The sequence below is a fragment of the Nelumbo nucifera genome, chromosome 1, assembly GCF_055504915.1.
Source record: "Nelumbo nucifera cultivar China Antique chromosome 1, China Antique-T2T, whole genome shotgun sequence".
In the NCBI taxonomy this organism is placed as follows: domain Eukaryota; kingdom Viridiplantae; phylum Streptophyta; class Magnoliopsida; order Proteales; family Nelumbonaceae; genus Nelumbo; species Nelumbo nucifera.
In genome coordinates this window covers 81,427,085-81,571,263 of record NC_142649.1, presented here as the reverse complement: position 1 = coordinate 81,571,263, position 144,179 = coordinate 81,427,085, and the positions used below count along the sequence as shown (strand labels likewise).

Sequence of the window (144,179 nt, the reverse complement as noted above, 5' to 3'; positions counted from 1 at the left end):
GCCTTCCAAGGCTCCCACGTGAGCTAGCGACCTAAAGTCAATAGTACTACCCCCGCAAGTCGAGCTCCTAGTGGCTTCTTGTAGGAGTGGATGACCGATGTCACTGTGAGGCTGATGCAGTGCAGTCGTGGCCTCGAACTGCCGACTCACACCGACAACAACTTTATATATCAACAACCCTCATAAGGGGGGCAGAACATGTACGTTGTGGTCTCGCAAGCACTCACCCAGGAAGATAATCCCACGGGATGACGTAGAAGCAGTCATATGAGAAGTTAATAAAGAATGACCACCCGCTTAGGCGAAGTGGTTAGGTTGCACGTCGGCTAAATAATATTATGAGGAGTAGACTATGAGTCGCTCCTAGAGCCCAAGGGCCACGGCGCCGAACAAATAGTGACCTCGGCGCTAAACATGAATAAGACCTAGTCGCCTCTTCAGCATGAGCAACTTAAGACCCAATCGCCTCTTCGGCATGGGCAACATAAGACCCAGTCGCTTCTTCAGCATGTGCAGAATAAAAAAGCAATTCGCGTTCAACCCCATCGATGTGTAGACAGGTCGGGTACATACCGTTCCACCTCAACCTCATTGGTGTGCAAAAGAAGAAATAAAAAAAGAAAGAGAGAAAAAGAAGCAAAGGAAGACTAATTCAGCACAAGAAAGAAAAACAAAGGAAAGACTAATTCACTTTCAGCACCATGAAAGATGCAAACTTGGCCGATTTCTTCACTGTAGACCTCCACTTCGGTTTCAGGCTCCGCATCGAACTCGCTGGCTACTCTCTTGAGAACCAGCTCAAGGGACAATGCGTTGAAGTCTACCTAAATGGAGCGACCTGATAAAGTAGTTACACAGAACCCCTTCTTAAGGACGACATAATGAGCTTTGCTCTCTTGAGGTACTTAGTTGGATTGCAGAACCCCTTGATGGTTGCATCCCTAATAAGGTAGATGTCCTCGGGGTACCTGCTCCACCTCTCCTCAAGCAGATGAATTCGCTCTCATGCCCTAAAAATCAAGACGGTGAGGTCCTACGTAAGATTGCAAACACTTGGACTCTTCTGACCTGAGAAGCAAATTGGACCAGCACTTATGACTACGAGTTTATTGAATCAGTCATTCCGGGCCAAAAAGGACCGATCTACTCCCTTTGTCGAGCTACTTTTAGTTCGGGAGTGGGGGGCAATTGATGAGGGCAAATTTGGTCCTCCAATGGCATTGTGACACATAGCATCTTGGAAAGCTGGATGACACATGGACACCACCTAAGCGATGACTTGGGGTCCCAGATCGCGGTTTCTCTTCACCCCGACCTGGCGACCTGCCTTCATCGACAACCTAGCGACCTCGACCACAACTCAGGTCAACTAGAAACACCTCGTCCAGGGCCGACCAGTAGCACATTGTCACTGGCCGAAGTGACCTCGACGCGAGGAGCGACCTCCCTCGAGGGCGTGCTGGCCTGACTGAGGCCCAGGTGGTGACCTACAAGACGTGCTCGCCGACAAATTAGGTATGCATATCCCAACACTCCCACGTTTCTTGGAAGTTTGCCCATGTACCGAATGTTCCGGAGGGTGGTCAACGTGCATGGTGGTTACCTCTGAGGATTTTGGACCGGTTAGGCATGACCTCCCAGAAATCTCGGATGCGGTGCATGAGACTCACACCCAACAATGCCTATATAAAGGCACCAAACCCAATGACATAGGAGAGAGGCGAGTAAGCACATTCTAGCTCTCATACTTTCTGATTTTTTAGTTCGCGATCTACTTTGAGAGTACTAACTTAATCATCGAAGCGAGCTCGCCAAGTTATCCACCCCAGGTCCTCTAACATTGATTCCTTGCAAGTTTCTCTAAAGAGCTACCCAGCTCGATAATCAACCTAGCTCAACACCCAATCTACCCCCCAGTTTGGCCTAGTCAGCTCGACATCCAAGTCCTCATCTAGCAAAAATCCTCCATTTTGGCCTTTGAGTCAACGATCACCTGAAAGTAATCCGAACAACAGGGTGCTGCCATCAAATTATTTTTTTAATAATACTAGTTTTGAAGACTTATTATTACTATAGATTTATCTTTTAATGATATTAATTTTGTAGATGTAAGTCTTCGATGAGATGCAGAACTTCATATTCATGAAGGATAGTGGGTTTGATTTTGTGAAGGGGTTTGACACTTGAAGAGGACGATGGTATGGTCATTTGACCAAACTCAGAAACCGATCAAACCGAGAAATCATGTTTAGGTCGGTTTTCAAGTTTTCTAGATTGGTTTTAGTGGGCAAAATGTCAATTCGAGCAGTTTGGTTCCATTGAACAAATTGTATGGAACCGAACCGATCTCACTCGTGTAAAGCCCTAGCTGAAAGGTCTGATGTGGTTTCCAACTTTCCATTGGTTTCCATTGGTGTCCGAGAGAAGATTTTGGTCTATATCTCTAGTGCAATTTGGCTCTCTTTATTAGAGAAGATTTGGTCTATATCTCTAGTGCAAGTTAGTTTGTTTTTGTTCTTTTTAGTTTGTTTTCTGTTTTCTTTTTTCTGTCGGACCCATTTGGTGCGTTTTTTCATGCGATCTTTTGGATGTTTATAAGTCGTGAACACCGATTTTTGATCTATTTCTGTTTTACATATAGAAAATCTAGCTGTCAAAAGATAGAACACTGAAAAGACACGAAAAATCCATTTTGGGTTGATTTCGGGAAGCTCCAAATGAAGCTTCTCACGTCTTTTCCGTTTTAATCTCGTACAAAAAAGACACGCATCTGCCAAACATGCTTCAGATTACTCAGATCTACATAAAAACTCAATACCTCTTTTACATGTAAGAGCTATCAAAAGATCTTCCCAAAAATACACACCAAACGGGCCAAGTGTGTGTGTTTTTTTTATGTTTTGCTTAATGAAACATCTTTGTTAGCATAAAAACTTGGATTGGAGTCTACGATTCATGTTATCACTACCCGTAAAGTATAACGTGCTAGTATGTAATTTACTATAAATAAAGTTGTTTCAGGTAATCTGTATGAACTATCATGCTCATGAAGCTTGTCACAGGGGATAGTTGGCAAATTATGGGGCCTGGTGCATCAAATCAGTTTTCAACCGTTCGATGCATCACACGTAGTTCTGCAATATGTGTCCTTTTACCGCCAGAGAGTGATAATAGTTTCCTCTCTCTCTCTCTCTCTCTCTCTTGTGTGCGCGAAATTGAAATATTTGGGAAGGAAAATGGCGAAGGATCGAAGGAATGGATCTGTACCAGAAAGAGATGGCAGAGAAGACGAAGACGAAGAATACGTGAGAAGAGAAGAAGATGCACCGTCGAAGAGGGATCATGAGAAGAAATCGAAAAGGAAGAAAGAGGAAGAGACTGACGACGACAACGGAGATGGAGAGTCTAGAGGTAATGAAGAGGATAAAAGGCTGAGCAGTAGAAGCAAGGATAAGAAGAAGGAGAAAAGGAGGAGGAACTCTGATGGAAGGTCTCGGAGGCGCCACAGCGACGACGATTCGTCCGCTTCGTCTGATTCTTCTTATTCGTCCGATTCGGAGGACTCGTTTAGTGATGATTCTGAGTCAGAGAGTTCTGATTATTCGTCAGAGGGGAGTGAAAGCGAAGACGAGCGGAGGCGGAGAAAGCACCGGGAAAAGAGGAAGAGAAAGGGAAGGGAGTATGAGAAGGAGAGGCGTCGGAGACGTAGAGAAAGGGAGAAGGAAAGGGGCAGAAAGAGGAGAAAGAGGGATAAAGACGAGAAGAAGAAGAAGAAGTCGAAGGATAAGCATAAAAAGAAAAGGTCGGATAGGACGAAAGAAGATGGGAAGAAGGGAGCTGTTACGAATTCATGGGGGAAATACGGGATTATCAAGGAGACCGACATGTGGTAAGGACTTTCTTTTGAGAACCTCTGGATTTCTTCCATTTTTTTTATAAAATGTCTATCGATAATTTTAACTTCTCATTAGCTTTGATTCGACGTTTTAACAAATATAAATTTTTAAAGTTGGATTCTCCTTCTAAAATTAGGTTTTGAAGTTCATTGGTGAGCTCGAAGGAGGAGTATTTACGTCTTTGAATTCATTTTCTTGTTTCAATCTTTCTGCTTGGTTCGTTGAATTGTTGGCCCTCGTCAGCTGGGTGGGTCGTGATTAGGAAATGCTTTAAAGTTATAACCTCAATATTGGGAAATTTGATATCCTTAATAGTAGATTGAGTCCGTTTAATTGGGAACCCTATCGAATCAAGCTCAGGAATTGGCACCAGGTCTCTGAGTTATTATATGCACAATGCACTATTCTTCGCTTTACGAAAAATAGTAAATATATCTCATCCTTTTGGTAGCAGAAACGTGTGCTTGGCCAGCCTATTTTGCAGCTTGACAAACAACGTCCCGCAGAAGAATGCCAGTCTTGTTTACATTCCCATTCTATTCTCTCATTTTGCTTCTTAGAATTTGGATAATGGCTGTGTGCGTTTTATGGATTTTCTACCTCAACTTTTCTTTCATCATATCCTATCATGTTTATTTTTATTCTTTGCTCTCTTTTCTCTACACCTACCGTATGGAGCTATTTCATGCATGCAAATGCTTTGTGTGGCAATTCTAGCATCTTAGTACTCAAATCATGGTCAAAGCACCGGATGTTTCTCCTCTCAAACTCATTGATAGCGTGCTTTTCATCTCTCTCTTTTTTCCTTTTATTTCCTTTTCCAATATATAGATCTATGATCAATCATTCATCAATAAAACAAAGCGTTGATCCATCTGTAAGTTGTGATCTCTCTCTCCTCTCCAGCTATGCATGCCTCCAAGGTCTACAGTTACTATTGGAATCCTGGAAGTTGGAACTTGGAAGTCGTGATTTTAATTTGTATCTAATCAATCTCTCTCTATAATTTTTATCAATAACTGAAAAATTTTCATCAAAAAATTAAGGATAGTACAAAGAAAGGGAGAGATAAACTCTCTTAAGTCTCCCCAAACATAAGAACAACATTATAACATAGCCGAGAAAACATGACTTCTTCCCACCCCTTGTTTTGTCAATGCATCAGCAAAGCTATTAGCATTTCTTTTTACCCAATTCAGAATAATTTTCATTCCTTTAACCAGCCATTTAAATTTCCTTGTCATATTAATGTAGTCCCACCACACCAGTCCCTCTTCCTTTTGAAGCCAGCTTATAACCAGCTTTGAATCCCCTTCAATAATCAGCTCAGAGATGTTCAAATCCTTGGCTCTTTGAATACCTTCCATAACCGCTAGAATTTCTGCGCTCAGGGAATCTCCCATCCCTATTGGTCCCTAGTATAAGGCAATTACTCTACTGTCCTCATTTCTGAAAACTCCTCCAATTCCTGAAGGACCTGGATGTTCTTCACTACTCCCATCAAAATTCAGCTTAGTGAAACCACTGAATGGGGGAGACCAAGATGGCTTAATGACAGCCTTCGGTGCTATGGGATCAACCACTTACTTCCAATTCCTCCTCAAGTCCACAACAGAAACACCGTCAAATAATTTTAGTCTTTTTACCCATCAATCTCTATATTCTTCAAGGGTACCATGATTAGTGTCATAAATCATGACGGTTTCTATCTGTTTTCCTAGATTGTCCATGGGTATACATTGTATCAAATTGGCTGTTCCTTTTCCTTCTCATTATCAAAAACATGTGCCTTCATGGTTTGTCTCTTGTTTTTTGTTTGCTCTTGTCACTACAAACTCGTTCTCCAAGTGTTTCTGGAGTTTGGTAGTAAATGTCTGAATTAGAGCTTCTAAGGTGGTAAATAGAACGCTGATTATGTTCTCCCTTATCATCTATTTTATCTCTGGTCTATACTCAGAGCCATAGGTAAGAATCTTAAAATCTCCAACAGGGCTCACCCCATAACAATTCCACAAGTTTTGATGCTGGAAACTTGGTAGACGATATCCATATGGACTTTTATGAAGCCATTACATTTTTAGTATTCATCATGCATTGGGAATCAATATTAATTGATCATTGGTTTGAAATATGCAATAATCATTTCATTTCTTTATGTCCCATATAGTTGGGATAAGGCATGGATGATGATGATGATGATGATGATTTCATTTCTTTATGCCTTCTCATTTCTCTGACAAACTGTTTTTCTTTTGGAGGAATAAACGACCAGAATTCACTGCATGGTTAGCAGAAGTTAAGCAGGTATGGTTATCTCACACAATCATGTTGTTACATGCACAAAAAAAAGATAATTAGAGCAATCACATATTTCTCTTTTAAGGGAAAAGTTCTTCCAGTGTACCTTCCAGAATAATAATGATAACAACAGAGGAAATATATGCATTCTACAGATTAGTGATGTTACAGAGCCAACATACTCTAATATTATCTGTCTCAAACGGCACTCCAATGTTTTTGTAGTCTTTTTAGAGCTTAGAACCAAAAGAAAAGGGCTGGTTATCTCTTTTGGCCATGCAATGACAGCTATGACACTGAAATTTTCCATGTAGATAGGGAGTGTAATGGGTGGACAACTTTGGTCATACCAAAATTACATTCTCTTCACGTGGCAAATTTAGTCCAATGGTTATCCACCATATGGTAAAAAGAGAGGAATTATTGGAGATGAAAATTCCTTCTACCTTTGGACCCCAAAAAAGCTATTAAGAGACTCTTCTCTACCTTCTTAAGTATTAATTGGATAATAGAGATTCTTTTGTGGGAATTTCTTGAGTTAACTATTAACTTTCACCTGACCTATAGGTTTGTCCTTTCTTCATTTTCTTTTTTCTTTTCCTTTGTTTGGGTGCAGCAAGGGCGAATGGGAATTCAACATATCTTTCGTATTCAGAAGATTAGGAGGCAGCACTGTATGAGTCTTCCTTAAGAAATTACGTAAACAGTTTCACTGAAATTGGTGTGATCAAATGAATTTTTGGCACCTGATGATTTTAGAAGTTCTTTTCGGCTTTAATGGGGGCTGCTGATTTGGGCACATGCATTTTTAGTAACCCAGGCCTATCCCTACTGGAAATATAGAATATACACTTTGTAGTGATAAAAATTGATAGACAGATACTATTTTATTGGAGATGAAAATTCCTTCTACCTTTGGACCCCTAAAAAGCTATTAAGAGACTCTTCTCACCTTCTTAAGTATTAATTGGATAATAGAGATTCTTTTGTGGGAATTTCTTGAGTTAACTGTTAACTTTCACCTGACCTATAGGTTTGTCCTTTCTTCATTTTCTTTTTTCTTTTCCTTTGTTTGGGTGCAGCAAGGGCGAATGGGAATTTAACATATCTTTCGTATTCAGAAGATTAGGAGGCAGCACCGTATGAGTCTTCCTTAAGAAATTACGTAAACAGTTTCACTGAAATTGGTGTGATCAAATGAATTTTTGGCACCTGATGATTTTAGAAGTTCTTTTCGGCTTTAATGGGGGCTGCTGATTTGGGCACATGCATTTTTAGTAACCCAGGCCTATCCCTACTGGAAATATAGAATATACACTTTGTAGTGATAATAATTGATAGACAGATACTATTTTACCTTTTTCAATAAAAAAAGTGGTTTATCCAAATCGTTATCCTGGCTAAAATCTTATTGTCCATTATTCCAATTTCCACCTTCCAAATGAGCGCACTAGAACCATACGTTGTGGTCATCTTTCCAGCTGTTTTTCACTTAGTTTGTCTTTGCACCTGACAAATTATGAGGGCCCAGGCTGTTCTTGAATTAATGGATCACGGTGACTAAAAAATATTATCTATTCAAGCAGTGATTTGGGTTGGAGTTTTGTAAATTACAAAGAACTTCCCAAAATCTTCTTCTCCCAGATGTTGTAGACAATAAGCAGTAATGTTTAAAACTGATTTTTTTCCTTTTTCCACACCATAAAATGTGTCTAACTTCTATTGGTGTTTTAATCTTCCATTTTGGCTAAAGTGCTTATTTTTGCGATGCATTTTTGGTAATTTGCCTTTGGTTTATTTGACTGTATTGGTAAAATAATTGATTGGTGGAAATGTGTCCACCAGGTAGTTCTAATGAGTTGGAGATTGTTGCATGCCTTTGTAACTTGGATTTTCAACTGCAGGTGAACCTAGAAACTCTATCCAACTGGGAAGAGAAGCAAATGTTCAAAGAGTAAGATAACTCTAACTATTCTACCTGAATTGTCAAATGAAGCTTATCATACTTAATTAGGAATCCTATATAGATTAGAAGCATGCACACTGGACACTAAATGATACATTTATGTTGTGTTAGGCTATTGTAAGCACTAAGTACCATACTACTATTATCTCTCAGGTTCTGACTTAACATTTATCCGTCTTACAGATTCATGGAGGATCATAATACAGCTACCTTTCCTTCAAAAAAGTAAGGTTCTGCTCCATTTTCTGCGCATCATGATTTTAAATGGTTGTGACTCACATACACACACAAGCAAATCCCAACATTCCAATTTCCAAAGAAACTGACATAAAATGGAGCCGGTACGAAAAAAGGGCTGGTCTTCAAACATCTAAACAATCAAAAACACTTTTACAAGTTTATCCCCAGCCTGGTGCTCCCCCCAACACTATTTTTTTTTTTTTGACAAGTGTTGGATTTGTATTATATTATGCCGTAAAAAGGTTAGGGACCAAAGGGTTAAATCTTCTTGATTAGTCTTTCCTTGGGATGTTTCTTGTGATAAAAGGTTCTTAGGTTCCACTTCTCCCAAATTAACCAGCAAATAGCAAAGGGGGTTAGGTTGCATAGAATCCTCTCTCTTTTAGAGAAGTTCTTTACCAGAGAAGTTTCAGAGCATGTTTGTTTCATCTAGAATCATCCATACTCTCCCAAAAAATAGTGTGAAATTGAATTGAGTACTGTTGCTAAAAGGGCAATAGGGAAAAAGGTAGGGAACCAATTCCTCATGCTGGTGGCATAATGAACACTATTTGTGAACACTTCTACCCTTTACTATAAGGTGGTTGATTGCCATCCATAAAAAAGGTGGTTGGTAATAAAAAATTTGTTCAGGTTGGTTAGAACTGTAATCAGTTCGGATCTGGCTACATCTACATCCAATCCAATTATTAAGCCTTTGGATCCCAATCCTAACTGAAATTTGATATGTCGCATGTTGGACTCAGATCAGATGTGGATTTGGATTTAATCTACATCCAACTTATTGTGCTTAAAATGACAAAAGAAATTCTAAAAATTAATTGTTTTTAATGTATATATATATATGCATTTATATATTATATATAATAAATGTATATAAATATTAAATATTAAATTTATCAGTTATAAATTTTATATAATTATATATACAGAAGCATACAATTACACTACATATATACATAAAATAATAATTTTTAATTGGATTGGATGGGGTTAAATCTGCATCTGGTTCCATTATTAATTGGATGCAAGTTCTAATATCCAAATCTGGGATAATTGGATTTGGTGTCAAATTGGGTATCGGACTTTCGGAGTCCATTGACTGCCCTAAGGTTGGCCATCCACATAAATAAGCATACTCTTTTGGGTTGTTGGAACTCCAAATCCATCACTTGGAGTTAGGTGTGTCAAAAACTACCAGGGGATTGGACTGGTAGCATGGATTTTCATGAGCGATTCAAATGGGATAAGCATATACAAGAGGCTATAGTAGGGACCTCTAAAAGCACAAAAATCACCTTATTTGTACAAATGAAGTATCAAAAGCAACAAAAGAGGAGAGTAGGGGATTGCTTGCAAACAGATGGGCCCTATATACCTAGCAGCATCCTGCCTTAGCATCACGTTCTTGGGATGAGAAAGGATTGTTGAGTATTTAAACATTTGTTTCCAACCACTGCCCATGCAGCTTTCTGATTTTTTTTAATGAGTTTAAAGTAGATCGGTGGTCCATATTGTGGAGATTACTATTCACTGTTGTAGTTTTCTAGTCCTAGTGTTTCTTTGCAGTTGCCTTCCCATCTTTTTAGGGCTATTATTTCTCTTGTCTCTCCTATTTCTTTCATCATAGTTTTACTCTCAACAGTTCAGTTATTTTACTATTTGAACTAAAAATGGTTTTATGACTGCAGATATTATGGTTTAGATGCTTACCATAGGCGTCAGATGGAAAAAGAGATGAAAAAAGGTTCAAAGAAGTTCCTGCAAATAGAGCGTACTGTATTTAATGATGAAGAGCAGCGTCGGTATGTCTTGGTTTATTTGTTTTTTTCCTTTAAAAATTTCTACTGTGATGCCTAGATACAGATAGGGCACAAACATAGATACAGTAAATGTAGCATATGACTCTCCATTTCCTGAAATCCTGGACACATGTGGCTATGGGTATCCCATGTAATATGCATAATTAAATTTCTAGCATATGCAAATTTTTTATAGTATATTAGTATGTATATAATATATATATATATATATATATATTTAAAAGTAATTAATGCTATAGAGTACATCTAGATGTATCCCATGCAGTATCTGGCATTTGTATCTGATAACTATCATATCCCGACACCAGTATGCCAGGCATGTACAGGCATTTAGACAATTTTTCCTATAAGAAGAAATTTTTTAGAAAGAATGAGGATTGAATGGTCCCAAATACAAAATAAAAAACCAGAGGTTCTACTCAGGAAGGCCCATCAACCTCAAAACATATAATCATAGTCTCCTTTAGCCAAATGTCCCAATTAATGCTGAAGCCCATCATCTCCTACTCGTTAAGGATGCTGGAACAATGAAACAATGGTTGTAGATTTTTCAAAAGGGATCAAATTTAGGGAATTGTGTAGCCTTAGATTCATTATTTTGCAATTAATTGTAAGGATTTGCACTTAAAGATTGCCATTTGCGGTTTGCGCCACTCTGATAAAACATAAAACTTATCCTATGTTCTATTGTTTCTTAGAAAGAAACAACTGTGAAAGGAAGCATCATTAAGAAAGAGGTTACCCCTCTTATCAATGCTCTAAAATTCAATGGCTGATTCACTTGCTAAACAGGGGGTTTCTCGGGATTCTTTATCTTGTATGTAATCAATCTTAAAGGAAAGGTCGCATCTCATGCCTTTCCTTGGGTTGCCTGTAACTCTTATTTTCTGGATTAATAAAATATTTATTCGTTGATAAAAAAAATCTATCATATCAATGAGTATGATAAGCTTCTGTTGGAACACCAATAGAGATAGAAATTCTGTCCAAACTGCCTTGGGGAAACAGTTCATGACAAATTTATTAATTGGTGAGATATGTACTTCTATCTATAAGTTGATCCTATGTTGGAAAATCACAAAAAAAGAATGAAACCCTGTTAGTTTCAGGAACTAGAAACCATAGTCAGCAAAAAAAAAAATACATGATCCTTGAAAGATATGCATGATATACATATCAGATGAATTTTTAACAATACAGGACAAAAAAAAAGATAAGAGTTGACTGATTTAGGAATCCACCCTTAAAGATATTTGCTCTTGAAGTCAATGCCCTTGCCTCACAAATCACATGTAATAACCCTCAATTCCTCTAATGGCTGTGTTGCATTCTTTCAATGAATTAATGAAAGCCTGGGGACCTCCCCTCAACCTTCAACTTTTCATAGTCCATGGAAATCATCAGTTGAAACCCTGTAATAAAGTAAAAAGCTTTGCATGGATGGATGTGCCCTCTCCCATCAGATCCAAATACAGCATGAGGATCTTACCTCTAGGTCCTAATAATGAGCCTTCTATGCCTGGAGGATCTGGATTCCCAATCAAATGATTGTCAAAGTTGAGCTTGATAGCTTCCAGGAGGAGGGAGAGGACAAAAAAGAATTCAACAGGATGGGGTCTAGAGGTAAAAATTTTTGGAGAGCCTTAACTCATGCTGTTATGTGGTGTATCTGGGATGAACGTAACAGGAGAAGTTTTGATAACAAGTTTGTGAGGACTGAAGCAATTAGAGAAAGAATTCTTGAGTGCACCTTTTCCTGGATTCTTTCCTCTGATCATTTCAAAGGTTTCAGATATGCTGATCTTGCAAGGACCAAGGAGTTTAATAGAGATTATACAGTCCTCCACTGTTAACAATCAACCAAGGCACCTCCTCATTCCCAGGCCTGAGTTAGATTATTTACTGAAGTTTGATGGCAATTGTAGAGTAATCTCTGGCCAGATTCCGGCGGCTGGCATTGGGGGAGTGATTCTAGACAGAGAGGGCTCAGTGATTTGGGCTTACAGTGGTCCCGCTGGTGCAGTAGATGCTGCTGAAGCTGAAATATGAGCATTAGTGATTGGTCTGAGAACTGTTAAATCGCCACAGCTTAACTCTACTCGTTGAGGGAGATTCTAGGAATGCTATTAGCTGGGCCTCCAATCCAGATAAGGGCCCTTGGAGACTGGGCCACTTTCTCAATGAGATTTCTGAGGTTTCTTCTCTGTTTTATGAATTGAGATGGATTCCAAGGGAACTGAACTCAATTGCGGATCATTTGGCTAAATCTGTGGTGGATAGAACCTTTTTATATATTGCAACTGTGCAAACACTTTGCCCCTTAAGTGGGGTGTCTCTTAATAGGGCTGTCTGTTTATTCTGTTTTTACATCCCCCCCGCCCCCCTTTGCGCTTTGCTGGCTGTCAAAATAACTGCTACGGAAGTTCTTATCTTAAAGAGCCAGAGCCCAGCCCATAAGAAAGCTAGCATGAATTTTGGTGGAAAATTTGCTCCTTTCCTTAATTTCGTGTTTGGTTTGAAAGAAAAGGGAGGGAAACCTCTTCCTTAATTGACTTAATTTCCCTTCCTTTTCTTTCAAACCAAAAACAGCCCAAAAGATTCTATTTCTTCGTCCAGATAGTCCAACAAATGGCAAAAGATACTGTGGCTCACTGCTAGTCACCTATAGATGCATTAGTACTCCATCCACTAGCAACTGCATTCACCAAGAAATCACTGAACTCTTCATGATTCATTAAGCGAGGGATGATAATTGTATAAATGCTGCTTCCTATAAAAAAATTGTATAAATGTTTCTGTCCTCGGAACTTTCTCCATGTTGGGATAATTTTCTGGCAGTTTCCTCTTTGTAATGGATGGACAATTTTATTTTGTTAAATGTGAAGATTATTTGAATGAGATGGATTTTGAGGATTCATACAAGATTTTTATTCACATATTGTGAAAATCCAACTTGCCGATCCACTCATGTACTGATTATTAGTTCTTGACTCCAGTTAGGATTAGCACCAATTTGTCAACTCCTTGTCACAGTTCTGTGGAGTCTTTCTCAAAGTAAAGCATGAATGCCATTAATTTCAATCGTACGCATGCATCACAGCATGTTGATGGGCTATATTTTTGTTAACCCCCCTCCCCCCCCCAAAAAAAAAAAAATAAATAAATAAATAGATAAACAAAAGCATAATCTCTGCAAGTCAGGTAACTACGCTTAAGCAATCATAGAAACAAAAGTTAGCAAATGTGAGTAATGATTGAAGTAACCAGAAGCATATTTGAAAACTGCACTGGGGGAAGCCTTTGAACTGCAACAGTTTTGACCTGCGGATAAGACACACATACAAGGGTGGTAACATTGAGGTTCTTGTGGGTATAGCAAAGTGCATTTGTGCTTTTGGTTGTAGTCCAACTGTTAAGTCTATCTTCATTTGCATTAAATTATGTAAATATATTTGTTATATGAATAATTAGAATCAGTTTTGTTGATTTGAAGAAATAGAATATTGGTATTTAAAAAAAAATCAGTTTTACAAGATAGAATGTGCCAAGCACCAAAAAGTTACATTAGAGAGCCAATCTCCTTTTTTCACACAACCCCCCTTTATAGTGTAAATATATCTATCACTATTTCTAGGTTTAACCAAGAGCTTTGTTTTACTTCAGGCAAGAATTGATGCGAGAGCGTGAAAAACAGAAGGAAGAACAGGTGGAATCCTTAAAGTGCATGATGCAGAGTGGAATGGTAAATATGCTGCTCTACCACTACCAGTCTTTTTCAATTATGTATTCATAGTGTTCAAGGTGCCAAGGTAAAGCTAGGAGACAAGGGAGCATGATGCCTAGGCATAACCTAGGCAATGAGTTATGCAAGTAAAAAAATCCCTAATGGGCTTAATGAGTTCCTTCTCTAAAATACTTGGGACGATATAATTGGGCAACCCCCAGAACCACTTAGGCTGTGTTTGGTATTATTGGTGTTTCAACCTTTAATGTTTTGAGTTGAAACACCGTTCATACTTGAAACACAAACACCACTAATTGTAACTGAATCCTGCTTGGGGAGAAATGTGCGTTTTTCATCCATATCAGTACCGCATCAGTGCCATGGCAGTCAAGGTGTTGAGACTTTTCTTCCCAAAGCAGCTTGGAACACTCCCTAGCATAGAATTTCATGCAAAGTGTTTTATGACTGCTTTAACTCAAAACATTCCCATTCAGATAGAAAATTGATTATTGAACCCAAAATGCCAATGTGGCACTGATGTGGTGGTGTTTATACTTGAAAGTTGAAACACAATGGTACCAAACAACCCCATAGGTGCCTGGACGGCTATGTATTTATTCTTTTGAATGCCAAGCCAAATCAAGTTAACAACACAACATTTTGAATTGCATTGTATAATTCCTCCCTTTCTGGATTTTCAGGCACAGGCAATGAAAGAGCAAGCCCAGCTTAGAGAAGAAATGGCATATCAGTACAAGCTCGGAAATTTTGAGGTCAGCACACTTGATCCTTACTCTGCCTTGTTATGTTTAGCTCTGCCAGCTTCCACTGAATCATCAACAATACTGTTATTTATATCCTAAGGCTGCAATGTTCTGCTTAGTAATGCATGCTTTAACCATCTTCTACCGAATTATTGACACTAGCATTATTTATATCCTTAGGCTGCAGCTGCCATTCAAAGAAGATTGGACCCAGATGTTGCCATGTAAGGCTCTATGGTGCCCCTGCATGGTATCAGAATCATTGTTGCACTATAATTTGCTTTTATACAGTTATTGGCAGATACTGTCAATGTACTGCACTTTGGGCTTCACTTGTGTAAATGCGTTAGCCGTTAGGCTGCAGAAGGATAGAGGCGTAGAGCTCCTGTTTTTAACTTTTGGCTGCTCACTACTACATTGTCTTATTTTGGTGAATGACTAAATTGAATCTCCTTGGAAAACATTTTTACATTCTCCGCAAGCTGTGTTCCGAAATTTCTACTGGAACCTGTTTCTTCTCGTTACTTTTCCACTGGTGCTGATCGAAAGCAACGATTCCATCATTCCTAATGCTATATACTAAACAATGCTGCATATGCATTTATTGTGCAACCTGAATCCGGATTTGCTCCTCACGGCGACTACCTAGCATCTTTTAGCGGCACATCGGGAATATCTCCCGTATTTACACGTTATTATTCAAGGGAGATGTTCCCAGTACACAGTGGGATGTGGCTGTGATGTTGGTGTGAAGAGTATTCTGTGAGGGCAGAGCAGATCTCATCACCCCGTGAAGACCATTGACAACAATTCTAGAATCATTCCTGACCTAGTCGCAAACCTTCCAAGGTGGTGGTTCCTCTCTTCCTTGAAGACCATTGACAACAATTCTAGAATCTCCTTTTAGAACGTTGGAATTTCCTTGCTACTTGATGAGCTTCAAGTGCTGCCTAAGCTTAAACTTCATTGGTGGTATAGACGGTAGACCCCAACATTTTTACGCACCACCCAGAGAACTTTAGTAACAGTATCTTTAGTAATGACTCCCACAGCACAGCGGTCATCAGCTCTCCTATATGCATCGAAGATGACTTTATGCTCTCTGGTAATTTTAGTGGGGGGCTCTGAACTCTGGAGTCTGAACCAAGATGAGCATGCAAGTAATCAATACAGTTAGATCTGGCCTTTTCTAGTTAGACAGGTGAAGGTAGACTCTTATTTCAAAAAAAAAAAAGAAATCTTACTATTTCTATTTTTTCAAGTATGGGAGATTTCCAATGCACACTCAGATGTGCTGTGGGGCGCACTGTGTTGGGGCTCTGATGTGATTTCCTCCAAACCATTGTTACTTGATACCATGGTTTTCAAAACCGGACTGGACTGGATGGTCGGACCGGAAAAACTGGAAATCGGTTAGGTGATCGGTTCCGTTTTTCCCAAAACTGGATTTTTGCCAAAAAATATTGATTTGGTCAGCAAACCGCTGACCCGGGTGGTTGAACCATTCGAAACCGTTTAACGGTTGACTTTTTTTATTTTTTTTATATTTTTGTCGGAATGGGCCTGATTGTTCAATTCGAATGGTTGGACCGTTTGACCTGGGAACTGGACCCCTGGCCGGTTTGTTGTCCGGGTTGGTTTTAAAAAACCTTGCTTGACATGCTCAATAAGGCGGTGTTTGGCACCGTGTTCATCTCGTAGACGGGACCGTGGACCACGGGATGAAGACTTGTTCGGCTGGGTGTGGACGGGACCAATCCACGATATAGCGTCAACAGGAAAAACTCGTGGATACGTATCCTCCATGGTTTATTATTGATCTCATGCTTCAAAGTCTCTCTGAAACCCTATTGTCTGTTTCACATTACCGTTGGAGGTCTCCACTGTCCGTCCACTGAAGCTCTCCGCTGCTCCGCCCGCTGAAGCTTCTCCACCGTTGCTTTTTTCCACCACCGATAAGTTTCTCTCCGCTTGCTAGTTTCTCTCTTTCTCTCTCTCTGTTTCGCATAGATTCATATTTCCGCAGACAATCTGATGAAAAAAGACAAATGAATGCTAGCTCATTTCTCACCGCCCGCTAGTTTCTCTCTTTCTCATCAGACAAAAAATTAATGTTAGCTCAGGAAAAACAACCGTAGTTTATTAGAAATGAATGTTAGTTCTCGAGGAAAAACAACCAGCAAATGAAAGGTAATTTGGTTTCATGTATGTAGCTTTCTGTAGCTTTTTGTGAGAGTACTGGCTGTTCATTTTTTTTTATCAGAAATGAGCTTTCTGTAGCTTTCATTTCTATCAGAAATGAGCTAAAAAAATGTTGGCTCATTTTTTTTTTCTCTATGTATGTAGCTTTCTGTGAGAGTACTGGCTGTTCCAAATTTTGATTGGACCGGCAGTGCATCTTTGGAAGGTAGTTTGGTTTCATGGGACAATTGTTGAGTGTCTTGTTTAAAGCAAATTCATCACTTGATGAGAAACCTTGAAAAACAACTTTTCAAAAGTTTTTTATATGCTGAGAACAGTAACCTCAACCTCTCAAGTGTTGCGAAACAAAAACACTTCACTTTGATCATCAGATCTCTTCCTTTTTAAAGAAGGGGTCCAGGGTCCAAAAACTGGGGGAGAAAAAAAAGATTAGTTGATGGATTGTAGATGGGAAGTGACTGTCATCAAATGGCAATTCCTGTAACTGGAAGCACTCTCTGTGCCCCAACCAACCACATATGGTCATGCATTTTCTCTGGTGCAGAGATGCCTTGGATAGAGCCATGTTGACTGTACAAATTTTTAATGTTTTATTAGTTTGTATAAATTGTTAGATGTCATGTTTATGTTGCAAAAATTTGTTTTATCAATTGTTTAAATATTATTTTTAATATTTTTGTTATTATAATATTAATTATTTTACTTAATTTTTATTTTAATAATTTTTTAATGTTTTTATCAATAAAATAATATTTTTAAAATTTTAAAATATATTTTATTTATTTTTTTAATAATTTTACTATTGTTTTATAAAAAAATTAATATTTATTGGTTAATATTAATTCATTGATGCATTTTTCAAAATATTTATCATATAAAATGCATAAATTAGATATTTATGATTAACTGTGTATATCATTCATAAAATGTGTGGTGTGGACTGGTCTACACCACGCTACAGAATGCCAATGTGAGTGTGGACAGGTCCACTCCACACAATTTGTCCACAATTCAGAACAATTATGAACTACAATGTAATGTGGATTGGTCCCTACCACAGGGTGTGGTGTGGATTGGTCCACACCCACCAATTTCTCATCCACACTACACCAGAGGGTGTATTCTGTAGTGTGGATGAGAAATTGGTGGGTGTAGACTAGTCCACTCCACACCCTATGACAATGTCCAACCCACACCACACCTTATGGCAATGTCCAATCCACACCACACCACAGTCCACAACTGTTCTAAACTGTGGACAAATTGTGTGGACCAGTCCACACCACACTTTTTGATTTCATGTATCTCATATACATTTATGAATGGTCTACACTAACATTTTAAAAAATGACCCAGAAATGGAACTATTCTGGCCATCAGTTTCTGGGTCGACGGTCCGATCGTCCAGTTTGAACAAACGGCCTGTTCGAATAAATAAATTAAAAAAATAAAAAACCATTGAACAGGTCGATGATTCGACCACTCGGGTCAATGGGTTGTTGACTTTTGCAATGGTTTTTGGCCAAAAACTGGGTTTGGGGTAAAATGGAATCGCTTGCCTGGACGGTTCCCGGGCCGAACGGTCCGACCGTCCAGGTCAACGACGGCTTGAAAACCTTGATCTACATATTTAGTCATAAATATCTAATTTTTGCATATATGATAAATATATTGAAAAATGTGTCAATGAATTAATATTAACCAATAAATATTATTTTTTTATAAAAATAATAGTAAAATAATTAAAATTTTAAAAAAATATATTTTAAATATTATTTTATTGATAAAACATTTAAGTTTTAAAAAAATAAAAAAATTAAGTAAAATAATTAATATTTTATTAACAAAAATATTAAAATGTGAAACAAACAATAGGGTTTTAGCCTTTTAGGGAAAGTGTGAAGTAGGGGATAAAAAATCAAGTGTGGGCGGTCCCTAACCATGAGATTTTGCCGTGGATGAGAAATTGGGGTGTAGATGGGACTGGTCCATGATATAGTGTGAACCGGTCCCATATCCACAATCTGCAGAACAGATGTTCATCCCGTGGACAGAGTGTGCCTAAGTTAGGAAGAATTAGGATCTACTCCTAACAGAGTGTGCCTAACACTGATCTCACAGCCACATCCCACTCTGTATTGAGAACATCTCCCCATGAATACTAAATACAAGTACAAGAAATGTTCCTGATGTGCGGCCATACATCATGGTGTGAGGTCGCACGCTGTACGAAGAGCAGATTCGGACTCAGTTTGGAAACATCTCATGAATGACGAGGGGTCCAACAAGCTTTGACACGACCCATTGGCCAATGGCCATTGACGTCCCTAAATCCGATATTAATCAAACTATCAAAGTATCCGATACGATATGGGATTCCCATTTTTTTAACGCTGTGTTCGGTTTGAAGAAATACCTTTACGTACTTTTTTTTTTTTTTCTTTCAAATCAAACACAGCATAAGCGTACAAACTGACCCAATATCTCAATCCAGTGGCAGTGGGTCTCACGTTGAGCGCCAATCCACTTGCAATTGCATCCTTCGTGCGACTGGTACGACCGTGAGCAAGAGATATCTCAGAATCTCCCACTCAGATCAAGAGTCAAGAGTCGAGTCAAGAGTTGACCTCATTGACGGAGATTGATTTACTCCGCTCGATGGATGACAATGGATGCACCAAATAAAAGCGTCTCCCTGTCTCCGATACAGAATATTAAGCAACGTGAATAACGGTCTTAAGTCTTAACCCAGATTTCCACATAATCAAATATAAAATATAATCCTGACCAGTCAGTTGATGGACTCACCTCTTCGTCACAGCCGTTGAATGCTTTAATCGGTCAAATACCTCCTTCAACCATTCTCATATTTAAAGACAGTCCACATCTCCAACGGTCCTGATCAATGTAGTAGGTGAGACACAAATTCCTTCAAGCGTGAACTGGACCTTTATTAAAAAAAAAAAAAAAAAAGCTTCGAAACACAAATGAGCACGTCGTTAATTTGTCACGAGCCTTGTTATTTTATACAATTCAAAGCACGTTGTTGGTCAAATAAACCTTATTTTATATTAATGCCTTCGTAGAAAGTAGAAAGATGATCTGTTGATTCTTCTTTACGGCTATGTATGACAATTTGGGCAGGTTTGATGGCCACCACCATCCCATGCCATGCATTTGACGACTTTGGATCTGCCGACCATAACACACTTTGTTGGATGCATTCACCTAGTGAAATATCGGTTACGTTGTATTTTAAGTAGTCAATATTTTTAATGTGTGGCTAGATGAACATGGCCAGTAGTGGTGGATTTGAGTCAAGCCGACTTAAATATCTGGCTATTTGAGTTTGGCTTGTTCATAAATTATTAGGTTTAAGTTCGAATTCGAATTCGATTTGAATTGGAGACTTAAGTTTGAGCTTGGTTCAAGTCAAAAGTTCAAAAGTTCGAATTTGGTTCGGTTGCCTCTGATAGCAAGTCTCCCTCAGTTAGTGCTGAGTCAGATTTTCCTAGCAGTCGAGGTTTCCTTCAACTATTGGGGTACTGAGCCAAGGTCTCCCTCAGTGGCTGAGGTGCCAAGTTAATGTCTCCTTTAGTAGTCGAGGCTATGTACATATATACTCAATTCGGCTCGTAACTCGCAAGCCTCACGAGTCGAACTTTATTAAGTTCGAGCTTGGCTCGATTAACAAACGAGCCTATATATTAGATTTGATTTCGATTCAAAACTCAGTTTAGACCAAACTGAGCTCGAACAACTCAGCTTGTGACCATACAGGCTTTGAATTGAATCAATTATTAATTAGAATAAATAGATCTGACCCGATTATAATTAGATCTTACCTAAATAACTTCACATTTATAATTAGGGTAGAGGTGGGTATTTGTAGTTTTGTAGTTTGGGGTAGTGACACTTACATGCTTCAATTTTCAATTGCAACAACCAAATATATTGAGCTTTCAAAAATTCACACTCAACTCTAACACCATTAACCGTGAGAGGTAAAATACCCGTATTAAATTCCTTCCATGCAGTCCTGATAATGAGTTGAAACAAGGTCAGTCTACTACAATTCTGAAAAGGGCCCATTGTGACAAAATATGTAAAGAGTAGTTTTGGAAGTTTGAATTGTTTCCAAGTGTGTCTGCCGGACTCGTTGATTTTTGAAAGTTCAGAATACTCAGTTGTTTTGCTTGAAATTTGAGGCCTTAAATGTCACTACCCCCAATGTATAGGGTAATTATCTGAAATTTTGCCTTATAATTATCCATGATTTTACTTATCTATGATGTGGAATTGTAATAATTGGTTAAGAGTTTCTCTGTTATAGTAATCCAATTTATGATAATAACATCTTAGAACTTCATTTTTTATAATGTAACCTCAATAAAAATGACAAATAATAAAATATTTATATGTTATGGAAATAAGATTTTTTTTTGAAAATTATCTTATTTACTGTACATGAATTTATTCTTTTATAAGCATAAAATATAACAAAAATAACATTTTGGAACAGCAAAAACGTTCCTGACCCAACTATTAAATCCAAAACACAAATCACACAACCAGAACTGATATAATCGAGTCTGTCTGATTAACCCAATTGATGGTTGCTGAGATCAGAGATAGTAACCCTTTTTGTACTTGGTCAGACTTCACGGCAATTCCTCACTTCCATCAATCACTTTCCTATAATTCAATATTTTCTGCAACTACGTACAAACCCAAGTAGCCCAGAGGAAGGATCTATGAAGAAACAAAGAAAGACTCTTGGAGCTTTCTCTCTGGGATGCGCTGTTGCTTTATATAAGCAGTTCAGAGTAGAGTACGGCAAGCTTTTGGGTTCATGAGTATGGCCAGAGAGCCAAACCAGGTGATAGGCGGGAGTACGAGTCATCAGTCGACGCCGAGGACGAGATCCCCTGCTCCATTCCTGTGCAAGACGTACGACCTCTTAGAGGAAGAAGAAGCCTTCGATCATGAGAGCCGCCGCTGTAAAAGAATTGTGTCGTGGAACAGCGAGGGGAACGGATTCGGCGTTTGGTGCCCTGAGGACTTCTCGCAGTTCATCTTGCCCAGATATTTTAAGCACAATAACTTCTCTAGCTTCATTCGTCAGCTCAACACCTACGTAAGTTACTGGAAATTAATTCCTAATTATTACAAATTTAATAACATTCAACTGGGTTGATGAGCTCCACCACTCATGCAACCGTGTTCATCCACTCGGTCCATATTCTGCAGCGTTTGGATCGAGGAAACTAGCTTGCCATGAGCTCGTTAATGGCTGAGGCTTTTTATCCAGATGCAGGTCGTAGTTGCAGAAATAGATGCGGGTCTATGAAAACCAAGTTCAAACCATTCTTCTTCACTATAAAGTTGCACCTTTTGGGGAGTTGAATTAAAAAAAAAAAAAGAAATAAAAGTAACAGTCTGAATCCAGAAATCTGTCTGTCGATCCAAACCAATACAACCAGCAAGCTTACATGGATTATTATTATTTACAGCTTACCAAGAACATGTTTTCTGTGTTTTCTTTGAAAGCAGATGATTTTGATTTGTTTTTACATTGGAGAACACCCCCTTAAAACCTTCCTATTTTAATCATATCTTCATTTGAAATACTAGAGTAGAGAAATAAAAATAGCTGAACTGATTGAAGGAAAGAAAGAGGAGGGGGGAGACTCCCCATCATTATTTAGACCCTTTAAATCTTTGGTTTGGGCTTAGAACCTCATGAAACCATGGATATAGTCCTTGTATAATATGTAGGAGCCCTGCATGAAAGCAAGCAATTATCAAACGATTCTCTACATATATATTTTTCATTATATATTAATACCACCAATTTTACTTCAATAACTGTGCAAATCCAAAGCAGGGATTCAAGAAATCTGCCTCGGACCGATGGGAGTTCCAGCATGAGAAGTTCCAAAAGGGACGTAGGCAGCTGCTTGTGGAGATCACTAGAAAGAAGTGTGAGCCAAGTGTCTTCCCAGCTTTCCTCCAAGCCTCTACCAAAGACAAGGCCACCGCCGTTGACAAAACCAAACATCTGCTGCTACGGGAGAATGAGACCCTAAAGAAAGAGAAGTCCCAACTGCTAACGGAGATAGCACATTTCAAAGCACTAGAGACTAAGCTCCTGGAGTGCCTTTCCCAATTCCCAATACATAGGTAGCCACAGTTGAGTATAAAATGAGAAAAGGAGAGTAACAGTAGAAGAAACCAAACACATTCCTCTAACTTTGTAATGGGGGTGGGGGGCAGGGAAAGAAATTCTTGGTCTCCTTCCAATCCATACCCACAAAATTCCATCCCTGAATCACTTTCAAGGTCGACTAGTCAACTGAGCATATATGGAAATTAAGCCTTTATGATGTACTTGGAAATTACTTCATGTAAGAATTTTTTAATGGGATCTGAGTTTTCTTGTCCAAGACCACCATTCAATTGCAGATAAGTGTACATAGAATATCAGGTAAGCAACATAAATCTCTTAAGACGAAGTTTGATCTGTGTACTTTTTATCCAAACCATCTGAGTTTGATTTATCGCATTCTTTGGATTATTAGGAAACATAAGAAAAAATACGAATTGAATCATCTAACAAGATCACCAATGGCACATTCTGGGTCCGCCCTATGCACATGTATACACTATACTATATATATTAAGGAAGAAATTGACCCAAATAGATCATCACCAGGAGGAAAAAAAACTAGATTTTGATATTTCAGAGCACACGATTCCAATTAAGTCTCATCCTGTAAAAAAATATCATCAAATGCAGATTGATTTGGGCTTCAGCCTTATAAGACAATCGGAGGGTTTATTCATTAGCTGAAACCAGATGGAAATAAATCATTCCTTACAAGCTAGCTAGTGGAGTCAGTGATGCCACCTTTCCCAAAACCTTTCTGGGTTCAGTCTCTTCTGCTTCACCAAATTAAGATCGGTAGAATAATCTCCGGAAATTTGCTGTTGTTCGCTTCTAAATATCTGAGCCGCCATGCAGAAATGTTGGGAAGAATATTGGGCAGTTGGAAAACTCCTTCGACACTCACAGACATCATTATCTGTTAGGATGTCGAAGCTTCCCAACTTGACCCATTCTCGTTTAAGATGTCAAACAACTCTCTTGGAAAGCTAAATCCACACTTTGGCTCTACGCAAGGTGGAATGGTATGATCCTGAGCAAAAGAAAAATCCTGAATTAATGCTCATCTAATTCCTCCGTTTTGATTTCTCAGTTCAGGAATCAGGAGCAAGCGTTGAAAGAGAAAGAAATGGCTTATCCTTTTAGTGTACTATGTTGAGTTTGATAGAAAATAAGAGAGAAACAGTCTCGATCGAGGGAAATTTTCTAGGATTTTCACAGCCAGAGACTTGTCCACAGTAGATGCAGGGAAATGGCCATCCATAAAGGAGGTCGAGACCTTGACAAAATCTTCTACTTGGTAATAAACAAGGTCATTTCAATTGATCATGACCTCGAAGCCAAGAAAATAAACCCCAAAATCTTCTACTTGGACTGAACCCCCCATGTGCGTAGTAGACTTATTCATGTGCGTAGTAGTCTAATGGGCCGGATTGGACCGGTTCAGCCATTCTTAGTCGGGCTATTTACTTCTGAACGTATGATTTTTCGTGTAGCTCATGACTGTTCAGCACACTTTAAAATTCTAAGCCCCACCGTACAGGATTGATGTCAAATTCATGGCAGGATGCGGTTTATAGGGCGACTGTAATTTCAGAATTTTGCATGGGCTGCAGTGTATTTGTCCGCATTATTTTTTGGATCGTGAGTAGGAATGACAACGGTCCCCACGAAAATCCCTATCTCCGTTCCCATCCCCATCCCCGTTAACGGGAACAAGGTTATCTCCATCCCCGTTTCCATGGGATCCCCATTTTTTGTGATTTTTTATAATATTAATTATTTTATTTTTATTTTTTATTTTATTTGAAAAATAAAATATATGATAATTAAAATTTACAATCCTATTAGAAAAGATTCAATCATATTTTTAAAATATTAATACAGACATGTATGTGTACATATATGCATATATAACGTATGCATACATATACACATATATTAGTGGAGATCCCATGGGGTAAGGATCGGGGTCCCTGCAGACCGAGGAGTGCTCTCCCCGTCCCTGCCCCATCCCCACTAACGAGGATGGAAATTTCCCCATCCCCATTCCCGTAGAGTGAAAATCATCCCCATCCCCACCCCATTTAGGGCGGATCCCCATGGGGATCAGGGAAATGGGGAAAATTGCCATCCCTAATTGTGAGATTTTTAATATAAATAATTAATTTTGTTATGAAAAAAAAGAAAAGATCTTTTTTACCCAAATTTTTTGATCGAGATTTAGGCTTTATATGAGGGCCAAGTTTAGGTTCAATATGTAGGCTGATGGTCAGGCTAGACTTGGGCTCAAGCTTGAATATGTACCTGTTAATATAAAGAGAAAGCTCAGCCCATCCTAGCCCGTAAACACGACAAGTGCAAAAACAATCAATTGATGAAAATTGCCATTGCTTAACTCAGACTCAGTTTGAAAGGAGTACAAATACAAATTTGTAGAATGCAAAACCTTGTATTTTATATTATTTTATATGTATTTATATTATATATATTTATATTTCAGTATTTGTACTCTCTCCAAACTGAGCTTCATTTTCAATCCTTGAAAACAAGTATTTTGCATTCTTTGGTGGTGTTTTGTACCATTGTTGTTCGTCAAGAAAACGGTTCCAACTCATCACAAGTAGGCGTTTCTTCCAATGATGTCTTATTTTTTGTTTGGTTAAATGGTTTATTAGGAAAACGACTGACTTGGGTTCTGCAAAAAATGTTTATCCGGCTTAATTGTCATAAACTGAGTAAAAGAAATCAGATTTGCTCCTCACGAACATTGCAGACGTGAATTGGGAACATCACCCTTACTTGAATTTTATCATTAATGGGTAGATGTTCCCAGTACAGTACATGACCGGGATGTATTGTGAGGTTGCTGTGAGGAAAGTTTTGTGAGTAACAAATTCGACTCCGGATCTTGTGACCACAAGAACTCTGTTCACATCTACCCACAACACACTACCCCGTGCATAATACTATGTAGGTGGATGGATGTTACGTGGATATTGATCCAGACTCTCAACTGCTTGGAAGAAACTCTAGAACAAAGTAGTGTTCAGTACCAAGGTTTAAAATATTGATACACGGCGATATGCCGGTAAGGCGTATTGGCCTGTATCGGTACTGCTTTTTTATGTATTTCTTTTATTTTTTTTCAAAAATGATTCAGAGGGGCTGATTTAAAGCCGGTCTACCCCCTGAACCACTCACCGACCTGAAACACAACCTGTACAGATGTATTGGGAAGGCTCTAATACAATACATATCGACTGATACGTGATGAAATTTTGATCATTGCTCAGTACTACAATCTCATTCTCTTGGGTGAGTATCCAAACTGCTGCAAAGAGCACACATATCAAGGGAAAGCATATTTCTTACATTTCCTTGTATTATGTTATAAATAATACATCAGAGCCCAGATCGGTATCCTCATACCATTTAACAAACATAACAACATCTAGTAAGATGAAAAAACGGCAAAATGCCCATTAATACTAAAAATTAATTAGGCAGTGTTTGTTTGCGGTGTAAAATGTCATCAATGTAGAAATCCATTGATGGAGTTTCACACCAAACGGTTTAAAAGTCCATTGAGCTTCACAAAACGTGATTATCAATATAATATGTTATGGGCCCGCGTGTAGGATCTCGTCACGGGTCGGTCCACGGGGAGAAAGCCCTACTTTCCCTTGTGTGCTCCCTTGCATGCAGAACCTATTGTGGAAAACCGAATGGGTGATTTGTCCAAGAGACCACCCGAACTCTCCTAATGGGTGATTTGTCCAAGAGACCACCCGAACTCTCCTTACTCTTCTCTTGACTAGGAAAACTGAATGCCTTTATTTCAATTCGTGGCTCCTTAAATAGGAGATTACAAGAGGAGACATTCGACTAAGCTAGGACAATCCAACTTTAAATCAAACTCCTACTTCTAACAAATTTCTAATAGCACTCAGTTCTTATCTCTAATAGATAAGAACAGAACTAGATAAGTAAGAACAGAACTCCTACTAAGAAGATAAGATAAGATGAGATGAGGATAAGGGATGAGGAATGGACTAGCTGGCGGCGAGCAGAGCTGACGTGGTTAGATAAGTGCGGACCCACCCTGATGAGCTGTCGTGTGGGTCCTGCCCTACTGCTGCTGCCGGGCGGCGTGCGCGTCTCATAGTGTTGATGTCGTGTGGTGCGTGCTGCTGCCCAGTGTTGTTGCCGTGCGGCGCGTGCTGCTGCTGCCGTGCGGTGCATGCTGTGCGCAGCCAGGTGGTGCATGCTGCTGTGCACGCTGCCGGGTGGTGCATGCTGCGTGCAGCCGGGCGGTGCGTGCTGCTGTGCGCGCTGCCGGGTGGTGCGTGCTGCGCGCTGCCGGGCTGCTGGGCGGCCCGCTGTGCATACTGCTGCCTATGACTGCGCCGTAGTGCGCTGCTAGGTGGTGTGTCCATAACATCACACCCCTCCCGGACTACGAGCTTGTCCTCAAGCTCGAAGTGGGTGTCGAAAACACCCTCAAAGGAATCCTGTGTGGGTTTGCCCTCCTGGATCGGGTTCCCATGGAGGGGGTTCATCTTCATCTTCCTCTTGTTTCACCAGGAGGCAGAAAAGTCTCTTGCACCTGTGCCCTGCTGAGTAGAGTTCATCGCAATTAAAACATTGCCCCCTCGCCCTGCGTTCTGCCATCTCAGCCCTGGACAAGTGCTTAATAGGGGGTGTACCGCCGCTGCTCCCCACATTGGATGCTGATCTGGAATTGGTGCTCGTCTGTGGCTTCTATTTTGGGCTGGCTGCTGGATATGGAACCATTCCGAGTGGTTCCCTATTGGCTGCCAGCGAAGACCCTCCTCCAATAGGCTTCGGGTTTGTCCAAGCCGCTGTTGGGCATCCCATGCTGAACAACCCTCAACTAATCTGTAGTTTGCGCTCGAAGGCTTGGGCTAAATTCATTGTCGTGACCAGGTTAGGCGGGCTCTACATCTCTACATCAACTCTCAGGGGTTCGGCTAGACCAGCTATGAACATATCCACCTGCTGGTCTGGGCGTACTGAAGAGGCCCTGGCGAGAAGGGTCTGGAACTGCCGCTGATACTCTGCTACGGTACCGGTCTGCTTGAGACTAATGAGTTCCCCCAAGGGGTTGTTTGTTAGTGGGGGTCTGAACCGAAGGAGGCAGTACGACTTGAACTGCCCCCAACTAAGACCTGGTTCCTCCTGCTCCACTCAGTAGAACCAGAGTTGCGCTTCTTCGGTCAGGTGGAACGCGGCCAAGCTGACCTTGTCCCTGTCATCGGTGCGCTGGTTGCGGAAGAACTGTTCGCAGCGGTGCAACATCCCAGTGGGTCTCCAGTGCCGTTGTAGGATGGAAATTCCAGCCGGCTATACTTGGGAATAACAGCGGCTGTTGGGGCAGCGATCTGCTGTTCGCTGGACGTCTCCGCCCCGTCCGGACGACGGCTGTTGGTGGTGGCGGTTCCCTCAGAGCTTCTTTCTTTGTTGGAGAGGAACGCTTCCAGCAGGCGTCGCAGCTCCCGGACATCATCCTTAACCTCACGAACTTCCAAGCAGGTTTCGACGAGCCTATGCTCTAGCTCGTGGACCCTGGAAGACAGCGGCTCCTGTTCCCCCATGACGGTAGGCTCTGATACCAGAATGTTATGGGCCCACGCATAGGATCTCGTCACGGGTCGGTCCACGGGGAGAAAGCCCTACTTTCCCTTGCGTGCTCCCTTGCGTGCAGAACCTATTGTGGAAAACCGAATGGGTGATTTGTCCAAGAGACCACCCGAACTCTCCTAATGGGTGATTTGTCCAAGAGACCACCCGAACTCTCCTTACTCTTCTCTTGACTAGGAAAACTGAATGCCTTTATTTCAATTCGTGGCTCCTTAAATAGGAGATTACAAGAGGAGACATTCGACTAAGCTAGGACAATTCAACTTTAAGTCAAACTCCTACTTCTAACAGACTTCTAACAGCACTCAGTTCTTATCTCTAATAGATAAGAACAGAACTAGATAAGTAAGAACAGAACTCCTACTAAGAAGATAAGATAAGATGAGATGAGGATAAGGGATGAGGAATGGACTAGCTGGTGGCGAGTTGGCGAGTAGAGCTGACGTGGTTAGATAAGTGCGGACCTACCCTGATGAGCTGTCGTGTGGGTCCCGCCCTACTGCTGCTGTCGGGCGGCGCACGCGTCTCACAGTGTTGTTGTCGTGTGGTGCGTGCTGCTGCTTAGTGCTGCGCGCAGCCGGGCGGTGCGTGCTGCTGTGCACGCTGCCAGGCGGTGCGTGCGGCATTGCCGGGCAGTGCGTGCACCTATGACTGCGCCGCAGTGCGTTGCCGGGTGATGTGTCCATAACATAATATTACATTGAATTTAACAGTGTAGTATTTACATCAATAATCGATGTAAAACCTCACTATAAGTGACGTTTTCCACTTCATCCAAACGTTGACAAATCTGAATCGGGAGTGGAATTTTACATCAATCTTGATTTGCATTGCAAACAAATGCGACAAAACCAAACTAGTGATGAGGTTTTACACTGCAAACAAACACAACCTTAAGAAAACGATCAAAGTGTTGAATAAAACAAAGGGAAAATTCCCGATTAGTACCTTGTACTTTGGGCCTAGTGCCACTTTGGTCGCCGAACTTTAAAATGTGATAATTCAATACCCAAACTTTTAAAACGTGACAATCCAGTACCTGTTGTTAACCAGTCGTTAAGTAGCATTTGAAAAAGACACAAATTTCCTTCAAAGTGTATTTAATTTTCTTTATCAACCATCTAAATGTTCACAAAAAATTAACAGTCCCAAATTTTTTCCTTTTCCATTCAAGAAAGTTGAGGTACGTTTGAGTGGGCATTCTCGTGACCCCAACTTTCTTGAATAGAAGAGGCAAGGATCAGGAACTGTTAATTTTTTGTCAATGTTTGGATAATTGATAAAAAAATTAGATGACACTCGAAGGACATTTGTGTCTTTTTCAAATGTCACTTAATGTCTAATTAATAGCTAGTTAACAACATGTACTAAATTATCATATTTTGAAACTTCAGGTACTAAATTGTCACATTTTAAAATTTGAGGACCAAATTGACATTAAGCCCACCATATAGGGTACTAATCAAGAATTTTTCCTAAAACAGACCATGAAGAAATGGGCATGTGGGAAATCGGTGCAGAGATGGGAAAAAAGAGTTCATCCATTTGCTTGGATGCTTCACACCAAGTTGCTCAGAAATGAAGAATATCTGGTGATCCCTGATCACGAAGACCGGCATCGAGTTCCTCCTTTGATTGAATATCCTTTACAGACCCGCCCATCTCTGGGCCTCTGGCTACCTTTTCGAAACAACCCCTCTATTTCACTAAACGGCAGGACAAAAGAACCAAACGAAAGCTTCTACTTCGTGCTTGCTTTTTCGATATCTTATGTGATAACCAATCTTCAGATGGAAACTGGAAATGATAGACCATGGACCATCTTCGTGCTTACTGCAATCATCTCCGGTGAAAAGATGACACATGAAACATCTTAGATGGGAAAACTTATGATGCGGGAAAGACATGGTATGAAAAAAGTTTTGACCAATCAAAATCCATTCATGAATTTTGATAAATAATACCAGATTAGCTACTAGTTTATGATTTCGGTTGTCTGATCAAAAGTTTTTCAGATATCATATCTTTCTAATATCATAATGGAACCCATCTTAGATATACCCTACTTAATCAATAAGAACGGATTTGATTAGGTAGAGATTTTTGGGATCGATGTGGATTCAAGTTGATTGATGTTCAACAACCCTGTTTGTGTTTAAGCTTGGAGCCAAAAGTGTTGCTTGCAGCGGGTTCGTCAGGATGGCGGAGTGTCTTATAGTCAAAAACTAAAAGTCAAAGCTCAGGTGCACGCCCAAAGTGTTGAGTACCGTCTGAGAGGGCCTTCAATGGCAGCTTCATTCTGTTAGGGGCAGTTTGGGAGGGTTGAAAGAAGTTAGCTAAATGGGTTTTGCTTCATCAGAAGATGTTCTCAATACACGGCAGAGATGTGATGTGGGACGCCCCCTTGTGGGGTGCAGATCTAAACTCCTACAATAAGAAACAAGTCGTTCAAAGAGGCTGAAGTGGACAACCCCTCAAATGGAGTTCACATTGTCTTCCCACTAAGTGCACCCCACAATAGATCACAACCATTCATTGAGACATCTCCACATGACAAGTACAAATGATGTTCCCAATGCATGCTGAGATGTATTGTGGGGTTTACTTTTGTGTTCTCGAGATTTTTCACCATATATATCTTTAGGGGTGCAAGTCAGGCAGGTTGGGTTGGGTTTACGGTCAACCTAGGCCCAACCCTAACATTTGGTCTTAAGGCCTGAGGTCAAGCCCAACCTGCATTGTAATTTGATGCATTCGGATTGGGCTCAGGCTCATGTCAAGCTCATGTCAGGCTCGGGTTGGTCAATGAATTTGTTTTAAAATTGTATACGTATGTATATATTTTATGTAAATATGTATACAAGTATGTAGAGGAGGATCCAACTATATTGGTGGGCCCCCCCCACACACACACCAAAAAAAAACTTGAAAAACCTGCATTGTAATTTGATGCATTCGGATTGGGCTCAGGCTCATGTCAGGCTCGGGTTGGTCAATGAATTTGTTTACGTATGTATATATTTTATGTAAATATGTATACAAGTATGTAGAGGAGGATCCAACTATATTGGTGCCCCCCCCCCCCACACACACACACACCAAAAAAAACTTGAAAAGTCCCACTAAAATGTTAAGATCACTCTCTCTCTCTCTCTCTCTCTCTCTCTCTCTATATATATATATATAGGTAGGGCTTAGGTTTAAAGCTAGGCCCAGGCCCTACCCGAAATTAAAAAACCCGAACCCAACCCAAGGACCAAAAATTCAAACCTATCTCGTGCAAAAATTTGAGCTCGGGTTGGACCTGTCCAAGTTGCACCCCTATGTGGAACCCACCTTAGAAATCCAGAAGCCACTTGTGCTTCAGCCCTTCCTAATGGGCATTAGGCTAAGTAGTGAGGGCTGTTTGGGATGGTTTTCAGGTGGCTTTGCTGTGGCTTTAACTTTCCAAGGTGGGAAGGCTGAAGCATAGCGGCTTCTGGCTTTCCCAGGTAAGCCCACCTGCACTTGGGCAAATTAGTCTATGATCAATGTTTAATGAGAAACCCGAAAAAGCCCAAATATGGTATGGTTCAGCCAAAGAAAGGGGTTTTCACTAAAGTTTCTTTCAAATAGTTTGTACAGAGGGGTTCAATTAGAGTTTCAACCCTCCCAAGCGAGCTCTGAATCATTAAGTGAATTGCTAATAAAACTTCATTTTGGAAAGAGTGCAAATGCCGGTTCAATGCATATATGCACTTTGATTCAATTTAGATAGTTTGGTGAGAATGCAGTGATAGTATTCATAGATTTTGAGACATATTTGCACCCAAAATAAGAGCAAATTAAAATTAATGTAAATTTTACATTCAAAGTTGATCAATGTTAAAAAAAAGTATATTTTAAACTTGAAATTCTTTTTTACATCCATTATGATTAAAAATTATTTAGTAAGAAAATAAATTTGTCAATGCAAAACTAAATCAATTTCGCATTTGCATGAACTAAAATTAAAATACACTCTACGTATTTGTATTTATACCATACTTGCACTATTCCCAAATGAAGCCTAAACCATTATTGGCAAATCTGTATGGTGTATATATTCACTTCACTAAGTGACATCGTTTGTCATATGAAGACCATATTGGAAGCTTCCTACACAGACCCACCTATTTATGTTGTTGCATGAAAGTATTTGATGCTTTATATATCCATGATGTTCATCAAATTGAGGATGTTTTGGTACTATGATTTCCTAGAGTAAATCCATTATATTGGGCCCCATTTTGTTGTGGTTGATGTCAAATGTTTTGAGCCACACCGCACTCCATGTGATCTTCCTGTGTAACATGTCTTCGAATCATGTACATCACCCCTTTTTTTGACTGAAAAATAAGGTAGAATGTTAATGCAAGTTCGTGGGATATACTTACTTGTTTTTTCACTTTTTTTTTTTTTCTGATTTTGTTCGCGGTGCAATTTTATTTGCATTGGTACGGATGTATGATTGCAAATGAAAAGAATAAACTTACACTATAATCTAACAAAAATAAAGTATAATTTGAAATAAGAATAAATAAAAAATTGCACTGCCTTATTTTTGCATCACTGCAAAATAGATTTACACTACAACCAAATGCAATCTAATGTTTTATCACAACTAGGGGTGCTTATAGTTCGGTACATTAGTCTTTTTTCCCTATCGAATTGGTCCTTCGGTTTTTGGAAAGTTGTGAATCAAAACAAATCAATTAATCGATTGATCGGTTTGATTTTCGACTAGCTCAGTTCTTTAGATTTTTGCTTTTTTTATATATATATATTTATAATATTATAAATAAATATATAATATAAATACTAGAAATATTAGATTATAAATAATATATAATACCGAACCGAAACTGAACTGCCCAATTCGGTTAACAATATTTTTCGGTTCGGTTCCTTTGGTTTGGTTTGCAGGTTTTGGTCTCTTATGAGCACTACCCCTAATCACACCCATTCAAGGTTTTAAAAGATGGTCTTATTTTACATATGCAACAAGGTATTTTGAGCTATTATTTTCTATAAAGAGGAAATAGGGATCCATTGCAAGCTTATTAAGAGAGTGTTTGCAATTTGCGAACATGGCAAACACCTCCCTAACCCTAAATGATTTTTTTTTTTTTTTGAAAGCAACATGGTTATTCATAAAATCATGGCATCTGGTGTTTGATTTATAAATGGACACAATAGTAATTAATTATCAAGGATCGAAGTAACATAATGAAAGAGACCCAATCTAGTAGATCAATTGGGCCAAGCATTAGTTGGCCATAAAGAGTATGGCCATCCGCTGGATGATTCAGGAAGTACAAATTCTGATTCACTTTTATTTAATTTCGTATTTTACTTTGGCCTCAATTTCTATTTTATTTCATCTGCTTTGCAACATCAACAAAACAAAACATAAAACTAAAATACAGATATGCACTCTTGTACTTTTGCATCAGTTCAAATGAAATTGAACCGCAGACAGACTTTGCCTATTGAGATACATTGCATAATTTATTCTTGAAAGCAAACGGTAAAGAATTGCACACCTCAATGAGAGAACGGTCGTGGAATCATTACTTTCCTCTCCAATAGGCAGGCAAATAGCCAAAGCCAAGGTTCAGAGTAAATGAAGCCCGTAACTCCACACGCGTATTTCCAGTCACGTGGCGTAGACTGCTTGGTGCTGAGTTCTGATGTGCTACCAACAAAACCATGCATAATGGCAAACACCTACCTAACCAGGCTGTTGGGACAGTGTGGGGAGTGTTCTATTGATAGCAGATGCCTATCTCTTGGTGTTTGCTACAGGGATGGGAGTAAGTGGGTTTGGGGAGGGATTTCATAAATTATTCTAGACTCTATTTTATATATCCAAACGCTTCAGATCCTATTCCCCCTGCATTTTAGGGTGTAATGGATCGGATTGGCTGATTGAGTTATCCATATCTAATTTTTTATTATTAGTAATAAATAAATAAAATAGTATGAATAAACATCAAAAATTTTAATTATTTGATTCAACAAGTAAAGAAATACAACTATCAATTATACTTTATCTAAAATTCAAAATATTATTACATTTAATAATTATTACATAAAGTTCATATGACTCCCAACAATATACAGGTCCATCTTACCCTATTCATATGAATTATAAAACTCCAAAACCCGATCTTGCCCTAAAAGTTAATTTTCAACATCAGGGAGCTCACATCTGTACTCCATAAGAGGGCACCCCACAACATTCCACAACACATCTCTGCTATGTATTGAGAATATTTCTTGGTGATGGTATCAGAATCAATTATGCCATTATTGGAAAATGTTTCCAATAGACGGTGGGGATATGCTGGAGAACGTTGTGGGCCCATTGTAGGGTGCAGATGTGAACTCAAGAAAACCCTCCCTTCTTGGGGTGAATAGAATCAGGTGAGATCACATCTATATCTCATAGAGCGCTCTCCATAGCACATTCCAACCCTATATTGAAAATCATCAAACCTTTAAATTCAGATCTGTACTTCATAGGGGGTGTTTCACAACACATCCCCATCGTATGTTGAGAATATCACAACGTTCCACAACATCTAGATGTTCCTAATACATGGCGGCGATATGCGGGACATTGTGGGGCGCAGATATAAACTCGCCGGATAGGATAAATACTGCCACCCTAGTTTGCTGTAAACGACTAAGGAGGGCGAAGAATGCCACCACTGGATCCAATCGTGCAAAAAGCTAATCGTCAAGCTGTCTTTTGGAATTGGTGACCGAGCTGAATCACGAGCAAAGAGACGCTCCCACTGACAACCTCCATCACACCATGGAACTTAAGAGGGAAGGACCCACTCTTATATCCAATCAGACTCATTCATCTAAGAAGAAGATAGTCCAGCCCTACGACCACTTCCACGCACTTTTTTGTATCGATCTAACGGTTGAAATCAATCAGTCGACCTCATTGGTCACCGTCGCTCCTCGCAGTGGGACGGACCACTCGCGGAGATTGTCGCGGTCCACCCCTGTGACGTCAACTCGTCAAGATCACAGCATTTGGAGCGTACGACAGTCGGTCATGGGGTCCGAAGCTGCTGCTGCAAACGCGGGAACAAGACAAACCCCCTCTAAATTCTTTTTCAATTAAAAAATAAATAAAAAAAGATGTCTTTATTATTCAGATTTAGCGGCGAAAATGCTGGTTTTGAGGTTTTCTACTTTTCTTCCTCCAATTTAAAGCGGCTCGTTTCAGAAATCAGCTCAAGCCACTCTCGATCTTCAAAGAATCTTTTACTTTAGATTAGAAGTCTGAGAAGCGAGAACCCGAGAAGGCTGAAGCTGTTGTTGAGCAGGGTCGATTTGGAGCCGAGCTAAGCTAAGCTAATCCATCTAACTTTACCCAGATTCTCTGTCATTCACTGAAAGCACCCACTTGAAATTAGTTTAGTGAGAGCACACACTCGCTTTATCTCTTTTGCAAAACAGGAAAAGGATTTATGAATTACGATGGCAAAAGAAAAATAAGGGAAAAAAAATAAAAGAATCTGCAACCCTTTTCATACTCCCCCAGAGAGCTACTGCTATCTCTTCCACTTAAGTTAAAGGTTAAAGCTTCAATTTTTGTTCTCCTTTACTCTTTCTCTCTGCGTTCTCGCCAAAGCTAGCTTTTCGAGCTGCTAAGTGCTAACCTCTGTCATTCGCTCTCTCTTGCCTTGGTGAGGACTGAGGACAGATTCAAGGAGAGAGAGAGAGAGAGAGAGAGAGAGAGATATGAGAGGTCCTCTGGGGGCAGTCATAGGAAGGTACCCTTCAAGTGATGGACAATCCGAGGTGGGTGGGATCATCAAACACAACAGGAAATGCAGAGATATGGTTGCTCTCATTTTCTTTATTGGTTTCTGGATAGGAATGATCGTTAATATCAGCTTCGCGTACAATCGAGGAAACCCATTAAGGTAAAGCTAAATGCTACCCATATCATGTACTTCGTGATTCCCCAAATGGGTGCCTGATCTTCTCGCATATTTTGTTTTTTAAGCACTTTAGAGGTTGCGTTTTGTTCTCTCATTCTATCTCCATCAGCTTTGAGGTGTCTTACTTATTAAGGCATAAGTTTTTTGTTTTTTTTGTTTTTTGTTTTTGCTTTAAGTTTGCTACTACTTTTGTAGATTTGTCTCTTGGGCATTTTGATTGATTTTGCTTATGTAAAGGTAACATTTTGTGGGAGTGTTGGTCCTTTGCAGTCTGTCTATTTCAATATGGAGGTGCTTTCAAGGTAATTTTTTACTTTCTGAGTTTTTGTATAATGGGACTTGGGGGGTTAGTGCAGAGATTTCTAAGATTCTAGTTGTTGAAAGTGAATTTTCTTGTCTGCAAGATCAAGAAACAGAGCGTTGGGTTTTGGGTTAGTGACAAATTTAAGCGGTGGCTCCAATTCTAACTTTTGGGGGCTTCTATCTAGTTGGGTGGTGGACTTCTCAACTTTGAAGGCCTTAAGCAGTGCATAAGAGTTCTGGGTTTTTGAATACTCGTTTTAGTACAAAGCACAACTTTGTTGATTATATGGGGTATTCGGAGGTAATTTTGAGTTCTAATGATTTGAAGGCCTGATGTGTGTGGTTAGTTATCTGGCTGGTTTTTTGATACTCTTTGTAGAGACAAGTGTCTGATATCTCCGATCAGTCCTTGGATAGTTTGTTGTCCATATAATTCTATCTATATGGTTCTTTTACTTCTGGTTTTCTGCAGGCTACTCATTCTATGTTTTCCTCTTTTTCTCTCATTGTACAAAACAAGATGGAGGTCTTTCTCAAAGGCTGGGCTGAAGTTTCTGTTGGCATGTGAAAACTTGAAATATGATTCGTTTTAATCTCTTTAGCTCTTATGTTAGTTGCTTAGTTTTCCTGCATTATACTCTCAGCAGAATTGCAGTCATAACCATTAAATAATCGATCCTGCAAATGGAGAATTGGATATGTCACACGATTTTGCATTTCATAAACCAAGGTTCTGTGGTTCCTGAATTCCTCAGCACAGATTCTTTGTTGATCAACTTTGTTTCCCGGGTTGAAAGCTATTATGTGACTGTATTTGGGCAGGGTCCATGTAGTTTGGTAACTTTGATTTTGTTTCTCAACAAATGAGCAATCTATCTTCAAAACAAGGAAAGTTTAAACGTATATTGAAGTTTCACAAAAGAAATTTGTAATCAGAGGCTTCAGAATGTAGTAAGAGGCCAAACTTGAGGTATGACGTATGATTAAATGTTGTGCAAATTGGAAGAAGAGAAAGTGAGAACTATTCAATAAGGGAAAAAGTTGAAGAGAATAGTGCCCACAAACTGGGGTTAGATGGATACAGGCATGTTTTTGAGTGATGTGGCCAAATGCCCAAATCAAACCAATTAAATTGAAGGGAGTAAAGAATATAAGTTTCTATACTATTCATCCTTTATGGGATAGAGTATTAGGAAACTAGGAGCTATACCTGCAATAAAATGATCATAACTGAGACCAAGGTGTTGAGATAGATGAGCAGAAGGAATAGGATGGACAAAATAAGGAATTCGTTTGAGGAAGCTTAAAGGACAGCTCCAATGGGTGAACAAGAGTGTGATTTTGTTTAGCATATGCAAGAAGGATAAATGACATCATTCAAGAGTTAAAGACTATAGCAATAAAAGCTTCAAGTATTTGTATGTTTTGGTGGAAGATATGGTTCCATATAGAAGGGTGATGACAAAATAGAAATTTCCACCCCCTTGACTTGTTGATTAAGACTTCAGAAACTTGGTTTGAACATGTTTTAGTATTTTCTCTTTGTTTGGGTGAAATTTCTTGATCATGAGATCATTTGAATGATTTTTAGGACTATAAGGTTCTCTATTCTAGGCGATTTTCCCACCTTAGTTTCTTTCACATTGATTAGTGGTGAAGAGGAAGAAGATTAATCAAGGTTTGTGCTTTGAATATAAAAGGCTTATTTTTAAATTTTAGTATGTTTGCAGAGTTGCCAATATTTATCAATATATATGATAATCTTTTTGATTCATTTCAACTTTATGCACATGTTCATGTATATTATACATCTTTTTTGTTAATATGAAAAATTAAATTTTGTGGATCTTTGCAGGCTAACATATGGCCTAGACTACAAAGGAAATGTTTGTGGAGACAAGCATGCTAATCCCAATTTACGTGAATTGGACCTCAGATACTTTTTAAATCCCAACCAGGTTTATGAAGCTGGCACGAAGAACAGCCAATTTAAGTTAGCAAATGCCAGGACCATCTGCTTGATGGATTGCCCTATCCCATCTGAAGATTCTCTGAATTGGGTTTGCGATTACCCAGAGGGTGATATTCGTATCTCAATGGATGACTGGATTGATAGAAACTATGATTATTTTGAGTTCCTTACACCAGACATGAGGAATACCTCCCTTCAGCTGCAAGGTCCTTGTTACCCTGTCATATTTCCAAGTGTGAATGGTAAGACAGAGATCTTATTCTGTTCTATATATGTGGAAAAAGTGCTCATCTGTATGGGCTGGCATACATTCATCCACAGTTCATGAATCTCCTTGTTGGGGCAGGGGGATTTCTATTTATCTAATTATTTTATATGTTTCCATTTCCTTTCCAGTATATTGGAGCTGTCAATATATTGCACGTGCATCAAACATGTCTTTGCGGCATTGGCATGAGATGGCTGGAGTAAATATCAATGAAGACATTATAATAGATAAATCCATTCACAGATCCATCAATTCTCGATCTGCCGCCCTAAAGGTTGGGAACTTCTTAATCTTCTTTTCTTTATAGCCAACTTTGACACTGATGGTATTGTAATGGACATAAACAGAATTCTGAAATAAGAAATATGGATTTGGTATTGTTAAGAAACTTAGAAAGTAAATAATAACAAACCACATGAAGAAATAGGAATATAGGATTTAGCATGGTTCAGCATGATCACCTATTTCCACTGTAGGTTGATAATGGATGAAGTGGCTGATCTCAATGACTTATTATGTTAATTTTAAAAACTTTTAGTGTATGATAATCAACCCAACTTAGTTTTGGCCATTAAGGAGTTACAACCTCCTTAATAACTTATTCACTAAAAGACAAAATAATAAGCCATTCAGTTCGACAACTTCAGCTGTTATCAACTGGCCCCACTCTCTTATAAGTTATAAGTCAGACACTGCAAGACTATACTTTAAATAATCCCATATCAGATGGCTTCAGAGGCAAGCCATTTACAGATAAACCATGTATTCTGCACTTAGTGATTTTCTAATCTTAATGAATTTCTCACCATTAATAAAAACAAAGCCCCCGCATAAACCCAAATTACAATAATACCTTAATAACATAAGTACAGAAGTGCCGAACCATACTTCAATACTTGATTATTGTATTCTTCAGAACACATGCATATTCTAACAGAGATTATTCAAGGTCCCATTTTTTCACTGTAAGGGGACATTTTTTTGTCCAATCTAGAATGTTTCGGTTATAATTTTTGCTCTTTTAAGGCCAACACTTTGTTTTATGCCTTGGTTGGAGGCATAATCTCCTCCTACTCAATACATCTAATAGGAGTAGCAGATAGCATCAGTTTTGTAGGTATTGTATTTTCAAATTACTAAAGCCACTTCACATGCATATGTCCAATAGGTTGTTGAAGCAATTAAGAATCTGTGTTATTTCTGAAAATGTGATTTTGTGGATTGATGGCACCACAAAGAAAGAGAAAAAAATAACAGAAGAAACAAACATGCAAAACACAAGGATTTAATGTGGTTCAGCAGATTGCCTACAGCTATGTGCAAAGACAAATAAAGAAATCCACAAAGGGTACAACAATGTCAATGAAAACTTCTCTTTCCAAGATGATGCTTTCTCTCCAAGCCATGTTTTTCCCAGGAGAAACACTCTTTTGACACTGATCTTATGAAAAGGATCCCTACACCAAACACTAAGAACTATGGGAGTGGGATACAAATTGTATCATTGCCATCATCATCCAAGACTTGGCCCTTCAAGGAATCACTCAACCTAAAAGCTTAAGCTGTTATGTGAGGTCCCTGAATAGGGTTTTATTCTCTAACACACCCACTCATGTGAAAGTCTATTGGGCTTGAAGCGTGGACAAGCACAGGCCCACCCATACCTTGTGCTGAAATTTAATTAATTATAATGTAGGCGGCGGAGATCAAACTCCAGACTACTTGGTCAAACAGATTCTGATATCATCTCAAGGAACTGTTCAACCCAAAAGCTTAAACTGTTAGGTTGAACAGTTCCTTGACAATCCAACTATATGGGGTGACTACATGAATCCTATTTCGCCATTCTGTTCAGTTTAAAGCCTATCCATTTGTTAAATTATTGGCACTTAAATCATTTCCTAATACTTCTACCAATGCCCTTTTTGGTCTACCCCTAGCCTGTCTAGGCCCTTCAATATGCAACAAATCACTTCTGCTTATGGGTGCTAGTGATGGTCTTCTATGCAAGTGATGAAACCATCTTAGTCCACTTTCCCTCATTTTATCACCTATTGTAACTACTCCTAGTTTCCTTTGAATGATTTCATTTCTGATCCTATTCTTCCTTGTTTTTCCACTCATCCATCTCAGCATACACATTTCTGCCACACTCATTTTTTGGACAGGTTGCTTATTGACTGTCCAACACTGCTCCGTACACAGCATAGCTGGCCTTACAAATTGTATAGGACCCCAAAACATATAATGCTATAACCAAGTATTACCTGGTGGAGAACCCCAAATGCTCTCAAATCCCAAAAAAATCTCTCAAAAAAGTTTCAAAACAAATTTTTATAGAATGTAAAATGATCCTTTTCCTTGTCTTACAAGAAAGCTCCAATAAAATACTTATTAGTTTCTAAATAGGAAACTGCCTAAAAGGATCATACATTACTTGAATTGAAGGCACAAATCCTAACATTTTTGGATCTTCTGGGTGGTTGTTTCTTATGACATATTGGCAGAAACCCTCTGATGGGGTCTTTTCTCATGATATTCAACTCATCAAACATTTTACCACAGAAGGAAAAAAAAGGAAAGAAAAGGAACCCCCTTCAGAACATTTATCATTTTATCTCGTATACGGCAGAGACACTTAATACTTTCAGTAATAGCTTATTATTCTGTTTTATCTATTATGTTATTTGTTTTTTTGACATACACTGCCTATCTTATATTCATTATTTCATAATTTATCATTTATCTATTATCTGCAGAGATATGTGGCAGATATTGGGAAAGCATGGCCAGTGCTGATTGTTTGTGGAGGAATCGTGCCACTGTTTTTGTCAGTTTTCTGGCTATTGATGATTCGGCATTTCGTTGCCGGAATGACATGGATAACAGTCTTCCTGTTTAATTTTCTTATAATATCAGTCACGATGTTTTACTATCTAAAAGGTCCAGTGAATTCTCTTTCATCACTTTGTGTTGTTTTCTTATAGAGTGTTTACTGTCAAATATATGGCATTGTTAAAATAGGTATATATAGTTGCCACACAGTGTTTTGGACATTGTCAATTATTCTTCAAAATTTGAGAAGTCATCTTCTTTGACACGTCCAAACTTCCATTGCCATTTAGAGCTTTAACATGATGAGATTCTGTTGTGATTCTGTTGAACCCTCACATTGTCCAGTTTTTGTATGGCCCCACCCCTATTTTTCCACTTCATTTGCAACCTTCAGGGTTGTAAGATTATATAAGCAAGGAAATATAAGTTTCTCCCCATCCATCAAAATAAATACGAGGTTCTCTCTTGTCTCCTATAACATTTTAAGTACAGTCCACCAAGCATGTAGTGCTTGTATGTCAGAAAATTGGATTGTAGAAATTGTATGATATCACTTTTCTCCTAATAATTTTATATTGAGGCAAATTATAGTGTCATTTTTGTGTTGTTCCTTTGTACAAAAATCCACCTGCAATATATGATAACTTCACCTGCTTGAGTTGGGTGAACTTCATAGAATGATGTGCACCATGTGCTTGTATGTGCTCTTCACCTTGTCTGCCAAAATGTGAAAATGAGATTGGTTATCCTTACTATCTGCCCAGTAGGTACCTATGATTTCTTCTTGCTGTTTTAGGTCCAAGTATATTTCAGATGTTGTCTTTTATAAAAGGATCAAATTCATATTATTTTGAAATATGCTTGGTCATTGCTTGAGCACCTATGAAATGACATGTGATCCTGATTTGAGTTTGATTTTCATGCTTTTAGCTGGATGGATTGGACATGATGCCATCTCCCCCATCATTGGTGAGAGTGACCCATACTATCATGTATCTGGAAGGGTATGTTCTATATTAGCTAAGTACTTGGCTAGAAATTCCTTTACCGGAAGTTATTTCACTCAACAAATCATATTTCTTTCAGGAGGAATATCACATACGTGCTGTTGCTGTTCTTATGACCGTTATAATGATTATTGCCATCCTCTCATCTATTGCCATCATTCGACGCATACTTATGGCAACATCTGTCCTAAAGGCAAGTGCGATTAAATAATTCTAGACTTGACATATGTACTCTCGATTTAACAAAGGATACTTACACATGCCAATGCTTCACATGGTAATTGGGCTCTCGTTTGTTGGTCTACTGGGATAAATTCTCTAACCATGCCTACTTTATTCTACACTTGACCATAATAATCTAATAACATAGGATTACTCACACATTACATCCTCGAAGTTAAAATTGAAAAACAAAAGATGGTTGATCAACAGTATAACCTTCAAGCCTGACATTCCATCCCCCAAATTCCTCAAAATTGAAAGTGAAGTTAATCACTCTGTGACAGACATAAGTGCAGTTGGAAGTATCCAATAATTTTAGAGTATTTGGATATTTTTGAAATCACAATATTGTCATCACAAAATGACATTGGAGAAATCTTATTTTGATTAATGACTGAAAGTTTTATTCAAAAAGGACAGAAAAAGGATAACAGAATTCAGTTTTTCTCAACCCCCTGCTATTGGGTGGATTGATGGGACCAAACATTACAGGCTGGTAGCCATAACAACGAAGACAATAATACCGAAAAAAAATGCTTGAAGAAGTCTCCTACCCCAGGAAGGACTGGCTGCAATACAATAAGGTCCTCCTAACTAGGAGTGTAATCAAAGCCAAGTTGAGTATTGGGCTACTCGAGCTTGACTCAACTCAAAAACTCAAAGCTCAAAACTCGACTCAACTCAATTATAAATAAATTAACATTACAAATATTATTGATAAATATATTAGGAAACTGGGTTATAAATTTATTTATTTAGATGTAGCTGGAATCCTCCATCAGACTCGCAAGGCCTGTTTTCCCCTTTTTTTTTTCAGGTGGCGGATAAAAAGGGGAAGGACTATGTGGAGAGGACTAAGGGCTGCAGTATGTTGGACACTTTTGGAAGAAAGAAACTCCAGGATATTCTCAGAAGCTGAGAGAGGAGCAGTAGATCTGAGGGCTATCATACATATTAGGGCGGTACAGTGGCTGAAATCTTTGGAGCTATTCACAGATTACACTGTGGATGGCATGTTGAGGAAGTGGGGTGAAATTGCAAATTGCACACAGACCAAGTCAGTAATGAGTGTGGCTTGGACCCCTCCACTTGGTGGATTCTTGAAATTAAACTTTGATGGGTGTAGTAGGGGAAATCCGGGACAATCGGGGTTTGGGGGTGTTTTTAGGGATGAAAATGGGGTCATTTCTGCCATTTTCTCAGGCCCAATTGGAGTGGGTGACTCCCTTAGAGCTGAGATCTTTGCAGTTATGGAAGGAGTCTGGAAAGCTAAGGAGTTGAACATTAGGAAACACATAATTGAAGGGGATTCAGAGGTGGTGATAGGGTGGTTGATTAAAGATCACAATGGCTTATGGAAGTACAACAATGAGAGGAGGAAATTCAAGTGGCTGGTGCGGGAGATGGAAGTTAAGACATGTTGGATTAAAAGATCGGCTAATTCCCTAGCTGACGGTTTAGCTAAACAAGGGGCAGAAAGGGATTCACTGTTTTGGGCTAAGCTGTAACTTTAGTGTTTTTTTCTTTTTTTTTCCTTTTCTTGAGGTTCTTTGTTGCTCTTGGAAGATAAGTGTGTTTGTCTTCCTCTTGTAAATCTTCTATTGATGATTTAATGAAAGTGTTATTGGTAAAAAAAAATTATTTATTTAAATTATAAATAAATCAATACAAAAATGGGCTTTTTACAAAAAAATTAATAAAGTTTGATAAAATGGCAAAATAAGATATGTTTACAAAAAAATTGCAAAAATAGTGATAAGAACAAAAAGTTAATTTTTTTGGACCAAAAGTGATAAGAACAAAAAAATTACAAAAAGTTATGTTGCTCAAACAAAAGCAACATAACCGATTCATATCTTTCAAAGAGGAGAGAGACGATTAACACATACCAGAGAAACGACTTTGCTTGGTCATATTCCTTATTCCGTTCAGCCCAGGTTTAGTTTTAATTCAACCCTTTCTTCTTTCCTCTATCAATCTCTTCTTGCAACCAATATCAAAGACAACCCAGTTGTGAAATACCTTTCTGGGCTAGAAAAAAAAGGAAACAGAAGAGTTGGTCATAGCAAGCTGCAAGACACAAACCTGAGTTTGCAAACTAAAAAACTCTATTTGTGTCTACTTTAACACTTCCAAATTCCGAATCCCTTAATTAATAACTACCGATCTTGGTCCCTACTCTTTGTCTTCGGTCAGAATTTATCTTTTTATTGATCAAATGGTTTATTCATCTCTTTAGTTCTGGGTTCACACTAAAAGCAATGAACAGGGTGAGTGATTTACAGAAAAGAATTCATCCAATTAATCCTCTGGTTAGATTTTTTTTTTTTTTTAATTTTTTGTTTACTCTGATGAGAAATGACATCCTGATCAAGTGATCCATGGCGGGTTCTTCTAGTTTTTAATGGATTCGATTTTACCATGTCTAGTTCTGCATAATATTTGGTTTCTAATTCAGGATCCAACATTTCACTGGCAGCAATGTTTCCCACATCAACTATAATTGGTATTGGTACCCAACATTTCTATCCCAGATTGGACTTTTATTGATGATTCAAAAACAGATAATCTGTAATGGTTGCACATCTATCAAAATGGGTTGCTAGCTTACCCTGAGATTGGGAGATTTGAATAGATAGAAGGATGATAGTTGAGAATGGAACAGTGTTGTTGCAGACGTTTTTTGAAATTAGGAACTTGGAAGGCAGTGAAAAATGAGAACAAAATGAAAAATTTTCAAAAAAAAACATCTCATTCATTCATGGATTCACAGAGTGCTCCAATCTTGTAGCAGAGTAATGTCTGTTGTTTTTTTCATCACCTATGACTGAACAAGGGAAAGTGAGGGAATGAGAATGAGAGAGAGACGAACACAAATGATTATGAGTGGGTATATAACTGAGGGTAATTTGGTCCACAAAAAATAAAGTTTTCCCCAACTTACCATTTTTGTAATTATCTTTTAAACATAACTGAATTTGTCAATAAGATAAACTTTGTCATTTTATATGTAAAATATCCTACAAAAATTAATATTTATTTATATTATAAATAAAAATATATTAAAAATAGTATATTAGGCTTGTGAGCCTCTCAAGATGGGTATTGTGTAGCTCAAACTCAACTCGGACTTTATTTTCTTTGAGTCGAGTTTGAGTATTTAGCGAGCCGAGCTCAAGTAGCTTGCAAGTAGCTTGACTCGCTTACATCCCCACTTTTGACTCCTCTTGACAGGATTGCCTTGTAGAGAATTAGTTGGTTTTGGACTCATGAATGAGATGTATTATTTTACTTGAGAACTTTCACGGATTTTGACTTCTTGTGACTATTACTTGCTCTAATGCAGGTTGCTGCAAAGGTCATAGGAGAAGTTCAAGCTCTCATAACTTTTCCTATCATACCATATGTTATACTTGCGATCTTCTACATGTTTTGGTTTTCGGCTGCTCTGCATATGTTCAGCTCTGGTCAGATACTCCAGAACGATTGCAGCTCCAACTGTTGCGCTTATGATCTTGTGTCTAAGCGGGTGAACTGTGATCGTTGCTGTGGTTACAGCCTCCATTACTCACCTCATGTTGCACTTGCTGTCCTTTTCCACCTGTTTGGGTGTTATTGGGCCACACAGTTTGTCATTGCATGTTCCTCCACTGTGATTGCTGGCTCTGTTGCTTCTTATTATTGGGCTCATGGTGAGACCTCGGTAAGTTAGTACATACACGGCACATGATGGCATGGTATGAACATGAAACTTAAAATAGGGGTTGGCAGGTCTGAACTATTTAGGGAGGGCATCAAGACCATGGGTACTAATAAAACTAATTACTGTTTGTACTTGAATTTGCAATTTCTTTTCTTGTAAGCTACATGCTGTTGTATACTGGGTCTTCTTTATTTATGATTAGCAAAACCTCCTTTGTTCATGACATTATGTTAGTGAAAAAAATAAAAAGAAACTTGACCTTGCTTTTATTGTTGTATTGCCAAGGTAGAGTAAAAACTGATTCAGTAAGTTCACGCCATAGTTATCAAGGCATTTCCTAGGTGACAAGGTGCTAGGGGGGAGGGGGGCTAAATACCTGCCTTTTTTTTTTTTTTTCTTTCATTGCATGTGCTATAATGTTCTTGAATTCAATGATCTTTTGCCCTGCTTTTCTGTCTGGATCTTGATGTAATATACAAATAAATTTGGTTTCATTTTCACTTGGCCCATTGCATTGCTTGATTACTTGCATTTATGCTATTAAGGAAATTCATGATTTTGCATATGCCTTGTTGCTTTGCTGATGAGATTATTTTATTGCATAAGATATTGCAATCTATCATTGAAATTGCATTGCCTTTTGAAAAAAAAATAATATAATGTACCTTGATTTCATTGTTATTGTTTGTTCCTTATTATTTTTCAATATAAAATAACAATATAGTGGAAATATGTTATATACCAATATGGAACAAATCCTGTAAGTTAAAAGTTTTTCCCAAAACCCACTGCCTATACCATGCCTGGTGGTGGCCTAAGTGCTTAGGTTACTTTCACCTTGATGATTATTGTTGGCAACCGAGTTCTTTAATGTGAAAACGTTGTACGAACAATTTTCTAAACCTTCTGCAATCTGTTACCTCAATGTTCATGAGTATTTTTTAAAAAGTTACCCTGTTACCTGTCTCTGAAGATAGCTTTATTCTCTGTTGTTTTCAATTGAGAGCCCATGGTTTGTTGCAAGAAACTATTTTATGTGTGAAAAGTAACACTTCAACAATTCCCTCCTTGCCCTTCTTTAATTTAATAAGGAAAGGAAAATGTTCTTATCCTTTACAAAATAAGGTATGCAAAACTTCATATTCCCTTGTGCTTCCTCTGCATCTGACTGAAGATCTTGAATTTTATTAATGCAGCAAGAAATTCCATTTCTTCCGGTATTTGCTTCAATGAAGCGGCTTATGCGTTACAGCCTTGGGTCAGTGGCTCTAGGTTCTCTACTCGTGTCATTGGTTGAGTCTGTTCGCTATATACTTGAGTCAATACGTCGCAAGTTGAAAGTTGCTAATACCACACCTGAAGGCTGGCCTAGCAAAGTGAAATTTTATAGTTCTCGGTGTTGCTTTACATGTATCCAGTCAACCATCAGATCTGTCAACCGCAATGCCTACATAATGGTAAGCAGAGGAAAATTGATCAAAATTTTTTCTTGATTGGTGATAGTAATTCTTTTCTTCTTGTGTTTATATTAAAGAATGATATACAATGTTGTACCAGGCACCCCTGTTTTGGGCTAGCCCCTTCTACCTTCCCCTCTTTTTATCTTTCTTGAGCATATTACATAACCCCATCATTGCACACTTCTCCCCCCAAAAGTTGATTCCTAGTCACTTGGGATCCAACTTCGGTATATTATCTACTCCATTTTGAATTGTTTTACTGTTGGAAAGTAGAAGATTGACTCTCTGATTGATTCTCCATAATTTTAGGTCCATCAGTTTAGGAAACTTAATTTCCTAGAATCATGGGATATTAATTGGAGAATCCCACTGATATAGAAATTAGTTTTTTAGGAAAAGTTTGTTTCCTATTTTATCACCCTGTAAATTAGCTCTGTAATTCTATATAAAGTTGTGTATATGCTCCTTCCAAGACAATACAATCAATTCATTTTTCTCTCAAATTTTCACATGGTATTAGAGCCAAGTTACGACCTAATCCACACATAGTATCTCTTTGGTCATCTCTGCTGTTGGTTTAAGAACTCTCAAACAGTATTTGGGAGGTTCTTGAGTGTCCTTGATTCTTCTTCGAGATCGGCTACAGATCTGAACTCTACATTTTTGCTTCTTCTGGACTGTTGCGCCATCAGATTCATCCTTTTTTCTTGGATCTCTTTGTAGAGACATCAGATCAGTCTGAAATCTTAGATCTGGTGTTGCCCAGAGCAGACTTACTGAATCCCTTTGGTTTCATTTGGATCAGTTTTGATTTTAAGTGGTTTCGATCAACTCTTCAGTTTGGTGGAGCATTACAGTTACCTTTTTTTTTTACATTGGCTGAAAGATTCTTTAGGCCTTCATCGCCAACCCTTACTAAGTTTTTCAGACCTTCATTGTCTGTTTTCCTCTCTTTCTTGAAGCCCACCCAATATGTTAGAAGCCACCGTATCAAATACCACTGCACAATCGGAAGAAGTTTCCTCACATCAAGCATCTGACGACCTGCAAAACATTCAGGCAGCATATAGGTTGAACGGGAAAAATTATTTGAAGTGGTCTTAGTTTGTTCGAACATATTTAAAGGGAAAAGGAAAGCTTAGCCATCTCTTAGGGACGGGACCGAAGGAAAGAGATCCAAGATTTGATGCATGGGACGAAGCTGATTCCATGATCATGTCATGGTTATGGAATTCAATGAACCCTGAAATCAGCGACACGTGTATGCTTTTATCCACGGCTAAAGAGACCTGGGATGCCGTTCGACAAACATATTCAAAAGCACGTGATGCAGCACAAGTGTACGAAATCAAAGCCAAGACTGGAGCAACTAAACAAGGCAGCAAGACAGTTACCGAGTATGCAAATTTACTGCAGAACCTATGGCAAGAACTCGATCATTATCGGTGCATTGAGACTAAATGTGCAGCGGATGCAGCAATCCTAAAGAGTTTTATCGAAAAAGATCATGTTTATGACTTTCTTGCAGGACTCAACGCAGAATTTGATCAAGTTAGGGTCCAGATTCTCAGCAAAGAAGAGGTACCATCTCTAAATGAGACTATTTCTCTGATTCGTGCTGAAGAAAGCCGTAGGGGGGTTATGCTTGAACCCCAAGTACTAGAAGGTTCAACCATGACTACAAGGATGGAACAACTGAAAATACTAGAAGGAATGAAGACAGATTTGTCTTCTGCACGGGACAACAAGGAGTCTCTTTGGTGTACCTATTGCAAGAAACCAAGGCACACCAAAGAGAAGTGTTGGAAGCTGAATGGTAAACCATCGAATAGGGAATGGGGCTACCGAGGAGGACAACAGAAGAGTCGAAGTCAAGCTAACTTCACTACAAATCAGCCGAGCCAAGAAAAGCTTCCAGACAAGACCGAGTTCAATAAGGAGGAGATCAAAAAGTTAAGGGGGCTTCTGGGATCGTTGGAGAAACCTAGTGGTACAGGCTCTCTTGCAATCTCAGGTAAGTTTTCTATTCCTCACGGACTAAATGTCTCAGATGAACCTATTAGGGATTTATGGGTTATTGACTCAGGAGCCACAGATCACATGACTCACTCCTCACTACATTTTAGCACTTACACCCCCTGCCCAAGCAATCGAAAAATAGCCATTGCAGACGGTTCCCTTGCTATCGTAGCTGGCCTTGGGGATATCCATATTAATCCATCACTTACACTAAAAAGTGTCCTTCATGTTCCAAAATTGTCCACTAACCTGATATCCATCCAAAAACTCACCCATAACATGAACTGTAATGTGCTTTTCTATCCTTCTTACTGTATATTTCAGGACCAGGATTCGGGGAAGAGGATTGGACTTGCTAAGGAGAAGAATGGACTCTACTATCTTGAAGAATCATGCAAATCAAATATTGTCCAGGATAAGTTATCTCTGTCATTCCTTTCATCATCCAACAAAGACACCATTTGGCTTCATCACTTTAGACTAGGACATCCATCTTTTGGAATTCTGAAAACTATGTTTCCTTCCTTGTTTAAAGGATTGAGTATTGAATATTTTCATTGTGATGTGTGTGAATTTGCAAAACACAAGCGTGTGCCCTTTCCAATCAGTAACAAGAGAAGTTCAGTCCCATTCTTTTTGATCCATAGTGATATATGGGGACCCTCCACAGTTCCAAATGTGTCTGGCTCACGATGGTTCGTCTCTTTTATTGATGATTGCACTAGGGTCTCTTGGATTTTTCTTCTTAAATCTAAATCAGATGCAAGTAGTGTACTCCCAAATTTCCATAACATGATCCAAAATCAGTTTGGGGTCAGAATCAAAAGATTTAGATCGGATAATGCACGGGATTATTTCAACCAAACTTTATCCCCATATTTTCAAAAAGAAGGGATTATCCATGAATCCTCCTGCATTAATATTCCACAACAAAATGGAGTAGCAAAAAGGAAGAATGGTCATCTACTAGCTGCAACCCGAGCCTTACTTTTCCACCAGCATGTTCCAAAAACCTATTGGGGGGAAGCTGTGCTTACAACCGCATACATTATAAATCGATTACCTTCGAGGGTGTTGGGATTTAAAACACCAATGAAAACACTTTCTCAATTTTATCCCGATCTACGTACAACAAATAATCTCACCCCAAGAATCTTTGGATGCACTGCTTTTGTCCATGTTCATACCCATAATAGAGGGAAGTTAGATCCAAGAGCCATCAAGTGTATTTTTGTGGGTTATTCGTCCACCCAAAAGGGTTATAAGTGTTACCACCCACCTACTAAAAAATTATTTGTCTCTATTGATGTCACTTTTGAAGAAAAAACACCATATTTCACTCAACCTTATCTTCAGGGGGAGTCTTTGTCATTCATTGAAGATAAGGATAGAGAATTGTTCCCGCTTGGTCTACCTACAGTTTCTCAACACCCAAACTCAGCATCTATACCAGTTCAATCCATATTTGCACCTATCGAACCACCTCAAACCAAACCAACTTCTTCACCCATTTATACCAGACCCATGACAGAGAATGATGAACTTTGTGACTCTATGAGATTGCAGGTATATTCAAGAAGAAGAAACCAGGATCCTAATCTTGTGCAGGTTCAAGATTCAACTCCTAATCCTGAGAATGAGGTAAATACAGTTCCAGAAATTTCTTCTGAATTAGCATCTGACCAAGATCTTCCTATTGCTCTTAGGATAGGCACAAGAGAATGCACTAAACATCCCTTATATCCCTTAGCAAATTTTGTGTCCTTTAAAAAATTCTCACCATCACATAGGAGTTTCCTAATTAGTCTAAACACTATTCATATTCCTAATACTTTATCTGAGGCATTATCTGATGAGAAATGGAAAGATGCTATGAGAGAAGAGATGCAGGCTCTAGATAAGAATCAAACATGGGAAATTGTTGACTTACCACCAGGAAAGAAACCCGTGGGCTGCAAGTGGGTTTTCACAGTAAAGTACAAGTCAGACGGTTTTCTAGAAAGATACAAGGCAAGACTCATGGCAAAAGAATATACACAAACCTATGGTGTTGACTATCAGGAGACATTCGCTCCAGTGGCTAAGATGAATACGGTAAGAATTTTGTTGTCACTAGCAGCTAACTTCGACTGGTACTTGGAGCAATTTGATGTAAAAAATGCTTTTCTTCACGGTAATTTAGAGGAGGAGATATACATGGATATTCCTCCGGGCTTCAAAGGAAATCTAAAAGGAAATAAAGTTTGCAGGTTGAAGAAAGCACTATATGGTCTCAAGCAATCACCTAAGGCGTGGTTTGGAAGATTTTCTAAAGTTATGCTTGCCATCGGATACAAACAAAGTCAGGGAGATCATACACTCTTTATAAAGCATTCGGATGCAGGGGGAGTCACGACTCTTCTGGTATATGTCGATGACATAATTGTGACAGGAAATGATGAAAAGGAGAAGGAAGCCTTGAGAAGATGCCTAGTCAAAGAATTCGAAATAAAAGAACTTGGGAGATTGAAGTATTTTCTAGGGATTGAAGTAGCTCATTCCAGAGATTATCTCACAACAGAAATATGTAACAGATCTTTTAAGAGAGACAGGAAAGTTAGCATGCAAACCATCCTCCACACCGATTGAGCCAAATCACAAATTGGGAGAAGCAAATGAAGATCCAGCCGTGAATAGGGAAATGTACCAAAGATTAGTAGGAAAACTTATATATCTTGCCCACACAGGGCCAGACATAGCATATGTCGTGAGCGTGGTTAGCCAGTTTATGCACAACCCGAAAGAGGTTCACCTACAGGCGGTCTATAGGATACTACATTACCTAAAGGCTAATCCTGGCAAAGGAATCTTGTTTAAAAGAAAATATTGGATTAACCCTAGAGGCATACACCGATGCAGATTATGCAAGTTCTCCCATGGATAGGCGGTCCACTACAGGTTACTATACGTTCCTTGGAGGAAATCTTGTGACATGGAGGAGTAAGAAGCAGAATGTGGTAGCTAGATCAAGTGCGGAGGCAGAATTCAGGGCAATGGCTCAGGGAGTATGTGAATTACTATGGCTCAAGATAATTTTGGAAGACCTAAAGATCAGATGGGAAGGTCCAATGAGATTATTCTGTGACAACAAGTCAGCTATTAACATTGCTCACAATCCCGTCCAACATGACAGGACAAAGCACATTGAGATAGATAGGCATTTCATAAAGGAAAAGTTGGATAGCGGATTAATGTGCACTCCATACGTCTCAACGAATGGTCAACTGGCAGATGTGCTGACAAAAGGGCTTTGCAGTGTGGCATTCCAAGGACTTATCTCCAAGCTGGGAATGAAAGATGCATATTCACCAGCTTGAGGGGGAGTGTTGGAAAGTAGAAGATTGACTCTCTGATTGATTCTCCATAATTTTAGGTCCATTAGTTTAGGAAACTTAATTTCCTAGAATCATGGGATACCTAAAATCATGGGATATTAATTGGAGAATCCCACTGATATAGAAATTAGTTTTTTAGGAAAAGTTAGTTTCCTATTTTATCACCTTGTAAATTAGCTCTGTAATTCTATATAAAGTTGTGTATATGCTCCTTCCAAGACAATACAATCAATTCATTTTTCTCTCAAATTTTCACATTTACCTTTCTCATAACATGTGCATATGTCTATGGGTTCATTCTGCTCAATTTAGCCATATTATATTTTCATGAGAGTCCCCTTCCACCACAAAACTTCTGTAATGGAGAGATTTAGCAAACACATGACACATCCAAGGATTTTACCCAGTGAGCCCCCTCAACTGCTACTCCTGATTATGTCATCAATGAAGAATTTTCTTTAGAATCATCAAAGCCAATATGGAAAGATGTCATATCTTCCTCCACTTTCCACAGACTATTGTTCAGTAAAGAGGATTTTAGATGGGATGGGTTGACAGGAAGGAGACAAAAATGGTCTCTGCCTCCCGTTTGGAGGCATAGAAGATTCATGATTAGATTGACCCTGCATATTAAAAATTCTCTATTGGATTATTATTTCCAGCTACTGCAAGTTATCCTTGGTTGATTTCTACATTCTACCCTATTACAAAGAACTTCGGTGATTGCTCAGAACCCTCCTGCGGTTAAAGTAGTAAAGGGGAAAAACAACAGCCAAGTTCTCTAACAATTTATGACAGTTGTATTACAATTACCTACCAAGATCATTTGATTGCTAATTTTATTTTTCAAATTATCATACAGATTGCTATAACAGGTAAAGGCTTCTTCAAAGCTTCTGCAATTGCAACAGGCTTAATCATGAATAACATTCTCCGGATAGGGAGGGTGAATGTGATAGGAGATGTTATCCTTTTTCTTGGGAAGTTGTGTGTCAGCCTATCCAGTGCTGTCTTTGCATTTCTGATGTTGGATACTCATAAATACAGATCTGCACACAACAAGATCTCTTCTCCTCTGTTCCCAGTTCTGGTAAGCCTTTTGTGGTTTCTTGAATTATGTGAATTGATGGTAAAGATGCATTAAATGTTTAGAAAATGAAATGATCTTGAAATTTGTTGAACTGGAACTAAAATAAGTCATTAATACATTCATCGATAAAAAAAATGGTCATTTCATTTATCAAAAAAAAAAGGTCATTGATACGAAGCAGCACATTACAAATAGAGAAAGAACCAACAAATTACTAATAGTTGATTCTGGGCACCTACTTAAATGAAGTATTCAGACAGGAAGGTAATATCTTGGCCTCTCTAATGAAGAATCTAAGCGCCATTAAAAAAATGAAGAATCAACAGCCCAATACACCCCTCAATGTTTACCTGACAATCCTCTTCTATCATCATTACTTTCCAATTGTATGAGCCACCAAACTCTGAATTAATACCCCTTTGCTGTTCATAACCACTGTAGACCTGTTCATGGGCCGGGTAGCCCGATGGCCCGGCCCACATCCCGGTTGGGCTTGGACGTGTAATTAGGCCCGCGGGCCTGACCTCGGGCCCAAAACAGCAAGCCCGACTGTGTTTCGGGCCAGGCTCGGCCCGACTCAGCATTATATATTTTATAAAATATATAATATATGTTTTATATAATATAATATATATAACATTTATTAGAATATATATATATATATATTATTAATTTAATATATACATTTTTTATTTTTTCTTTATAATCTCTCTCTTTCTCTATTCAGCGCTTCAGCAATAGCAGCGGCATGAGCTAGACTTCGGGCTCGGGCTCGGGCCCAGGCCCGGGCTTCGGGCTTTTTATGAGGGCCGGGCTCGGGCTCGGGCCTTAGAAAAATCTGTTAATGCAGAGTGAAAGCCCAGCCCATGAACAGGTCTAATAACTAGTAACAGCCTGCCATCCCATCTTTTCAGAATGCAGTCCATGGAGTAGCTGCCTCGTATAAACAAAGGAAGCCCAGCCAAGAGTCTTTGTTGGAGAAACTTAGCTGCATTGATATTCTTTGGCACAACAATAGAAAGCCCATGAACAGGTCTAATAACTAGTAACAGCCTGCCATCCCATCTTTTCAGAATGCAGTCCATGGAGTAGCTGCCTCGTATAAACAAAGGAAGCCCAGCCAAGAGTCTTTGTTGGAGAAACTTAGCTGCATTGATATTCTTTGGCACAACAATAGAAAGCCTTAATCTTTGGAGGTCACCTCATAGTGCTTTAGCCTGAGTAGAAAGGTCGAGGGTGTAGACTTATGATTCCCAAATACCTGTACAAAGGTGCTGTATCGTGTTGGATACTTCAATTTTAAGTTTAAAATTTCATATCCAATACCATACTCAGCTGTCCTTACATAAAGGGTGTGAAGGGTATTTACCTTGCATCCTGATTTTAGGAGGACAAGTTTACCCCTGCATATTTGACTGTCTTTAGTGGCCATTGCTTGGTGTCATGGTACAATCTTGAGCTGACAGGTGTGAGAACGTGGATTCATAGTATGAGAGCAGCCACTTTGTACCAAAAAGAAACTAGTTCATCCCTCCCAACATTGGGTAATGGTGTTTTTATATTTGACCAACTTCCTAACATACGCTAATATAACTATATATATATATATCAATGTAAACAACAATGACCTTGGTAACGAGGTCATTGTTGTTTATCCAGGTTTGTTGGTGGCTCGGTATGGTTCAACTGACATATCTAATGAATACTAATGAAACATATATCTATGTTTATCCAGGTTTGTTGGTGGCTCGGTTATGTCGTTGCCACACTTTTCTTTGCAGTGGTGGAAATGTCAATCGACACTATTATCCTTTCCTTCTGCCAAGATTCCGAGGAACATCAAGGGAATGCTCAGTATGCCCCTCCCCTTCTCATTGAGACCCTCAATGATCAAAACGAGATGCAGAGACTGACACATGGATCCTCCTGAATTTTTTTTTCCCCTTTGTTTCTTTATTTGTTCAAATTGGAATTCGGAAAGCTTGAGATTTTATTATCAGGGGCTCTTGATTTTACCAAGTTGCCTGCCTGTCTCTTCCTCTTTGTTTTCTTTAGTTTCCTTTTGTTTTTGATTTATACCGTTTCCATTTCTCGAATGTATATATTATTAAAGGCGAATGTAGGACAAATTCAAGTTTTTGATCATGGATTCTATAGCAGAAAGGAAAAAAATGTACTATTGCTAAAAGGGGTCTGGGCATGGATACTGTGCCATGTTTAAGCTTTGGGATAAGTTAATCATAGGAAGAAAGATTGAGATAAAGCCCCTTGTTTAGCATGGTGAACCATGATGCCAAAAGGGATTTCTATCATTCACTATTTCGGTGCAATGAGATGCGCGTCAAGATGCATCTCAATGTCACCTTCATCGTTGCTCCAGTAATTCACTGGAAGATAATGGAGTTCCATTTCAGAGCTATAGTGGTTACTGGTTAGTTTAGCTGAAAAGATGCCATACCAACAAGAACTATTGTTAATTATTGATTTTATTATTATTATTCCATGTGTCGCCCAAAATGGGTATAGCACAAAATAGCTTGTAAAAAACAAAAGAAATAACAAATGGTCAAAATGGGAATTTAAACACAATTATTTTTTGATACACAACTTAAGCACTTAAATTTGAGTATTGATTGATGTTGGTATAATTTCAGAGCATTCAGCATTCAGCATTCAGCATTCAGCATTATGGATTCGGATTTGTTCCTTAAGTCCAGATCTACTCCTGACACCAACCTCACAACACGTCTGTATTTGATGTGAGGTGCACTCTGTAAGAAGCAAATCCTGACTCTTGTTCATCAGGAAATTGGATTTAATACTCACAAAATTGTCCACACTGTTCTTACAGCCCCTTGCAGCCAGCTGTGTATCCAGTATATCTCCTTTTGAATAAAAACATATAAATACAAAGATGCGAAGATACTTGTGTTGTCATTCATAGAAAGATATTCCCAATGCACGGCTGCAATGTAACAATAAGTAAAATCTGAATTGCAACCTTGCCACGACCAAACGCTCTGGAATGCCCCTTATCCTTACGGAGGGGTTAATGTTGGATCTAAATTTAAAGCATGTTTCAAAGTACCGATACTTCGGTACCAAGCTCTTGCACAAACCCACCCCTTGATTCCCTTCACCGGAAAAAAAAAAGAAATGAGCATAGGGCAAAATTAAAAACTGGGTTGCACCACGACGAAATATTGTTAAACTTGCTTTGCCAGTGAAATTTGAGTAGCGACCATATGCGGATCTGCCAAGAGGACAATACACCAGGACTAGAAGAATTAATATTGCTCCAGCGGTTCCACACTTTCAACTAGGAAGAAATACCCTGTTCGTTTTTAAGAAAGTAATTTATCTGGGTAAATACACTTATCTGGGCAAGTATTTTTCAAAAAACACTTTCCCGAGAGTAAGTGCATGAACCGATATTCTTTTATTTATTGAGTAAATAAGATAATAGCCCTTATTAAAATGGGCAATTTTGTCTCATTCAAATATTGACAACTTTTTCCTGGGTTTACACCTGGTAATACCCAAGGAAAATAAATTCTGTAAAACCCACATTCTAATAGCTCACATTGTGTCAATTACGGGGATTTACTATTCTGAAAGAGTTTGTTCTTTTCAGGAAAATGGTGTATTTTTGTACGTTTACTCGTCCGAATTTATTCAAACTTGAAACCATAAACCCAAAACACCCCAAGTTTTAATAAATTCTATTTTATTGTTTTTTTTTTTTTTTTGCTAGGCGAACATAAAATATATACCTGTAAGCGTCCAAAAGAAGATTCTCAGTCCTCCGTCAGCCAATCAGGAGGATCGTCCACCCAATTATGAAAGTTTTAGCTTCTCGAGAAACACATCTACTCGATTAGCAGTTCAATTAACATATACAATCTTAACATTTAAAAAAAATAATACTTGACAAGATCCAAAATATCAAGCAAAAGGAGTTCCTTATACTGCAGGGCATCTCCATTAAAGACAATCAAGTCACATATCATACTATCAAAAAAAAAAAAATCACGTACCATACCAAAAAAAAAAGAGTTTTTGTGTATGACAAGCTCCCATTCTCAACTCGATAACAGAGCAACTTGAACAAAAAGAAAAATGAAAAATGGAGGTATAGAAAAATGGCTCCAAATAGTCGAGCAAATCTTCCACTACTCAGAAAACCACTCCTCTTATCTGTTGATTCCATGTATCATGGTTTGTAGTTTCAAACTCAGAAAAATAAATAAATAAGCGCCTTTGAAGAAAAACTCTTTTGACCTGGGTCCACTATCTACCACCCCAGCTTCCTTCAGAATATTTTCTAGGGAAAAAAGCCACAAGTTTAGAAGTGAGAAACAAGAAACAGAAAAAGGTGAAACTCCAGAACTCTTCAACCCATCATGTGAAGTTTCTCACCACTCAATGAGATTTTCTTGCAAAACTCAACTTTTTGGGGTTGATTTTGTCCAATTGAATAACTATTATACCACCATTTGCTTCTTCTGTCCAGCTAATTGATTCTTTCTCTAAAAGCTTAATAACCTGTTGATTGGAATTCAGACTAGTCAGTTCTTATTCCATTTTATTCTTGGAAGATTTTGCTTCAAATTTCTAGGCCATGAGCATTATGGTTTAAAGGAAAGTAGGAAACAAAGAATATATTCTTTTACTACACTAACAATTTAATGGAAGAAAATAAATGACTGTACAACACTTCGGAGTCCAGTTTTCAAATCAACTCATTGACAAGAAACAGCTCGACCTAACTTCTTTAAAGAAGTTACTGTTGCTCTTTCCACTCAGCATGTTGAAGGTAATATTTTTTTAAGTGCAATGGAATTGTAAAACTATAGAAGGCTGGATTAATTCAAGATTCCATCATAATTATTAGATCATTTTTTATCATTTTCTTTGTCATGTTAGTTAAGATTGCATTCATATAAACAAGTGTAGGCTGGCAAGGTCTACACTATTTAGCATAGCATATGTACCTCAGTTTTATCTTTCAACCTTGATATCCTTGAACTTTTCTAGAAAATATTTATTGATAAAAAAGCTTTCTAGAAAAGATTATGGGAAAAAAAATAAAATCTTTAAGTCTATCAACCATGACCTCAAGAGGAAAGGGCTATTGCAATGATACAAGAGCCTTCCACCCTCATTATTTATGTCAACAGTTCATAATCTGGGAGTTTCCCACCAAGGCAAGAGCTGTCTTAGGCAAGGGGCATAAGCTCTGACCACTTGAAAGATTAGAACCTCATCACTTAATGTGCTACCTATCAATTAGCCCAGAATAACAAGCAATCACCTTACCATATATGCCCCTCCTATCCCTAACTAGACCTGTTCATGGGCCAGACTTGGACTTGGCTTTTGTCAAAATTTGAATGCACCCAGCCCAAAGCCTGGCCCATGAACAGGTCTATCCCTAACCAGCCTGAGTTACTGAATGAACAACTAGCAAAATTAAACTTCATGATCTCTGAAGGAGGAACCCACTAGAATGATCTCAAATTTGGGGTGGGAGGGGGATGAACTGAGAGAGGTGTTCCAACCTCTTATAATCAAATCAATTGAGAGATCTTTAAAATCCTCCAAGTCATCAGCCAATAAGCTACTCCAATGCATATCCAGTGATCTGGTCATTCCTACTCTGAATGAACATAATTTCAGAATATCTTGGAATTTATCTCTTCTTCCAAAGATTTGTAACCAAAAGACACCAATAACTTCTCCTCATGAGACCATATAAGTCAATAATATCTTGAGATTAAAAAAACCATTACCCAAAACGATGATCCTTGTTATCCAGGGTCAAGGGAGGATTGATTGGATATGGACCTAACCTCAAGCAATTCTACAGTAAGTGGTCACTCTCAGACTTGAACCTGTGTTGTCATGCCTGTTAGCCCCAAATTTTACCATTGCACCAAACAATGACCCCTTCAATAATGTCATAAAAAATGAAGCAATAGATACTAAGTAGTGCCAAAGAAGTGGTACCAATTTGCTTTATGAACGGCACACACAAGGATCCAAGGATTAAAAGTATCAGTATTGAGTATTGTATCGGGGCACTCAGATACAGACACACTTTGGAAACACATGGATATGGTTTGGACAGATTGGGAGGAAAGGAATGCTAGAACATTCAATAATAAGGAGAGAGATGAGGTTACGGTTTGGAAGTGTCTACTCAGAAGGGCTATAACTTGTAACTTGGATTAAAGCCTGACTTGTTTTCACACTGCTCCTTTGATGACTTATGGAGGAATTGGGGACTGATTGGAAAAAGCTCAACTGTCAAGGAGAAGCCTGTGATAGAGTGGAGGCCCCCTGAAGAAGGCTTTATTATGTTAAACTTTTACGGATGCAGCTCAGGCAATCGAGGTCCCTCTGGTATTTGGGGGGGAGGTGCTCAGAAATGCAGATGGTCACATTTTGGCTTTATTCTCGGGTCCCATTGGAGAAGGGGATGCTGTGAATGCGGAACAATATTTTTATAATTTTGTAAACAATAAACATTCTATTATACAATGTAATTAAAGTATCAATTAATAATTTTAAAAATGCATAATCTTAATTTAAAATATATCAAATATATTAAAATTTCTAAGATACATATCATATGCAAATTTATAAATTTTAATTACTAAAATAATTATTCCATTATTAATATTTTTATTTCTATAATTTTTATGAAAAAAAAATCATTTTTTGATATAAAAGTAGATTAGTGGATTTGACAAATTCAATTTATATTATATTCTCAAGTATTTGGTAAACAATATCTTTATTTTTGTAAATAATAAATATGTTGTTATTTAATGCAAATTAAAATATTAATTAATAATTTATAAAATATTAAGATACACATCATGTTCAAAATATATAAATTTTAAGTACTAAAGTAATTACTCTATTATTAGTATTTTATTTGTATAAATCAGATTAAAAACCACTTTTTGATATAAATGTGGATTTGAGAAATGATTTATTCCATTAGTACTAATTCTGAATAATTTTTTACCTTTAGTTGGAGTTGTTGAAGATAAATATATGTTTTTTGTCTGGATTAAATATATGTCATTTATTGTCATAAGATCAAGGTTGGTTTAGTGGTTCAAGGTTGCATTTAAGGCTTGGGCACTGGGTGATTTGGGTTCAAAACTTCAAATCATGCCAGTTGCATTTTTTAAATATAGACACAAAACATGAATGATGTGTCTATATCAATCAATATCGCCTCATATCGGTGCATATCGATTGATACAACATGATATAGGCAGATATGGGGCCCTATCGCCCCAATACACATGATTCAGGGGATAGGGCCTAGTTGTAGCATTTCCCATATCCCTTGTGGCCAATACCGATATAATACGCCTCATGTTGGCTGTATCATATCAATATTTAAATCATTGGAGATATCTTTGACAATTTGTGTATACTATAAGCATACTACAGGTATTGATCTTTCTTGAACCATCTCCCACCCAAGAAGGAAAAAGTGATGTAAGACCAGCTCAATTCTAGCCCTTAGAGAATGTTGGATGGTCTTCTTTGATCAGAAATTTATGGTTGTTGATGGTTGTAATGGCTTCTTAAGGGAATAAGAAAGAAAATAGGGAGAGAGAAAAAAGAGAGAAATACCTGAAATCACTCACAGGGTGCAAAATCACTCTATGGTATGGGAATCACTCACCATATTTAGCAAAAGCTGAAAAAAACTAAATAAACTTCATTACTCTTTGTGTAAAACGTCCATATATATATATATAGACTCTAAACTCATAATAATCCTAGGAGTCAAACTGTTAGACTCATAATAGTCCTAGGAGTCAAACTGTTAGACTCAATAATCCCAGTAGGACTCAAACTAAGTTGTCATATCCTATTTCAATTCAATGAGATTCAATAACTCTAATCCTACTTATGCAATGACACTGAAATTTTAAACATAAGAAAACCATAGATAGGCAATCAAACCCTATAATTAAACTCTACAGAAAATTGTAAAATGACAAAAATACCCTTGGTGTCCAATTCAGTCCAAATATCGGGCCTGACTATTTTTTGGGCCAGTCTCAGGCTTTCCCAAATAAGTCTGGCTCGAGCCTGAGCCCGACTTGATAATACTATATATAATAAAAATATAAGATATAATTAATATATTATAAAAATTTATATTCATGTCAGGCTTTGGGATTTATATAGGGCCGGGCTTGAGGCCTTGAGCTCAGGCCTAGTCAATTTTTGTTTATAAAGAGGTAAACCCGGCCGGGCCCATGAACAGGTCTGGTATGGTGGTTATTATATTTTCAGTGCACACACACATGGACACAAAAAGGAGGGATCCGAATCAGTCCCCAAAGAGCTTTATAGCATACTGCCCTTTACAAGCAAAACAGCTGTTCAGTTAAAAACGAAAGTATCTTATTTTATAAGAGAATTAGAGAACTAATTTAAAGCAAGGACTGGTTCCATAAAAAACTGTTGAATTTTGTATTTTATGTGGCTAGCAAACATTTTTATTTTATGCACTAGTGTTGTTTAAAGATATATTTCTTTCAGTGCATTTGATACTAAATTTATCAGGAACACCGGACTGATAATTAGCCAAAACACACACACACTCACATGAAATACATAATTTATTGATGGAAATAGTCTGACCCATCTGATTTAAATTGTTGCTAGGGGATGCTTGAAGGGTCAGCTCTTGAATGTGGTATACCTTAACAAGATCGAAGAAATACACAGAATTTATCTATTGATGTGTTTCACACACTATTCATACTCATTCATGGCATGCAACTTAGATGTGTGTATTGAACTCATTTATTGGATTGGTGGCAACTGGTTTAAACCAGTTTTTATGGATTTATATTACCCCAGGGTATTTTACACCAATTCAAGTGCACATTTATCTCAAAAGTTATTATTGGAGGAATTACTTATAGAGAAAGTGCAAAATATGGCCTTAGACCATAATTTCCCAAAATATGATGGTTAATTTGGTGGCAATTAGACAAGAATTACTCTTTTACCACTCAGAAAAAGTTTAAATTGGAAACAAAAACTTAGTCTAGGGTTTTTGGAAGTCTTTATATAGCCATGAAAGCCCAACTCCCTAGCCTGGATTTATGGAAAAATGGGAGCAAGCACCATCAGGAATAGTACCAAAGGAATAGGGTGTGGACGATTAGTGGGAGATACTTATCCTTCTTGTAGATCCTAGAATGTCAAAGATCATCTTCAAGATTGGCAACAAGAACTGCATGCATCAGTATGGATACAGTTGATAGATCTATCTAATCTACCATGTTAAAGATCGTATCATTTTTCTTCTTTCCATATCAACTAGCTGGAGACAAAATGAATCATCATCCATAAGGCGTTCACTAAACAACTGTCAAGTGGCCAAGAAGTCAGAATTGAATAAATAAAATCTGAATGAACCCGTCTACTTTGTTAAAATGCACTTTTTGTTCCAGGGTTATTTTAGTCTTTTCCCTGCTTTTAACTCTGTTTTTTGTCTCTGTTCTCAAGTCTCTGTATACAGGGGTAATATTCTAATTCTACCCTTCATTATGAATTAAACATACAGGAGCAGCAGCTCTCTCTCTCTCTCTTGATAGAGACTGTCAAGCCCTATTCTGTTCGTCTCCCTCTTCTCTCCATCATCATCACTTCTCAATCTAGACTCGTACCAGAACCTTTTCCTTTTATTTATTTAACTAAATGTTAGACAGTTTTGTATGCCCTTAGCTTCAATCAAGAATGATGTATTTTTATGAATTTAATGTAAATGAATAAAAGTACATATTTGATTCATGTTCCCTTGGTATGTTTCTGTGTAATACCCTTAAACTGGACACTCAATGAGACTCGTGTTAGTTTAGAATGTTCACAGCCAGTGAATCGGTCTGGGGAGACCTATCCTGACAAGGCTGACACTGTAGTGCCACCAAGTCGGTTGGGGTGGCCTGTCTCAGCTACTAGGGTGAGACCCTAGGCACATACAGTGTAGGATTAATAGAACATTTGAACCGGACCAGATTTCCAATATTGCCCTGGACCTTGGAGATAGATGGGCAAAACTGGAAAGTTACACCTAACCCCTAGACTCGATTATGATACTGCACTAGATGTCGGATTGGACTGTCTTTGATGTACCAATCAGTGAGATCCTTAGCAAGGGTCAAAACCTGGGTATGTTGGGACAATCCGAGAATTCATCTGAGTGGGTGATCATAGTGAAAGGATCAGCCCCTTTGTCGAACAAAGGTAATGATCAGGGATGCACTCTCTCTAATGGAAACCAAGACTGCCGGCAGCCGATTTCAACCGTTGAGATTTGTTTTTGCAAAGTATATTTTATGAGATATAAAAGTATATATTATGGTTTCTAAAATGTTTGCAAAAGGTTTTAATTCCCGGGATCCATATAAGTAGAGAGTACAACACTGTTCCTTGCAGCCGAGGGAGAGGTCCTCTCTTGTCGGGCAGTGTATGATCATTATGGGCTGAGAGGTCAAGTGTAAGACCATTGAGGATAATACCTGATGGGCTAATCTTGCATCTGCCCACAGTCCCTGGGTGTTACAAGGTGGCTTGGCCCAGGGACCACTTAGGGCAAGTGTTGGGCCCATAGAGCCCATAAGATGGGATTCGGGGGTGCACTGTCCATAACAGTGTATTCGGCTAGGCCTTGTAACAAAGGCTGGGCCGAACCCATGTGGCTGATGTGTAGATCAATGTTTGGGTCCCACGCCATACAAGGAAGCCCAACTGGGCGGCAGTTTGGAAGGCTAATTGAGTACATAACCTTAAATGGGCCTTAAGCCCATTTCGAACTGGGCTGATTTGATCAGTCAGTTATATGGGGCGAATTCTGAGATAGATTAGCAGATAGGATAGGGTCTTAACCCTATCCACTCAGAGAGTCCAGATCTGAATGTGATTCAGATTTAGAAACCTCCTAATAAGATTAGGAGAAAGCTAATCTAATCTGCAGATAAGATAAGGGTTTATCCCTATCACTAGCAGCTCCTAATTGGATTAGGAGCTGATCTTTTAGGTTAACAAAAGAAAGGGGGGCGGCAGCCTAAGAAACACACAGATCTGATTCTCTTCAGAGCTAAGAAAAATCACAGAAAGAGAGATTTCTGCACCCTGCGAATTCTCTCCTGCCGCCTCCTTCCTGCCGCCGCCATTGCCTTTAGTTCGATCTCCAGTTCTTGGGAGAAATCAAGATCTGATCTTGATTCCAATCTTTTGGGGAAAAGATTGGTTGGAGCTGTACTCACAAGCCATCCAGTTGATTCTTGCGAAAGGTCAAGTTCTTTTGGAAGAACATTGCTGATTCTGTTCCATCCTGCACTGCGCCATCTTCAGTGGGAGCAGATTTTGGATCCTTCATTGGGCGTGAACACCTCCATTGGGAGATATTGATTCTCTGTATCAGGTATATCCTCCCACCTGCTTCTTTTGGTTCAGATCTGATTTGGTTCTTGATTCAAGGTTGATCTTTGAAAACATGTTTTCTAAAATAGGGAATTCGATTCCCTGCAAAGATGGGAAAAATTTTTGAAATTCGCCCTATCCATTCCGCAAGATTTGGGCGTCCATGAGATGGATATCCCATCCCTTCACTAAATACAGGACAGATAACATGGTATCAGAAACTGGTTGGTTGAGTTTCCTGACTGCACCACTGAAGGACGCCTGGAACTGGTTCGACTAAGGTTTTCTACTAATGCGAGAAGAAAGGAAGGGGAAGAACCTAAAAAGACTGATCGCCCAGAAGATTAGGAGGCTTCCATGCCTCAAGTTGCATCGTTGGTTAACTGTTTGATGATGTTTTAGACTCCCTCTACTCGACAGTTCGAAGAGGAACTGTGAATGTGAAGTTCGGTTGATCGTTGCTTGTGTTTGATGTGTTTGGTTGGTTGACTCATAGAAGTTCTTATGCTAATGTTCCAGGTTTAGGGATTGCGGCTATGCTGTTGAGGTTTCGGAACCAATAGTTAAGTCAGTTGAATGTTGTTGTTGAGTTGGGAAGGTGTTCGTCTTGGGAGAGTGTTTCAGAAATAATTGATGGCAGCTTCTGGCAATGAATCCAAAACAAACGTGATGGTACAACCTGATTTCATGGTTATACAAATGACACCAGTTAAACACCTAAACTTAATGGTACCAACTATGTACCATGGGTGAAGTCGGTTGAGGTAAACTTGACTGCCAGAAGAAAGTTAAAATATATAAAAGAAAATAAACCAGACCCAGGAGTTGCAAGGTATAATGATTGGACCCAGGAGAATGCGCAAATTATGTGTCTTTGGAACAGTATGGAACCTCGTATCAATGTGAACTTGATGTTCTTTGATACTACAAAAGAAATTTGGGAACATGCTAAGCAGTTGTATTCGGGACAAGACAATGTAACTAGAATCTATCAATTGTATCAGAAATATTTTCAACTACAGTAAGGTGATAGGAGTGTGGAAGAGTACTATGCTTGCTTAAAGAGTTTACGGAATGAGTCAGATTCGTAACAGCCACTTTCAATTGATCTTAAAGTGCAGAAACAACAGAGAGATCAGTTGGATATGGCACGTTTTCTTTTCGAATTGAGGTCTGAATTTGAGCCAGTGCCTGCCCAGATTTTACTCATTTTAGGTAGTAGTGATATACCTACACTATCAGAAGTTTTCTCCAGAATAAGAAGGGTTACGAGTCCACATACAAGTAATTCTCTAGTATTAAAGAAGTCTGCCCTAGTCGCAACCAAAGGTGGTAAAGGTGGCTCACGTGGTAGAATCAACTATCCTAGAGGGGGTAACCTTGGTGTGAGAGGAGGCCGTAGTGGTGGTAGAGATGGGAACTTGAGGTCATGGTGTCGGTGTTGGTGGTCGAGGAATGGTCAAAGAATGCAGCTATTGGGGATGGGAAGGACATACGATGAACTACTGTTATGCTGCTGTAGTTGGGCCACCATCTACATGGCCCACCATCTACTCGAGCCAATCATGCCGTTGTAGAAGGAGATAGTGATGCTACAGGAGTCAGGAGATGACTCACACTGCTTTAGGTACTGGGAAGGAGAAGGAAATGGATTATTGATTTTGGGGCCCCTCCCTCTACCGCCCAGTCGGTTACTTTGGTTGATGGTACTACCTCCCTTATTTCTAGTACCAGTGATGTTACTTTACATTATGATTTCACTTTACCGTTGGTTCTATATGTTCCTAAATTTCCTTTTAGTCCTATGTCTATTAGTAAGTTGACAAAATCTTTGAATTGCCCATCCAATTCTTTCCATCCTATTGCATTTTTCAAGATCTCAAGACGGGGAAGACGATTGGTGGTGAGCATGAAACCGGAGGACTGTATTATCTCGATGGTGGTGGGTTACAGATAACTCTTCATTCTTCCATTACACCGTTGCAATGGCATTGTTAGATGGGTCATCCTTTTCTTCCAGCGCTCAAGAGTCTTGTCCCAGATGTTGTGTCTATTCGTGAATTATAGTGTGAAATTTGTCAGCTTAGTAAACATCATCATGTCTCTTTTGTTCCAAGGGAATCTACTAGAGTTTCGAGTCTTTTTGAACTTGTTCATTCAGATGTTTGCAATCCTTGTCCAGTTGAGTCTTACAATGGTTTTAAATATTTTAATTCCTTCGTTGATAAGGATGAATTGGATTTATTTAATGAAATCTCATACAAAAGTGTTTGATATATTTATCTCTTTTTATGCTGAAATTAAGAATCAATTGGTATCTCCATTAAATACTTTCGGTTTGACAATGCAAAAGAATATTTCCAACACCTGTTTTGTATGTTTTTGAATCTCATGGCATAATACATCAATCATCATGTTTCTCAACTCCACAACAAAACGGAGTTGCTGAGTGGAAGAATAGACATTTACATGACAATGCTCGGGCACTTTTGATTCAAATGTCGGTTCCAAAAAAATATTGGAGTGATGTTCTTACTTCTTGCTTTCTCATTAATTATATGCCATCTCCGGTGTTAAGTGTCTCCTCTCCTTTTTCTATTGTCATTCCTTCTCAATCTCCATTCCCTTTGCCTCCACGTGTCTTTGATTGTTTTTGTTTTGTTCATCGCTTAGGTCTGGGGTTGGATAAGTTGGATGCTTGTGCTCTTAAATCTGTCTTTTTGGGATACTCTTGGACCCAAAAAGGATATAAGTGCTACAGTCCTTCCCTTCATCGCTCATTCATTATTCCTAATGTGACCTTCTTTGAAGATGTTCCTTTCTTTTCCTCAGCTGAGTCTACTTATCTTGATACTCTATTCCCAGTCCCCACCTCCTCTTCCCTTACCAATGGAGGGGGTGTCTGTGACTACTCCTATTACTCAAGAGTCAATGCGACCACTGATCCATCGCGTGCATGCTCACGGCCTTCCTAGTATTGTGTTTCAGCCTTCTCCAGCTCCGTTTCAACCATCATCGGCTCCTCCGTTGATGGGTCCATCTCATTTATATCTCGTTATGTTTCATTTGCCCATTTATCCCCATCCTATCGGAATTTTGTATCCCTTCTATCTTTTGTATTTGTTCCTAGATCTCTTCATGATTCTCTTCTCTCTCCAAAATGGAAGAGGGCAATGGATGAGGAATTTCATACTCTTCAATTTAATCATACTTGGGACCTCACTTCTCTGCCTCCAGGGAAGAAAGTAGTTGGTTTTCGGTGGGTTTACACTATTAAGCATCTTGCCAATGGTGGTGTGGAGAGATATATAGCACTCTTAGTAGCCAAAGGGTATACACAGACATATGGAGTTGATTATATTGATACCTTTTCACCTGTCGCTAAAATGGATTCGGTCTAGGTGCTTATTCCTTGGTTGCACACTTTGATTTGTCGTTGTTTATGTTGATATTAAAAATGCTTTTCTTCACAATGACCTAGAGGAAGAGGCATATATGGAGCAACCTCCAGGTATGTTGCTCAAGGGGAGGAAGGTAAGGTGTGTTGGTGAAGGGATGAGAGATCCATCGTATGGATGGCCAAACCCTGCAGGAAGGTTGGGAAAATTTTCAAAATTTTCTCTCCCATCTGGGAATCGCATTCCCTATTTTAGAAATCTACATTTTCAAGGATCAATCTTGAACCAAACCGGACCAGATCTGAAACCATAAGGGAGGAGAGGGATATACTTGATACGGAATAGCAGTAACTCCCAATTAAGGTATTCACGCCCAAGGAGAAAACCAAAAACTGCTTCCACTGAAGAGTGTGAGGTGAAGCAGGATCAGTAGGATGGCTCTTCAACAAGAACCGAATTCTTCAACAAGAATGGGGTAGAGAGCTGGTGAGCACAACTTCAGATTGCTTCTTCTACCAAGAAGTGATATCAAGAACAATTCTTGATCACTCCCACAAGTGGAGATCGAACTGGGTAGGGGTTACAAGAACAAGGAAGAACTCTGCAGATTGTTGTGTCTTGTCTGGTGTGTTTTGCATGTCCGCCCTGCTCTCTTATTTATAGCCTTAAAGAGACAACCTCCTAATCTGATTAGGAGTTTCCTGATCCAAATCTTTATTTGGATCTGGACTCTTTAAGTGGATAAGACTTATCCTCTTATCCTTATCTATTGATCCAAACCCAGATTTGCCCCTATTTAATTAATCTAATTAACCCAGTTCGAAATTGGGCTTTAGGACCATTAAGTTCATGTGCTCACTTAACCTCTTAACTTGCTGCCCAATTGGCTTTCCTTGTATGGCATGGGACCCAAACATTGATCTACACATCAGCCACATGGGTTCAGCCCAGCCTTTGTTACAAGGCCTAGCTGAATTCACTGTAGGAGACAGTGAACCCCTGAATCCATCACCATGGGCTCTTAATGGGCCCAACATTTACACTAAATGGCCCTTGGGTCCAGTCACCTTATGAAAACCCAAGGACTGTGGGCAGATACAAGATTAGCCCATCAAGTATTACCCTCAATGGTCTTACACTTAACCTCTCAGGCCATAATGATCAAACACTGCTCGACGAGAGAGGACCTCTCCCTCGGCTGCAAGGAATAGTGTTGCACTCTCTACTCACATGGATCCCGGGAATTAAAACCTTTTACAAACATTTTGAAACCATAATATATATGTATGTATATCTTTATATAAATACATTTTGCAAAAACAATTTTCAATGGTTGAAATCAACTACCGATAGTTTTAGGTTTCCATCAAAGAGAGTGCATCCCCGATCATTCACTTTGTCCGACAAAGGGGTTGATCCTGTCACTATGATCACCCACTCAGATGAATTCTCAAACTGTCCCAACATACCCAGGTTTTGACCCCCTCTAAGGATCTGACTGATTGGCATATCAAAGACAGCCCGATCCGACACCTAGTGCAGTATCATAATTGAGTCTAGGGGTCAGGTGTAACATTCCAGTTTTGCCCATTTATCTCCAAGGTCCAGGGCAATACTAGAATTTTGGTCCGGTTCAGGGTTTCAAGAAAACCCCCACTGCATGTACCTCAGGTCTCACCCTGGCAGATAAGACAAGCCACCCCAACCAAATTGGCAATACATCAGTGTCAGCCTTGACAGGATAAATCTCCCCAGATCTATCCAACGACTGTGAAGATTCTAAACTAACACGAGTCTCATATGTGTCCAATTTAAGGGTATTACACAGAAACACACCATAATAACATGAATCAAATATGCACTTTATTCATTTACGATAAATGTCATAATGTACATCATGCTGATTAGAGCTAAGGGCATACACTATCTAGCAGTTGGGAGATTCAGTAGTGTAGTACAACAATTTGGGATGACACAATGTAGGGTTGGCCATTCAATGTTCAGTAGAGATACTACCTCTCGGAAGATTGTGTTGGTAGTCTATGTTGATGACATTATTATGACAAGTAATGAGCATGGCATTGAAAAGCTCAAACAGTTCTTACAAAGCCAATTCCAGACTAAGGACTTGGGGCACTTGAGATGTTTTCTGTGCATAGAAGTAACAAGGTCAAAGTGGAGAATCTCTCTCACAAAGAAAGTATGTACTTGACTTGCTAGAAGAAACTGTTCTATTAGGGGCAAAGCCAGTGGATTATGGATACCCCTATAGATCCGAATGTGAAGATGTCTAATAGTGAGGGGTGGGGGCTAGCTATTCCTGGACAGTATAGGAGAGTAGTAGGAAAAATGGTTTATTTAACCATCACAAGACCAAACATTTCCTTCAGTGTTGGATTATTGAGCCAATTCATGCAGAACCTAAGGACAATCCATTGGGAAGGCATTGTTATTTGTTAGAGTTCTATGATATTTAAAGGGTGCTCTAGGTAAAGGGTTGTATAAGAAAGGAAGAGAACTTTCCTTGGAAGGGTACATAGGTGCTAATTGGGCAGGGTCAATTAATGACAAGAAATCAACAACTAGTTACTACACGTTTTTGGTAGGGATTTTGATCACTTGGAAAAGCAAAAGGCAGAATGTGGTGGCTAGGAGTAGTGTTGAGGCCGAGTACAAAGCCATAGCCCACACTACATGTGAGTTGGTGTGGTTGAAACAACTATTACAGGAGATGGGAACATTACTCACAACTCCCATGAAGCTATATTTTGTGACAACCAAGTAGCTATTTATATCTCCTCCAATCCAGTGTATCATGATAGAACCAAACACAGAGGTGGATTGTCACTTTGTTAGAGAAAAGGTGGTTAATGGAGAAATCATTACCCCACATGTGAAGTATGAAGATCAACTAGCTGACCTGTTTACTAAAGGCTTGAGTGGTGCTCGGATGAAATATATTTGTAACAAGTTGGAGTTGTACGATATATATGCTCCAAGTTGAGGGGGAGTGTTAAAATGCAATTTTTGTTATAAGGGAGAAATTGTTTTATGTGATGGAGTTGGAGAAGGATGTTGGGGGAAATGAAGTTGTTGCAAGTACTCAAGAGAAGGAAAAGGAAGTATGTCGTTTAGATGAGGGAGAAGAAGGTTGTAGAGAGACACCCAAAGTAAAAGGAGAGGAACAAAAAGAAGCCAAAAGGAAGTTTTCCAAAGGAAAGGTATATCTTAGAAAGGAGGCAGAAGATGATAAAAAAAGAAAGAGAATGAATGAGGTGGAATGGCTAGCTTGTGGTGTGTCCTATGAGAAGACTGCAAATAGGAAAAGAGGGAAGAAAAGAGGAGAATAGGAATTGGAAATGAGTTTGGGTTGAGGGAAAAAAAAAAGAGTGGAATGAAGATGCTTTATTAGAATGTAAGAGGTTTAGGAAGTAAAAAGAAAAGGAGAATCATTAGGAATGTATTAAGAAAAGAGAGATCGGTTATAGTTGTGATATAGGAGACAAAGCTTTCGGATTTGGACAGAAGGTGGATAAGAAAGTATCTAGAGTAGTAGGGGTCTAAGTTGGTCCTTTGCCCCGTCATGGGGTGCCTTGGGTGGGATCCTTACAATGTGGAAGAATGAGGAAGTTGACTGTTAGGAGGAATTCATAGGACAATACTCAGTATCAATAAAAGCCAAAAGGGTGAGTGATGGTAAGGAGTGGGTGTTGACTAATGTGTATGGGCCGAATTCATATAGAGAGAACACATTCTAGGAAGAGCTAGCTGTAGTCAAAGGCATTTGGGAGGGTCTGTGGTGTTTGGGTGGGGATTTCTATGTAATAAGACATACAAATGAGACAAACAACCCCAACCAGCCCTTAACAACTAGTATGAGACACTTTAATTCCTTGATTGCGTCCCTAAAACTAAAAGAACCTACCTTGTTACAGGCCTCTTTCACCTGGTCAAATCTCCAAGAAAATCAAGTGTGCTCAAAACTGGATAGATTCCTTTTCTCCATTTATTGGGAAGAGTTGTAGGGAACATTGACACTGAAAGCCCTACCTAGAGTGACATCTGATAATTGCTCCTTAAGCCTCTACCAAGAAAATATCATTGAAGGCCCCACACCTTTTAGATTTGAAAACATGTGGCTAGAAGTTCCAAACTTTTTGCAAAAGATAAAAGAATGGTGGTCAAAAGGTGGGATAAGGGCTAGAAACAAAGTGGTGAGGTTCTCTAAGAAACTGAAAAGATTCAAGGAAAAGGTCAAGGAGTGGAACAAAGAAGAAAAACAGTTGTGTATGGGAAAAAAAGGAGAAAAAAAAGGGAAAAACGAGCCTACTCTGATACCAAGAAGAAAAACAGCCTTTTGAGAAGAAAGGACTGTTTAGAAAGTTGCAAAAATTCAAAAGAAAGTAGCAGAAATCAGAGTTCAAGAGGAGAGAAGAAGAAGAAGAAGAAGGTGGCGGCAACTTGGGTTCAGAGAGAGACTTTCAAACATAATCTCTTCTCTTACTCCCTTAATTCTATTTCATTAAGTTAAACTTTAGTAATTTACAGAGAAGCCCCTAGTTGTGCAGAAAATTAAAAAGACATAACATAAGAGAGAATAAAGCCCAAATTAAGGCCCATTACAGCAAAGAACATAAAAGATAAAAAAGGATAAACAGCCTATGGGCCATTCGGCCCATCTTCTCTACAAAGAGATTCTAAGAAAAGAAGAGATTTCTTGGAGGCAAAAATCTAGATGTAAATGGCTTCTAGAAGGGGATGGAAATACCAGATTTTTCCACTCCCTAACAAACAAGAGAAGACGGAAAAACCAAATTTCCAATATGGATGTGGATGGAAGAGTAATAACTACAAAAGAGGAAATTGAAAGATGCTTTGTGGATCATTTTAAGTCAATCCTAACATCCTTTGATGAAAACATTGCAGAATTGGGAGATTTTCAATGGGACAGAGTGCCAAAATCCGAAGTTAACCTCCTAGAAAGAGCTTTCACTATTAAAGAGATACATGAAGCAATATTCTCAATGGATAGGTCTAAAGCTCTGAGGCCAAATGGATTTTCAATGGCTTTCTATCAGGATTGTTGGGAAATTTTTAAAGGTGAATTAATGGATGTATTTGTAGAGTTCTATCAAGAAGGAAAATTATCGCCTTGAGCAAATGCAACTTTTAATGCTTTAGTGCCAAAAAAGGAGGCCAAAACCCCCAAGGATTACAGACTAATAAGTCTAGTGGGTAGCTTGTAGAAAATCATTGCTAAAGTCCTGGCTGGTAGGTTGAAGACTGTACTGCCCTATGTTATCTCTCAGAACCAAAGAGCTTTTGTAGAAGGGAGACAAATTGTGGATCAAATCTTGGTGGCAAATGAGTGCATGGCAGCTAAGAGAAAACAAGGTGGCAAAGGTTTGATTTGTAAATTGGACCTTGAAAAAGATTATGATATGGTGGATTGGTCCTTCCTATTGAATTTAATGGAAAAAATTGTACTAGGTGAAAGGTGGAGGATGTGGATTAAAGAATGTATTAGCTCAACACACTTTTCTATTATGATGAATGGGGTAGCAAAGGATTTCTTCCAGGCTAAAAGAGAACTAAGACAGGGTGATCATTATCCCCATTCTTATTCACCTTTGTGGTTGGGGTTTTGAGTAGACAAATCACCAAAGCTGATCAAGAAAACCAGTTTAAAGGTTGGAGGATGGGTAGATCAGAAGTGGTGGTGTCTCAACTGCAATTTGCTGATGATATAATCATTTTCTGTGAAAGTTGTGATGAATCCAGTTTAAGGAATCTGAAAAGATTGGTGAATGAATTTCAACAGGCCTCCAAATTGAAAGTTAGTTGGAGAAAAAGTTGTGTAACTGGAATCAACATTGAAGGGGGTGACATCCAAACCATGGCAAATCTGCTAGGTTGTGAAATGAAAAATTGGCCTCTAGAATACTTACGTATGCCCTTGGGTGGGAATCTGAAAGCTGAAAGTTTCTAGAAACCGGTGGTAGAGAGGTTCATGAAGAAGTTGGCAATGTGGAAGAGAAATTATATATCCTTGGGGGGAAGAACCACCTTGATTTTATATCCTTGGGGGGAAGAACCACCTTGATAAAATCAACCCTAGCAAACCTACCCACTTATTTCCTCTCCACCTTTAAGATCCCGGTGAAAATAGCTAGGAAGTTGGAGAAGATTATGAGAGACTTTTTGTGGGAACCAGGTAATGAAAAGAAAGATCATTTAGTGAAGTGGGAGCAAGTTTGTTACCCTAAGGAACAGGGTGGATTAGGTATAGGGAACCTAGTAAAGAAAAACAAGGCCCTTCTAGGGAAATGGCTGTGGAGATTCCCTTGTGAAGAAGAAAGGTTGTGGCACAGGGTCATTAAAAGTTTACATGGTGATTCATCAAAAAAAAAGCTTACATGGTGAGGCAGATAATGGCTGGGATGCAAAATTAGCCCCCAATGCAGCTCCATCCTCTCCCTAGAAGGCAATCCTTGAGGTATATCCAACCTTTCTTCAATTTATCAGGTTTGATGTTGGTTGTGGCAACAAAGTTTTATTCTGAGAAGACCTTTGGGTTGGGGATGTGCCTCTTATGATCAAATTCCCAGACCTCTACTCTTTATCAAACCATAAAAACAAACCTGTTGCTAGGCTTGGTGTGCTTTCAGAATCGGGGATCTCTTGGGCTTTTGGTTTTAGAAGAGGGTTGAGGGAAAATGAGTGAGCCTCTAGTGCTGTTGATTTCAACACTTGAGAGGGTCTACTTGGACCAATCTATAGCTGATTGTAGAGTTTGGTCCCCAACTTCTGATGGTTTGTTTTCATGTGCATCTTTCTTTGGTTTGCTCACTTATATTGATCCTATGGGGGTGAACTTCCCAGTGAGAGAAATCAGGTCTAAACCGATCCCTCCAAAAGTACAAGCTTTCTGTTGGGAAGTGTTCCTAGGGAAGATAAACACTTGTGATGTGCTATAGAAAAGGAGGTCAAACAATTGCCTCTCTCCTCATGTGTGTGTCCTTTGTTTGGGATGTGGTGAAACCCTAACCCACTTACTATTATCCTGCTCTTTTGCTTCTGGTATTTGGAATGGTGTTTGTTCTCTCTTTGGATGCAGATGGGCTCCCCCACAGGATGTGGTAAGTCTATTCAGCCCCTCTTTCCTATGTCAACAAAAGAAAAGAGGAAAGTGTGTATGGAAGGCAATAAGAGCAGCTACAGTATGGACTATATGGGAGGAAAGAAACCTATGAATCTTTTCAGGAAAAAGCAAAACAAAGGAGGAAGTTATTGAAGCCATAAAAATCAAAACTGCACATTGGGTGAAGACCATGGAGATATTCAAAAACTACTCCACGAATGAGACACTAAGAAATTGGGCTGAAGTAGCACAAACAAATGTACCCAAAGTACTTGTAAGCATGGAATGGAAGCCACCAGCACTGAACAACCTAAAACTGAACTTTGATGGGAGTTCTCCTGGCAACCCAGGAAGGGCAGGCATTGGGGGTGTGTTAGAAATCATCTGGGTGTGGTGATGGCACTCTACTCAGGACCATTAAGTTTTGGTGACTCAATACAAGCTGAATCTCTAGCCCTACTTCAAGGTTTAAAGATGGCTGAGCAGATAGGAACAACAGGCTTAGAAATAGAAGGAGACTCACTATTGGTTATCTCTTGGGCCAAAAACATCACATCAGTACCTTGGAAGCTCAAATTTATCTTCAGAGATATTGATACACTTGCAAGGAAGTTCAACTCTCAGTTTGGTTGGGTCAAACGGGATGCAAATGGGATGGCAGATACCCTAGCAAAACAAGGGGCAAATAGATCTTCATTGTATTGGGCAGAATTGTAACTAATTGTTGGAGATTGCAGTTTATTCCTCTGCAATCTTTATCTATTGTAACTTAATTTCTCTGTTATTAATGAAAGTTTTTTGCTGATCAAAAAAAAAAAACAATGATGGTTATACCCACTAGTAGTGGGACTTGATAGAGACAAAGGACCAATATAGCAGAACATCCCAAAACTGCTATAACCATCCTCCCAAAACCTCAATCTAGAGCTATCACTGAGTTTGAAACCAACAAGTGCAGCAAAATCATTGCAGTCCTTACACCATGATACTTCCCAAAAACTAATACCATAAGTAGAAGATAGTGGTCTAGAAACCCAACCATGAATAGATTCATCAAATTTAGTTGCAATAATCTTCCTTCAAAAGCCAAATTCCTCTCTAGGAAATCTCCATAACCATTTTCCATGGAGACATTATTCACAAAAGCCATTTTCCTAAAGCCTAGAGGCCCTAGACCAAGGATTAAAGTATCGGTATCGGGTATCGCATCAGACAAAAAATATGGAAATGTTTGGATACGCTAAGAAAATGCATACAAATTCAATAATTATATTAATAACTTCAAGTTTAATGTCAAAATAACTATAAATAATGTATAAATACATAAGAATTGTATATTTTAATGATATATTTGAAGAAATATATTACTATTAATATAACGGGATGCATATATATTATACAATTTTATTGATAATGCATCAATTTATATTTTTATTAAAATCCAAAGCAAGAAACATATGCAACTATTCTATTTCAATTATTTTTATTTTACTATTTTCAATTTTTAACATCAACAAAAAAATCAACTAAAAATTAATTTGCAAATGTTCAGTAAATAATACTTTCATTTTTGTAAACAATAAATATGTTTATATAAAATGTAAATGAAAATATCAATTAATAATTTACAAAAATATATAATCTTAACTTAAAATATATCAAATCTATTAAAATTTTGAAGACGCATATCATATGAAAATTCATATATTTTAACTACTAAAGTAATTATTCCATTATTAATATTTTTATTTTTATGAACTTTTTTAAAACAAAAAAGAAAAATTTTTTATATAAATGTAGATTAGTGGATTTGATAGATTCAATCTATATTATATTCTCAAATATTTTGTAAACAATATTTTATCTTTGTAAATAATAAATACATTGTTATTTAATACAAATTAAAATATTAATTAATAATTTATAAAATAATTATTATAATTTATCAAGTCTACATAACTAATTTTAAGTAATAAAGTATTTATTCTATTAATAATATTTTTATTTGTATAAATTTATTGAAATTAAAAATCCTTGGAAAGTATTAAAGTAATACTTACATTTATTTGTATATATATATATATATATATATTTGTATAAAGTATTAAAGTATTTTATTGGTTTATAAAATAATAATTTTGAATATTATTCTTTTTTATTTGTACTTGGAGTTATTGAATATATTACTTGTTTAGATTAAATGTAAGCATTAATGTTAATAAAGGAATAATTTATTTCAGTTGTTATCACGAAATAGAAGGTGGCTTGATGGTGAAGGTCTTTGCACTCTTGGACGCTAGGCGACTCGGGTTTCAGGGATCGAATCATGTTAACTGGTTTTTTCTAATGAAGTAATTTACTATTAAATGCGGGTTCGACCGATACAATGCGATACGTGTCGATACGGTGGCATATCGGACCGATATGCATGACTGGTACGATACAGTGCCAGTCACGGCGTATCTCATATCCTCCCCTACCGATACCGATACGATACGCCCCGTATCGGGCGTACGTGTTGATATTTTAATCCTTGCCCTAGACCATAAAATATATTAGACAGAAAACCACTTTCATTTCACCAAGGGGATAAATAAAGTTAAACAGAATGACAATTCGATGATAACAGTTCTAATGGGAAGATTGACAAGATGATGTCAACGAAACATTGCCCTATATGATATGAACAAAATGTTGATATTCTGTCTGGAACCAAGATTTTTATTTGATTTTAGAATAAACAGTTCAGTGTTCACTTGTAACAAGTTTTTCTTTTTCTTGTTTTTCACTTTTCCCAGAAAATTACAACTCGAAAAAAATATAACAAATTAATTGATTGATGCACTATAAGTGTTTTTCTTTTTCCTATTCTTCCCAGAAGATTGCCCATTCATAAGAATGTAACAAACCACATGAATGGTGTATTGCATTTTATCTTATGTCAATATATCATTCCCACAGAATTTGAGACAATTAAAACTTCTAACGAAAATCAACAGAATAGCCAGACATACCAAACGTTTTCGAGCCCCTTTTGTGGTATCTTCAGCATTGGTTTCCACAATAACCTTAAGGTATTGAAAAGCTGATGGAAGGCAAGATATGCATGTTATTTTATGAACTCATCTTGGGAATAGGTGAGACCTATGAGAAATATTGCTTGCCTGGAATTCCAGAAAGTGAAGTAAGATGAACCTTGAGAAGCCGTATTGCTTCCTTGGCATCATGCTCATGCAAATCAATCGACAAATCTGATCGAGTCTCCTCAGGTCTGAGAATAAACTCAAACATAGAATGTAAATATATCTGCTAGAATTTTATATCAAAGAAATAAAAAATAAATTGAAGGGCCCAACATGCTCGAACCTGGATTCAAGTATCTTTTGAGAAGACTTTTCATCTGCTTCTCTGGCCTTGCTGTAGTAAAATTGTCCCTAAACATCACACTCATGAGTCATGACAAAGAAGTATATAAAACTATGTAATAGTGGGCAATCAATTATATATAAATGTTAAGTGTCAGAAACAGCTTCGGATGCAGATTACCAGGAATTAACATCAAGCGTTACAACAATGCAGAAAGCTAACTGCTAACAGATTTCAATTAAGCAGAGAGCAATCAAGTATACAGAGGAATCAGGTAAAGGGATGTGTATGAAGAGTTAATTTCATGAGAAAACAGATTAGGAAATTTGCAGATAATTTGATAGATATATAATGTCAACTTATACTTTACCCTTTACTTGCAAGTCCAAAAAGTTAAATTTGTTTTTGTAATCATTCATGGAGAGAGAGAGAAAGAGAAGAAGAGGAAGATATGATTGAGAGAAAAAGAAAACCTACTTCTGGCCGCCGCCAGTTCACTATTTATATTAACTTAATATAAAAAGAATGAAAATTACAAGTATGCCCCTGGCGGCACTCCTTAGAAACAAACTAATAAGAAAGAAAGAAAATAACTAATTGACAGCATCTTAAGAGGACAACCCACTAACAGCAATTATAAAATAACAATTAAATAATCCTCACAACACTCCCCCTCAAGTTGGGCTGAATATGTCTATCATGCCCAGCTTGTCACATAACTCATTGTATCGCGAGTATGGAAGCCCTTTTGTGAGGACATCAGCGAGTTGTTCCTTGGAGTTGACATAAGGGATGCAGATTTCTCTTTTTTCCAATTTTTCCCTTATGAAATGTTTATCCACCTCAATGTGCTTGGTCCTCTCATGTAGGACAGGATTGTTGGCGATGTTTATGGCTGCCTTGTTGTCATAGTAAAGAGACATAGGATTATGAGCAACAACTCCAAGCTCCCTTAGAAGATTCTTTAGCCAAAGGACTTCAGCCACCCCATGTGCCATAACTCTATATTCAGCTTCAGCACTTGACCTTGCTACCACACTTTGTTTCTTGTTTTTCCAGGTCACTAGGTTTCCTCCCACAAATGTGCAATACCCACTCGTAGACTTTCTATCATCCACAGCACCTGCCCAATCAGCATCTGTAAAGACTTCCACCTTTAGGTGATTATGTTTACTGAATAGTAGACCTGTTCCGGGATACTTTTTCAAGTATCTAAGAACTCTCTTTGCTGCCTCCATGTGTGGTTTCTTAAAAGAGTGCATGAATTGGCTTAGAACCCCAACTGAATAGGCAATGTCTAGACGGGTCATAGACAAATAAATCATCTTTCCCACTAACCTTTGGAACTGTTTCACATCTTTCAAAGGTTCACCATCACAGTCACCCAACTTGTGGTCAACATCCATGGGAGTATCTGCTGGCCTTGCACCTAATTTTCCTGTGTCCTTTAATAGATCAAGGGTGTATTTCCTTTGAGAAATGAAGATACCCTTTTCTGAGCGGGCGACTTCAATTCCAAGGAAATACTTCAGGGGACCTAAATCTTTCACTTCAAATTTAGATGCAAGGAATTGTTTCAATTTTTGTATTTCTGAACTCCAACTTCCTGTAATGATGATATCATCCACATACACTATCAATACAGCAGCCTGTTCCTGACATCTTTTCACAAAGAGTGTATGATCAGACTGACGTTGTTTGAAGCCCATCTGCTGAACTGCCATGTGAAACTTACTGAACCAAGCTCTAGGAGATTGTTTTAAACCATAAAGAGACTTTCTCAACTTGCACACCTTATTTTCACTTCCCTTGGCACAGAATCCAGGGGGTTGAACCATGTATACTTCCTCCTCTAAGTCACCATTCATAAAAGCATTCTTTATGTCCAGTTGATGCAATTCCCAGTCAAAATTAGCAGTTAATGACAGGAGAACCCTAATTGAGTTCATCTTAGCTACTGGAGTAAAAGTCTCATCATAGTCAACCCCGTACACTTGAGTGTACCCTTTGGCTACTAATCTTGCTTTGTACCTTTCAACTGTTCCGTCTGCCTTGTGTTTAACTGTAAACACCCACTTACACCCCACGGGGTCTTTCCTCTTTGGAAGATCCACCAATTCCCAAGTTTGATTTTTATGAAGAGCATTAATCTCCTCCTTCATGGCATCTGTCCATTCGGGGCATTTTAAGGCTTCTGCAACATTTCTGGGAACAGGGATGCAATCAACTGCAGATAGAAAGGCTCGGTATGAGGGGGAAATGTGACCATAGGAGACAAATTGGGTAATGGGGTGTTTGGTAGTGCATGACCTGACTCCCTTTCTTTGAGCAATAGGAATGTCAAGGTCATCCACAGTAGGAGTAGGGGTATCAATAGGTGCAACAGGGATTAGACTTACCTCCTGGGAGTCTAACGGTGTCGGTTGCTCAATGTTTGGCTGCTCCACATCTCTATCACATTGCTGATCTCTACGACGTGTACGTTGGAAGACACGAAAGGGAGCAAGGTCCAGAATAGAAGGAAGAGAGACTTGGTGGACCTGAACCTGCTTCTCCTCTTCCACACTACTACTCTCCCCCTGAGGAGTAGGGAAGAATGGCTTAGACTCAAAGGACACATCCATAGACACAAAAAACTTATGACTAACGGGATCAAAGCACCGATACCCTTTCTGAGATGAGGGATACCCCAAAAAGATACAAGGAATGGACCAAGGGTCTAACTTACCTCGAGACGGAGATAAATCATGGACAAAGGCACGACAACCAAAAGCTCTCATGGGAATGGAAAATAAAGGGGACTGCGGGAACAACAACTGATGAGGGGCCATGTAGTTCAGCACTTTGGAGGGCATGCGATTGATGACATAAGCAGTTGCAAGTATAGCATCCATCCAAAACCTTTTTGAAACATTCATGTGTAACATCATCCCGTGAGTTACCTCAAGGAGGTGCCTGTTTTTTCTTTCTGCAACACTATTTTGTTGTGGTGTTCTGGCGCATGAGCTCCTATGAATAGATCCGTGGGAGGCAAAGAACTCATTGAGCTCACCATGGAAGTATTCTTTTGCATTGTCGGATTAGAAGATCTGTATTTCAACATGGAACTACGTAAATACCATCCTCTGGAAGTCTTTCACAATCTTTGTAACTTCGTCTCTACTACGCATAGGGAATACCCATGTATAGCGAGAGTAGTCATCGATCAATGTGATAAAGTACTTATATCCGCCCTCAGAGATTACAGTAGTAGGCCCCCATACATCAAAATACACAACATGAAAAGGAACACTTGATCTTTTATTATTTGAGTGAAAAGTTGTTCTACATTGTTTGCTCAACTGACACGTTTGACACTGGAACTCTGACACTGAACATGACTTAAATAAAACCGGAAACAAAGACTTTACTATTTCAAAAGAAACATGACCTAACCAACTATGCCACAAAAAATTTTTACTCTTATTTGACTGACTATGTGAATCTGAGGATGACACCGAGAGACCAGCTTTGTTGTCGATAATGTAGAGACCATCCACTAGGCTCCCTCTACAAATCGTCCTCCCAGAAGTTAGGTCCTGAAAAAAACATGAGCCAAGAAAAAATGTTACACTGCAATTTAAAGAGCTTGTGATACTACTAATTGAAAGCAAATTTATAGGAAGTTGAGGGACATGCAATACACAATTCAGGTCAAGGCCATGGGGAAGAGATATTGATCCTTGGCCTGCAATGGAGGAGAATGAGCCATCTGCAAGCCTCACTTTATCCCTTCCTAACAAAAGGCTATTAGTTTGAAACAAGTTCGACTTACCGGTCATGTGGTTAGAGGCCCCTGAGTCAATGATCCAAGGGGAACCAATGGGAGTGACATGGAATGCAAAAGTCGTATTACCTGATGTAGATGCAAATGAAGTAGGAGTACCAGTGACTGAGCTATCCATCTGTCGCAAAGCCCTACCATAAGACTCCAAGTGGTCTCTGAAGGAATTCATTATATCTTCCTTGGGGTCAGAATTATTAAGGTGGTCCCGGGTAGTATCGACAACCTGAGTATCTTGGGTTGCCACATGTGCTGCATTATGTGTTGTGTTCATCTTCTTCTGACCTTGCCCTTTACCCTGTTCTTGGTTCTTCACTGCCCACTTGAGTTTCCCGTGAATGTCCCAACATGTGTCATGCGTATGCTGTGAGCGCCGACAGTGGATACAAAACAACTTGCCTTTATCATCAGCCTTCTTGGTGTCACTTTTCTTCCCCATGTTGTTATTACTCATCACAGTCAAAGCAACTTGTTGCTCCACCTCAGTTGTAACCATCACACTCCGCCTACTTTCTTCCGATTGAACAAGGGAGTATACCTCGTGAACTGACGACAACTCTTTGCTTCCTAGGATTTGAACTCTCAAAGGTTCATAGGCAAGGTTCAATCCCAACAAGAAGGCAAACACACGCTGCTAAGAAACCAGCTTCCTGTAGGCCTTAGCATCGTCATCGTGTTTCCACTCTATTAGCCTGATAATGATCCAATTCTTTCCATATGGAAGTAAGGGCTGAATAATAGGAAGACAAACTACGATTTCCTTGTTTACAGGTTGAGGATTCAGCTTGCAACTGGTAAACCTTGGCATAATGCCTTTGCTCAGAATAAGTAGTTTTGGCCTGTTCCCAGATCTCACTAGCGGTGTCTGCCCACATAAAGTTCTTCTTCACATCAAGTTCCATGGCTGCAAAGAGCCAAGACATCACCATACAGTTTTCTTGGTCCCACCTATCATGTTCAGTTGTCTCACTCTTGGGTTATTTCACCCTTCCATTTATGCGACCAGCTTTTCCCCTTACCGTTACATAAAGTTTTACACTTTTAGCCCACTCCAGGTAGTTTAGACCATTTAAAGGGGTAATGGGCATGGGAAACATCATGTTTTCACCTCCCATACCAGCTGTGTTGCGGGTCGGTGTAACCCCCGATGAGGTTGAATCATAGTTTGCCATAGATTACTGCTGAAATCAATCCAAATCCCACACAACTACACAACAGCCACAAACAGAATACCAACCCTCAAAAAATTTACTTCTGGGATGTGGAAAAGACAACAAAAAACTGTTGAAATCAACTCTGTGATGGTTCAGTCATTAAACCAGCCCGGGAATCAGTCCAACACCAACCAAGGCAGACGTTAGAATAGTATACTATCAGTCCGACTACAGCCCATACAGTCTAACAATCCAACATCCAAACGAATGTATAGAACCAAGGAATAAGGCCTTCACACCATTGGCCAAAAACAAAAAAAAACAAGAACACATACCCTGTCCAGCACCTATACGAAGGTGCCAACCAGAAACTGGCTTCACAGCATCGAACAGAAAAGAAGGGGAGTCTCTTTCTGCATCGCCCTTCTTCGACTAGGGTTTCCTTGATATTACGACCAAGGAAGAACCCAAAGGAAGAGATGCAAGTAGTCTGCTAGGATTTTTCTGTCTTCCACATTCAAGAAATCAAAGAAGGAAAAGAGGACGAAGCAGGTTCAAATAGGAGAGACCGAAATTCTTTTATAGCCCAGAACCTTGCTCTGGTACCATGTAATCATTCATGGAGAGAGAGACGAGAGAGAGAGAGAAAGAGAAGAGGAAGATACGATTGAGAGAAAAAGAAAACCTACTTCTGGCTGCCGCCAGTTCATTATTTATATTAACTTAATATAAAAATAAAGGAAATTACAAGTATGCCCCTGGCAGCACTTCCTAGAAACAAACTAATAAGAAAGAAAGAAAATAACTAATTGACAGCATCTTAAGAGGACAACCACTAACAGCAACTATAAAATAACAGTTAAATAATCCTCACAACAGTTTTTATAATGTCAACTTATACTTGACCCTTTACTTGCACATGTGCATAGTAAAGGGATGTGTATGAGAAGTTAATTTCATGAGAAAATAGTCTAGGAAATTTGCAGATAATTTGATAGATATATAAATGTCAACTTATACTTTACCCTTTACTTGCATATGTGCATAGCACGTGCCCCTACACTAGCATGTGTGTGTGTGTGTTGTAAGATATTTGGATATAAGTATAACTTGAAGTCTTTGAACTACAAACATAAGAAAAATGCATAGCTGATTAAAATGCATGGTTGAAAAGGCTATGATTGTAAGATTAAGGAGATCTAGGGTTCAAATGAGAGAAAAAATATTGAAATAACAGGTAAATCAAAGAAAAGAAGTTAGTTCAAGTAGTCGATCAAGACTACAATCAGTCTTGAATCTAAAAGTAAAAAGGTTTCAGATGGAGAAAAGAGAAGAAGAAAGAAGAAGAAAAGAAGGAGAAGCAGAAGTACACAAGGGTTTTAGAAAAGAGAGAGAGAGGGACTGATTAATTGAATCTGCCACCCCACTCTTAATATTTATATGTTTACTAATTGTAGAAAAGGCAGAATTGCCCTTAATGCTTACATGGCAAATAAACTAATAATAAGCTGAAATAACAAGTTGTCTGAAATAACTACCAACTAACACTGACATAACTAACAAAGAGTACATGTTGTGTTGTCATATGAACACAGTGGGGACCACAGCTGTGGGGCCCACATCAGTGTTCTCTACACTCCCCCTCAAGTTGGGAATAGATATTTGTCATTCCCAACTTGCATAAGTCTGCCTCTAACTTCTTCCTTGGTACAGCCTTGGTGAGAAGATCTACGAGCTACATGCTGGAGGTGATATACGGGAGACACACTTCTTGAGATGAAACCCTTTCTTTGACAAAATGTCGATCAACTTCGATATGCTTAGTTCTGTCATGTTGTACCGGATTGTGACCTATATTAAAAGCAACCTGATTATCGCAATACAGCATCAAAGGCTTCTCATAATCAATACCCAACTCTTCAAGTAATGACTTCAGCCACTCCATTAGCCATCGATCTGTATTCAGCTTCAACACTAGAGCGAGAAACAACATTTTGTTTCTTACTCCTCCAAGAGACAAGGTTACTTCCTACAAAGGCACAATATCCAGAGGTAGACCTCCTGTCATCAGCACTCCCAGCCCAATCAGCATCTGTATAGACCCCTATCTTCATGTGATCATTATTCTTGAATTATATACCTCTACCCGGACATCTCTTCAAGTATGCTAATATTCTCTCAACTGCAAGAAGGTGAGTAGTTCTAGGAGAATGCATGTATTGACTGATAACACTGACTGCATAACTGATGTTTGGTCGGGTAAGACAAAGATATAGGAGTTTCCCAACCAACCGTTGGAACATGGCTTTGTCTTCAAGAGGCTCTCCACCTTCTGCATTGATCTTGTGATTTTGTTCAATGGGTGTATCTGCAGACTTGACACCCAACTTTCCAGTTTCTGCTAACAGATCTAGAACATACTTCCTTTGAGAAATGAAGATCCCATGTTTAGATCTAGCAACCTCAATACCCAAGAAGTATCGTAGTGCACCCAGATCTTTCACCTCAAACTCTTGATGGAGTTGTTTGAGGGACTCAATCTCACTATTATCATTCCCTGTCACTACAATGTCATCCACATATACAGCAAGCAAGGTTAAAGAAGAGTCCACTCTTTTAAAGAACAATGTATGGTCTGACTGGGCCTGTACATAGCCAAATTTTCCAAGGGCTTGTCTGAATCTGTCAAACCAAGCTCTAGGGGACTGCTTTAGTCCATACAAGGTTTTATTCAGCCGGCAAACCTTCTTAGTTGTCTCTGCATCATAAAATCCAGGGGGTAACATCTGTAAGTCTCCATTTAGAAAGGCATTTTTAACATCCATCTAGAGCAAAGGCCAAGAATAACTCGCTGCGAGGGCTAACAGAACTCGAATAATGGTCATCTTTGCTACTCGGGCAAAAGTCTCCAAGTAGTCTATACCATAAGTCTAAGTAAATCCCTTTGCAACTAATCGGGCTTTATACCTTTCAATGGAACCATCAGCATTATGTTTCACGGTAAATACCCATCTACATCCAACCGATTTCTTTCCTTTGGGTTCGTCAACTAGCTCCCAAGTATTATTCCTCAAAAGGGCATCCATTTCAACCTTCATTGCATCTTTCCACTCGGGAACTGACAAGACTTCCTGCACTGTTCTGGGGATAGGAATATCAACAATGGAAGTGAGAAAGGACCTGTAAGAGGGAGACAGGCGATCATAGGACAGAAACTGGGAAACGCAGTGAGCTATGGATGTGGTGCAACGTCGTTTCCCTTTACGGACTGCAATAGGGAGGTCAAGGTCATCCTAAGAAAGTGAAGTAGCAACAGTGGAAGGTATCTCAGTGGGACTTCGATCCGGATCCGCAGAAGGAACTGGGGCTGGCCTGGACTGTTGATGACCAAAATCAACTTGCCATCACCACCTGTGATAGACTTTCAAGTCCTAACACCTCTGACAACCCTCCCCATTACAGTCCTCATCACTTAATGGAATGGGTAAAGGAACTTCAGATGAGTTAACCCCACTCTCACTGCTCTCCCCCTGAGCAAAAAAAACCCCATTCTCACTACTCTCCCCCTGAGGAGAAACCCTAAAGTAATAGGGGACCTCCTCAAAGAAAGTAACATCCATCGAGACAAATCTCCTTCAGGAAGTAGGGTCATAGCAGCAATAACCCTTTTGAGTGTGTGCATAACCAAGAAAAATGCATTTGGAGGCCTTAGAGTCAAATTTGGAACGATGAGGTCCAAGAATCTGAACAAATTAGGTGCAACCAAAGGTTTTAAGGGGAACAGTAAATAATTCTTCATCTGGGTATAGAAGGGTAAACGGAGGCTTCATGTCAAGAACCCGTGAAGGAACCCGATTAATGAGATACACTCTTGTGAGAATAGCATCGCCCCAGAAACGGATAGGCACATTGGAGGTAAACATAATGCTTCTAGCCACCTCCAAAATGTGCCTATTCTTCCTCTCAGCAACCCCATTATGCTATGATGTATAAGGACAAGTGTTCTGGTGAATAATCCCATGATCAAGCAGATAAGAGGCTAATGGCTTGGTGAAGTATTCTTTCGCATTATCAGATCTGAGGATTTTGATTTTGACCCCGAACTGGGTTAAAATCATCTGATGAAAGGTCTAGGTCAAAACAAGAACCTCATCTCGAGAACGCATAAGGTAAACCCAAGAAAAACGAGTATAGTCATCAACAAATAACAAGAAATATCTATACCCCCCATAGAAGGAATGTGATACGGACCCCAAACGTCGGTGTGCACAACATCAAAAGAATTACTACTTTTTTTATTACTCAAGGAATAAGATGTTCTACAATGCTTTGTAGGATCACAACTCTCACATCTCAAATTTGACATTTGAACTAACTCAAACAAATTAGGAAACAAACTCTTCAAAGACCGAAATGATAAATGACCTAACCGATTATGCCAAAGCATAACCGGACTAACAGACTAAGAAACAAAAGAATTCTTATCTTCATGATCTTTCCAATGAGAACTCTCTCCAAGCAGATAGATCTCATTCGTCTCACGGCCAGTCCCAATCACCTTCCTTGTCTCCAAGTCCTGAAAAACACATCAGTCAGGGAAGAAAGTTACTGAACAGTTCTGATGTTTTGTAATACTACTAACTGAAAGCAAATTAGTATCAAGCTTAGGGACATGCAAGACTGAGGATAAGGAAATGGTATTAGACAACTTGATGTCTCCCTTACCAGAAATGGGAACAAGGGAAACATCAGCAATGGACACTTTATCTCTACCAGAAGATAAGTGATAGGTAGTGAACAGTGACGGCAAGCTAGTCATATGGTCAGATGCACCTGAGTCTATCACCCAACAATGTTCAGTGTTACCTGGAGCTGAAGCATGGTAAGCTGAGGCCCGAGTACCTGACTGAGCAAAGGCTGATGTAGCAGGAGCCGATGATGACTGAGATGACTGAGTTGAATTCCCAACCTCCTTTTCCAACTGTATTAGGGCAGCCCGAACAGCAGCTAGGGTGTCTAGGGTTGTGCCTTTTGTGCCCGATGAGGATGCAGAATTGGTATTAACAGCCATATGAGCATTACCCCTTTTGTTCCTCAGTTTTGCTAGGACTATATGAGGGTGCAGTTTCCAACATGTGTCTTTAGTATGCTTGGGTTTCTTGCAATGTTCACACACTAGATCCCGCTCATCTTCCTTCTTCATATCTCTTTCTATATCACCCCCAGACTTAGGTTTAACCGCTGCCAGGGCTGGTGGGAAGGGTTGATGCTGCATCATAACCTTTCTCCTAGTCTCTTCACTATGCACCAAGGATTAGGCTTGGGATAAGGACACACTGTCCCTTGTTAGTATCTGCTGTCTCACAATATCATAATCAAAATTCAGACCAGCTAGGAATTCAAACACCCTATTAGTCTCAACCTGCTTTCTATGAGTCTATACATCTTTCTGACTTTCCCACTCAAGTGTTTCCAGATGGTCAATTTCATACCACAGAGACTTCAAAGTAGAGAAGTAAACAGAGACTGGTTTCTCTCCTTGCTTGAGGTTATTAACCTCACACTTCAATTCATAGGCTCTAGCAACATTAAGGGGTTGGGAGTAGGTCTCTTTCATGACATCCAAGATCTCCTTGGTTGTTTTTGCCCACAAATAGTTTCGGTTGATATGTGGTTGCATAGAGTTGTACAACCATGTCATAACCAAGTAATTCTCCTGAACCCACTTGGTATACATTTGGTCCTCCTTGGATGGTTCTTTCACATCTCCCAATAGGTAGCTAAGTTTTCCTCTTCCCCTAATAGCCATCATGGCCGATTGGGCCAATTCTAAGTAGTTGGATCCATCAAACCTCACAGTTGTAATCTGAAATGCAGTCTCAGACATATTACCAGAATTGCTAGTCCCAAAAACACCTTCCCCCTAATTCTTGAACTCCATTCTTGGTTAAGAATCAGTAATCAAAATTGTTAGAGCTACTGTAATAGAAAACAGCACTTAAACAACTGATCACAGTCAGCCTAGGTCTTCCACAACAAGGGAAACAGAATTCTGTATGAACTCAGTTCGGATGTGATCTGAAACCAATCGACAGTTCTGAATATAAGCAATCCAATTCTTGATAAAGGTTCTCACCCCCAAAACAGGCTTTGAAGCCAAAACAAGTCTAGAACTCACTTAGAAAACAATCCGGAATGCTGAAACAAATTTAGGGTTTGATCGTAGGGTTAAGGAAATCTTTGTGAGAACAGAAACAGTGCTCAGCCGCACCTTCCAAATAGGCTCACAGTCAAATCTGGTAGTAGGGTTAAGGACAAACCCTAAAAAAAAATCAGAGAACTCTGATCGCCTCTGAGAAAATAAAGGAGAGCTCAGCCGCTCCTCCTAGATAAGTCCAACCTATCTTTGACTGATGATGATCTCAAGGAAAGATAAAAACTTACCCAGAAAACTCTGATTGCCACCTTCAATCTTGGCCTGAACCCTAATATTGATCCTTTTAACCTTCTCTGATTCTTCCTGATTACCAAAACACTCTCCAAGCCTCTACAAGCCTTCAAACAGTTGTTAAACCCTTCTGGTAACCTCCAAGAATCAGCCAACGAACAGTTCTTTCTAAGCTTCCAGCCCTAGGCAATTCTCATGTGGTCGGCTGGACTAGACACACATGAGAAACCCTAGATTGGCTCTGATAGCAAGTAGTCGATCAAGACTACAATCAGTCTTGAATCTAAAAGTAAAAAGGTTTCAGATGGAGAAAAGAGAAGAAGAAAAGAAGGAGAAGCAGAAGTACACAAGGGTTTTAGAAAAGAGAGAGAGAGAGAGAGAGAGGGACTGATTAATTGAATCTGCCGCCCCACTCTTAATATTTATATGTTTGCTAATTGTAGAAAAGGCAGAATTGCCCTTAATGCTTACATGGCAAATAAACTAATAATAAGCTGAAATAACAAGCTGTCTGAAATAACTACCAACTAACACTGACATAACTAACAAAGAGTACATGCTGTGCTGTCATATGAACACAGTGGGGACCACAGCCGTGGGGACCACAGCCGTGGGGCCCACATCAGTGTTCTCTACAGTTCATGAAAAAAGGTAAATGTCTAGAGAGAGAGAGAGAGATGTTAGCAAGGTGGAACATGGTAGCCCAGTAGGGTCCACCAAAAAGTACATTAACCATTATTTACTGTGTCTTTTTGTGGGCCTCATCATGTCTTTTAGTGTCCTCCAAGTGCAACCCACGAAGAAAATTCAATTCCTTTATTAATTTAAAACTAAATCATGGCAACGAATAAAAAGAAATTTCTGGTTTGTGAAATTCTACATTCAAGATTATTAAACTAGATATCAAGAAACTATAGGTAATACACTTGATTATATTTAATCCATCAAAAAAGGGATCATTCTAGATTAAAATGTAGAGCCCTATATAGAACAGAGTCAACAGACAACTAGGTTCAATCATCCAACTGATAACAAGATTAAGATTGATTTTTCAAATAAGGAATCAACTAGAGTGAAGAAAGTAAACTTTAAGTCTGGACTTTTTCTACTAATGAAGGCTTTTCCTATACATAGTAGAACTAAAAAAACAAGGGAAGACAAAAACAATTTAAGTAAAAAAAATTAACAGACAACTAGGGTCAATCATCCAACTCATAACAAGACTACAATTGGTTTTTAAATTAGAAAGCAATTAGAGTGAAGAGAGTAACTTTTTAAGTCAGGACTTTTCTACATTAATGAAGGCTTTTCCTAAACATACAACTAAACAAAACAAAGGAAAATAAATAAGTATCAAATAGGTTTCATATTATCTCCTCTTGGCGGGCCTGACCCCCTCTGTGTGTAGAGAACACAGAAGCATCAAGAATACAAAGAACAAAAGTGATTCCTGAAATGAAACTGCCAAACTTTATGCTGTACAAAGAACAAAAGTGATTCCTGAAATGAATCTGCCAAACCTTTATGCTGTGTTTGGATTGGAACAAAAGTGAAAACTTGGGGGGGCGGGGATGTGGGATCATCAAGGATGCCAGATTGGTTCCCCAAATCAAAGATTACTAAAGCTATTCAGTTTAAAGCCTGTTCAATTCTTTCCAGTTCCATAACACTCACATTGGATTATGACACCTGAACTCGATAAATCTGTTTCAATGTTGTATGATAATAATACTCATACTGGATACTGCATGAGCACAACTTAATTGTATGCACACTTAAAGAATGCACAAATGATGTATAAAATTCTAGGAAGCAACTCAGCTGCCTGTAGAATATGTTTTCTATGCTGATTACATGCAATTAAACCATCTCTAGAATGAATCTTACATTATATGAAATATGTAGTACCATGTGATGCCTGGGATTTCAAATAAGCATCTGGTACGTCATATCAGCATCAAGTGATATAGCCCAAAATTAGAGATATTTATAGTAGACAAAAAATATCAGTATCTCCATCCCACCAAAAAAGTAATGAGAAGTTTTAGCAGACACTGGATTAAAACTCCATCTGCTTACTCCTTTTGTGAATTGATCATTCATGTGCCTTTGTTAAGTGGCACATCTGAAAATCATGGAAGCCAGAATAAGGTGACAAGGCGAATAATGTGAAAACCTTCAGCTAAAAGGGTTCAGAAAGCAGGGAATTGAAATCAAAGACATAGGCAAATGTAATTTGACTGATTTAAACATAAAAACATATCATTTAATACCATTCATCTAAGCGCAAGAATTCATTAAAGTTTATGACATAGAAGCAGTACAGCAGTACCCGCTCTAGAAGAGCATTAGACTGAGCATGATCTCCCTTTACAAATGCATCAGCAGCCTGTAAATTAAATAATAGTATCAGTGCACATCATCTAAACTTGAAGACGATAAAGATCAACTTTGTTTCTTCACATAGATGTAACAGCACTGCAAACATGAAATACATTCTGTATTAAGAAGAAAACTTCTGGCAACAAAAAATTCTGAAAACATTCTACTTACAGCTCTATAATATTCCTTCATCATAACCCAATACTCCTTAACAGCTCTACGAAGGACTTCGTAGCTATCCTCCTCATCTATGGTGGTGTTATCTAGAAGAATTTATAAGATATAGAAACACTAAAAAGGTAGCAAGAAAGTCAAAAAAAGGATACTTTGCAACAAGTGAAAGCATATACTATCAACAGAACAGTGGCGCACCTCCTTAGAGAGTCAAACCATTTGCTTATTCACATTCTTTCATTACTTTTGAATATTAGATTTGGGAGATGCAATTGCCTTCTCAGAATTGTCATCTTTTACTCAAATTCGAACTTTTCAGGAATGCAAAAGCTCATTATGAGGATATCTATCTTTAACAATTGTCCTTTACTCCTTTTTCAAGAGTTGGACCCGAAAATTTAAGCTTTTTTTGAAGATAAAAAATTCAATTTTATATTGAAAAATAAACAAAGTTTAAGCTTAAGTTTTGGACATTAGCAAATTTGAGCTTGAAGGACTATAAGGTTTTCAAAAGGATCAAGGGTGCATAATTCATAATAGAGCATTAGCAAATTTGAGAACCTCATTGTTATTTTGGATGTTTCACAAGGGAAATCATGAAAGTAACGTAAAAGCAATGAGGATATTTTCTAATGCAGTTTCACAATGGAGCACATTCATGGTTGTTTGTAAACTTCCACTGAACCGAAATATTTCCACAAATTTTCCTGTTTTAGTGGCACTTGAAAATGAAACTTTCTTGGATGAACATTACATGGCTTGAGTTAAATCTTGGTACTTTGATTTTTTTGATTAAATGTTGTATATGCAACAGAAAAATGAAAGACTTCAGTTGATGCCTATAAACAGTGTGATGGATTCATGGAAGCATAAAGAAAATATTATAAAAAGAGATAGGGACTTTTTTCATGGACAATAAATGAAAAAGGATAGGCTCCAACCAATGTTTTAAAACGCGGAGGCGTGACGTGAGGCATTCTGCTACCTAGAGGCGTGAGGCATAGTTTAGAACGCAAGAGGCGTAAGCCTCCTTAAGAGGAGGGGGGTTAGGATGAGGATGAAGAGGAAGGGGGATCTCATTTTTTCTTTATTTTTAATAAAAATCTTTTATTTTAAGAAGAATAAAGATGCATAATATTAGTTGAAAGGGGGGGTCTTGTCGAGGTGGAGGTGAGCGAGCGAAGTGAGCTCGCACCCCCCAGCCAAAGGGGCAGGGGGCAAAGTGGCAAACCACTTTCTTTCCCCTTATCTTTTCTTCCCTTCCTTTCCCTTTCCTTTCTTTTCTTTCCTATTCTCTTTCTTTTTCTTTTTTCTTTTTTCTTTTTTTTTGTCTTTTTATATAAGATGTGCATGAGGTGCATGAGGTGTGCGCCTCTAGCATGCCTCATGAAAAAAGCGCAAGAGGCATACGCCTCAGGGCATTTTGGGAGTGCCCCGCCTGGAGGCGCGCCTCCAGACATACACCTCCCATGCCTTTTAAAACACTGGCTCCAACCAAATTTTAAGGCAAACCACAACCTAAAATAAAATGCATTTAATGGGTCAAAAAACATGGTTTAAAATGTCCCTAATTTCCCTAATATTTCCACGACATATTTCCATTTCCATGGGTAGCAACACGAAATTTTACTAGAATCAACATTTCCCCAATGAACACTAATAGAACTATGTAGAGTACAAGAGATAGTTTCCACAACGTATTTCCATTTCCACTTTCTTGGGTAGCGACATGAAATTTTACTAGAATCGACACATTCCCTAGTGAACACAAGTTATTGTCCACCTAACTTACAAGAGATAGTATTATAACATAAGTTGGTGACAATATTGTAGACATGTGAAGTAACAAGTTATTGTCCACCTAACTTACATGATGACAATTTCAAGCTAGCTCAATATTCATTTCAAACATGTAGTTAAATATTAGTTTTTGTTTGTGTAGTAGATTATTTGGTTGATCTATTACAACCATGTATATTTTCTGAGTTCAAATTTTACTTTTAACTCATTCTAGCATAAAGCTCTGAATGGTTTACAGGGCAACTTCAGAACATACTCTTTTGTCTATAACCTTAGTTTCATAGCTTTGTTTAGTGATTTGAAACAAGATAATAATTTAAAAAGGTGTGCCTATGCTTCATTTATCATTTCATAAAATATCATTCTATATTTTGCATATTTTACAATGTTTCTACCATGTCTATAATTTTTACAATATTTCCATACGCTATTTCCAACATTTCCAACATGTTTCTTATACTTGGATGACCGACATTTCCACTGACATCGACATTTTAAACCTTGCATAAAAAAACCTTTCTCAAACATATCGGAGATAATTACATATCAGAAAATCATAAAAAAGGTCATTACCCAATGTTGGCCCCAGATATCTCTGGGGTCATGGGAAGGGTAGACTGGATACAGTCCTAACCTTTGGCTTCTTCTTCTTCGCTTTTTTTTTTCTTTTTTGCACAAAGTGGTTTCTCTCATATAAAACACAAAAAAGAAAACATAAAATGATGCTTACTGTTTAACATGTTCTCATTTATGACTTAATAAGCACTATCTACTGTGTGTGTGTGTGTCTTCACAGCTATGATTGTTTAAGGACATACCTTCAACAGTGTTTTGTTGCAATTCTACAATTCTAGTTGAATGTTCTCCAGGTGCGTCACTTGGAGGTTCAACTACCACAGTTCTTCTAGTTCCTCTCATGCCCCTCACTGCTCTTGGTGGGCGGGCTCTTCTTGATACTTCTTCAGGTCTTTCAGGAACAGTAAACAATGCTGTTAGCACTTCCTTCTGAAGATCATATCTTTGTTTGTCTCTATAATGTGGTTCCACTCCATTTGCATTTGAAATTTTAGCTCTGTCACTGTCTCAATAGGAGAAAAAAGCAAGTTTGACCTTCTACAATACATTAAAAAGGAAGAAAATCATCTATACTAATATTTTGATTGAGAAAAAAAAAGAAGGCCATTAACCCAATACCAGACCCAGCTCCAACCAAAAGTTCCTAACAAATGCAGACAAACTTACATTTGTGCAAAATCCGCAGTCTTCAATTTTTCTTCATGGGAGAGAAATTCTGGTTTTGAACAATTATCCTTCAACTTGGAAGATAAACTTAAATAAGAAAATAGAACTGGTATAACAGTGAAAAGTTAAGGGCGCAAACAGCTACAAACAATTATCACATTTGCTTATTATCATATAAAAAATCATTGAATAACTTTGCAGGTCCATAGCTCAATCTAGACAAGCTCATGTTCTGTAAGGAACACACACACAAATCTAACTGACAAATGTTTTCAAGGTGAAGTTGAATATTATATGCTCTCAATTATTTCAATGCAATGTTTCCTTTTGCATTGACATTTTCAGGTTCAATGTACCAATACCAATATTTTGCTTGTATATTTAATTTGAAAATTATAACCACTTACTAAAATATTAACACATGAAACAAGTTCCACATTAGCTAAGGTAAACCTATAAAATCATTCAGTGATGATAAATCTTTAAATTTGTCATATAGCTACTGCTTTTCTTTTTACTTAATATATGCATATCTCATGGACTATATCATTCTTCTAGCATATAGGTAAATTAGTGACATTTATAATTCAGGTACACATGCAAATCGCATCTAAGCGTGAAAATGAATTGTTTACTACCCCATATTGATCTTGATAGTTGTCATGCAAAATCAAATTTTTTGGCATATCCACTACTCAATATATGCCAGGTCCTGGAAATAAGAAAAGATTCCATCACTCATTCTTTTAAACCTCAAGTTCAGATTTTTTTTTGGGGGTGGGGGATGGGGGTTTAAATGCCTTAAGTCCAGTCCATATCTCCTATAAAGATCTCAATGGTAACACAATTGTTTATCCAATCAGAAAATCACAACTCTTCAGACTTGTTAACTATCTACACATGATTACTTTGAATAGATATCCCTATTCATGGCCTTGATTTATTTATAAGTGACATTTAATTGCAAAGAGAAACAAACAAAGAACTAGTTTATCCAATCAGAAAATCACAACTCTTCAGACTTGTTAACTATCTACACATGATTACTTTGAATAGATATCCCTATTCATGGCCTTGATTTATTTATAAGTGACATTTAATTGCAAAGAGAAACAAACAAAGAACTAGTCCTTCGAAGAAGGCAAAGTCAGAGATTTTATTGTGATAAAGTATAACTACTTCAGAAAATAAGCATGAGACAGTTTGCAGTCATTTGAAACTCAAAACTTACCCTTACAGCCGACACACCAATAATGTCATCATTCTTCTCCAAAGTTGATGTTGACATATCAAGTAATTTCTCCATGCTCTGTATGGAGAAGAAATTCATAAAATCAGAAAAACTCACCTCATAAATTACATCCACATCAGAAGTTGACAATATGTATTTTTTTATCAATAACAGAATTTCATTAGAAGACTTTTAAAGCACGGTAATTACAAGAACAGGAGAGGCAAACTTTCTTAACTCTCCTCAAAGAATATGTAATTTTCTTTGAAAAGAAAAAAAAAAAAAACATTTCAAAATTTGTAAGCTAAATGAAAAGATTAGAGGCATCAACCTTGAAGGTGTTTATTAACTGAGTTAGAACAAATAAAGTAAATGAAAGTACAAACTTATTTGTCTAGAAGAAACTGGTGATACTTTGGTCATGGTGCAGAGTGAAGATGGCATACACATTTAACCAATTGAGAAGATACAGGTTACTTAAATGCTAGAAAGTATCAGTACCACACATTTATGACAAAGAACATACTATTACAAGTTGAATGTGCAAAAAAAAATTCGAGTAACTTGGGTTAATTCTTTAAGACAAAATGAAATCAATCCTCTGGCATTTATTCCATTGTCTTGATTGTTTAAGGAGCAGTAAGAAGAATGTTCTACCAAGATGACACCAAGTCATATTGTACTTTTTGGAAAGTTAAATCTATGCAAACACCAAGTCATCTTTTCTTGTAAAAAAGAATTTCACTGAAGGGGAACCTGGGAAAAAGAAAAAGGAAGAAAAAAACCAAAGACCAAAAGCCTAGCAGGTATCAAAGGGTCCACAAGGGTTTATTAGTGTTGAGGTTTTTGGGCAGATTTGTGCAGATTTAGTAGTTATTGTTGTTATATATGCAGTGGTTCTTTTGAGTTATATATGCAGTTTTATGTGTTAGGCGCCCTATAAGGGCATATTAGTCACTGTACCCTTTTTTAATTAAAAGTATAAATACTAGTGAGGAGGGCGACCAGAACTGATTGCTCTCCTTTTCTTTCTCAATTTCTTCTCTTCTCTTTGATGTGGGTGCCGGCAGCAGCAGCAGTAATTTAGTGTTCTCAGCAACAGCAATTTAGTGTTCTCATCCTATCTTATCTATTCAGTATTCTTAACTTATCTGCTTTCAGTAGCAGGGATTAGTAGGAGTCTTATCTATTCAGTGTTCTTATCTTATTAGTTCAGTAGTATGGATTAGTAGGGAGTCTTATCTTATCTTATCAGTTCAGTAGGATAGATTAAGGGAGTCTTATCTTATCTTATATTATCAGTTCAGTAGGATAGATTAGTAGGGAGTCTTCCTAATTAGCAAGGAGTCTTCCTAAAAGTAGGACTCCTATCTCTTGTAATCTCCTATTTAAGGAGCTGAGAATATTGAATAAAACCATCGAAAATTTCAGTCAAGAAAGAGAGCAAGGAGAGTTAGGTGATCTCTTGGACAAATCACCATTAAGGCGCCAAGATAGGTTCATCAAGAGCAGGGAGGAACAAGGGAAAACAGGAGGTTTTCCCCGTGAACCGACCCGTGACGAAATCCTATTCCCAGGCCCATAACACTCTTTCTCTTATTCTTCAAGAAATTTCTCTTTTCTTTACAGATTCTTTGATTCAGCAGTTTTCTACTATTAGAAAGAAGTTCATGTTTTACCACAGATGCCCCTCATGTGTAGAGGTTGTTTAATTTTTGACAAAATGACATATTGGGGCTTCAAATATTAGTAACTTCCCTTCACCAGAAGTGGCACGTATCATGCCATGTATGACCTGGATAGAAACAAGAGCATATAAGGCAAATTCCACACATCTATTACTTCCTTACCAACAATTTTAAATGAGAAGAAGAGAATTGCTTCAAAGCATGCCACTGTTAATTTAAAAGGTGTTTCCTTGCACTCAATACCCCTCCACTAAAAAAAGAACCCTTTTGCCTATTGTGCTTCCTTAACTAAACAACATCATTACTCAACACAGACCAAGTATTTGAAAATTAATATGTACTTCACCAAAAAATTCAAACTTGTTATATAAAATCAAAGTGAAAAAAGAATTGAACTTTTTCAACTGAAAAACAACAAATAAGAATTAGATGTATCATAATCAATCTAAGAAAATAGAATAAATAAAGATTTCATGTTGATAAATATTCTTTGCTAATAAAAAATACAAATGAGATGCTAAATTTACATTATTAAGATTATAAGCCAGTACAAGAACCACGACAGCGGACCACAACCTGCTCGTGACACTATGCTAGCCCAAGCCTGGCCTGGTTTAGATTATGTTCAATAGTCCAGGCCATACCTGCACTTAATTTAAAATAAATAATAAGAAACTTCAGCCAAGACCCAGCTTATATCAAAGAAGCCAAAGTTTAGATTAAGCTTGGAGTTCTCTGCAAAGCTGGCTCATCTGTATCTAGGGGAGGAGGATGCCATCCCAAGACCAGCTAAGCTCAGTCGTCCAAGTAAACCAAGCTGGTGGAGACCAAACTTATGCACTGATTCAGAGAAAAATTACTTCCAAGCATAACTAATCTTTCTATAACCTTGATCATTCATTATTTCTAACATTCACCTTTAATATGTGACTGAAGAACACAAATGAATAGTCTAAACAAGATACATACTGTAATTAGAAATCCCTCATTAAATGGTCCAAAGATTTCTGTGCTCATGCTCAACTCATTATATGAATAACATATGAAATGAATCTAGACTACTTACCGGTCAGAAAACAAATGAATCCTAGGTACAAGGAGAATATATGTAATACCTTTTCCATGTCATATCCACAAAGACCTGCATTTCCAATTTGATTAGTTATTAACCATTACACACCATGATACTTTATATAAATGACAACATTATTGTTATAATGCAATGCTGAACTTGTATGTATATACATGTATGTATATGTATATGTATATGTATATGTATATGTATATGTGTGTGTACATATATGACAAGCATAGATCTTATGTTCAAACAAGAACCAAAACCCCCTATTTGGTAATGTTGTTCAGTCATTCATTCTAATAAAACATCTTCTTAAAAAGCAATTAAAACTATAAAATCATTATTTTTTGTGTGAAATCTAAGAATTTAAGACCCTAACATGGACTTGTTTGGGCTTGCCTCGAGGGGTGTGGCACAAAGGCGGCTTGTAGAATCAGGAATGTAATATGCCACATTAGCTACTTGAAGTAATGTAATTGAGAAGAAAAGAGATTATGGGTTTTATATTCTTGAAAATGTTTTATATGTTTGATTTTATTTTTAAATTCTCATTTGAATATGCTTTACATGTTATGTTTATGTATTTTAATTTTAGATAATAGGTTTTTTAAAAAAATGATTCTAAAATATCAGTTATATTTTTATTAGTATTATGTTTAATAATTTTTTGATTTTTTTGCATTTTTTTAATTTTTGGCTTTTTTATTTTTTTTACATTTTTTTTTATTTTTTAGATTTTTTTAATTTTTTTGCGCCTTGCTTAAAAAGGCACGCACCTTTTTGAATAGTCCCAAGTGAGCTACTCAAAATATAATAAGACAATGATGGCTTACCAAGAACTTCTTGAATAACATCCCTACGAAGCTGAAATCCATCTCCAAGTATTCTAAACAGAAACTCTTCCATGTCCTTATGCATTGTTTCATTTGTTGAAGAGCTACCATCTTCTTGCCAAAGTTCAGATTCTGGCAAATCCTTGGAATCCAATTTCAGCGGTTTGGTGGCTTTGCAAGATTCACTCTGCACTTGTGTGGGCCTAATATATTCTTTACCAATGACACTTGAAACAGTACCCATTGAAGCAGAATATCTTCTTGGCTTTGATGTCTTGGAATCCTTATATGCACAAGTCAACTTCTCAGAAATATCATCTGATGATGAAACTGATGATGTTGTATCTCTCAAACCATTATTGAGTGGATGTACGAAAGTATCAGAACTATCTCCTTGCAAATTAACCAGAATCTCAGCAGCTTTATTTGCATCGCTTTTTGCCTTGCAGTAAGCTGCAGCTATGTCTTTTAGAGAGAATACAGCACCAAAGGCATCAAGTAATATCTCCAAGGCTCTTCCCTCATCGTCATTCCCTAAACTGCATGAACTAGATCTCTCCATTGCAGATGTTCTTCATGCCACAAAGGAAAATAGGAAGTCAGATAATAGTTAGGAATTAAAACAGCTAATGAAAAGTTCAAATAACATTTGAACAGCAATAATTGACAAATCAAATTTCTTAAGCATAAACCATTGTTGGTAGGAATCAAAGGAATTCATAGTTAGAAGGTAAATGATATCTTTCTATAACTGCAAAACTAACCTAGAAATTGAAACTTTGTTATCAAACATTCTAACCTGGAAGATCCACTTAACATGTGTATCTTGTTAAAATTAGTAATTCTAACTTTCGGATGTGTACTCCCTTGTTCTCCTACTATCAAAACTAGAAAATGTCATTTTGGATCAAAACTCTTCAGATGATAGAATTTGGTCTCCCTTGCCTAATGACCTCTTCTCTTGTGCTTCCTTTTTCAACCTTCTTGTCCTTTCAGAACCTTTGGGACAAACTTCTCAGTGAAAGAAAGCTAAAATCAAATTCCTGGATCCTGACTCTCGCATCAAAACTATAGTCCCTAACCACAATGACCAAGTCTCCATTAAACATGAACCCCAACTCTCTCCATTTGCACAAAACCCTTAGAGAATCTCCACAATTCTCAATGTTAATCAGTGAAACCTAATTTTTAATAACTACTATCCAACTTGGTTAAAACAATGTCAAGGATCCAAATTATGTAGGAATATTTGAAATTCTGGTTTTTTTTGTTCTGATTCCAGGAATAACCAAAAAGAGGTAGACATGGGCTAAGAAATTTCTGTGATCTTGATCTTGGTATAATACAGAGAAAACAGGAATAAATATAGTAGATGTGAAAGAAGAGAGAAATCAATTTTGAGGAAAAAAAGGAACAAAAGAAATAACTGATAAAATGAATATTGTTTAGTTGATTTATTCAAGAGTTCTTTTTTCTTTATGAAAATTCGATTGGATCTCAAAATTCCACCAAAATGTCCATAAAATTTTCATACCAAACCATGCCAAGACATTGCCAAAAATTGAAATTTAAATCCTTGACTGAGACTCACGGTAAGGTACTAAGAAGCAAATGTATTGAAGAACAAAGCCAACAAAGAACCTATAAACTCGTGAGCCAATGTATAAATGATTTAATAGAAATGAGGAGGAAAAACGTATCATTTCATTGATAATGAGGTGCTATCCGATACAAAAAATCAGAGGCAGGTCATGGAGACAGATGCATACGCAGTCAATGTGAGGTAAGAATGAAGACCAACATTACAAAAGATGAAAAATGATTCAAATAAAGAAATAGACAAAATAACAAAAGTCTTAAAAAGAATGGTAGTCGTCAAACAGAAAATTTGAATAGCGATGAAGTAATATCTAAGAAAAAAGATTGAATGCAGATTACGTACTCGATGCTTTTGCAGTCAAAATAAGATAAAAGGAATAAACCCCAAATCCACGGATACTTGAGCAATCTTTCGAAGTGAATAACAAATCCTATTAACAAAATAAGAATTAAACAAAAAGCTAGGGAAAGAAGCTCTCTGGAAAGACAGAAGGCAATCAAGATAGAATATCATAACAAATACAATCAATCCAAACCACCTGGAAACAGACAAAAAAAGGACAAAAGGAGGTTAAACTAAACTAATGTAAACGCCACGAGATGAAATTCATGAGTTTCTCAAATAAATAATAAAGCATCCACAATGAGACAACATTGTAGTAGTACTAAAGTCCAATTCAATCCAAGGCGATGAGAACAAGCAATAAAAAACAATGAAACAATCGAAGTCTGCAATCTAAGCGAAGAACTCACTTCAAACTAGGGTTCTGGAAGACGATTTTACAATCAATGACGGAGGGGAGCTCCCGCTTCTTCTCGCTCCTTTGCTTCCTTCCGAAGGAAGCCGAAAGAGATATAAAAAGATAAAACGCGGCAGACCGTTTGTAGTTTTATGCAGCTGCTGTCTGCTCTTGTAAGGGCTTCACTAGAATATTATAATTATACTAATAAATCAATACTAAAAATACAAATAAATGGTAGGTAAAGGAATAACTTTTCGCGCTCTTTTTTTTAACACTGATTATTTCTTCTGTGATTGTCATGTACGTAACATGACATAAGGAATAACTTTTCACGCTCAATTGGGAGGAGTACAACTGTACAAATACAAATACGTAGTGTGCAAAACCTTGTATTTTGTACTAGTGGGGATCGTGCGAAGTACGGAAAAACCTTATGAAAAAGATACTAATTTATGTAAAGGAATAATTTGTTTAATTATTGGTTTAAATTATAATTTTCTAAAATAATTTCCCGAAAATGTAATAAATAATTTGGTTAGAAATTGCAAAAATAATAATTTACAATGAAAATTATACAACTTTTTAAATTTTCAAAAGTACACAAAATTATCTTTAATTTTCTATAATATAATTTTATGAAAATTTTATTATATTTATGTAATTTTAATTTTTATTGAAATTCATTTATAAATTGCTATTTAATAATTTATTATCCGTTTAAATAGTTTATAAAAAACATTATTGAAATATATGTTTAAATTGTTAGTAAATAATCTATTTACAAAATTACACTAATTTATCTTTTATTTTCCAAAACTTGTTAATCGAAAATTTTCTTTTCCAAAATTCCAAAAATCATAATATTTTATCTTCCAATATAAATATCTTAAACATTGATTACCTTTTTCCAAATGTACATTATGAGGAAATTAATTTTGAATAATTATTTACAACATTTTGAGGAGATTTGATTATTTTTTTAATTATTATCTTGATATTATAATTATTATTTTTAATTATCAAACATAGTTTTTAATTATTTTGAATAATTATCAACAATTATTGGCTACATATTGAGGAAATTGAAATATGTTTGAATAATTATCTTGATATTATAATTATTTCTAATAATAATTAACTGTATTTTTTATTATTTTAAATAATTAACAACAACAATTATTCAATAATTATTTAATAACATTTTGAATAGTTATCTTTGGCGAATATTCTTACTTTTGATCATTTTGTACAATTATTGCAATTGATAATTTCCATAAATGACAATTTTTAACTATAATTTGCAATTTCCTATAAATTTTGAATAATTATTGATATTTTAAATTTCCATAATAACTATTAAGAATAAATATTTATTGATAATTATTTACTAAAACATTAGCAATGGATATTTTTTTATAATATTTAACTATAATTCTCAATTTTGTAAAAAATGGTTAAAGAGTTTTCGATTTCTATAAAATACTGGTTATTAACAAAAATAGATAGTGGAACATAAATAAATAACATCATAGGAATACATTACAAGGACATAGCAATGTCATTAAAATATCAAACATACATGGAACTGCATAGTATTTTAAGTGCTCATAAGTACTTATTCAATTTTTTCTTCCAAAATTATCCCTAGTTGAATTTTAAAATACCACTTACAAAATTATCCTTAGTTGAATTTTATAAAAGTACTTTTATGTAAGCACTTTTACGATATGAAAGCATTTTTACAAAGCACTTTTATAAAAGTACTTTTACAAAAGCACTCTTACAAAAGTACTTTTACAAAATCACTTTATAAAAGCACTTTTAGGAAAGCATTTTTACAAAAGTACTTTTACGAAACCACTTTTATAAAAGCACTTATACAAAAAGTACTTTTGTGAAAGCACTTTTATGTTTTATAAAGTGCTTTCATAAAAGTGCTTTTATTACTTTTGTAAAAGTGCTTTCATAAAAGTAATTTTATTAAAGTGCATTTGTAAAAATGCTTCTATAAAAGTACTTTCTTAAAAGTTCTTTCAAAGGGTATATTTTGAAAATTTTAAAGAAAATGAAAGACAAAATAGTCACGAATGCTTATTTAAGTGCTTATTAGAAGAAATTAATCTATAAATAAAATATCTTTAAATAACATAGCAAAATAGGTGTGCCTTTGTGGAAGAAAGACAACAAAACATGCCTCGACTGACTTGCAATGTAGGTGTTTGTAAAACATTAACGGGAGTATGATGGTTCAGCTGGGATTGGTGCCAGCTTTGAATTGATGCCAATTTACGAACGGGCATTAATGTAAAACATTTTGTATGTTTATAGATCTGCGGTGCAATTCAGTAATCTGCATTGGGCCTGTCCTTACTTTTTCAAAACATTAACCATAAGAAAATAGTGAAACAATGAAGAAAAAAAAAGGATTGGGAGAACGATGGAAGAACAACAATGTAAAAGTTTAAAAAATAATCCACCTCTACTTTTTTTTTTCAAGCTTGAACACCGACCAAGCTCGTCGGTCGCCATTGATGTGGAGTGGAAGAACAATGGTAAAAAGCGAAAAAGGTTTTTATGGTTGGATTGAGAGAATGTGGGGTAGTTTTTGAATTTTTGAAATTTTAAAGATACCACTAGAAAACATTTTTCGTGTGCCCACCAAACACCACCTGAGTCTTAAGGCTTCATCTCTTGGGATTGCAGAGTGTGTGCATAGTTTTTGTTTGCAAGGGATAGTTTTGTCATTTTGATCAACAAAATGCCAACAATTTTATGTCTCTCAAATACATGATTATCGGGTCCATATAAAATTATAGACCCGTTAATTAATTAATTGTCTTGAGCATGGTTTTCAAAACCGGACTGGGATTGGCCGGTCGGATAGGAAAAACCGGTCACCGGTCACCTAACCGGTTCTATTTTTCCCCAAACCCGCTTTTCCCCCAAAACCGTTGATTTTGGTCAGCAAACCGCTGAACCGGCCAATTAATCATTCGAATGGTTTTGACCGTTTTTCAAGATTTTTAATTTTTTTTTATTGTTTTGTCATAACGAACCGGCCGTTTGGGTCAAACGATCAAACTGTTCGAACCGGTAACCAGACCCCTTACCGGTTTAGTTTTAAAAACCATGGTCCTGAGCCTAGTTATTAATTAATTGAGCCCGTTGGGTCTCACCCGTTAAAAATCCAATTTTATTTTACAGGCTTTTTTGTTTGATAATTATCATGTTCTCTCTTGTCATCTAGTACTTTGATACATTGTCATATGATGCTTACTTGAGAAATGAGCAACTAATACAGATTTACTACTCTAATACTAGTCAAGAACTGTGTGGGATTTTATTTATAAGCAAAATTAATGATATAACTTAGAGACATTTATAATTAAGCGGTATCCATTCAAGTCTAATTCAAGTATTATTTTTTGGGTTATGTTTAGTTTATCTGATTATAATCCAAGTAGTATTTTAATGATAGTGGCCAATTTCTTATGCTCTAGATAAATTTATGTTATTTTTTGTATCTTAATGTTATTTTTTATTAATTTTGATTGGTTAGTTATTGTTTTCATATTATTTTTAGTTACATTTATAAAAAAAAACTCCTCTTATAACAATTATATAAACCACCTTTTGTGTTTTGACCCTAACACAGGCCTCTCCTATAGTTTTTGAAAAAAAAGTGTAAATACCTCATTTCCCTTGGATCTTTAGTAACAAGGACATTGAAGTTACTAAAATATCCTTATCATTGTTAAAGCATTATCAGACACAATTTAAAGTTTCGACTTTACCCTCCACTAATTTATTTTGCCAAATAACTTTCAAATAGTATTTCTCTATACTCTTTTTTGGATGATGTAAGGTAAAGAGGCTTAGGTGAAGTAAAAGGAAGCAAATATTTTTTTAGGAAAATTTATCGATTAGTACCTTGTACTTTTGGCCTAGTGCCACTTTGTTCCCATAGCTTTAAAATGCGACAATTCAATACCCAAACTTTCAAAACATGACAATCTAGTACTTGTTGTTAACTAGTTGTTAAATAGCCGTTAAGTGACATTTGAAAAAGATACAAATGCCCTTCGATTGTCATCTAATTTTCTTTATCAACCATCCAAAACATTGACAAAAAGTTAATAGTATCAAATCCTTGCATCTTCTATTCAAGAAAGTTGGGGTCACCAGATGCCCACTCAAATGTGAACCCAACTTTCTTAAATGGAAAAGGCAAAGATTTGGGACTGTTAATTTTTTGTCAATGTTTAGATGGTTGATAAATAATATTAAATAACATTTGAAGGGTATTTGTGTCTTTTTCAAATGCCAATTAACGGCTGGTTAACAACTAGTTAACGACAAGTATTGGATTGTCACATTTTAAAAGTTTGAGTATTGAATTGTCACATTTTAAAGTTCGGGGATCAAAATGGCACTAGGCCCAGAGTATAGGGTACTAATCGGGAAATTTTCCTTTTTTAAAGGTATTTTAGTAAATTGTATGTAAATGAAATTGGTTAGGGGTAAAATTGGTATCTAAAAAATAACTCATCAGTGCATTACATTAGCATCTTTTTTGTTTGCAACGAAATGAATGTATTTGCACAATTTTTTTCACAACAATAAGGGGGTTTTGTTAAGGTCAAAGCATATGGGAGTTTCATAGGATTATTAAAAAACCCAAGGAGATTTGTACAATTTCTCCATTTTTAGATGGAATTTAAAATAAATTAATTAAACTATATTTAAAATTAATAATTTTCATTAATGTTTGTTTTTATTAATCCTTATTAAATTTACTTAACCATATTAAGTTTTTATTTTTAGTAGAAACTAAGTTGGTTTTAAATTGGAAAAAATTAACTACAAAACTAATAATTTTAAATTGATATTAATTTTTAATTTATCTATTTCCTTGTTACCAATTAAAATATTTGTTATTATAATAGTAAAAACTATTTTTATCAATAATAAAAAATATAATTATTTTTACTTTATTTAAGTAACTTACTAAATTATGTTTACTATGGCTAATTAATTTTTATTAGTTTCAAATGGAATATAAATAGATCCTAATTTTTATGATGTTTTATTCAATGTTTTTAACTTGTCGTTGACTTGTATAGTTTAACCATTCAAACCATCACTTGACCCTATTTCTAATTTCGGGTTTCCCAAAGCCCATTTTGTTTGACATGAGCATTTGAACCATTTGACCAAGTCATTAAGTCATATGTTACAATATATAATGTATTGAAAACTTATAGAGGATTTAACCTTTTGTTAGGTTGTCAGAGGGAACGATCTTTTTTTCTGGACAACTTTTCACAAGTTTTGTAGTCCCACTATACCCCCCAAAAAAAAATCTCAATTGTTTGGCCTCAAATTTCAATTTTCGGCTCTTATAGTTATAAAAAAAAAGAATAACAAATAGACCTTATATTTTACATATATAGATGGTTGATGTATAACGAATTAATTCATCCAACCCGAAAAACAGTTAAATCATTTACCAGTGACCTAGAGGCAAAAACTATTCAGCATCCAAGTTAGCTTTTAAAACACCAATTTTATTTATTGGGTGAAGTAAATAATGTTTATTTTGAAATGCAAATTACTTGATTAATTAACTATCTTTTAAATGGAAATAGATTATTTAGCCTAGTAATATTCATTGAATAATTATATTTCAATATAATTAATCTTTATTGATAATATATAGATAAAGTTAATGAATTTTAGGCAATTGAATATAGTAATGGGAAGGGAATATAATTAGTGTCATGAGTTATTAAAGTAGTGAGTTAATGACATAATTATTACCGAAATAAGTTAATAGAATAATTAATGACATATATAATTAAAAAAACTTAATGAGAAAGAGAATATAGAGTTAATTGAAAGAGTTAAAAGTGTGGCTAGTTGAATTATTTTATTCAATTTTAATATTATAAAAATAGAAAAAAATAGAAAGAAAAAAGATAAATGCCTATGAGAAAAAAAAACAAAAAGGAGGAAATCATTTCTCTTACTCGAGCTTGAATCTACTACTCACAAACTCTTCCCATTTGTTAGTAATATCTCACTTATGGACAAGGAAGTGGGAATCATAATGCAGTTGTTTCAAAGCCAATTTAAAGTTTGAAACATCAGTTGCAAATAATGTAATCGTAAAGTATGGGAGAAGGTTCCAATTCAATGCTATTTTCACGCCAATTAATTTAAGTTCTTAATGATATCTGATCAAGGGTGATTTGGCCCGACCTAGTAAAGAGGGGACACGTGGACACGACCTAATCAAGAGATGACAACTCAGTTTATCACGACCAGTCCGCAACAAAGCGAGCTTGGGTACCCAACCACCTCGGGCTAAAGTGACCTCGGGAAAAGGCCACCTCGGGACAAGATCGCCTCGGTACCAGATCGCAACAAAAACACCTCGATGCCAATGCACTTCGGCACTCAACCCAGTTCGGGACTTAAAAACATAAGCTCGGGGATACCGACATGCCACTACGTGGTGATCCCGAAAACCCCTCCAACGGATCCTGAGCCTCACGGGATCACGCCGCGTAACAACTAGCATTATCTCCCCGACCGATTCAGGTGAAATTGATGAACCTTATCAGTTGACAGCGTTATCTTCCAACTAACACGGAAACAAATCCTATTGTGATGAAGATCCCAGAACTAATCCGCAAAACCCGCAAGGACTCGACTATATAAAGACTCCACCCCCGGAGGTTCAAGGTACGCGTGATTATTCTGCTCTCTAGCTCTCTACACTCTAAAACTTTCTAGCTCGCAACAGTCTACTAACTTAAGCATCAGAGCGACCTCGTCGGGCTATCAACCCCGGGTTCTCTGATCCTTCTTGATGGAGGGTGATTTGGCCCGACCTTGTAGCACGAGGACAAGTGGACACATCCTGGCATAAGTGACAACTCAGCATGACAGCCTGGCCATAACTCGGTGTAACGAACTCATCGGAGCCCGGCCAGACAACTCGGTGGATGTGGCAACTCGCCAGGATGTAACATCCAGCTTACCCCGAATTCTCTCTAAGGGAGAAGCGCCCCGAGCTCCCTCCAAGCGAGGAGTCCCAAGCTCCTCTTAAGACCTGAACTCCTCCCAATGAGCCCCGAACTCTTCCTACTTGAGAAGGGAACACCCCGATCTACGACTAAGTATCCCGAAGTGGAAACACTTTGGGTCAGCACCATTAACACTCCTGTCCATACTTGCCTAAGGCTCGCCTCAAGCATAAGCACCTCGGTGTAAGGTAGCTCGGTGCAAAGTAGCTCGGCAACCTACAGGAAAGATCTGTCTGATTTGACAGATCTCCAATATAAAAGGACCCCGATCCCCAAGGAGCAAAGGTACTGAACTTGCGCCATCTGCACTCTTAGCTCTCTCTTTGCATTCTCTACAGTTCTCTCAGAGTTCTAACTTTAGCATCGGAGTGTTCCCGTTGGGCGAGCTCCCCGGGAATTCTTCACTTTCCTCTTCGTCTCATGTACTGTATGTCACCAACTAGGAGCCAGGTTTCCGCCATCTAGGAATGTTTGGATCGTGATGCATCATTTGGCGCCGTCTATGGGAACGCTTCAAAAAGCCTTCCTCCAATCTCTGCAACTCTCAGAACTCAGCGTCCATGGCTTCCTCCAGCAATGTTGAACGAGGTGCCAACCAAAACACCTCTGAGAAGCAACCCCGACTTACCACTGTCTGCATTGGACAGTTCACCGTCCCCCTCTCTGCGGACGGAGTTCCCAGCCTGAATGTGCCTCAGACAGTGGCCCCTGTGAACGTTCCACTTCCTTCCACGATTGGAACAGCCTTCACTGAACCCTCCATCGTTCCTCCGGTGACCAGCCAAAACCAACTTGAAGACCTGATGCAGTGCATGCGAGCTATGCAAGCTCAAATGCAATAGTTCCAGTAGTTTCAATTCTATCAGCAGCAAGTGTTGTATCAAGTTTCCCAGTATCAGTATCAACAACAGTTTCCTCCACTGCCTCAGGCCTAGCAGCCGTTCCCTCCTCGGCATCCGGCCACGCAGCAAGCCAAGCCTTGCCGTCAAAACGAACGTCCTTCTCGTCGAGGAGAGACCTCGGCATCGTCTCACGGCAGGAAAGAGAGACTAGCTACCCCTACCTCGCAGCCTGCAGTCAGGTCGGGGGCCTCTTAGCCAGTTAGGCCCACGTCACCTCAGCATTTGCAATTCGAACTTCTGCTCGCCGAAAACCAGTTTGAGGTACTGGCCGCAGATTTGAGGCAAGGCCCCTTAGTTCGCAGCTACCAGCAGCAGTCCGAGCCCCTCCCTGGGCCCATCGAGCTCGGTAATAAAGAGGCCGGCAGTACTAATGTCGGGCCAGCAAAGAAGCAGCGGAAGCATCGCCGAGCTACCACGCACGACCTGCCCGAGCTCAAGGGTAAGGAAATGGTAAGCTCGGGTGAAGTAAAAGCTACTCCGCTTCTCTCAGTTCCATCACCTCTATCTCCATAACTCATTGTTGTTCCTATGCCCAAGGACTTTAAAGTTCCCCCGTTGGATAAGTATGATGGATCATTCGATCCGAATGACTATGTTGACACCTTCCAGTCCCAGATGCACTTGGCGAGGGCCAGTGAGTCTTGCATGTGCGTGGCTTTCTCCACCACCTTCAAAGGGGTGGCCCGCACATGGTACCGAAACCTTGCGCCTGGATCAATAAGAAGTTGGGCGCAACTTCTCATTTTGTCACCAAGAGAGCCTCCTTGGCATAGTCCAGAGGGAGGGAGAGTCAATTCGGAGTTATGTCAAGCGGTTCAATGACGCTTGTCTGCAAATACCTGACCTGGACCCCGCAGTTTGGCTCATTGCAGCCAAGAAGGGCATCACGCACAAGGAATTCAAGTGGCATGTGGTTGTTAATCAGCCCAAGACCGCGACTGATTTTCTCAAGCTCGCGGATAAGTTTATAGGGATGGAGGAGGAGATCAACCAGAAAGGTGAACAGGCCCTTGAGAAAAGAAAAAGGGAGATAAAGCCCTCAACTCTGGGTGACAACAAGAAGAAGAAATACCAAGCTTGGGGGGCAAGGCCATGTCAGCATTTCCGAGCTCCAACAGCAGAGAGGACAAACTACACGCCCCCGAACGCGAAGCAGGCCGAGATCCTTATGGCGATCAAAGACGCCCCGTATGTGAAGTGGCCACCTCGGCTGAAGGCGGATCCTAGTGTAATAAATAAAAATTTGTATTATAATTTCCATAAAGACCACGGTCATAGTACCGAAAATTGTAAAAACCTCTGCGACGAGATTGAGGAGCTCATCCATCGCAGATACTTAAGAAATTTTGTACAGAATAATAATAATAATAAAGCAGGTCGGCAGGGGGAGAAGAGTAGAGATGCTCTCGAATCCAACAGGCAAGCATAGCAGTCATAGAGGTAGCCCCCTGAAGAAAGACCAGTTCGGGAATTTATTAATGTGATTGTCAAAGGTTCAATCGTCGTGGGCTGCACCTCGGTTGCAGTTCGGGCATTAGCTTGCGAGGCCGCCAGGGAAGAGCAGAATCCCCCGAAGCGACCAAGGATGGAAGACTTGATCTTCTTCACAAAGGATGATGCGCGCGGGGTCCACTACCCCCATGATGACACGCTCGTCATAAGGATAAAGATTAATGACATTGAAGTCAGGCGTGTCCTCGTCAACTCTGGCAGCTCGACAAATATCTTTTTTAAAGCAACATTTGACAAACTTCAGCTCCAGGAGAGCGATCTCAAGCCTGCAAGCACTCCCTTGGTAGGTTTTAGCAGAGAGGAAGTTAGGCCCCTGGGAAGAGTCACCGTACCTGTGGAGGTCGACACCTGGCCTAGCATGGTAAGGCTTAACCATGACTTCTTGGTAGTCGCGACTCCCTCATCGTACAATGCCATAGTAGGTCGACCCATCACCCACGCCTTACACGCGGTGGTCTCCACCTACTATCTGGTGATGAAGTTCCCTACGAACTTCGGAGTCGGGGTGGCACGAGGCGATTAGCTCGAGTCCCACAAATGCTATGTCGCCGCCCTCAAAGGAAAAGCCAAGGTGGTAGACGACCTCGAGCTGGAGTGAGCTTCACCCACAGAAGAGACTGTCTCCATCTTGACATCGACAGAGGACCCAACTCGAACACTTCAGATTGTCACTTATATTGAGGAGCCTCTACGATTCCAACTGCTAAGTTTCTTATTTGAAAATTTAGATGTTTTTACATGGTCCGCGGTAGAGATGCCCGACATAGATCCTAGCATCATAACTCACAAGCTTAATACTGATCCTGTAGTTAGGCCCGTTCGACAGAAGAAACGCAACTTAGCCCCAGAACAATGGAGAGCAGTTGACGAGGAGATCAGGAAGCTCATCGCAGTTGACTTTATAAGATAAGTCCATTACCCGAGCTGGGTGGCCAACCCCATTCTGGTAAAAAAGGCTAACGGTAAATGGTGAATGTGCGTCGATTATACTGACATGAACCAATCTTGCCCAAAGAACTGCTTCCCACTCCCTAGGATCGACCGTTTGGTGGACGCGACCTCAGGGCATGAGTTGCTGAGTTTCTTAGAAGCCTATTCGGGCTACAACCAGATCATGATGGACCCAACTGACGAAGAAAAGACTGCCTTCATAACCGAGCTCGGCCTGTACTGTTACAAGGTCATGCCCTTTGGGTTAAAAAATGTCGGGGCAACCTTTCAGAGACTTGTAAATAAATTATTTGAGCCATTGATTGACAGGAAAATATAATGTTATGTAGATGACATGGTCGTCAAAACCCAAATTTCACATGATTTAATAAAATATTTGCATTCAGTTTTTGAAATTCTGCGTAAATTTAACATGAAATCGAACCCGAATAAGTGTGTATTCGGAGTTACCTCGGGTAAATTCCTAGGGTACATCGTTAACCGGCGCGGCATTGAGGCTAACCTGGACACAATGAAGGCAATCCTAGAAATGAGACTACCCCGGAAATTGAAGGAGGTTCAGAAATTGAACGGCCGTATAGCCACTATGAGCCGTTTCATGTCCAAATCGGCAGATCACTGCCTGCCTTTCTTTAAGGCAATAAAAAGCAAAGGCTTTGAATGGATTGAAGAGTGCCAGCTCGCATTCGACGAGCTCAAAAAGTACCTTGCCAGCACCCCGGTCTTAACCCGACCCGAAGAGGGCGATGTTTTAGAGCTGTACCTCTCAGCAAGTGACAAGGTTGTCAGCTCGGTACTAATAAGAGAAGTAGATCGGGTCCAACGACCCGTCTACTATGTTAGTATAGTGTTGTAGGAAGCAGAGACGAGGTATCTAGAGATAGAAAAGCTGGCCTACGCACTAGTCATTGCAGCCCAGAAGCTCCGTCTGTACTTCCAAGCTCACACTGTCATCGTCCTTACTAACAAACCCCTGAGGCAAATCCTGCTCAAGCCCGAGGTCTTCTGTAGGTTGACGAAGTGGGCCATTGAGCTCAGCGAGTACAATCTCCAATACAAGCCGCGAATTGCCATCAAGGCCCAAGCCTTAGCAGATTTTGTCGTAGAATGCACCTTTAGCTCCGAAGTCCCCAGGCCGGTCGAACACGAGGCCCCCAGCTTGGGCGAACCTGAGGTTCCCAGGCCGGTTGAGCTCGAGCACCGTGAAGTAGCAACCAACGCAATATCTCTCCTACTGAGACCAAGCGCAAACTGGGATAAGGAGCCATGGATCCTTCACGTAGATGGCTCGTCAAACCAGTAGGGCAGCAGAGTAGGGATCGTTCTGTACAGACCAAGCGGTGTGAAACTGGAGTATGCACTACGCTACGAGTTCGCGACATCTAACAATGAAGCGGAGTACAAGGCGTTACTAGCCGGGCTGGCTCTAGCAAACGAAGTGAAAGCCAAACACATTGTCATCTACAGTGATTCTCAGTTCGTGGTCAACCAAGTTACGGGTGAGTACGAAGCTCGCGAGCCAACCATGATCGCTTACTTAGCCAAAGTAAGAGAGGCTCTCCTCAACTTCCAGTCACACTTCATCCAGCAGATCTCAAGATCAGAGAACGCTGAGGCCTGCCCTATCTCGGTTAGCCAACACCAGTGATAACACCATGAGCCCCGATCTACGGTTAAGTATCTCAAAGTGGAAACACTTCGGGTCAGCACCATTAACACTCCTGTCCATACTTGCCTAAGGCTCACCTCAAGCATAAGCACCTCGGTGTAAGGTAGCTCGGTGCAAATTTGCTCGGCAACCTGCAGGAAAGATCTGCCTGACAACAGTACCTGCCGAATCTGGAGGCTACGCCCACGTCCCTCGTCAGGCGGCGTCATGCCTGCCATTTCTAAAAGATGTGGCATGTCTGACAGGCCCGTACCTTGCAACGGCTGCCTGCATCCGCCACCTCGGCTCTGGTAGTAACGGTTGCGGCAGAGGCGGTTACGCTTGATTTGACAGATCTCCAATATAAAAGGACCCCGATCCCCAAGGAGCAAAGGTACTAAACTTGCGCCATATGCACTCTTAGCTCTCTCTTTGCATTCTTTACAGTTTTCTCAGAGTTCTAACTTAAGCATCAGAGTGTTCCCGCCGGGCGATCTCCCCGGGAATTCTTCACTTTCCTCTTCGTCTCAGGTATCGTCCGTCACCAGGTAGGAGTCAGGTTTCCGCCAGCTTGGAGTGTCCGGATCGCGCTACATCACTTCTCCTTGCAGATCAACTTAGTCGGTTGTCCTCCTGAAAGCCGGATCACCTCCAGCAGGGAACAACTAGATCGCACTACATCAATATGTATGGATAACCAATGCTGGATGCACATATACAGTCAAACATAAATCGAGAATATCCACATAAAATTACAAAGACTCCCTTGTACTAGTGGGTTAGTGATCTATGAATTTTCATTTACAATAAAAAAACCCCTTAAACTTTTACTTTGCCATAATACCTTATGAACCTTTCTTATTTTCTTTTCCTCACCCTCTTCTCCTAACTGATTGAAAATACCTCCAAATGAACCAACTAAAATAACAAGAATCATCTTATTGGCTTTTTTTTTTTTGCATTCTTGATTCATTTCACCAACACGAATGTCTTCTTGTCTTAAAATATAAAAATTATCCATTGCTTTCTCTAATAAAACAAGAAAAATCAAATGAATACAACCCCAAAAAAATTGTAAGAATTATTGAAACACTTAGACAAATTTGCTATTGTATTTAGAAAATTAATCAAATAAAAAATGACTTAATAAATAAGAAAAATATAGTTTGGAAATTTAGAAAATATCTTATGCATGTGAATGAGAATATTTTTAAAAGTTATTAGACTCCAATGAATGAGGTATTTAATCAATTGAAGGAGCCCAGTTGGTGCGCTGGATGAATTGTCCCAACGGTGGTGCAGTTTCAAATCCCGATATTATCAAAGAAAAGAGCTATTGATATGATGTTATACTATTCACTTAAAAGATTAAGGAGGTATTAGGCAATGATTAATACAAAAAAAAGAGAAAATTCTCGATTAGTATATTGTACTTTGGGATTAGTAACACTTTAGTTCCAAAATTTAAAACGTAACAATTCAATACTTTAACTTTTAAAACATATCAATCTAATACCCGTTAACCAGCCGATAAATGACATTTAAAAAGACACAAATACCCTTTAAATTTCATCTAATTCTCTATATCAACCTCATGGGATTAATACATCAGAACATTGTACTAATATATAATTTTCAAAAAACGGAGGGGTATTTATCGCAAAGCCAGAATTGACAGAGGCCTTTGACAATTTATATACATGCATTTGCCAATTGTCACCGACCCCACTACCGTGGTCTTTATAATTTACGCTTTTCCTTTTGGGGTTGTGAGGAATATTCACGTAACATCTCCCTAGGTCTATAGTCGAGATCTCAGGAGAGCTTGTATTCCCAATGAATTTCGAACCTCAGGGGAGTCTAATCTGACGGCTAACAACTTCAGGGCACATGCCCAATCTAACATACGATTCTTCCATGATTCTACTCCTTTCGTTTACAGTCGATGGAAATCATGGAAGAAGCTAAAGAGTTCAGATAATAGAATGAAAATGACTTAACCAGTACATTAACATCAACCAATGACGGTAACAATCTATCCGTCTCTGAACTATGATCTGTATCTGCTACATAGGGGTGATAAGTTCAGAAGCAGAGTCCGAATCACTGAAAAAGTAAAAAAAAAAATACTTGATTGATAACGTCGAAGTAAAACTAAACTCAGATGTTCATAATGGAAGATCAAACATCAAACCAGTAAGAAAAACAAAAACCGTACTTCAGAAAACAGATCAAATAAAAGAAGTAAAGAACCAGCAGAAACACAGATAGACTGAAAAATTTACATTGTGACGTAGAGGAATCTATGTAGATCTTGCGGGTGAGCCTATGATCAGATCAACCTCTGATGTGCGTGACCTTGTGCCATCCTTTCTTCCAAGAGTCTCCGACGATCCTCACTCCCTTCTTGAAGAAGGACTTCAGCTCCTTCGCTCTCGCCTTCAACTGTTTCTCGAAATCCGCCATTATTGTCCGTCCAGTCAAGAAAGATCGAAGCTCGGTTAGGTTTTAAGTCGGGGTTTTGAATTTTGGGTGGGTTTCCACTCCTGCACTGCACCGACTGTCTCTAATCGTTTTTCGTCGCCTTCGAGTTCGAGCTTCGTGATCGTGGGCTTTTTATCGCTGGGGTGGTTGCCTTTTAAACGGAAGTTTCGATTAGATCCAAAATCTGGGCGATACGTGGAGTCAATCTAGTCAGTGGCCAGTCTTTGTTTTCATTCTGATTACGTTGATTTCGGGATAAACATAAAAAACGAGTACGGTGTCCATATTATACCGAGTTTGTGGGCTTAGGAGTAATGTCTGTAGGCCCAAGTGACACACCTTCAAGCCCGGTCCACTACGATGTCAATAATGAAACTCAATACACTGCGAGTTTACTTTTGCTTACGTCGTAGCGCAGGGCTAAAACAAAAAATCAAGGCCTTTGATTTATTATTATGGCCCCACCAGATCAAAGGTTTTAGTTTTATTGTTTCAGCCCATCTCTGCGACGGTGTAAATGTGGTTTGATATACTGTATACCTATAATCCAGTGATGGTGGATCGGTATGTGGCAGAGACCTGGGAGCCTCGGATCAAATCCGGCCGGTTGCCGCAAGGGATGGGGTGGATTTCAAAGGATAGCTGAACGAGATGGAGCATGTGTTTCCCAAGTAAAACTTATCAGGATAAACGAGGTTTCAGCAAGCATTCTTGTGTGATAAAAGTTACTTGAGTAGAGAGAGAGAATTATTGACATGCTGATAAGTTGTTTACCCACTTTGCAGAAGAGTGGTATTCTTCAGTGTCTTTGGTTATTGTAAAACCCAATATAACGGCAAATAAATGCAATCACCGTGGTCAATTTACCAGTTGATTAATTCATCCCAATAAACTGGCAAACAAGTGAGTCTACAAAGATTTAGAAATACCATATACATGGCTATTTAGCAAATTTAGATTAGCTGAACGAGATAACTGTTCAGCGCGCTGTGTGACTAAATGATATGGGACTAGCACCTTTTATAGTGAGGCTCATAAATTCATTTAAATTAACTGAACACGATGGCTGTTTAGCGGGCTGTGGAATTAAGATGAGGTGCCAGTAATAAATTCATGGCCCTATTGTAAAAATTGCATGTCCCATGTATTTTATTATATAGTCATTGTGTTCAGCTAAATCTTGCTCTGAGCAAGAATTAGTTGAATGCAATGGCTGTTTAACAGGCCATAAAACCAATGATAAAGTTTCACGCCAGTAATAAAATACATATGATCCAAATTTTCACAGTCCGCTGAATAACTATCTTGTTCAGTGATGCGACGCAATCTGGCTGTTCCTAGCTGGAGATGACTTGGCTTCTAGTAGACGACGGAGTTATCTAATCTGCAAAAAGGGGAATCAGAGAACTCGGGAGTGCTTACCCGGTGAGGTCGCTTCGATGCTTAAGTCAATAACTTGCGAGCTGATGGTAGCTTAGAAAGTAAGGGAGCTAGTGAGCAGAGATTACGCGTACCTTTACCCTTGGAGGGTTGGAGTCTTTATATACTGGAGTCCTTGTGGGTTTTTTGGAGTGGTTCTGGGATCCTTGCTACGATGAGGCCCGTTTCCATACTAACAGGAGATAACGCTGCTAGCCGATAAGGCTTATCACTTCCGCCCGAATCGGTCGGGGGAGATAGGGCTAGCTGTTAAGAGGCATGATCCCGTAAAGCGTGGAATCTGGTGACGAGATCTTCGGGGTTATCATGCAGAGGTCGGTCATTATCACCCGAGCTAGTGCCCCTTGGATCCGACCTGGTACGAATGCCGAGGTGCCTTGGAACCGAGGTGGTCCTGATGCGATTGTGTTCCGAAGTGAACTTGTCCCGAGGTGGACTTGCCCCGGGGGAGATAGGACTTGTCCCGAGGGAATGAGTTCTAGAAAACAAAATCATTGTTTTGTTTTAGAAAACAAAATCATTCATGTTCGGGAATAACCCCATTGTAAGTTCTAGGAAGCTCATGGCTGGCTCAAAGGAAGGAGTTGCCACCCATTTAATTTAAGAGGGAATGAGTCTTTTGTAAATTTCAGAAAGTTGAATTTGTTTTGAAAAATAATGACTCCGTTCTCTATTTGAAAGGCACTTACCAAGAGACTCCAAATCTACTAGGATTGGGAGAGGGAAGGTCTTAGGCGCCCATTTCTTCAAGTTGTAAATGACAACCCGATATATGAGTTGTAAATTCTCAACTTTGCAAAAATGCGAATTAATAAAGGTACAATTCTAGAATTTATGAACAGGATCCCTTCTAGCATCTTTTAATCTCAGTTTTAAGGGGATATCATTAGGAATTAGGTACTAATTTTTCCTAAATCCCTTGCCTTTCTCCCTCTAATTATGAAATTACAATAAGCTTGAAGGAAAACTTTTACAGATTTAAAGTTCCAATCTCATTAGATCCGGGCTTCAATTTTTGGATTTGATTATTCTTTCATGCTCATGTACCTGTCTCTTCATTTCATATCATTCTTAAAGATGTTATTGATGTAACACAATCCGGCTGCTCCTTGCAGGAGATGATCTGGCTACCAGCAACGACAGGAACTCTGCAAGAGATGAATCAGAGAACCTGAGGTGGCTTACCCGGCGAGGACACTCCGATGGTTAAGTTAGCACTCAGTAGCGAGCTTGAAGATGATAATAGATTGTGAGAGAGCTAGAGAGTAGAGATTACGCATCGCCTTTGCCCCTGGGGGGTGAGGTCTTTATATACTGGAGTCCTCGTGGGTTTGGTGGAGTAGTTCCTGGATCCCTACTGTAATAGGATCCGTTTCCGTGTTAGGTGGGGATAATGCCACCAATCGGTAAGGTTGCCCATTTCCGCCTGAATTGGAGAGTGGGTGAGCTAATATAGCCGTTACAAGGCACGATCCCGTAAGACGCGGGGTACGGTGGTGAGCGCCTTAGAACTACCACGGGGCGATTGGTGAGCATCCCTTGAGCTCGTGTTCTTTAGACCTGATATGAATGCTGAAGTGCCTTGGGACCGAGGTGGTCCTGATGTGACCTTGCACCGAGGTAGACTTGTCCCAAGGTAGACTTGTCTCGAGGTGGACTTGTCCCGAGGTCGATCCGTTGCGGGCTTGGCGTGTCAGGCTGAGCTGTTGTCCTACTAGTTAGGTTATGTCCCTCTATTACTAGGTCGGGCCAAATCACCCTGCATTAGTTATGTTCTCTCATTTAATGTGTTTGAATGAGTTTTTTTTTTGAAAAGTTTTCTGGGATCAATGATGTTATGGTAATTCATCTTGTTTTTTTTATTACTTTTAAAATGGTATTTGAGAAATCGTTTCACTTTTGTTTGTGTTGTTTTTTTTTATTACTTTTAAAATGGTAATTCATCTTGTTTTTTTGAAAAGTTTTCTGGGATCACTCATGTGTTTTTCTTTAGTCTACTTCTTTGTGTTGTTAATAAGTTTACTAATTATTACTTGCTTTTTATTTTAGTTTCACTTTTGTTTGTTTTTTTTTTTTGTGTTTTATGAACTTCGTATATATTGGTTTCTGTCCGAGCTCCCTTCTCTTCTATTGGGTTTTGACTTGGATGGTTCTGTGTTATTTGTACTGCTAATTATTGTTGTTTTCTTCAATGAGGCTATTGACTTGCTACTTACAGGAAGCATTTCCAACTTATTTATATCTATCTATGATCCTCATGTATTGTTACTATGTTTTTTAATTTTGTTTTTCAGATTATGGCATATGATAATTGGTTTGTTTTCTCTATTCCGTTGCGAGATCTAGTGGACAAAATAACATATTATTTGAGACCTGGTTCTCCTCAGTGGGCAATCAAAAGAGAGGGTGTTCTATATAAGGCTTCTTGAAGAAATCTTGAAGAAATAGTTCAGTTAGCTGCTAAGTAGGCTATTTCTACACTTTAGATTTGTATTCTAGTTTGGCGTTGATGATTACAACTATGAAGAGTACAAATACTAGTACACAAAGTATGAAGTGTTGGAGAACGAAAACCTGCGACTTAAGGCTGAAACCCTTCGGTTGTTTGAGCAGATCAAGGAGTTAGGGCGTCAGGCAAAGAGGCAGAACAAGGGTGCTGAACCGATTGTTTTTAGCAACTATTTTGCTGCTAATTAAGAAAAATTTTTCTTGTTTATTGAACAACAATTTCTTGTTTACTTCCTTTTAAGGATTTTCATGTTCTTAAGATGATAATATTGTTGGTGGTTTCCTTATGTTAACTTCCTTTGTGTTTATGACTGTGCTTTTCTTTAGTTGCTTACGTTGTTTTCCTTCTTCTACTTTTTATTGCATTTTTTACATCCATGGTCCATTTTTGGGTGGATTTGTAACTATTTTAACCATTTGTTTTGTTTCTTTCTTGTAGGCTCTTATTGGGCACCCTTTATTGCATCTGAGTTATGATCCGATTTTGAGTCATGCCAACCTAATTTGTTTCTTACTTACTCATAGGTTCTCGTGGTTGTAGGGAATGTGGTTATGAAATCAGTATAATTTTTTAAACTTTGTATTTGGGTTAGCTAATGTGTATAATTTGCCCATTATCTTTTTGTTTTATTGTAATAGTATTTGTAAGCTACTGTGTATTCTCCAATATATCTGGTATTTAGAAATTTATATAATTTTGTAAATTGTGTTTAGGTTAGCTAAAGCTAATGTGTATAATTTGCCCATTATATTTTTGTTTTGTCTTAATACTATTTGTTAGCTAATGTGGATTCTCATATATATATGCTATTTAGAATTTGATTCTACATTTGTCCTAAAACTTGTTGAATTTTTTTGTTTAATCTCCTTCCTATATATTCGAATTAGCATGGATTGTGTTGGCTATGCTATTTGGGTATAGATCCCATTTTTGTAAATAAGCATGGAACTTTACTTTTTTAATAATGACTAGGTTGTCTACGTTGTTTGGGTACTTGTTTTTATGGTTTCTTTTATACTACATTGTTGGGTTGGTTCCCTAGATTGTCTTGCCTGGAAGGCTATGCCCATCATTACTATTTGCCTTTCTTTTTATCTTGACTACTTAGTTCCTTAGTGTTTTTTATTTTCATTGTTATTCTTTGGTCTATGATATGGCGTATATAGTGATTAAAATATTATTGCTCTTCCATTTTATGGTGCTTTCTTTTAATGGTTGTTGTTGGGATTCCTTGCATAGTTACTTAGTTGATTATTTATTTTTCCTTTCATTTTTTCGATAATTAGTTTATTTGCTTTTTGTTATACTCTTGTAGTTGTTTAGATAGTAGTCTTTTAGGCCTGCAATCAATATTTCCATTCTAATGATTTAGCTGTGTAGAGGTTTGGGTATGATATTATTCTTAGATTGTTTCTACTTTTGGTTGATATCTATTGTTGCTATTATACCTACAGATATTTTGGCTCTTTTTGGCATTTGCTACATGGAAGCTTCACATATTCGTATTCTTGGGTTTTCTGTTTTTGATTATTAGATGGTGCCTTCTTCTTCTTTGTTATATGCCTTCTTTGTTGGTAGATTTATATAAGCGAATCAAGTTGGTCCTTGGCACAAAGACAACAAAATCTGATGTAAATGTTCACTGAAATTAATTCCTTGTTGTTTTTGTCTTTAGGGGATATAAGCTAGTAAGTAGGTGGTCAGATGCTCAAATGCTCTATTGGGTATGCAGATGCCTACTCCGCCCCAATATATTTCATTATATCATTGCTTCATCCTCTAAAAGAGAAGACAGAAAAAAAAAAGTCTGGCTTGAGTCCATGCAATATTTTATCTTTATTAGTTGGAGGTATGCAAATTTATAATGCATATAAATTTAGTCCATGCAACAAGTATAGCAGGGCGTACAACCATAAGATTATTTTATCTATTGAATTACTTGGGCTTTTGCAATTCTGTTTTTGTTTTTTATTATATTTTTCTATGCATCTTCTTAGGCCGGAATCATTTCAGTTGCAATTTTTCTTTGGTTGTTGGACATTGGTATTTACTAATGGTGTTTGGATTGCCTTATTTTTTTCGTGAACCTTTATGGGAGCAATGATGCTATGCCTTTTATTTTATCGTTGATTTTTTTTTTGCTTTTATTTTGGTTTCTGGGAAATCATTTAATTGGGGATTGGATTTTAAATGAGTTTTTTTTTTCAAACTTTACAACTCTTGGTTAATTACTATACAATCCCTAAGTCATATATCCAACCTAATTGCTATATTTATGAGTTACCATTGTTTCAGTCATACTTTAACAACTGTTATAAGTGCACACATCACACGCATTGGCTATGTTTATAAGTTACCACTGCTTCAACTTTTCAAACTTGAACAACTTTTCAAATTTCTACTTCTTATGCATGAATTACCTCCCTTGAAATTTTTCTGTAGTATTTGACTCACTTCCTCTTGATTTTTGTTTGTTTTAAGTGTGTTTTATATGTTTTTGTATCTTGTTTGCAATCTAAGCTCCCTTCTTTTCTATGTATCTTTTCGATTCTATCGTGTTTCTAATGACAAATATTAATCTGGGTTCAAGTCTAAGGGCAACCACATTGTGCTAAAGAAAGGCAGAGGTCAACTTGCTAAAGAGATGACATGGTTCTCTTTCCATTGGGTGCTAACTTTAGTGTGTCGGTAGCTTGGCAGTGTATGTGGTTAGAATTAGCAACCATTTTGTTATGCTTTGCCTGTTATTGGCAATGTGTGGGTATAGTGTTGGCAATGACATGGTTCTCTATCTGTGCTTATTTATCTAATTTCAATATAAATAGCAATGTTTAATAAACAGTATATTCACTAGCCAATATCTAGGGGTGTCCATGGTTTGGTTAAATGGACCATAAGCCTATTTTAAAACTGACTCGGTTCTACCGGTTTATGGAAAACCAATAACTGAAATCAAACTAAATCCAATAACTGGTTGATCGGTTTAGTTAATCAATGATTAGGTTTGCCAATTTTTTAGTTCGGTTAATTGTTGATTTTCTTTATCGATTAATTAAAATTGAATTGGTACCTTCAATTTTTTCTAAGCACCAAATCGATTAGTCCGATTAATCGAATTTTATAATCGGGTTTAATAGATTTTTCGGTTCGGTTTGGTCTCCCAGTTTTTTCTTCATCACCCTTAACAATATCATAAAAAGACAGAACTACTTATATTAAGTATTGCTACCAAATAGCGTTATTTGTTATTTCACAGTATTTATAGACAATACTTTAGCACCGATTTAGTTAACAATGTTTAATACTTAATAGTGTTCTAATATAATTAATTTTATTAATTATTAATTAGCATTTATTCATGAATTATTGTCTTATATTTAACAGACAATGTATTGGAATTTCTTGTTCCTTCCTATTGTGCTAAGCTTCTTCAATTGTGCTTTTAAGGCTCTAGTCTCATTGTGGTTCCATTTCAAGTAATGTATCTTTATCTCTCAACTAATGTTGCAACTTTATGTTACGTGCTATTATTTTAATTATTTTAATAATTGTTCTTTTTAGTTACATTTTGCATTTTATCTACTTATTTGGTTGAAAAGGCATTACTTCCATTTCATGTTTTTTGTTGCCATTAATTATTTGTATTTTCGCAGGCTTAGTGCTTACATGTGTGGTAATACATTTAATTATATCATTAATTAGATTGCTTAGATAACATTCTCTCCTCATTTCGTTTGCTTAGTAGAAAGCCCTTGTATTATCACAATCATAACAATTCTATGCAAGAAAATTTGGCCCATGGAGATGAACCTTCATCTTCCTCTTCTTTTCTTCTAACAAGTTCAAGTTCAACCCAATTTACTCTTGTCACGATGAATTTTGAATCATTGTCTTAGTTTACCAATGTTGTAATGAGGAAAGTGCAAATTGTCCATTGTTTGACTCTTATTTCATGACGATCTAGGCATGCACTATTTCAAGAGAGGGTATGTTCCCACAATGACATACAACTCTCCACCTTTCCTACTAGATCAAGCCACATTAGGTTGTTAACCACTAGCCAAGGTAACATTTCCTTGTTTACGTATGGTTGCGTTTTGTTTCCTTAAAATTGAATTCTTAATCCCTTTCTCTTTTTTAACATAAGTGTCCCTAAATTTATCTATTCAAACACTCTTTTCTAATTATTTCACAACAAATATAGGGGCCCAAAATCGTCGGCATAAATTACAAGTATTGCGGCATCATAGGGCGCAATTGCAGCTATCACCCTTTATCGATGCCATTAGTGAGCCTCCGCCTAGGAATCATACATATTATTGGACAATACCAAGCATTACCTTTACTGAAAGATGGGATTTTGGTGGGCCCACCATCAATTGTTCAAAGTGTGGAGCTTGTATGTGGATTCAAGAACATAGCCTAAACAGTTCCATTTCACGTCCAGTATTCCAGGTATGTTGTCAAAATGGAAAGCCTATACTTCATTTGTTTCCTCAAACACCACATTTCCTTCAAGAATTATTTAAAGGCAAACATGATACACATGAGTTAAAGTTTTTTGAACAAGTTTGTTTATATAACTTAATGTTTTGCTTCACATCGATGGGTGGAACAATAGATTACAATGTTATGGATGGTCGAAGTCCATATAGTTTCAAATTAATGGGGCTATTTATCATCGAATCGGCTCACTCTTGCTTGAACATGGGCAAAGGCCAAGATATGCACAATATATATATATATATATATATATATATATATATATATATATATATATATATTTATGATATAGCACATGAAATCCAAAATAGAATAGGTATTTTTCATGCAAATCTTGATAACCAACAAGGTGGTCCTACAATAGTGAATCGCTTATAGGAGATGTTAGATGTAATAAATCTACACATCAAGACATTTTGAATTGCGAGAGATATTTATGGATTTAACCCTTAAACTGTGAGAGATATTTTGAACTGTGAGGATTAGGTTTTTAGACAATTGACATGAAAATGGAAGACAGTATGACAAACTAACTTTGGATAAAGTCGTTGTTCTGATGGTAGACAATGGTCAAGAGCATGTTATCCACTGTGATGTTGTGCTTACAACTGACTACCAATTGCAACGGATTGATGAAATTCATCCAATTTATATGGCATTACAATACCCCATTCTTTTTCCTTATGGTGAAAATGGGTGGATGATTGATATGAAATTCAAGATCACCAATCAACTTGCTTTCACACTAAAATATCTTGCGGGAATTCTATGCATCTAGATCGCAACATTGCCCAATTGAAGGTAAAACTATTTTACAAGGTGGTCGACTTTTCCAGCAGTATCTATGTGGTGCTTATGATGTGATTTACGATGACCGACTAAGGTATGTTAGGAAAAATCAAAATAAATTGCGCACTGAACCATACAAGGGCTTAAAGGATGCACTCCACACAAGAGATGTAGATGCTTTGAGGATAGGCTGACATTTAATTTTGCCTTTAACCTTTACAGGGGGGGCACACTATTTGATTCAACACTACCAAGATGCAATGGCAATTTGTTGAGCATTAGGACATCCGGATTTATTTATTACGTTCACTACAAATCTGAACTGGAAAGGAGTATTTGATGCCATTTCTTATAGGCCATGGCTAAGCCCTAGGGATTGACTTGATATCATTAGACGTGTTTTCCATATCAAACTAAAACAGTTATAGGACGATATTAAGGTAAAGCAGATATTTGGAAATGTTATAGTAGGCTTGTTTAAAATATTAATGCTACTTTCATTCACACCTACAACACTACTGTTTATGTTTCTTGACATTAAGCAACACTTTAATTAGCTTTTTCCTTTTCTTATAGATCGTCATGTTATAGAATTTCAAAAGTGCGGTATGCCTGATGCCCACATTTTGATCACCCATGACTAAAAATTCAAGTCTCTAACGAGTTCTAATGTTGATCGAATTGTCTCTATGGAAATTCCTGATGAGATTGAGGATCCTTTGTTGTATGAGATGGTGGTGAAGTTTATGATACATGGCCTATGTGGGCGCATAAACCTAAATTTTGCACAATGGAATTTAGGTGTTCTAAAGTTTATTCTAGACTATTCTGAGAAGAAAATCAGCTACTTGAATATGGATATCTTACATATAGGATGATAAATGATGGGAGGAAGGTAAAGGTTGGTAGATATGAAGTTGACAATCATTGGGTTGTTTCGTATAATAAAGATTTGTCAAGGAAGTATAATGCCCACATAAATGATGAAATTGTTGCTTGCTTTTATGTGGTAAAGTATTTATACAAATACATGTATAAAGGTTTTGATAAGGCAATGTTGTTTTGACGTATGAGGCTTATTTGAGGATTTTTACTTCCCATTACAATAGAGGAATCCAACTGTTTAGATGTTATATTATCATCTAAAAAATGAGCAAGTTGATGCATTTGATGATAGGGATATTATTCATAGGATTGTACTTAGGGTCATAAATGACCGGATGATGTTTACTGCTTGGTTTGATGCTAACAAGATTTATCCTGAAGCAATGGAGTTAACATATGTTCAATTCCCTACCTATTGGGTTTGGAATGATGATGGAAAAATATGGATTAGGCGAAAGAAGGGTAGTTCAATTGGCAGACTCTATTATGCACATCCATCTTCTAGTGAACGCTACTATTTATGAATGTTGCTTTACATTATACATGGGCCTAGAAGTTTTGTAGAAATACACATCATCAATGGAGTAAGATATAATACTTATAATGATACTTGCATTGCTCTAGGTCATCTTGACGATGATAATGAGTTGGGCTATGCTTTGGTAGAAGCTGCTAATTGGGCATCAACATCACACCTCAGGCAACTGTTTTACTTAATATTGTTTTTTAATGAAGTGCTTGATGTACACCAACTTTGGTTAAAATATTGAAAATAGTTATTTGAGGATTTGCTGATAAGGGTAGAAAAAGTGTTACATGAACGAATTTTTCAAATGCCAGATGCTGAGTGAAAAGATTGGGCATTGGCTAAAATAGAGCTTATTCTCAATAAGAATGGAAAGTCTCTTAAGGATTACCCAGGCATACCATTTACAAATAGCCATTTTCTTTAGACACCTCCAAATCGGCTCATTTGGGAAGAACTGAACTATGAGCCTCGAGCTACATTGGAATAATTTCAATTGTTATATCCTTGCCTAAATTTTGAACAATTGTTGATATACAATACCATCTTGGGATCTTGTAAATCTGATTTAGGCAGGTCTTACTTTGTTTATGAGAGTGGTGGGACTGGAAATGCCTTTCTTTGGAATACAATAATATTAAAGCTTTGGGCAGATGGCAAAATCATCATCACAGTTGTAACATTGGGCATTGCGATATTGTTGTTGCCAGGTGGATGGATAACACATTCATGCTTTAAAATCTCAATTGATCTAAATGAAACATCTACTTGTGCAATTAGTCACGAGTCTCGCTTAGCTGAGCTATTACAAAAAACCATTTATTAATTTGGGATGAAACACCCATGGCACATCGATATACTTTTGAGGCATTAGATCGCTCACTATGCGATTTAATGAAAGTAGTGGATGAAAGTGTGACACACCGACCATTTGGGGGAAAGACAATTATACTTGGTGGAGATTTTAGACAAATATTACCTCTTGTGCGAAGAGGTTGCCATGCTGACACAGTTTCAACTATAATACAGAGGTCAAAGTTATGACATAATTGTATGATCTTGGAGTTGTAAACAAACATGTAATTGCTTAAAAATCCATATCCATGTTTACATGAATATGTACTATTTGCAAAATGGCTACTTGACATTGGTGAGGGGAATATAGCAAATACTCATCCAAAAATAGTTGGTGATGAAAGTTCGATTGACGTACTTGATGACATCTTAGTAAATGATGATGGTGAAGGAATCCAACCACTTATCAACTGTACATTTCCAGATTTGGTGAATAATTTTCACAACAACTCATATATGTGTGGACGAGGTTAATAGAATAAATGACAAGGTTCAAAGTTGGAGCAATTCTTGCTCCTAGGAATGATGAGGTTAATAGAATAAATGCCCAAATCCTGCAATTATTGCATGGGGACATTCACACTTACCTTAGCATTGATAGTGTTGATAGATTAAACGTAAAATCTTTCGTAGCCGAAATGTACCCTATAGAGTTCTTAAACACTATAACATTTGGTGGATTGTCGAACCATGAAATTTCACTAAAAATTGGAACACCATTTATGTTATTAAGGAATTAAATCAATCAATTGGTTTGTGTAACATAACTCGATTTATTGTCATCAAGTTGGATGGAAATGTTATAGAAGCAAAGATCACTACAGGAAGCCACGTCGGGGAAAATGTTTTTATCCCACGCATTACAATGTCACACAAAAACATGGGATTACCATTCCACTTTAAATGACAATAGTTTCCACTCAAGCTTTCATTTGCTATGACAATTAGCAAGAGTAAGGGTCAAATTTTGAAACATGTTGAAATTTATTTAGAAAATCCAATATTCACTGACGGGCAGTTGTACGTTACTATATCCAGAGTATCTTCAAGGTCTGGCTTGAAAAGTTTACCAATAAATAAAGATAATTAATTGAAAGGGCATACAAAAAATGTTGTTTGCAAAGAGGTGCTCGGTAACATTGTCATGGGGCAAATATGAGATGTAAATTTTTTTTTTTCATTCTTATGTATTTCATCCCCATTACTTATTTGTCAATATTTTTTATTTGTTCCTCCTTATTTCTTGTAGGATGAGGTTTAGACTTGCTCTAGTGTGCTTCTTTCATACATACAAACTTTATTGGAATTTTAGTGGGAGGCTCACAAGAAACCTTAGAGTATATTCCTTCCAAAGAATGGATCGAATGATATTCCTTGATTGCAATGTACACATTTTTAAATTAGTATTTAAATATAATTATTTCCAACTTCTAGTACTAGTTGACATATAATGATTTCTTGATTTGCATCTTGCATGTGTTAATTTGCACTATCTTGTTCAGGTTGCTGATGTCGAGATAAAAATGATATTACTTTTTCGATTCTTGTGATGATATCCCAAATTATAAGTACAATTTAATTCCATTTCCAAAAGTAGAGAATTACAAGGGTAGTCGCATTTTTGTTGGTATTCTTCTTCTTTTTTCAACAAATGTTTTAACATTTTCTAGGTTTGTGTTGAATTTATCCATTGGTTGCTACATACTAACAATTGTATCTTATCCATATCTATTAGACATGATTGGCCTTGCACTACATGCTAGTCCATTAACAAAAATTTCGTCGAGCTCCACCAATTATTACTTGATAAATAGTAAGCATGTGTTAAATTATGATTTAACTCTACCTTCTCAAAGATAACCTTGTAAAAGATGATTTTAACCCTATTTGCTTCACAGTTGCAGTATGCTTTCTACCATTCATCCTTTGGGACGAGTATGTACACATTGAAGAATATTACCTCCACCAAATAGATGTCGACATTGTTATAATGGCTGCTATAGCTATAAAGGTTACAGGATTTCATGGTAAGCAGTTTTGTTCTATAACAAATTATTTTTATATAGAACTATGTGTACAAAATTACATTATTTCCAATCAAGCCTGCACATTTACACATGTGCCACTATCATCCTTTGAAAAGGTTTGTCACTTTCAACCATAAAGTATACAAAGGTTATGTTCGAACCTAAGGTTGACGAGGCAATAAAACTTTTTAACTGGTAATCTTGTCATTAGATATCTCCTTTTACATGTACACACTTTTGCATTTTAGCATGCTAATTAACCTGATACTTTCTTGCATCTATGATTGAAAGCAATGAAGATGCCCAATAGATTCTCAGGTATTACCGAAATATTGGGCCATTTTCTCACCAAGTTGCAAGTATAAGTTATCCATTCATCTCCAAGACTTCAGTGTTAAAAGGGCATTCACAGTGTTTGACAAACAAGCAGAGTTTATTGTTGGAAAGCCAGTGTGTTCCATTAAAGACTTGCTCTCTCAAGTAATATACCTTACACTCTCCCCCCTTTTCCACATTACAGAGTCTTGTAAATTTACATAATATCTCACCACTTTATTAGGACAATTCAATTGATGCCTTAAATGGCCTTACTCTACCATGCCATTGGAAGCCATTTACTTTTTATCGTAGAACCACCAAGGCAGACTTGACCTGTAATTAGCTTCGTTACTAGCATCGATTGTAAAACTCTTGAATCAGCTTACCAGAATTGAAGAGCAATCAATGTTCACCACCCTTTAATTTGCGTCTTTTTCCTATTTTAACCCTTGCTTGAGTATAGTCTTGCTTGAGTTTATTAGTAGCAATCTTAGAACCCATGAATGACGTTTTTGAGGACTTGGGCTAAGAGGATGACTTGAAATCGCACATTGATGCAAGAGAGTGAACAGTGGAGTGGGATTTTGCTTTTCTTGAAGGCTAGAACATGAATCCACAGAAGCATGGGGTGGTTTTAGTGAGTTTCAACTCTAGATTTGAAAATTTTCTCAATTCCTTTGCTGAAATGGTTGGGGATTTGAGTGGGAGTTCTCTTTCGTTTTTTTCCTCTAAAAATCTGCCTCAGAGCTCAAAATCCATCATATTTATAGAGAGGGAAGGCTGGAGTAAGTATGAGACAAACTTACCACGTGTCAAATGTTTCAGACATGCTTGAGTGTGCAAGAAAACCTATAAAATCTCAATCTAGCATGCTTTTTTAGAAGATCTCTAAGGCTTTAATAAGTTCATTAAAAAATTTTCATGAATTTTGGGTTTCTCATGCCCAATGGTGTTGTTTTTGAATCTATTCATGTCAGATTCGAATCTAACATCTCAATGACTGAAAATGTAAATTTGAAGTAGTCATAATGACTCTTATGTCAATTTTTAAGTCCAAGGGGTTACTTTGGGGTTTTTGATATACTTGGCTTGTCCTAATTAGTCTAATGGGCAAAGGGGGGTTAAGTGAAGGACTAACATCAGTCCACTCTTTTGAGGTCTTAGGTTGGGACATATGAAGGGGTTATTTAATCTGGTGTGTTAAAATAGAATCTTTCTAGTTTAATGGTCAAACGGATGAATTAAGTCATGAAATTTAACGTGGTAGGGTGTTTTTTTGGTCTCTAATCACAGTAATAAGGTCTAATTGGTCAAATAGGGTTGAAATGATGGAGATCTATGACTAATAAGTTGGGATTTTTGAAACAAAATCTTCATTAGATAGTGGGTTAAACAAGAAAATTTTGGGATAAAATTTGGTGTGTGGGCATTTTTAATCATCCTGAATTCAATGAAAAAGTTGGATTTTTTTATCAAAGGCATGGTTGAAAATTTTGGTTCAGATTAAGATTTAAGGTTTTGAGAATGCTTAAAATGGAATTTTGCTTATTTTGGAGGGATTTAGAAGAACTTAAGGCTGAAATTAGGTGTGATTGATTGCTTAAAGGTTTTGTTTCATATGATGGAGTCTAATGTGATAGAATCATAACCGTCCGAAGGGAATTTATAGATTTAATGGTAGATCTAAGGGTACTTGAATTGTAATTTAATTTCTTGGGGATTTAGCATGCTCTAAAAAGAATGGTGAGGTTTGATCAGGCATCCAGAGTGTGAGATGTGGGTTGGGGAGGGGATTGAGCAAAAATTAAGTATTAAAAACCCATGATATCTGTACTAAAAGTATTATTTTTATTTTAAAAACCGTCATTACAAGAAAGAAGAATAAAGAAGCATACATAGAGGATTGATATAAATATATGAAAGTTTTTATTTTAAAAATCATTATTACAAAAGAGAAGAAAGAAGAATGAATAGAGGATTTATATAAACATGTAAGAGAAAAGACAAAAAAAGATCTCACAAATCAAGGAAATGATAGTTTGGAGTTAGTAAACTTTTTTAAAGTTAACTAATGGAATGCTAATGAAAGGTGTATTAAAATCCAAAAGTTCAAGGGTTCTTTGTCGCAAATAAAAATTTAGGGATAATCTATCATTTTAATTTTAAATGATCTTGATGGTGGCTCAGTTGATAAATTCTCAGGCCAAATGTAATGGAGAGTAGGGATCAAATCTTGACAGACCTGTTAATGGGCTTATAAACATTTTACACTGCTTCAGGCCTGGCCCATTCAAATTTTGTCAAAATGCCATGACCGAAAGCTTCCTAGAAAAGGGGGTGCCATCATGGCTTGGAACATATGAAAACAGAGGTGAAGCTAAGAACCACAATCCTTCCTAAAAGCCCAGTCACAAAAGATGGGCGGATGAAAGCGCTGGTGATGAGATATCATCAGGGATTGGGATGAAAACCAACAGAGAAGAGCATTGGATCAAACCGTGGCCCATTATCTTGCCAAATATGCAGTGGAGACAAATTACAGTGACGATTGGCAGCAAGCTCCTCTGTTCTCGGAAATTTTGATCATAGAGGAAGCTATGATAGTTGTATATGACCCAGCGAGTTCTCTGAGTTTACGTCCGATCCAGTCAAGTGGACGAAAGGCCATGATAGAATCATAGAAAGTTTTATTTATATGCATCAAAATGTCAAGATTTAACAAATACGGTTCTTACATATCCAAACAACATAATCATTGAACAAGGGTTGGGAACTTGGGAATTGGGATGGGATATATATTCTTTCTACATGATATTAGTGCATCGGGAGAGAGCCCACCGTTCATTTTCCACCGACCGGCAACATCTGGGACTCTGGCAGTTGAATATGGCTCCGGCGGGTCACTCATTCCCACTCGATGCCTCGACGACCTTCACATCCGCCCAATTGGCAGCGCTGCCGGTGCGTGGAATGCTCTGGAGTCGCGTAAACAAGTCTACCTTGAAAATTACAGCAGAGATATTTCCATCGTTGTCCTCGTGCGCAACTGCCCTCACCTTGTGAAGCGGATGATCAAAGCTAACCAGTCCACTCCAATTCATGAAGATACATCCTTTGACAGACAACAGTTCCATCAGTAAGAGAACGATAGAGACAGACGGAGAGATGGGGTTGAGATTTGGGAAGAAACTACCTGGAGGAAACTGCGCCGAAGCCCTCCCGCAAGCCTCCGACATGATATTGGGATCATCGGTGCAGACAAGGGACCCATCTCCGGCCACGCCCCACTGAAATTTCACACCTCCGTCCCGGTCCTAGCATGTTGACAAATGGAAATTCAAATTCTACGTTACTAGACAGAGGTGGTGAATATAGAATGATTATGGTGGAGGAGGCGAATTGAACTCACCCTGGCTGCAAAAAGCATGTGGCATCTGGCATCGAAGAGAACAAATGCAAATTTCCCGGCGAAATCTCTGATGACTTGGTCGGAAGGGTAGGGAGCACGATCTCTCAGAACTTTGTAGACCTCCACCACTAGCATTGCTTCGTTTGTTTGTTTAGACAGGCCGTAATGTCGCCGGAGGTCGGAGATGTTCTCTAAATTCCCGATGAAAATGCAGAAGACATCGTCCATTACCACCACAGACCTAATTATACACATTCCAAGTAGACTTTCAGAACTTTGCTTCATTCCTCCGGTTAATTATATGAAATCGAATGACGAAACTTTGAGAAATTGAATTGGTCATTTTCATATATGATCTGGTCTCAATTTCTCAAATGGGTATGTAGAACAGTGTACTATTTTTTGGACTCTGTTAATATCAGTGACGACTGACGACTTCTCAGGTTACGGGAGCCACTGTCGATTGCTCGATCAATGTCAATAGTATTAGTCAAAGTATTTAATAAACTACGAGCCTCGCCCCGGTCCCGTAGCTCAGTTGGTTAGAGCGTTGGTCTTATGAGCCGAAGGTCGCGAGTTCGAGCCTCGCCGGGACCATGATTTTTCAATCGAATTACTTTTTTATAATTTTTCTACTTTCTCCGATGTCAGAAAACGTAAAAAACGGCAGATTTCAATTTAAGAATACCTTGGATGCAGAGGATTTTCGTCTTGGTGAGACAAAGCCATGAGATTACCGCCGGGAAGGCTATAAACTGTCGACTCCGGCCTTGCGGAGCGGAAAACCTCAGCAATCTCGGTCCGGGTTCTGCTCTTCTGAGGACCCACAGTCGGAAGACTGAGCTCCTCCGGTGGTTTCCCGATTGATTTCTCGCAAACCGCCAACATTTCTCCGTCCGAAGCTAACAACAAAGAGACGACTGAACTGAAGAAGCAGCTAACAACAACAGCTCTCGAGTGACGAAAAGCGAGTACTTATATGACGCGCCCACAGAATGCTGAAGCTCCATTGTATTATCTTGTTGGCGATAACAACCGAGGAGAAAGAGATCCAAACCGATCGAAAGTCGCTGGTTGACGCCGCCAGTATTACGTGGCAATTGAATTGGCCATTTATAATGACGTGGCAACTCCACTTTGAGTTCTAAGGTTACGTGTTGATCTTGCAATCACGGAGGGTGGGAAGTCAAGATACAGCCAAGCGTCGGAGCGATTTCTCAAAGTTTGAACTGTAGCTCTAATCCCAAGCTTTAGGCGGCGAGACACTAAAAATCGATCTTTTTCGTTTGATAACCAAAAGTTGGAACATAGAAGATGTGTGGCCGCAAAGATATGAAGAAGATTGAAATAAACGATCTTTTAAGACCTCCAAAACTTAGGGCCCGTTTGGTGTATGTTTTTGCTTGATCTTTCGGCTGTTAAATCGGTCTATTTCTGTTTGATATATGAAAGATCTATCTGCTACAGGATGAGACATCAAAAAGATGTGAAAAGTCTATTTTAAATTGATTTTGAGAAGTTCTAAATGAAGTTTTTCGGGTCTTTTACATTTTAATCTTGTACGAAAAAACGTAGATGATACATAGAAAAACACGTTCTTCAAACTATCTAGATGTTATATCAAAAATTCAATACCTCTTTTAACTGTGAGAATTACATGAAAATCTTCTCAAAAAACCTTACCAAACAAATCCTAAATATATCTTTTTAGCTAAATGAGTATTAGAAGATCTTTCTAAAAAAAACTTGCTCCAAACGGCACCTCACTACCTGTCTCATTTATTCTGCTCAATTAAATGAAGGTGATTGTAGATAGAAACTCTTTTGTGGGAGGTGGGTTCCACATTTATCGTGACTTTGTGAGATAAGTCCAAACTTGCTTTTGTGTTAATTGGTTTGGTAAGGAAGAGTCATGATCTGGATAATGGATAGGGTTGGGATGATTCGGTCAACATGGGTCTTGTTTTTTGATATTCTTCGGAGTTTGGATGGTTCGAATTGAAGATGATGTAGGTGAAGCCCCTTTGACGGTTAAATTTATATTTATTATTATTAGAAGAGTAAATTGTTGAAACCTCTCTTAATTTTAATCATCTTCTTTGAATTTTCTGATATAGTTGCAAGTAAATTTTCTCTCTTATAATTTTGGTAAAACCTATGATACAGGAAAGATATTGTATTGAAAGAGTTTTGACCAATCAAAATTCACCCATGAATTTTGATAAATAACACCTGATTGGCTACCACGCTTTACGATTCTAATTGATTGGTCAGACATTTTTCAAATATCATATCTTTTCTATATCATAGTCGAACCCTAGAATATTTTAACAATAAACACGAAAATAACTAAAATGCTCATGCATTACTTTGGACCAACATATTTATTTTCCAATTTTCTCTCTATCAATTGCTATCTCAAAAGCATCCACTTCTCTTTTCCCAAAATTGATTTATTTTTCAAAATTTTCCTTCATATCAATTCATTCAAAGGTAAAATTTCAACTTTAAATTCTTTTTTATTGTTCATAAAGTTAATATTGTTTTTCCCATAAAAACCAACCTCAATAATAATTGCATGTGTATTTTAGGCATTTTCATGCCTCTTGTCAAAGGATTCTAACAGAAGGAATTTACTTGCAACTGTATTATAAAGTTCAGAGGAAGTAATTGCAATTAACAAACTTTAGGGGATATTTCAGTAACGATCCAAAACTTTTAAGGGAAGTTTCAGCAATTTACGCTTATTAAGAAACAAAAGAGGCAGGAGGCAGACCCCACAAATCAATGCGGATGAAGATAAGATTAGGGTTGGCATGGGTCCATATATTGACTTTATGTGTAATTTTTTTGAAAGAAGCCCATAGGCAGAATGAAGAGGCCATTTCAACAATATTACATAAAAAATCTGGAATAGTAGACCAAGTCTAGACAGAGATAAACCCCGTCAGGCAACTAAATGAACAACAACATTTGCCATCCGTCGAATACAGTTCACTGAGCAAGAATGAAGGTTGGATAAAAAGACTCTTGCTGGTAGTAATGATAATATGGATCAACTGCCACGTTTGATCTGAGTTTGAAAATATGATAAAGAGCCAAAGCTTTAGCCATGATAGAACTTTCACATTTAATAGGCAAAGCCCTTGAAAGAAGAAAAGTACCAATATGATTGCTAATGACTAATCCAACAGAACCCACACCATGTTTAAAAAATTTGCAGCCATAGTTCGCTAATCCAGGGGCCAAGAGTGTCGAAGTTGTAGGATAACATGGAATTCAAAAGACTTGAGCATCAATCAATTTCAATGTAAGCCTTACGTATAACAACAGCATGATCGAATTGAACATCATCAAATAAATGAGCATGAATCAAAATTGAATTGGCAGGCATGAATCAAAATTCACAGGGGTCGGCGACTCCCCCAACCGAAGCTGGAATATGTTGGGCCGAGTTGGAATTAGCAACTGATTTTCTAGAAGCAACCCAGCAATCGAATCTAGAATTTGGGCTTGGGCGCATTGGAAAACTCAGTCTTACTTTTGATTACACTATCAATATCAATAGATTGGTCATTGGCCTTCGAAAAGAAAATCAGTAGATGGATCATTGGTTTGGGGGATCTTCATTCTTCAGAGCATCGGTGCCATCATCTAATGGGTCCCACTTGAAAGATCAATTTTGGCCCAATAATCAGCTCCATGGATGATTTGTATTCGCTTAGGAGGGAAAGGAAATTGGAAAGAGCAAATTTCCACAAGAAAAATGAATAGATCTGATGGTTTGAAAGTCATTTGATCATCTAGATTTTAGTGAAATAAGTATTTTAGCACTACTTAGGGTCCGTTTGGCTTATAGTCGGAATTGGAATAATCTATTTTCATAGTTTGTTTGGTTCAAAAAGGAATGAAAATGAGAATTAAAATCAGTAGGAATAAGATTTTATTCTCAAGGGAGGGACAGAGAATGACTATTCCCTCAAATGGAGGGAATGACTATTCCCATGAGGGAATGTCATTTCAGCAGGAATGAGAATGGAATTTCGATTCTGCCCAATCAAACAGTTAGAATCGGAATAACCCACTCAAATTCCGAGTCCGAACCCTCTATTCCTGCAAACCAAAACGGGCCTTAGATTTTCTCCTGATCTAAATGGGACACCTGGATGGTTAATACTAGTCGGATGGGCTGGAGAAAAAAATCATGCACATCATAGTTTGGATTTCCTCCTCAGAAAATTGATCCTCACAGCCCTTGCAGACGTTGGGATTATTTTCAATGTGCATGGAGATGTTTTCATATTCATGGGGGAGACGCTCACAATCCGTTGCAAGGGCTGCGAAGTGGGTGAAAGAACCAATTTTGTGAGGGGGGAATCCGATTTCTACACATAGGGCTAGGCAACCTATCACGAGCATTCCATATATATATAAGGTGTGGGTCTCATGTGAGTCCCATTCGTACTGAACATGGGCATGTTCAGTTGTGATAGGTTGCCCCAGCCCAGTGTGCATGATTTTATCTTCGATCCATCTGGTCCCGTTCAACGCCATGTGTGGTTTTGCATTTTCTTTAGACCCCAAACTTTACTCAAGGTAGAGGGATGACCACCTTGAAATTTTATTTACTATTATCAAAGGGGAAAATAAACATAACCCGTCTTGCCTTGTGCCCAAAATAGAAGAAACTCTCTAGGTTTGACTATGATGTCAGAAAGATATAATACCTAAGTTTATAACCAATCAACCAGCATCATAGAAGTGGTATAATCAATCCGGTGGATTGCTTTTATCAAAATTCATTGGGGAATTTTGATTGGTCAAATCCCTTTCGCTATCATATCTTTTTGGGATCATAGAATTTTTCGGAGAAGTACAGATAGACCTAATGCATATTTCTGATTTTCACTGCAGAGCTATAAACCTTTAAAATATCAAAAACCCCTACTCTACACACCAATGCCCATTTGTGAATTGAAATCAATTCTGAACTAGCACTCACCCCAACTATACTTTAGGCCTAAAAATTCTGACCTGGGCTAAACCGTCATTCTCCGTAGATTTTTCCTATTTAAAATTCGTTTTTCTTCTCAATACATATGTGCATGTCTTGAGCTCATTCCCTGAGGCATTCGCATGCAGCACTTTCATTAGTCTAAAACTCTAATTTCATATAATTTCGCTCAATTATAATTCTTTTATTGCTTTTAATTTGTGAATAGTTGTACTCATTACAACAAGACCAAAAAGCAACCAAGAAACATAAAGAAACCATCAACTAATTGCAAAGGGTTGGGTCGGTCAAAGTCCCAACTGGAGATTAGTTAAATTCCAATAAACCCGATTTCAGACGTGAGAAATAGGTGGGTAAGTTATCACTTTTCATGGATAAGCCATAGTCCAACGTGCCTTCCCATTTCAACTTGGGGTGTTGTGTTGAATGAGTTATAGGGATGACAATTTTTTCCATTTTTTGGGATCCTCTCCAAACAGATGGGGATGATTTTTCCCATGGGGATGGGGATGGGAAAATTTTCATCCCTGTCAGCGGAGGCCCATCCCATGGGGCCCCTGCTCCTTGCCCTATGAGATCCCCACTAATATATATGTATATATGTACACATACATCTATATATTAATATTTTTAAAAATATGTTTGAATTTTTTCTAATAGAATTGTAAATTTTAATTATTTTACTTTTATTTTTTTAAATTAAATAAAAAATAAAAACAAAATGATTAACATTATAAAAAATAAGGATTATAACAGATAAGGGCAACTTTAGGGCCTTAATATCAATAAAAGTAATATTTTTAAAAAATTCAAAAATAGGCTAACTTTTTAAAAATAATATCAATTAAGGGCAAAAACACTATTCATCTTCTTCCTCTTGCAATATATTCATCAACGCCGCCGCCTCTAGCAAAGTTGTCGGAGGTGGGTGGAGGCAGAAGTGGCGGCGGCGCTGGTGGCTATTCCTTTGCCCAATGCCACCACCTCCACCCACCAGTGCCGTTGCCACTGCCCACTTCCGGCAACGTTGCTGGAGGTGGAGGTGGAGGCGGAGGTGGTGGCGTTGGGCAGAGGAATGACCACCAGTGCCACTGCTGCCTCTGCCTCCACCCACCTCAGGCGTTGGGCAAAGGAATGACCATCACTACCATTGCCACTGTCGCCCACTTCTAGCAAAATTGTTGAAGGCAGAGGCGGAGGTGGGTGGAGATTGGCGGCGGACGACGGCGCTGATGAATGGATTGCAAGAGGAAGAAAATGAACAATGTTTTTGCCCTAAATTGATATTATTTTTTAAAAGTTAACATATTTTTGATTTTTTTTAAATATTACTTTTATTGATATTAGGGCCCAAAAGTTGCCCTTATTAGTTATAATCCCTAAAAAGTATGGGGAATGGGGATCCCATGGGGATGGGGATGGGGATAACCTTGTCCTCGTTAGCGGGGACGGGGAGAGCCACCCCGCCCCATTGCCATTCCTAATCAGTTGGTAATTGAAAAGAGATTGAGGTGTCGTTTGATAAGTCTTTCTTAGAAGATATAGATAAAAGATGATGCAAGCTTTTGCATTAAGATTTTAGCAGTTTGAAGACCTCTTTGATGTTAAGATGTATCTTTCTGTGCGTCTTTCAGGGTTGAAACTTTTGGCGACTAGATCTTTTCCCAACCAAATGAGAAAAGACCAAAACGTGGACTGTGAACTTCTAAAAAGCTGATAGCCTATGCAAAAAAGTATTTATACTTTGTACTCAGTACAATGACCATGCATGTGACGGTTCTTGGGAGGTATTTGATGTAATGGTTGAACTGAATGACCATAAGAGTGGACATTAGACTACAAACTTCTCACAAAGAGGTCATTGACCGAGTTTCTTCAGAAGTAAATGCATGGAGTGCTAAGCTCTTATCACAAGCAGGAAGAACAACTATCATCAAATCGGTTCTGCAGTCAATCCGTCAACTACTATTCGGTGAGCTCCAAACTGGACAAATCAAGCAAAACATTTTGGTGGTCCAACCCAAGTAATCCTACCCAACACACTATTTACTCTGTCGTCCAAAACCGCAGGGGGCTTGAGATTTAGAACAAGTGCTGAAATGAACAAAGCTATGTTTGGTAAACAAATATGGCAGCTACTTACCAATAAACAAGGTTTGTGGAGTAAAATAATGAAGGAGAAATACTTCCCTACCACATCTCTCTTTGCTGCCAAGAAAGGATACAGGAGCTCATGCTGGTGGAAACATGCTTACCGACTGTCTCAGACACTGAAATCCAATCTGCTCTGGGCTATCAAATATGGTTCAAATATTTCAGCAGTAGCCGATCCTTGGATCCCATCCATACCCGGCCATATTCCGCATACTGTTATCCCACATAACACGAATAATAGCTCTCACATCAAAGTGGCAGAATTGCCAAGTCCCGACCAAGCTGGAATCAGCTTTTTGATGAGGAAATCATTGCTCACATCCAAGCAATTACACCTCAGCCCAATCAATCTGAGGATCTACTCATATGGAAACACAACAATTCCGGAGTTTTCTCAGTAAGATCAACTTATCAGTTCTTTAGTCATGCAGAATGTTCAAACTCAACCACACATTTTAACTGGAATTTGCTGTGGAAACTTACAGTTCCCTACCGTTTCCAATTATTTCTCTGGAAATTACTTTGGGACGGGTTGCTCACGAAGGATAAATGTCATAGTTGAGCTGTTCTGATCAGTTTAGTTTCTGCAAGGAGAGAGAAGAA

General features: G+C 38.0%; 4 protein-coding genes and 1 non-coding gene across 13 annotated transcripts; 3 read left to right on the top strand and 2 right to left on the bottom strand.

The window, feature by feature from the left end:
• The first annotated feature begins 3,180 nt into the window (after positions 1 to 3,180).
• Positions 3,181 to 15,192, top strand: LOC104587151 (nucleic acid-binding protein). Its single transcript, XM_010244628.3, has 8 exons — positions 3,181 to 3,889; positions 6,155 to 6,200; positions 8,099 to 8,148; positions 8,344 to 8,385; positions 10,092 to 10,205; positions 13,887 to 13,965; positions 14,649 to 14,720; positions 14,892 to 15,192. The coding sequence occupies exons 1-8, from the start codon at positions 3,237 to 3,239 to the stop codon at positions 14,937 to 14,939; spliced, it is 1,104 nt and encodes a 367-aa protein (XP_010242930.1). The 5' UTR covers positions 3,181 to 3,236; the 3' UTR covers positions 14,940 to 15,192.
• A 20,792-nt stretch (positions 15,193 to 35,984) lies between these two features.
• On the top strand, positions 35,985 to 57,129 carry LOC104587152 (Plasma-membrane choline transporter family protein). 3 transcript variants are annotated; one of them, XM_010244629.3, is made up of 10 exons: positions 35,988 to 36,713; positions 38,890 to 39,248; positions 39,403 to 39,548; positions 42,034 to 42,217; positions 43,040 to 43,113; positions 43,196 to 43,309; positions 46,685 to 47,041; positions 48,238 to 48,498; positions 54,757 to 54,984; positions 56,720 to 57,129. In XM_010244629.3, exons 1-10 carry the CDS (start codon positions 36,529 to 36,531, stop codon positions 56,912 to 56,914), a joined length of 2,103 nt encoding a protein of 700 aa, XP_010242931.1. In that variant the 5' UTR covers positions 35,988 to 36,528; the 3' UTR covers positions 56,915 to 57,129. The 3 variants fall into 3 exon arrangements, with proteins under 3 accessions (XP_088742954.1, XP_010242931.1, XP_088742955.1); XM_088886829.1 differs by lacking the exon at positions 35,988 to 36,713 and adding an exon at positions 37,118 to 37,335; XM_088886828.1 differs by lacking the exon at positions 54,757 to 54,984 and having other exon boundaries at positions 35,985 to 36,713.
• A 1,800-nt stretch (positions 57,130 to 58,929) lies between these two features.
• Positions 58,930 to 104,748, bottom strand: SDE5 (silencing defective 5). Of its 7 annotated transcripts, none has more exons than XR_016072092.1 (13): positions 104,570 to 104,747; positions 102,218 to 102,789; positions 101,422 to 101,447; positions 98,619 to 98,696; positions 97,388 to 97,461; positions 96,964 to 97,223; positions 94,343 to 94,434; positions 94,122 to 94,178; positions 80,365 to 80,432; positions 80,194 to 80,269; positions 80,013 to 80,083; positions 59,404 to 59,529; positions 58,930 to 59,308 (listed from the first exon to the last, which is right to left on the bottom strand). XR_016072092.1 is itself a non-coding variant. In XM_010244633.3 (13 exons), the coding sequence occupies exons 2-12, from the start codon at positions 102,777 to 102,779 to the stop codon at positions 59,407 to 59,409; spliced, it is 1,503 nt and encodes a 500-aa protein (XP_010242935.1). In that variant the 5' UTR covers positions 102,780 to 102,789; positions 104,570 to 104,745; the 3' UTR covers positions 58,930 to 59,308; positions 59,404 to 59,406. The 7 variants fall into 7 exon arrangements, 6 of the variants coding, with proteins under 6 accessions (XP_010242935.1, XP_010242932.1, XP_010242934.1 ...); XM_010244633.3 differs by having other exon boundaries at positions 80,163 to 80,269; positions 94,343 to 94,419; positions 104,570 to 104,745; XM_010244630.3 differs by having other exon boundaries at positions 80,163 to 80,269; positions 104,570 to 104,742.
• Positions 104,749 to 135,666: 30,918 nt separating this feature from the next.
• On the bottom strand, positions 135,667 to 137,404 carry LOC104587155 (stem-specific protein TSJT1-like). Its single transcript, XM_010244635.3, has 4 exons — positions 137,097 to 137,404; positions 136,409 to 136,649; positions 136,193 to 136,313; positions 135,667 to 136,111 (listed from the first exon to the last, which is right to left on the bottom strand). The coding sequence occupies exons 1-4, from the start codon at positions 137,294 to 137,296 to the stop codon at positions 135,900 to 135,902; spliced, it is 774 nt and encodes a 257-aa protein (XP_010242937.1). The 5' UTR covers positions 137,297 to 137,404; the 3' UTR covers positions 135,667 to 135,899.
• On the top strand, positions 136,932 to 137,005 carry TRNAI-UAU (transfer RNA isoleucine (anticodon UAU)). The gene has a single exon. It is a non-coding gene; the product is annotated as a tRNA-Ile (tRNA).
• Positions 137,405 to 144,179: the final 6,775 nt, after the last annotated feature.

What these genes read in the sequence shown, in the direction of transcription:
- LOC104587155 (XM_010244635.3), bottom strand. Translation starts at nt 137,296, where the DNA reads ATGTTGGCGGTTTGCGAGAAATCAATCGGGAAACCACCGGAGGAGCTC. An exon ending in ACATGCTTTTTGCAGCCAGG is followed by an intron (nt 136,314 to 136,408) that starts GTGAGTTCAATT and finishes TCAACATGCTAG; the next exon opens with GACCGGGACGGAGGTGTGAA. An exon ending in TTCGGCGCAGTTTCCTCCAG is followed by an intron (nt 136,112 to 136,192) that starts GTAGTTTCTTCC and finishes TGTCTGTCAAAG; the next exon opens with GATGTATCTTCATGAATTGG.
- LOC104587152 (XM_010244629.3), top strand. Translation starts at nt 36,529, where the DNA reads ATGAGAGGTCCTCTGGGGGCAGTCATAGGAAGGTACCCTTCAAGTGAT. An exon ending in CTCGATCTGCCGCCCTAAAG is followed by an intron (nt 39,549 to 42,033) that starts GTTGGGAACTTC and finishes TATTATCTGCAG; the next exon opens with AGATATGTGGCAGATATTGG. An exon ending in GGGCTCATGGTGAGACCTCG is followed by an intron (nt 47,042 to 48,237) that starts GTAAGTTAGTAC and finishes TTATTAATGCAG; the next exon opens with CAAGAAATTCCATTTCTTCC.
- SDE5 (XM_088886830.1), bottom strand. Translation starts at nt 102,779, where the DNA reads ATGGAGAGATCTAGTTCATGCAGTTTAGGGAATGACGATGAGGGAAGA. An exon ending in TGTTATTCAAGAAGTTCTTG is followed by an intron (nt 101,448 to 102,217) that starts GTAAGCCATCAT and finishes TTGGAAATGCAG; the next exon opens with GTCTTTGTGGATATGACATG. An exon ending in CAAAAGATACTTGAATCCAG is followed by an intron (nt 80,270 to 80,364) that starts GTTCGAGCATGT and finishes GTTTATTCTCAG; the next exon opens with ACCTGAGGAGACTCGATCAG.
- LOC104587151 (XM_010244628.3), top strand. Translation starts at nt 3,237, where the DNA reads ATGGCGAAGGATCGAAGGAATGGATCTGTACCAGAAAGAGATGGCAGA. An exon ending in AATGATGAAGAGCAGCGTCG is followed by an intron (nt 10,206 to 13,886) that starts GTATGTCTTGGT and finishes GTTTTACTTCAG; the next exon opens with GCAAGAATTGATGCGAGAGC. An exon ending in GCATGATGCAGAGTGGAATG is followed by an intron (nt 13,966 to 14,648) that starts GTAAATATGCTG and finishes CTGGATTTTCAG; the next exon opens with GCACAGGCAATGAAAGAGCA.